The 102,650-nt window shown below is 43.5% G+C and overlaps 1 protein-coding gene across 5 annotated transcripts; it reads left to right on the top strand.

Annotated features, from left to right (window-relative positions):
• On the top strand, nucleotides 11,669-82,694 carry KLHL13 (kelch like family member 13). 5 transcript variants are annotated; one of them, XM_021405973.1, is made up of 9 exons: nucleotides 11,686-11,762; nucleotides 20,501-20,565; nucleotides 27,164-27,215; nucleotides 63,567-63,708; nucleotides 64,837-64,969; nucleotides 65,069-65,265; nucleotides 70,856-71,651; nucleotides 78,038-78,151; nucleotides 80,389-82,685. In XM_021405973.1, exons 3-9 carry the CDS (start codon nucleotides 27,196-27,198, stop codon nucleotides 80,874-80,876), a joined length of 1,890 nt encoding a protein of 629 aa, XP_021261648.1. In that variant the 5' UTR covers nucleotides 11,686-11,762; nucleotides 20,501-20,565; nucleotides 27,164-27,195; the 3' UTR covers nucleotides 80,877-82,685. The 5 variants fall into 5 exon arrangements, with proteins under 5 accessions (XP_021261649.1, XP_021261647.1, XP_021261648.1 ...); XM_021405975.1 differs by lacking the exon at nucleotides 11,686-11,762 and adding an exon at nucleotides 22,973-23,131 and having other exon boundaries at nucleotides 20,518-20,565; XM_021405974.1 differs by lacking the exon at nucleotides 20,501-20,565 and having other exon boundaries at nucleotides 11,669-11,762.

Genomic DNA, 102,650 nt, shown 5'->3' with positions numbered 1-102,650 from the left:
AAAGAAAGAAAGAAAGAAAGAAAGAAAGAAAGAAAGAAAGAAAGAAAGAAAGAAAGAAAGAAAGAAAGAAAGAAAGAAAGAAAGAAAGAAAGAAGAAAAAGAGAGGAAGGAAAGAAAGAAAGAAGGAAGGAAGGAAAAAAAGAAAGAAAGAAAGAAAGAGAGATAGAGAGGATAATAAAGTGGGAAATGCCCAAACATTTTACTCTGGCTAAGTGCAGCCCTGCTGGGGGTGCCTGCACTACCACAGTGCCCAGGGAGGTGTCATATAGACTCAGATCCCAGCTTGTCCCGGGGTGCCAGGCACCTCCCCAGCCATCAGGCACTCTAAAAGTATATCCCTGCTCCGTGGATAGGGCCAGGTGTTTGCACTGTCTATGGAGAGGCAGCCTGCGGGCTCCTGCCTGCATCCTCCACATGGGACACGGCCCTTGGCAGCTGTGGGAGCATTGCTCTTGACACGATGGCTCAGCCAGAGGGGCTGGAAAAGGTTTCAATTGGATTCTGCAGAAACGCAGATGTCCAACCTCGAAGAACTGGCTCGAAACAAAACATTTTGCTTCTTGTTGGGAAAGAAGTGTTTCAGGAAAGCCACAATGTTCCGGTAGAAAATACAGAGTTTGTAGATGCCACATTACCTCCTAAAGAAGTTCAGTTAGAAATTAGTCAGCAGAGTCCTGCTGGCAACCTGCAGGTCCAGTAACTTCTCAGGGACTGCTAAGAACGGAGCTGCACAGCCTTGTCACACACGTGTAGATTCGTTTTGTGCTCTCTCAATTTCCAGATCAAGCCAAAAAAAAAAAAAAAAAAAAAAAAAAAAAAAAAAAAAAAAAAAGCAACGTTATTGAAGAAACCCCTGCCTGCCTGGTAGCGTGGTGCTGCTGTTGGGAGGGAATGAATGACTCACCCTCATCTCCATGCTGCCCTGGGGACTGCAGATGTCCCAGCGGTGCTGGGGGTGGGTTACCTGCCCTTGGGGGGTGGCCATCCTGCAGAACCAGCTGTGAGGCTTTCAGGCAACCATCACCACCCCTTGCACCTTTCTTCCACCCCCACTGCCTCCCCCCATCCCCCAAACCCCCCGCAGCGGGCAGCAGGGCTGCAGGGAGGAGCTGGCACGCTGCTGGAGCCCTCCCATTCCCAGGGGTAACGCCGATGCTGACATGAGACAATTTCCCATACATCCCACAGTTTACATAATGATTAGTATCTATGTTAATTCCCGGGGGGGGCTGGGGAGGGGAAGCTGAATTATAACTGGGTCTGTGACGTGTAAAGGGCGTAACTTAAATCATCAGAAGCCTTTTTTTTTGCAGCAGATGGGTATCTCAGTTATGCCATCTACATTTCTAGGCAAATGTTTGCTGAAGAAGTCCTGTTTGTTATCTAAATGCACACTTTTCCTGCAGCCGGTGCTGAGACAGCAGCTCTGAGGTGATGGGAGAAACCAAATCCTGCAGTGACTCTGGGAATGGATCACCTGCCCTGGGCACACTCCTTGCAGACACTGGGCAATGCACAGCGCTTCTGCACTAAGTGCTTCTTGATCACAAGGGCTGGGGTTTGGAATATTGACTGCTTTTATTTGAAAGTGCTTTTCTAAAAGCCTTGCACGACAGCTGGGTTTTCTAAACTGATGTTTTTTCTGATACTTTTAGCAAATCATTGAAATTTTTCAGAAGCTATTTAAAAATTCTATCAGTAAGAATGTAGGGGAAAGCAGAAGGGCTCAGTCCATGGCCCATAGCTCTGCAGCCAATGCATCCCAGCCCTACAGTGCTGTTCTCAAGGGCTGGCACACACTGTCAGTGGGCACCAGTGGGGCCACAGCAAAATGAGGGCAGGCTGGAAACGTCCCATAGCTCCCCTGGCCTCAGCTGGCTTCCTTCAGGCCTGAGGAAACCTGGAAAGATGGATAAATATCTCAAGATCAGACACCTCTAAAACAAAGCCTGAGAAGGTGGCCTTATGGCTGTGCTCAGAGCACTGCTCAATCTTCCCAGAGCATACAGGGCAGCATCTCCCTGCAGCTACCCTGGTTTACCCAGAGGAGAAATAAGGTGGAATCACAGAATCATCGAATCACAGAATCACTCAAGTTGGAAAAGACCACTAAGATCACCAAACCCAACCCCAGCCCACCCCACCATGCCCATCACCATGCCCCTCAGTGCCACATCCCCACGGTTCTGGAACACCTCTGGGGACAGTGACCCCACCACTCCCTGGGCAGCCTGTGCTAATGCATCGCCACTCTTACAGAAACAAAATTTTCCCTAATATTCAACCCGAGTTTCCTGTTGCTCAGCTTGAGGCCTCGTTCTATTGCTGTTACCCAGGAGCAGAGCTGACCCCCACCTGGCCACAACCTCCTTGCAGAGAGCTGGAGAGCACCATAATGTTCTTCCTGAGTCTCCTCTTCTCCAGTCCAAACCATCCCAGCTCCCTCAGCCGCTCCCCATAAGACCAGCCCTCCAGCCCCTTCCCAGTTTCACTGCTCTTCTCTGGACACACTCCAACCCCTCAAAGTCTTTCTTGTAGGGCTGGAGCACTGTGCTGCGGTGCAGAGCTCGGCAGTTCAGTTTCGAACTGCTGTGTTATGTGATAACAGCTTTAACCAGTGAGGAAAACGGTGAGGCATAAACATACCCCCGGGTGCACACAACGTGCTATGGCACATCTGGTTACATGAGTCACTTTCAAGAATTTCTTTGAAGGAGTGGGGCCTCTGATGTTATGTTTGTGACAATATAGCAGATGGGCTAAAGAGCGAGGGAAACAACTCGAAAATCATCTAAATACAATTAGGCAGAAGGTATATGTAATGAAATAGGACAAGAGGCAATGGTGTTAAGTTGCACAGGAGGTTCAGGTAGGATGTTGGGAATAATTTCTTCTCAAGAAGAGAGATACAAGGCCGATGCTGGATGTGGGACTGCTTTCCCCAAAGACACAGGCTCCTTCTGACTTGAATTAAGCTTAAAGGGACAGCAATAAAGAGCTTCTACCACAGGGATTGGAGGGAGCAACCCAGCAGAGAAAGCAAAAGCAAGGCGGTAGTGTTAGTGACAGCTTTGGAGCAGAACGGCCCTGGAGCTTTTGTCTTTGTCCTAATTTTACAATATTGGTTTCACATCTTTCCTTGTTTCCCGAGGAGAGCTCTTACAAGCTATAAATAGCCGTGACTGAGAGCGGAGCAATAGCTTTGTCTCTTCTGCAGCAGAGACAATATCTACGGAGCATTAAACAAGCAAAAAACCCCTGGAAATAACACGCCAAACTGCCGAGGTGCATTCATGCTTGTAAATACAATTCCCTTCTGTGGCAGTCCGTGTACGTTCAGATGGATCTCAGCAGGAGGCTGATGGGAGAAGGCAAAGGGCTGCTCCTCCCGGTGCTCCCTGGGAGTGTTTTCTCAAAAGCTGAATCTCTGGTGTAGAAAGTCAGACGCTTTCTGTCTCTCTGTGTGTATGGTCAACCTGTATTTCCTCTCTGCATGCTCTGCTGCCCTGCTTTGAAGTGTCTCTTTCTGGACTGTCAGTGCTAAGTCTTGCAGACAGCGTTGCTCTGCCGCCTCCAGGAGCTGACACAGTACAGCCGTTGTCCTCTGCCTTCTGCAGTCTGTGCATCTCTCCCTGCTGCTTTCCTTTTCACGGGTGGTCGTGTTCTCTCCCACCTGGACACCCGGTCTCTCTTCATTTCTTACTTTCCCAGTGAGATACTGCATTACAAGAGAGCAGCTTTCTGCAGTCCTCCTTCACTCACATGCAAGCAATACCCTCTCTGTCGTGTGGCTGCTTATCTTGGCTGCATTTCAGCATCAGCTGTTCCTCCTGTGGTTTGCAAATTCTTACAACGTGCAGGATGCTGCCTGGTGTCCCCAGGACAGCACGGTGCTGCTGCAGCGACCGGCATGCGCCCAGGCTGGGAGAGCAGCATCCAAAAGCAGTGTGCAGGCAGCAAGCACAGCTCATCGCTGGGGCAGAAAGCAGAGCACAGAGGGGAGGGGAGCAGGTGGCCTCATCTTCACAGACAGTCCGTGAAAACCCCATTGGTGGAAGAGCAGCTGGGACGCCTCCATTGGGCACCCCAATGTTGGAAGTGGCAGAAGGGCTTCATGCCCCCTCTCATTGCCCCAGCCCGCTGCTCCCTGGGTGCCTTCTATCTCTTTGGGATATCCCCTCTTCCTTTTCCACAAATAGTATCTAAGTTCCAAATTGCAGCATTTCAGAGAATGGGCATGTGTCCTCATTTGTGCCAAGTACATTAACTGGGTCATACAACGTACAACACTGAACGATGCCATGTATTAGTGGAGGTTACTGGGTGGGATCTGCAGAGCTGGGCTGGGAGAATGGTTGCTCTCCTATAGGTGAAGTGGGAGTTATCACGAGAGTTTTGTTCTTTAATACCATTTCTTATAGCCCCTAACTTCAAACCTCCCTTTCTCTGGACCAGAAAAGGCTTCCACCTCTCTCTTGCTCCTTTCTTCTCCCAAACACTAGAGAAATCTCTTCTGGCAACAACACTTTTCCTATTGAAAACAAAAGCTATGGACTCTTTTGATCACTTCGATTCCAGAGGCATGTGCAGGAGCACTCACAGTGTTCCTAGCGCTTCTGTTCTTATTTCTGACACTCACTTTTTAGTTTTTATCACCCAGCTGCAAAACCCAGGCGCGATGAGTGAAGTGGGCCAATGTGCATCCAAACCGAATCGCACTGCAGCCGCCACTGAATCGTGCTCAAAGAGCGATTGATTTGGGATAGCTACAACGCACACAGTGACTCATGTATTTTTGAAGTGGCCTGTGCTATTTATTATGCTATTTAGCATAAACATACATATATATATTTATATATATATATCCTTTTGGTCTCCTTGGGAGCTTTCTGCAGCCACAGCGCATCTGTCTCTGTGCTCTGTGTTTCATACAGATTCGGGTTCCGCAGCCACAAACCCTGTTTATACGTTGTCCTTACAGCAGCCTTCAGAGAATCATGGTCTGTATGGGAAATGTGTGCAGCCCAGCCCCGTCGGCATCAGGTGGAGGTTTGGCACAGTGCACATTTTGCAGTCTGCCTGGGAGGACACGGTGGGCTGCTGGAAGGGGTTCGCAGAGCTGCAGTGAGGAAAGGCAGCTTGTTGGCATCACTGCAGTGTCCAGATACGCAATCCTCTCCCTGTCTGGCTTTGCAGGTGATTCTAAAATTGTACTTGAATTTAAGAGGTAACAAATGGAGGGAGTACACGTGATCCTGCCACTGTGAGAGAAAGCAAAGGGACGGTGCAGAAAGTCAGTTTTTTCAGAGTTATGGTGGAACATCAGCGATGCAGTGAAGTCCTGAGGTTTGATTTTATTGTCTTCCTGCTCAGCTGTAGGCTACAATTCAACTGATGTCCAGATGCACTGTACTGAAGTGTGATTCCTCACAGCTCCTAAGGAGCTCCAGAACTAAAAGCATGGAAGTACCCAGGGCACCACCTGCCTCTCTGGGCACCACGGAGGAAGGATGCAGTGAGGCAGGGGCAGTGATTTCTCCTTCCAGGCCTCCTTGCCAAGAGAAGTTTCTGCTGCCAGAAATGTGTCCTTTTGAATCCGGGTCTGTTTATGAAAGCAAGAACCTGAAGTAGCTCAGTGTCTCAATGTCTCTCTTTTCTTTTTTAATCCTGAAAAGAACCTCAGAGCACAGGTTCAGCCCGGGGCTTTTGGGAGCTGCCTCTGGGGCACTGCATCCAAACTGTGCAAGGAGACCCAGAATCAGCAGTGTTGCCTTGGGAGCAGCTCTGATGATGGATGTAGTCATTCTCATTTGGTGAAAATCCTCATTTCATTTTCCAATACACAGACTTGCCCTGGCAGGAGGTACACTGCCCACCGGGATGCATGGGCTGGCCAGGAAACAGAGCTGGGAAAGGACAGTTATAAAAAATGATGCTCTGAATTTCTCCCTCAATAAAAAAAAACAAAGGGAGAAAAAAGCGATATAACATGTTCAGGCAGCCCTACATGGCACAGCATGATCCTGAGCATCTGAGCAGATTGGAAACCACGCACAGCAGAAGCTGTTGTCCCTTGGGTGCACATCTGGCCACATCTGGCCATAGATGGAGAGGAACAGAGACTTCTGCAGCAGGAGCTACAGTCTGGATGGGGCTGGCTGTTACTGAACGGAGGTGACGTGATATACTCAAGCAGGATGGGGTGTAACGAGGGACTGCACATTGCAACCTGTGCTCCCCAGGGGAAATGTTAAGAACAATTTCCTTTTCCCCCCTTTCCCTGACCACCTGCATTAGAGCTTCCCTGGCTCTGCAGGGATTGCTGGAGAGCAGACGTGCAGGATGCCCGGAAGGAAAGGGGGATCTGTCTCGTCACTCCCAGCTGTGCAGGCTCCAATCACACAAAAAAAACGGAGCCCAGACAGCAGAACTCTGCACAAAGACAATCAGGGCTCGCTTCTGCCCTCTGATTGCAACGGCACGAAGACGGGCGCTGGCTGTGCACTTGCAGCTGCCTCCAGGAGCTTTCCAGAGACATTTTAAAGATGCTTGCTCTATAGTTTCATGGAAATGAGTTTCAGCAAAATGCTGAACCCAATGAAGAACAGCTTCACTGAGCCACTCATCCCGTGTGTTTGTTTCACTTCTGATGCTAATTTCACGGGGCTTGCCCCCGTGCACTGTGGACTGACTTTATGGACAGACTTTTGTGAGATACAGATCCCAGCACTCAGAAGCACTATTTACAGCCCTGCAGCTGTGACCAGTGTTATAAATAATGAGTTTCTAAAGCAATTGGCTGTGTTCACCTCTGGTATTTATTGTACTGCCGAGGACCTATGATTTCCCTGCCAATACTGATGACCTGTAATTTACAGCCCCCATTTCACTCTAATTCATTTTGTCTCATTGAAGGGAAAGTTGTGTGCTGCTGAGAACGTCTGCCAAAACACACGGAATCAAATCCTTTAAACTGAAAGAATATTCCCCTGGCAGAAGAGCGAGCAAGTGTTCTACAGCCCTAGGGCATGGAGGATAGGGCCAAAGTGTCAGGATTCCTACAAATGCTGGCAGCCTTTGCTGTTCCTCCGCTTTCTCATCAATAAAAATTAGCTTTTACATAGCCCTGAGGAGGGCAGGATCTGAACAGGTGTGTAGTTAATGGGCAGGAGGTGTACCTGCCAAGCAGCTTTCCAGGGATCCTCTGCCACCTTCTGTCCAGGAGCGATGGGTGCTGGGCTTGTGTACACAGGAGTTTTGCTCTTGCTTTCTTTACATCCCACACACATTATGGGATATTGAACACAGTGGAACTGTGATGCTATGGGCCGATTGTGGTTATTTATTGTCAAATGTGCTCCATGGGTCACACAGAGAGCAAACCTCTGCTCAGAACAGACAGCCCCAGGTGGGTCTGGGAGGGTCTCTAATGTCTGTTAGGTTTATTTTTGTTTGTAAATTTCACCTTGTTACCACTTACTTTGGCTCAAGACAGGATCTCTAAAATTCACCTCTTTCCTCTCTGGTGTTGTATATCTCGGTCATATCAATTCCATGGGCAATAACTGAAACATTCCCCTATTGCTAACACGTCAGGCTGAACAGCTGCTTTGTTTTCCCTCTGGTCAATACCCTTCTGCTGGCCAGCAAAGCAAGGGCATGGACTTTGAGTGCAGTGAAAGATTTATATCTGCACAGCTTCTGCAGTAAAATATCTTGCAATGAGCTATGCCCATTCCATGAGATTCTGCTCATTCTGCATGCATACTGTGACGTCTCAGCAGAGCAAGCACATTTCACGACAATTCCTTTATCTCTGAAGGAATAACTTGGCAAATGCACACTTTGCTGCAGCTCCTGCAGCCCAGCTTTGCCCTGGGAGCTGTACCCAAATCCACCTTTCCTTTCTGCCTCGGGGTGGGAGAGCACAGGAGTTCAACATGTGCTGTGCTTATTGTTTTTGGGAAAATCATGGCAAGACACTATGTTTTGCCCTGTGGCAGCCTGGAGCTTCTTTCTGAAGCATTCCCTTTGGAAACACACACTGTACTGTCCCATTTTGTCCCCCTGACCTGGTTCAGGAGCGGCTCACTGTGCACTAAGCTCCTTTACTACTGGGTCAGCTCAGCTATTACTGAGGACTTCCCCATCACTGACAGTTAATAAATTTGCTCCACTTGGAACCACTGAGCTTGAGACAAATTTGTTAATGCATTTCCTGGCAGCGATCAATAATTTATTTTATATCCATTGTGATCTTTGTTGGAAATTAGCCGGAAGATGGATTGCTTGGATCTAAGAGCTATCGACTGCTGCAGAAAGACTGAGCATCCATGCTGGAGAACAGGGACACGCAGAGGTATGCACGTGCTGCTTCTGTGAGAGGTAACAGGAGGCTCTCTGCCACAACTCATGTCATAACGAGCTTTGATCAGATGTAGTGCAAAGGAGCAGCGCTTCAGAAATCAGCACGAGCATTTCCAGCAGACAGGCAAAAATTTGTTTGTAATCATTTTCTTGTAATGCAACAAACGGTATATGACACAAGTCTGGATCTTGTTTTGATAGCTGAATTATATATACAGAAGTCCCAAATTTGGCACAGGTCACTCCTCCCCCGTAGTATTGAGCTGTGTTGGGTGGTGCAGAGCTTGTTCCTCGTCCATCCCCACCTGTGGGTGCAGGAAGAGGTGAGTTGTAAGAAGAGACATAGATGGGAATGGTTTTAAAAAACAAGTTGCACGTTTTAGAGACGTATAGTTGAAGTTGAGTATTGTATTTTGCTCTGTGACATTTTTTGGAGCATTTCCTCACTTTCACTGCTTTGCTTATGGTGCAGCAACATAAAAAAGAATTGGGTTTGGCTATTTATTTTTTCTCAAAGACACTAAAATCCAGGCAGAAGGAAAAGAGTTGGAAAAGAGAGGATGAAGATCCGAATCTGGCTTAAAGCAATCAGATAACTGAGACGTCAGACTTGCTGAAAATCTGTGATTCAAACTTCACATTGCCACCCCTCTCCCTACTGGCTCAAAAATGAAGAAACAGAGCCACGCAGAGAAATAGTACAGCTCAGAAAGTAAGGAGCCCCACTGCTCTTCATAAAAATACATCTCAAAGACAGACAGCAAGGAAAGACTTTACAAAAATGAACCCAAACGAAACCAATGATGTGACTTGCAAGTAACTGCTGTGGTAGAAAACCACCTGCATTGCCCAGCAAACACTTGCCTGCGTCCTCGGGCACTGCCCACAGCTGCGCACAGCTCCCTGATGGCTCTGGCCTTAAGGAAAGCACTCAGCAGTCATTTGACAACCACTGATAGCGTAAAGATGTCTGTTTTATAAAGAGCTATCTCTCCAGATCTAAAATTCCTCCTCACAAAGACCAGCTGGAAGAGAAACATGATGAGCTGCAAAATGGCTGTGGGGGGAATGAGTCGTGTTCACGGGTGAGTATCTTCTGTGAATGAAATCCTGAGAGGTGAAGGGCATGGGCTGGGATGGCAGGGTGCAGATGGAAAGAGTTTGTTATGTGTCAGTGCCTAAAGATGAAGAGGTCCTCATTACAAACGTAGACGTCACAGTCTTGCAAGAATTTGCAAGATGAAGTCTAGAACATGTTGTGTGTCCACCGTGGCAACTTACACTCTGTGCAACGGCCCTGTAGTGATGGAAGGAAACGATAGCCCCAGACAATATAAGGATGCAAGAGGTGTATTTAGGTCAGATACTGCCTTTGTAGCTGCTATGTTAAATTTTGCAACCACTCCAAATTCCCATGGCACTTAAACCTACGACTCCACAGGACGTCCTCCTCTGCTGCGTGTCACCGACTGCGCTCCCTGCAGCACTTCTCTGCTCTTCCCATCCTTCTTTTGCTCCTTTCACATCTCATTTATCCTTACAAACTCCTCAGGTCTGAATGCTTTTTCTTTTTCTTTTTCCCCACACCTGATGAATTTTAATGCTCAGTGGCCAAAATAATCCCCCCCTTTCTACATATTTTAATATTTTGACTGTTTCTCTCTAGTGGAATGCTCCATTTATGTTGGAAATGTTTCTCCAAGAGTAGCAGTGATGTTTGTGCTGATTTCTTCCTTGCTCTGTTGCATTTTTGCATTGAAGAGAAGACTGTCACAATGGTGTGGTTCTCTGCTGGCCCACTAGTTGCCGTTTCCATTGTGGGAGGCTGCACAGAGGCCGAAGAGAGGCAAAATTCTGCTGCCCTATTTCTCTGCCCCAAAGTACCAGGCTGGAAGGACAGCACTTCCATTTCACCACGCTGGGCAACACGTGTGCGCTGCTCACACTGCTGCACTGGGAAATGGCATCTCCTCACAGGAAATATCTGGGAAATGGGAGAGGCACTGCCTCGCTGGGCTTCCTGGGAAGTGCCTGCTGCTGGAAGTGGGGATGGAGCACAGTCCAACCCCACCCCACCCCACCGTGCCCATCACCATGTCCCTCAGTGCCACATCCCCATGGTTTTGGAACACCTCCAGGGATGGTGACCCCACCACTCCCAGGTCAGCCTTTGCTGTTGCATCACCACTTTTTCCGAGAAGAAATTGTTCCCTTTTTCTGGAATTTTTCAAGCTGTTACTGTGGCATGAAAATGAATATCTATTGAACACAGTTTATTTTCAATATAGATAAGGCACAAAGGACTTGATCCCGAAAGCGATCACTTTCCAAACTGCGGCACACAGAAAAACAAAGAGGAACAGGGAGGCAGAAGCAGTGCTTGCAGAGTCCCTGAGTTCACTCCAAGAGCCAGCAGCAGGTGGATACCTCTTGCATTGCTCTTGGAGCACTTGTAGAAGGGGTCCTGGGTTGCAGGGTTCCCTGTGCAGGCAAAGCAAGTCAGAACGGCTGGGGAATGCTGCTGGGAGAGCACATTTGTGGATGCTCCGATTGGAACTACTAAGACGTTCAAGCGAAGTTCAGCAGAGGATATCTGCAGAACTGCAAGTCGTGGATGCACTCCATCACTTGCAACTGAAGCATGGTAGAGCTTAGTTCCTCTTCTATCCAAGTTCTGCATTCAGTTTTGTAATAGATCCCATTATAACTTATGACAACAGTTCAGAATGAGTTGGTGATAGCTCACGTGGCACCTATAGACTATTTTTTCTTCTTAGATAAAATCAGGTAAAATTTTTGAATGGGAAATTTTCTTAACAGGTATCGCTCTCTTTGTATGACCTGACTACATTGAAAAATAGTGTTTTGTAGCTGAGAATGTGCTGTATCAACTGATTTTATTGTGCGCTTTGTATCCATGTAGTTTCCATGGAAATCAATGGGTGGCATTACTTTTGGAGCAACTGGCGGTGTCTGTGGCGCTGCCTCTAATGGGGAAGCTTGGAAAAATTTTAAATAGAAGGCAGCGGATGCTCTGCTCTCAGTCGGCATGGGATGGCCTCACTTAACCTCTCCTAACTACGGAGCTCCCAAATTACCAGCCCTGCTCACCTTCCCTAGCCCCGCCTCCCGGCACGTAGACCCCGCCCCCCAGCGGCCAGACCCCGCCCACTTCGGCACACAGGCCACGCCCCTTTCTCGCATTCCCCGCCTTCTTCCCCGCCCCCGCGCTTTTCCCTCACCGCCGCCACGTGCGCATGCGTAAAGACCGCCATGTTGGCGCGGTGACGCGCGCTGCCCGGGGAGGCGGGGCCAGGCGGCGGGCGGGCGGGCGCGGGGCCGCGCTCGGTACTTAGCGAGCGCTCCGGAGCGGGGCCCGCGGCCGTGGCTGGCAGGTGAGAGAGGGGTGCGGGGGGACGCTGTGCGTTTCAGCCCCGCTCGGGCGGGGGCTTCGGGAGGACCGGGGACGGCGGGGCCTGCGCGCTGTGTCTCGGACAGGGCTGGGGGGCTCCGTGCGGCTGGGTGCCCCCGCTCCGTCCTTCCGGGCGTTGTGGTGCGGCCCCGGGGTCGTTGGTTCCTCCCCTCGGCCCTTGCAGCCCATCGCTGTTGGTCGTGCTGGGGTCTGTAAGTGGGGCAGCGGAGCCCTGGGGTTGTTGATGGGGTGCAGCCATTGGGGTGGGGGTGTAGCCGTGGGTCGTGGTTACCTCGTTGATCTCCCTCCTCGCAAAAAATTCAGGCCAAGCTCTGCTGTTATTAAGCCCTATTAAGGACTTTTCGTCCCCGTGTAAGAAGTGCAGCGTTAACTTGGGAGGCTTGGCACTCTGCGTTCGGTGTGTAATTCTGCACATCAGCTCTGCCTGGCGAGGGTCTCGTTAACCTGAATGTTCCAAGCGTTAATGAGACTGATGCTGCCTTGGACCTGCCAAGAAGTCTGCACTGGAAATGCCTCCTGGCTCATGCCAGTGCAGCCCAGGGACTGGGGTAGAGTGCCACCGAGGAGCATTCCTTGTCCTCTTACCAATGAGCTGCACGCAGAGACAATGCTGGTGGGAACTTTCAGGGCACTCTCCTGCGTTGCTGGTTTCATGGTGAAGCCTGTTCTGAGGTGCCACTCTGTACTGAAATACGCTGCCGTGCTGATAGTAAAACTTTGGGAAGCAACTTGGGCTAAATGAGAGCCTGAACGCGCTGCTTCTGATCTCTTTGATTCTGTGTTTTTTCAGGATTGTGCTTCTAAACATTTCCCTTTGCTTCTGAAGTTCAAAGCTGCCGGTGCGAATCAGCGTGCTGCCGGGCTTCAAAGGAGCAGCTCTGTTTCTAGGGAGTATTGGCTTGACACCAGGTGTCAAAAACGGGTTGAAGTGGCTTTTCACAAGCCAGTTTCAGGTTTTACTCTGCTTGTTCTGTTAAAGATTCACCAAACTGCGAGTCATGTGAGGCTGGTGGTTCTGCTGTAACCAGCAGGAAGGGCTCTGGTGCTGATGTGTGGACTAGCTGTAGGGAACCAACCCTATGGGCACGGAGTACAGCTTTGCTTTCCCTACCCCTGGATTCTGGTAACCTTAAGGACGATTTCTGTTTTGCATCAAGCTGGGTGTCTTTAAAAAACAAAGAAAACCTGCACCAAACTCTCCTATTTAATGCATCTCAGTATAATGTATTTGTGGCTGCTTCTTTAATAGTGGAGATCAAGCCCACGATGCCTTGGTCTAAAGGCGTAACCTCTGCTTTTGGAATTGGCAGTTCCAGCACCGTTACACCAAGAGCTCTGTGTTCTTAGTGTGGTCCAGCTACTGGAAAGGAGTAATTAGTCAATGCTACAAATACTACTTGCTGGTAGAGACTCCAAATGAATTTGCCATGTGTTCTGCTAGAAGTGCTTCTACTAGTGTTACTGTATCACCTACACAAATGCTACAAGCGAAGCTTGTGTCAAAAATGCTCTTTTTCATTGTGCTGAAGTTGCTGTGATTCTTAGCATGTGGCTTTTTTTTTCCCTTTACTCTCTCAGTTGATACATCTGTGCTGGCAAAACTTAGAGGTACTGCAGCATGGCGTGATTGAACAAATGGAGCCATTTGTTCTAAGGGCCAGCTGCCTCTGAGAGAGGCTTCAGTGTGTGCCTGTTGCACTATGTCAATAACACTCAACTTTTCTAATGACTTCTAATAGCTTAGGAAAGCTGACTTCGATGGCCTCAGGCTAAGTTCACATGGGTAGATGCCTTTATCACAACTCTGGCACAGTGTATATGGTTGTCAGTGTGAGTGGGTGGTAGGTAAGAGCTTAAATAGATGGGGCAATGTGTTCTGCTTTCCTTTCAGGGTTATGTGCTTTGAGCTGTTTTTAATTCCCACAGCTGTATTGCAGAGTACTGAATGGAAACACTTCTGTGTTTTCTTTTAGCTATTTGTGATGCAGCAGGTTTCTTAAAATTGAGAGTTGAGAGGTCTGTAAAAAAACTCTCCAGAAAGTTAGCGTGGAAGACATTGTTCAAAATCCATTTGCTATCCCTAAGCAAAGTGTTTTGAATAACCAGGCAAGGTTAGATAGTAGTCTCTGGAAGAAAACGTCTCTTTTCAGTGAACATTCATTTTATGTCTGTATTTCAGTGGGTATAAAACATGCTTTCTTTTTGTTTCCATTGGTTCTATACACTAGATTGTGAGCTGGGACAGAGCTTGGCTGGTCCCCTTGTCCTATGTGTTTCAGAAGACTAATCTAAAGAAAGTTCAAAAGATACCCATGGTCAATGTTCTATAATTTGATATCTCTGTGCCTATTTTGAGAAGCACTTTTAAAATTGGGTGTATTAATTTTTTTTTATTTTGGAGAATGCAGCAGCACTGGATTTGTGCTGTTAGTCAATGGTTTTGCTTTAAACTCACTGCAGGGAATGTCTTTTTGTTTCCCTTTGTGGAAACAGTGCTTTGTTGTAAATACTAATGATGCTGGTCATATGATTTCTTGGGGCTTTTGTTTTAAGACGTTTGTAATTGATGCAGCTGCTTGGTGGTGTATTCCACAGTTGTGAAATACATGAGATTTACTTGGCAATGCCAATGCATTTTCCACTTTTAAAGCTATTCTGCTTGGTGGTTTTAATAGGAAATATTTACAGTGTGAGAATACTTATGTACAGGTGAAACTTTAGATGTTGTACCAGGTGAAAGCAGAAATGGAAATAGATGTAAGCCGGAGTTCTGCTGTCAGAGAAGTTCCCAGCTTTTGCCCTGTCTTGTAGTTGCTTAAATTCTGCAGACCCTTGAGATGTTTTTCCATACTTTAGACTATCAGCCCTGCCAGGTGCTCCACACCTACTTGAATGTATGGGTCGTGTGCTCTGCATTCCTTTCCGAGGGACCACACTCCCTGGGTTTGGTGCATACTGGAGGCTCTGGGCAAGACACACATGCTGAGGTTTTCCTGCAGGTGTGGATAGGGCCAGAAGCAGAATTGGCTCTCAGTCATCAAAGTAGTGAGGCTATTTACCCGTAGGATCGGACTCCTTTGTTTGGCTCCTTCATCCTACTGGTGCGTGTACCTGTTTGTCCTGTCTGTCTGAAGTCTCTTCATTTGGTTGAAGGTGGAAGTTAAGAAACTGCTTTAGGACAGAGACCTTTCCATGTCCAGGGTGTCCCATCTCACTTACAGAACAGTTGTCAGCACAGGGCTGTTGAATGTCTTGCACGTATCTCATGGTTGAACCTAGGGATGGGATGATTTAAGTACGTGCTCCAGCTCTGAGGGCTTAGAAGTAAACATCTAAAGTTACTGTGTTGCTCAGCATCTCAATCTGCTGGTCTCTTCAAGTGTACATTTCCGTCTTTGCGGTGAAGGAATTTTCTTCCTTTGTTCCTGGTGAGAAAAACAAACAGAAGGCCAATTTTATCGGTCTGTACCATTCAGAAATTGCAGGCCTTGCTTTAGCAAGATGACAAATGAAAAACTGTGGTACACGGTAAACAAGCTTGATTCCACCTCCATCTGGTCAGGAGAAAGCTGTTGTTACAAGGAAGGCTAGATTTCATGGCATGAGAACAAAAAAACAGGTACAATAGTTAAATCTTGAGGAGAAACCTGAGGTCCAAGAAGGCAAGCATAAATAGGTGAATTTCAATCGAATTCCCTTTTCCTGATTGTTTTCTAAGATCTCATATGAGTGGTCTGGTCTTCTCTTTTCAAGCTGAGTGTATTCCACGTGCTCTTCATTTGGCATCGTGGGAACTTTGGTTCTTTTGAGAAAGTGACCTTATCTGATAATGGTAATGTGAGATACCCAGCAGCATGGCGAGACGATGATCTGAGCCATCCAGCAGGATTCTACTGTACTGGCACATCTAACTCTCTGAAGTCAAAGCTCTATTTCTGTTGAATGTTGTAGCGTATTCTATATGTTGACCCAATTCCATAAGAAACGAATGCCAAATTTTATTTTCATTTCTTTAAGATTTTAAACTTTATCCATGAATCCTTTAAAAGCCAATCAGCAGGGTTACCTTTCATGCTGCTTATCTCCTGGGAAGCGAACCCACTCAGTGATGTTTGGGTCGCGTTCTCGCCCCGTGGCTACACCTTGCTGTTGATTTCACAAGTCGGGGCAGGAATGATGTGAGGGGAGGCAGCCCACTCCTCCCAGCTGCAGAGGGATGTGATCCTCACGCTTCAAATGTCTCCTGCTTTCAGGTGCCTTTTAGATCTTCTCCAGCTAGTTGTTTGCCTGCACAGGAGTCGGGTGAGCCGCACAAATATTTTTACCGGAGGCTTGAGTTGGTATGAGAGTGTGAATTCTGCACTAAAATAAAGCAGAGGGAAAGCTTTTGTCTTGGAACCCGAGTGCTGGGCTGCATCCCGCTCTCAGATGTTGGCTGTTCCCTGGAGGAAGCCATGGGGAGGTGGGCTGCTCTTTGCCTTGTCAACTCGAGCATCTCAGTGCCCGGCTTTCAGGTAGCTCTGCTGTTATGAAACAGGCATGGTTCTGGGCAAGCTTATGGCTGCCCACAGATTTTGAATAGAACAGAGGAAGTGAGTAGCACATCCGTTATTTAAAGAAAGCCACGAGTGGCACTGGAATCCTACACACTTTGGCACATGGTCTGTGTATTTTTATAGCTGGTTATCTACTGAGGGGGCCAGAGTTGTAGAAGTCATTAATAGTTCGTTCCTCCCACGTCCCCTCCCCAGTCAACTTTCTGTTCATTGCTTGTGAATAACTTCTGTAGTAGCAACTGGAAGTTACAAAAAGCCATCACATGGTAATAATGCTATTTTATGCTTATACTGAAAGGTGTTAGTGAGAAAATACTGTAACCAGCTTTGCTTTTCTTAATATTGTATTTGCGATTTACCAGTGATGTAAAAATCTAAAAATTAAGCTGGGCTTTTGTGCCTGATGTTCTAAGCTTATTTGTATACAGTATTAAATAGAGCTAATTTCCATCAGGGCCCAGGCCCTGTGAGATATTTTGTATAAACTAAATGCTTGGAAAGCTTCTACCTTCCAGTGGGAAACCTTGGATTAAACAGTTAAGCTATGAGAGAACTGAAGGCTAAATGTGGACAAGTCAACAATATGTGATTTGCTGGACTGCTCAAGCTGCCTTGCATTTGCTCCCTTGGTGGCTATGCAAATCAGAGCAGTCTCTTGTGGGTACTTGCACTTGTTGTGGGGGAGTAATGGTAAGTGCGTAGGTGTTCGCTGTCTCTTCTTGATGACACGTGGACAGTGTAAACCACTGGCATCTCTAATGTTAGGAGGGCTACTTTGGGGTGTTCGTAATCCAAGTGGGTCTTGGTACCCTATCTTCCCTAGAGATTGTCCTTCATATTCAAACCAGGATCTTCATTATTAAAAGGGGAGCTGTGATGAGATAACGGTGATATCTGCTATCTTGGGGTTGGAGTGTCACCAACTCAACCAGTTATGTTTGTGATGCTGGTGATAGCACTCGCTGTGAGTCAGTCCCGAATCTTTGCAGACAGGCTAATCTTGATCAGGAGTGGTTTCATAACTTTAAGGCTGAGTTCATGGAGGAGTTTGCAGTGATGCTCTAAATGGACCCTGGTAACTACTCCCCAGCATCTCCTTTTTGCAAAAAGATGTTGACCCCAAGGTGTTCAGGCTTCCTACTGTAATGCCTTGCTTTGTATTAATAAAGTGCTCTTGCTGACCTATCTATCTGGTAGTGTGAACTGCTAGTAAGTCTGCTGGTTTGGGTTGATGTTAAATTCTAGGCTTTAATACATTTTCCTAAGATAATACTTTAATTGCTAATGGAAAGCTGTGCTTTGTGGCTTTTGAGGAGTACCTCTAACTTAGGATGTTACTCTCCTCTTATTTTTTTTTCCCTGTAAAATGGATGGTACGGTTCAAGAGCCAAATGGACCAAGACCTTGAATTCTCTGCTTTGCATAGACAAAACAAAGGCAGTTCCTGTTCTTGAATCTTACTGTGCTTACTATAGTCTTTCACCTGTTATTTTTATAAGCTTTGTGGGTGGGGTAGACACAGGGGAATAACGAAGCAGTTAGCATCACAGGCAATATCTTACTAAGCATGTAGGCTAACTTTAGCATGGGATGGTATCATTTTTATACTTGTAGCCCTAAGGCAATGCAATGGTTGTCTGTCTTCAAGGACAGAGGCTTGCGTGCAGTGTTAATACACAGTGCACGTGGCTGTCCCTGCAGGTAGAGCTCTGGGACTTGGGTGAGAGTGCTTCCTTGGAAAGGGCTGAGCAAATAGAAGCAAGACTTGCCTTTCTTTTAAAGTGAAATCCTTGGGTAGTAACGAATGTGCTAAGAGCCCTGGTTTCTTTTGGGGCGCCAATAGGGATATCGTGTCTTGGTTTGTTCTTAGATGTCATTTCCAGGTTTATAAGAGGCAAATGTTTCATTAAGGGGGCTATTAACCTAACCTCTAGCAGCTGAGACAATTGTGTGAGCTCTACTGTGCCATGACAGCCAAAATAAGCTGGGGTGGTTCGAATAGCACAAACAATCAGCCTTTGTATCAGTTGATCCTAAGTAAATAGGTTAGAAAGTACTTAAGGGCAGCTCAGCTGGTGGCCTCCTGGCAGGGCAGTGACAAGCAGCTGAGGGTGATGAGCTCCTCCAGGGCACAGCTGTAATCCAGGAGGAGATCCAAACCCAGGGCAGAGGTTCACAAGCTCCAAGAGTGCTCAACTGTCAGAAACATGGGTAAAAAGTGATATGGAGGCATGGCTTATTGGGGTGCAGGGTGGTAACCATGGTGCTCTTACTGTGCTGCCAGGCTGGGGATGCTGCAGGGCCTGGTGCTGGGTTCTGTGCTGCTGTGTCCTGTCTTCCCCACGTGCCCCCAAAAGAATCAACACTATGGTTCTAATCAGCTCCCTTTAGTAGTTTAGATTGTCTATTCATTAGTAAAATTAATGGTAGGAGGGAGTTAGCCCAGAAAATGACTGCGAGGGAAGAGTTTGCATGGCAGCACTTCATGTTCCTGAGTCAAGAATGAATAATGGTGGAGAAAGAAATGGGGAGGAGGGAAAAAAAGGAGTGGGCTGGAAGAAAAACGCTGTCTTTGTATTGACTTCATTGTCTCAGTGCCATCCCAGATGTGTCTAACAAGTCTGATGTTGTTCTAGTTTTTCATTGCTGAAGGCCTTTCATAAAGACCTCCACTGTAATGCTTGTGTGTGTCATTGGAGCAGCCTGCCACTGCTTTGCATAGATGGAGATTTATATGGAAGACTCAGACGGGGTGGTGGGAAGCCTGGACTGTATGCCTGGTTCCTAGAGGGCTTCACGCCAGCAGAAACCTACTTTCTCATTGCTTCTTCCTGGCTTTCTTCACCAAAATGATCCACGAAACAGGCTTTGTGATGAGTTGTGTCATTCCTGACACAGGAATGTTTGTTAAGTTCCGGAACTTGGGTCTGACTGCTATACATAAATGGGTGTCAATAAAAAGTAACTTGATGCATTTAAAGGAGGAATATTGACAGGAAGTGAGCTTTGTGAAATAAGACTGCAATAATCTGTTTGATCTTCAGGTAACTCCTCTGTTTTGGTTGAGTTTGGTTAAACTGTTGTTTAACAAAGTGTTTCCTATGATTTTTTTTTTGTTAGTATCATTTCATTGTTTTGCTTAAGTTAGATGCATAACTTCATTTCACATTGGGAAGGGCTTGTCATTGGAGGAAATGTCCCTATCCTTTCACTGAATTGTAGAGGTGCCAGTAACGTATTGGTGCTAGCTGAATATGAGCATGCACGTTGCCGTGTGTAACGCTTTAAATTTTATTTTCTGAGAGGAAACACAGAGGAAGCAGAAGCTGGCAGCGCTGTTACCAGTGTTTCCATGCTTTGCATTAGAAAGAATAAAAAAAGACTGCCATTACAACTGACAGTGCTCCTGAATGTTCTTTGCATGTAGAGGTGGCTGGCTGCTTTCCCTTGGCAGTTGGTGCACTGGCTCTGCAGTGTTACAAAGAAAAGCAGTGTCTCCCCTCCTCTTCTGCTCTCCAGTTGTTCCTTCCGCACAGAAAGATGACTTTCAAATGGCTGTGAAACCTTTCACTGTAACTCTATCCTGTTTCAGCTCAGTCGTAACTTGTAGTGTTTTTGTAAGCCCAGCCAGATAGCTTCCTGCTGCGATAGCAACTGTGAGCTGAATTTATAAAAGCATGCTTGGTTTAGTGGCATGATGCAAGGCATTACTTCTGCTAGGACTTCCGTACCTCCTGGGGCTTCTGTGCATTCAGTGGCTTATGTAAAATGGTGGCTCTGCTTCTGATCTAGAGACTGACAAGCTTAAGTGAAAATTGGCTCTGACACTTTCTTCAACAATGGTATCGGAATTGATTTTTATTAGGAGCTGTTGTCTTGCAGAATTGCGTATGAGATATTCTATATATGTGGAAGAAGAGCAGGACACAACAGTAGCAAGTTAGATCAGCTTTCCCTGCAGGCAAGAATAGGGGCTGTCCAATTTTCCACTCACAGTGGAGACAGCTCAAAACGCTGCAGAAACCAATAGTTAGCTCTGTTGGAGATACTGTACCCTGCAGTTCTTTAAAATAACATCTACAGTGAATAATAGTGTACCAACGTGTGTGACAATTCTTTTTTCTCTTCCTGAACCTTATTCTAGATGTCAAAATTAACCTGGACTACTTGGGAATGGCGAAACATAGCCCTGGGATCCTGCCATGAACAGTAAGAAAGTTGAGATGCTTTGTGTATGCGACTAATTTGATTTAAATGGCTAAACCCCAGCGAAAGTGTTCCTGTTAATTAACATAACTAGGCAAAGTATTGTATAGCTTAGGGGAGATGTACTCTCAGCTTCTTGTGCAGTGAAGGAGCAGCACAATGAATTGGAGGGGTGGTAAGGGAGGGCTCTGGGAAGTGATGCTGGGGAGGGCTCTGCAGCCAGTGTGGCTCTGGAGCTGGGAGGGCTGCTATGGGTGCTGCTGCATGAGATGGGAGGTGGTGGCTGTAATACTCCACTGTCACGCAATATCTTAAACCTAAATAAGCTTGAAATGTGATTAGACTAATTAACGGAGGGTGAAAGTGAATGATGGAGTGGTGAAAACTGCGTTCTGAATGTGGTTGGTGTGAGAAAGACCCTAAGACACCAGCTGATGATGGCTGTCAGGAGTGCAGCACCATGTTAGTTGTTCCTTGTGCTGCTTGGGAGCTGCCTGCTATTGGGCAGGTAGCTTGATTCAAAAGATTTTTGGCCTGGCCTTTCGTATCTGACTTCTGCAAGGTATTTTCCTTGCATGAAATGTCTAGTAGCAGCTGGTTAAATGGCTTCTGTATCTGAGAAAGCAAGTGCCTTTAAAGATCATCTTGAGTGCTGATCAAAATAATGAGATATTTTTGTGATGCTGGTAGTCTGAAACTTTCCATTTTGAAGGATACGTAAGTAAATATTTGTGTGTACACGCTCTATATTCTTTACATACTCTTCTTCCTATGTTGTAATAGGCATCCTTAAATTGAGGCGTAGGAAATTATTCTGCTGGATTTTTCCCAGTACAAAACAGATGATTTATGAGGGACTGTGTGGGTGAGAGGCATGCTTGTGAAGTGTAAATTTCAGCTGAGTTTGGTGCTGTTGACACTATCTGCCAGCCTTCACTGGGACAGAAATTAGACGGCTTTGATATCGTTGAATATCATGAATTGGTTGTAATCAATTGGAAACGAGCGGCACTTGTGCCTTAACTCTCCACAGCAGTTTAAATGCCAGACATGCTAATGTTCAAATGGAAAATACTTCACTTTCTCTTGTGGAACTCACTGACCACGTCATTCTTTTCTTTCCCGAGTGCAGTTTTTACATAAGGCTTTCAAAAGCTGGTTAATATTCAAATGAAATGCTTGGCAGTTTTAACATCTTGAAAATACCAGAAATCTCCTTCTTCAGTAAAACTCTGTAATTGTTAAATTGTAGTTCTGGATCAAATGATGTCGATTAGATCATCTTATCAGAACAATTGATAAAGATGCAAAGCTGTTTAGCTCTTTGTGTGTGCAAAGCTGTGTGTGCAGCACAAGGAGGTATTGTTAGAGCTGCCTGCCCTCAGCCTTTGCAGAAGCTTGTCCCATGTGGCTGAAAAGGGCAAATAATCATGTCTGTGTAGTGTGGTTGAGAAGAATTTTAAGGATGGAAGTGATTCTTGTACCTCTGGCTCTTCCTTTTGGGTGGTTACTGGGTCTGGAAGAGCTGGATTGATGTTGTGCTGGTGACCATGGTCCTTGTATTTGGGAGATAATAAATACTCCTATTTCTAGGACAAGTAGCATTAGAAATCCACGTCTCATCTCCAAAGCTAATCCTGCAGTGTTAGAAGGTATTTGTATGGCACTTAATTAACTTTTATCTCAATTCTCATGTCGCTGGTTTATGATAAGCCAGTGTGTGTGCTGCGTTGTGCTGTGGATAGCCCTGTGCCCTGATGTTGCCTGAGTTGTGTCAGTTGGATGGCTCTCTTCTTGAGGTATGCTCAAAATACTGTTAGAAGCCAAGGAAAACTGATGCCTTTGAGTTGATCTGCAGCTTGGTGTTCTATCATGGGATGGCTTGGGTTGGAAGGGACCTCAAAGGTCATTTTGTTCCAGCGCCATCTAGTTCTTACTTCCTGCTTCACCCATTAGCAGCACTCCAGAATTAATAAGCTTCCAGGCAGTGATTGAAATCGTGCTGACTAATGTCGTCCCAAAGCGTTTTTCCCAGGCCTTTATTTGCATATGTAGATAACTTCATGGATGTGGGTTAGATGAAGCCTGCAGGTAAAGGATGTGGTTGAATAAAGCAACAACAGGTGGGAAGGCTCTGAGCAAGAAGGGATTCCAAGATGCCTTGTCACATGGGGACTTGAGTGGCAGCTGGAGGAAATACCAAGGATTTAATTTCTCAGTGAAACAAGTGGCTCTGATACTCTGGTATATAATGTAGCAGAGAAAGCTCTTAGAGCAGAAAAATGGGGGAATAGGTTCTAATGTTCTGGGCCTTTTTACTTCTGTTGTTGGATAAGATGTACAGGCTACTTGAAAAGCTTCTTGAGAACTGGAAGGGTTCAGACTACTCAAGTGTGTGTTGTTCTACTAGGAGGCTTCACAGGATCTGAACTGCTCTTACAACCACTTGTTTTCAGTCTGTACTGAAAGTGGCTTTTGGATTAACCCTTCCCGAGCAGTGAATCTGTGGCAAACTCTGCCGAGAATGGAACTGTTGGAAAAAAAGAGAAGCAATCCATGTAGGTTACAGGTGGGTAACTATGCTTTCAGGGCTTTTTGGGGAGTTAAAAACCTTCCTCTGGTTGCAGTCATCTTGGGGTTTTCGAAATGGAGGGCATTGTCAGCTGCAGTAAATAACTTCAGTTGGATGCTCTGGAGTGTAAGGCATGGGGGCTTCTTTTGTGAGTGGTCTAGATTCTTTTTCCTTGAAAATATTTGTGTGTACTTCCATTTTGTAGATGCAAAATAGTAATGATCTACATGTTAATTATTGACTACCAGGTGATATGTGATATATGTTAATGCCACTTGAGTAATGGAACTCTGGTACTCGTTACCGTGAAAACTCCCTAAATGAAACTGTTCTGTGTCCTATCTTAAAATAACAGTGCCTTTTAGGCATGAATTTCTATGTATTTAGAGAGATTTTCTTAAATTATCTATAACTTGGAGATTAAAGTTGTTCTATGTTTAAGGGCATAGTTCAAAGTCAGAATGGAATCAGCTGCTGCTGAAAGGGACAGTGCTGCTTTCTTCCTCTGCTCCTTGCCCAGCTGCTGAGTGTGTGCATGGAAGGTGCAGCTGGTGCCAGGTGAGTGGGACCAGCTTGCTCACCTAGTGGGAAGCAGTTATTTGTACTGGGCAGTGGTTTTCTTTGAGCTATGCAGTTGGTTGATTTGTTACATTTGGTGCAAATTGAGTGAGCAGTTAAGTGAGACTAAGTTTAATGTGGAACTGCGTCCTTAATTAATGTTGCCAAGCTAGAGTTCAGCCACAGTGCTTGTTTAATTGTTCTGTGTCTTTCAGCAGTTCTGTTATATTGTGGTTCTGTGGACTGCAGTTCTGCTGTAGGTCAGGCTAAATCAGAGCATCTTCTGGCTCTGCAACTTCTGAGCATCATCTGAAGCCAACTTCTGTAGAAATGTCATGTCAGAGGATGGACCTTATGAAACGTGTCATGTATCTTTCATGTTCACTCCATGCTTTGTACACTCATATTTGTCCATTCAGAATGTGTGGCCTTTCCCATGTCGTGGCTTCTTACACCGTGCCTTTGGTGCATTCTTTGACATGCCTTGTGTCACTCATTTGCTGTCTCTAAAGAGCTGGCTGCTGAAGCAGGTGACCCACAGAAGCCTCATTTATCAACTTGGAACATTTCAGAGCCTTCTAGCAGGCGATGGAATACATGCATGAAGGTGGAACCATTTCACAGGGTGTCTGCCACACGTGCACTGGTGTGTGAGCAGCACGTAGTGTGGTTTTATTGTGCACAGTCAGCATTAGAAGTAGTTGAACTTGACTGCGAAAAGTTCATCAATTTTACATGGATCTTAACCACGCTGCTCTTAAAAATTGTATTCCTAAATTCATGCTGAAGGTTCTTGACAGCAAATGTAATGGGTTATATAGGAAAAAAGACTCATAAACATGTGCTTTTGTGTATCTGGACGGATGGTGGCAAAATGCACAGTTCTTGCTTGGCTCTGCGAGGAGCACTTGTTTAAAAATTATAGAACAGCAGCACAGAGCAAAGAGATGTGAGGCAGGTGCGCAGCAGGGAGGGCTTCAGCTGCCAGCTCTTGTTGGGGAGCCGTTAATGCTGGTGATAGTTTTTCCTTTTTGTGCTAGCAGGGAGTAGCTGTCAGGTTGCAAGCAGAGGTGTGAATTCCTTCCGTTTGCATTAGGTGAGGGGGATCGATGGTGAGGATGTGAAGGTGATAGCGGCTCTGTTGTTGAAGTTGAAAAAGAGCCTTGCCAAGTACAGAGGAAAAAAAGTTCATGCATAGCTTGAACCATCTGAATTTCTGTGGTAATGAGAATGGCAATTAGAAGCAGGTTTCGGTTATCAGTTTCAGCACCTGTGTGCATCAGCTTTCCCTCCCTGCACTGTTCTGTTCTCTTCTGTAATCTTGAGTTTTCTGTGGTGTGCAGGAAGGCAATGTGTGACATTCTGTCTGATTTTCTGCTGTATGCCAGCCAAACAGCTCCAAGCAAGGAGCTGCTTCTGTTCTCTCAGCGCTTCGTTAAGAAAAAGCCTCACATTCAAAAGCGAAAATTCAGCTTTCACCTCACGGTGTAGCTGGCCTGGCATCCTTACACCAGCAGAGCAGTAGGAGCAGATCACAGAGAAACCACTCTGCTCAGATCTCATCCCAAAGAAACCTGTGTGCAAGGGGAGGAGATGTGCAGGGGTGTCACTGGTGAAGTCAGCCCGGCTTCTTGTTTGAAGCCAGGTGACAGGCCTGAGGGTACTAGAAGTACTAGTGACTGAGTAGTTTGGCATTCTGTGGTATTAAGCTCCTTCTGGAAGAAGGGAGAGCCCCTATTTTCAGGAATTTAGGTCGAGTTTCATCAGGCACACTGCACGATTGCTGTGCACCATTAGCATGTTTTGCTCCAAAACCAACTTTAACAAACTTGCAGCTTAGTTGACTTGGAGTAACCTGTTTAGGGAAAGATTTAGGAACAGGAAGGATGAAAACAGTTCTTTCCATTTTTAATTCCTAATGGAAAGGTCAGATTTTTTTCCCTAATTTTCAATCAAGCTGGAGTGAGCGTGGCAGTTCTGACACACAGATAAGCAATCACAAAGACAACATTAAGAGAATGTTGCTTTGACCTCCCCGAGGAGGTGTATGGAAAGGTGTATTGCTGTATACACAAAACCATCTGTATGCTTGCCCAGGATGAGGCCAACCTCATTTACTCGGAATTAATTTAGTCCTAACCTGTTTTATGATGGATAGGTGGAATCATATCCAGAGGAAAACCTGGTGACACCAGGAGCTGCCTTGTTCTACCAGCTGCTCTCCTGTCGGTGGGTGGGAGCAGCTGAGGTTGATGTTATTGAGCCGTTCTATTGGGTGCTCTCTTATGGCACACTTTAAAGGTGTAAGGCACACACTGAATTTATAACTCATGCTTGCAGATCTTATGTGCAAATTCCTTCCCCTAAATGTCTCTGGTTTGCTTTAACAAAACCACTTTTAGACGAATTCTTAAGTTAGCATCGCTTACCTTTGGACTCAGAATTTTAGTTGTGATGGCACAGAGCACCTGTGGGAGACGATGATCTGCAGAAATTCGGGTTTTTTTTTGTTGTACATGAACTGCCCTGTTTCAAATCTTGATGTAGGCTTACTATTTTGCGAACATATCTAACAGTGCTCCTTTACTTTCAAGGGCTAAAAGTAGGAAGAAATAAAAATGGCTGCTTGGGGCTGTGAAAGAGTAGCGAGTTGCTTTAAAGAAGTGCTTAATTCCTACAGCTACGACTTCTCTTATCACTCGCTTATGCTTAACAATGCAGAATTTACAGAAGACTGAAAATAAATTGTGGCTTTTTTGTGGGCACTGCATAGCTTATATTTTGCAATGCTTACTGCTAAAGGATGACAGGAAATTTAAACATTACAGCTTTATTGGTGTATCCTCAATTAGAAGTGAGTTCACAGACTTAAAGATAGGCCGTGGTCTTTCATTCTGATTAATAGCTGTAAGATACCATACCCATGAGACATTAAAAAACCAACTAACAAGGCTGTCACTCTTTGATCAACCATATTAGATCTCAGAAATGGAACTCATTAAATTTGCACGGGAGAGGCCAAAATTTTAAAGGGATTGTCTTGTACATAAATCATTTGAGCAGTATCTCACCCTTAAAATAAAGAGTGGCTCTAATGAGTCGCAGCTTCCATTTTAGTGCGTGTTCATGGGATAGGCAGGCTCAGGAGCAACTGGGTTAAACCAGGAGATTATTTGAAAAATCTAGGGCATGTGCTCTCTCAGTTCACTTGATTAGTTTTCATAATTCGCCCTTTTTATTGCAGCAAGGAGCAGGGTAGCACATGCAAGCAGGAAGCTGTTGTCTTGCTCCTTTCTGTCTGTAATTTTTCTGTAGAAAGTTAAATGGGGGGGAAAAAGTCATATGGTGTGTGATTGTTGAGTGTAAATCCTGGTTTGTTTTGTGAAAATGTGTGGGGTCTGAGTGGCAAAATGCTCTTTGTGGATGTTTGTCTGCAACTCTCTGCTTTAATGCTGTTCTGTTTGACTACAGGTGCATGAAGAACTGAGGAGATCTCATCAGAGATGATGTGGAGAGACACTCTGTGAGTAACAAACGGGGTTCCTAAAAAGCCCTAGGTATTAATATGGGAGTATTTCCTTCCTGTTGTAGAGTAACTGCTGCTTGTGTGGAGTTTTCATTTGGTTCTGAAAGCTGTGACTGTAGAGCCCTTCGTGGGAAGTGCAGACAAAAGCTCAATGTCAAAGAGTTGGAGGACTGAGCAGTAGGATCTGTGTGGTTCCATAAGTGATTAACTGTGATGCCCAACTTTCCTACAGTGATCAGCCTAGCAGAGGCTTCCTCTGTTGGCCATTGAATGTGCTCTAGGTATTGGTAAGAATCTCTGATGTGTGCTTTGTTGGTAACCTTTAGCAGGATTAACAGAGCACTTAAAGAAGTGCTTCTACCGTGCTTAGGGCACTACCTATTTTACATGACTTAGTTATTAATGCTTTATTGTCCTCGTCTAATTTTGATTGGCAGTCTTAGTGTGCTTCATCCAAAGAAGATGGAGCAGAAGCAGTCGATAATTGCTTTCTTGAAGCTTTCAGTTTGTCTGCTACAGCACAGAGGTGTTCTGATAGTATGCAGCTAAATTGCGTTTCCAAAATGTAATAGGAAAGGAAGAAGCTCTGATGGAATATAACCTCACCCAAATAAGAACTTAAAGCATTTACTTTTCCCAAATTTCCCGTAACAGTTGAGAATTAAAAAAAAAAAGTCAGGATTTTCTGTGAGTCTTCAGGCTTTTTAAGTATAACATGAGTAATGTGGTCTTAAAGTTTCTTTTAAACCGTAAGCTCTTATACTCTGGATTTACTGCTTTGTTCAGATGATAATTATATAGGGGAATGGTGCTTCTGTGGACAACTTCAGTGCTTTTCTTGGCACTGAGTAGTTAGAGCTCAAGTTACAAGAACAGCTGTCACTTCAGGTACCTTGAATTCTTTTTTTTTTACAGTTGTATTAATGCTACGTAACAAGAGGTTTTAATTGAAAAAAAATCTCCTTTTATTGTATTGGAATAGTAATTCCTTAAACTCCTAGGCAGAAATCAGACTGGATTCTTACGTATTTACCTTTTTTAAATCTAGATCCTAGAAAGGTTTCTATGCTTCCTTCATTCTGCAGCACTTTGCATACTTTCGTAGATAAGGTTTTGTAGTTCAATGAGGTGGTGGCAGCAAGGAATTGATGCTTAATGTCCTTGTTCTGGGATGTGAGATGGATCAAATACAAACAGTGGCTGGGATTCTGTCTTACATTCAGTCAGGAGAAATTCTGCCTCAATATAGTGCTGGCTGCTTGTCATCTGTCTCTTGGCTTCTTCCAGTCTGTGCTTCCCATTTCAGGAAGGTTGGTGGAGGATTTGGAAGGCTGTAGGAGGATTTGTTTCCAGACCTGACCAGGTGCTGGCTTCTTCATGTAGCAGCAGGATAAATCCTTGTGCTGATCCACATGACTCACCCAGGAGGCAGTAGTAATATGGAATCATAGAATCACGGAATGGTTTGGGTTGGAAGGGACCTTTAATATCATCCAGTTCCAACCCCCTGCTATAGGCAGGGGCACCTTTCTTGTAGCCCAGGTTGCTCACAGCCCCATCCATCCAGCCCGGCCTTGAGTGCTTCCAGGGAGGGGGCACCCACAGCCCCACTGGGCAACCTGTGCCAGTGTCTCACCACCCTCACAGTAAAGAATTTCTTCCTAATATCCAGTCTAAATCTGCCCTCTTCCAGTTTAAAACCTTTTCCCCTTGCCCTGGAATATTACTTGTTAATGTTACTTCTAGCAGTGATAGTATTTTTGGTCTGTGTTACCTTCTGTGATGCCCTTTGCTGGTACCGGAGCAGCGATGATCCCAGCAGTCATGGCACATGTTCTCCTTGTTCTCATGTTCTGGTGTGGGCTCATGGACTCCCTTGGTTAGGTAGCCTGGGCAGAGCTTGTTCCTGCAGCTCTTTGAACTGCTCTGTTCTGCCTCAGCGATCTCCTGGCAGCCCTACACGTCACCTGGTAAGGCAGGTAGCAGCTGCTCCGAGTCTGCTGCTTCCTTAGGCTTGTGTAGTCCTGCAGTGGGTGATGCTCTTCTTAAAGCTGCCCGTGCTTATGTTCTCCAAACCTCACCACAGCTATCCCTGCTGCTTAGCTGAGTTCTTAGAGTGAAGGGATATGGCTAAAGGCTTGGTTTGGTACGTAATCTTGTTTCAGCTTTCTGGATTTCTCTGTGACAAAAGAAACTACCTGTAACTCTTTACATTTAAACCATAAAAAATCAAGAATTCAAAGAAACTTTTTAATGTGTTTATGTGGCTTTCTAGCAGGTTTAAAGATGAGGGAGGGAGGTAGAGGTTGTGCAGTGATCAGGTCTGTACAGGCCTGGAGCAGTCTATTTGAAGTGATTTAAAAAGGTACAGTTTTATTTGCTCTCCCATTGGGTTTCGCTGTATAGAGCTCTGAAAACTCTGCTTTTAAGAAATAAATCCATTACTTGACATTCTCATTATTATCAGGTTAGTAGCATTGGAAGTGGATCAATCTCATTTTTTTTAACAAGCATAGCTTAGGTTCCAAATATCGGCCTTCATCCCTTAAGTGAAGTGTTTCCTTAGTGATGCCATTGTTACTGATTGAACGGCAGTTCATTTTTTTTTTTAGGATATTGATTATATTTCAGTGGTAATTTTCAGAGAAGGCTCTAGACAAAGACACAACAGTTACCTTGTAGGGTGAGCGTTTAGTTTGTACAGCTGGTTGCAGCCAAGGACCTTTCAGCTGCATAGCAGACAGCTTTTCACTGCCTCCAGCATATGGTCAGGTCAGGCTGTGCTCTGATGTTTAAGAGAGTGGGTGAGGCTTACAGCCACTGACACCCACCGGGAACAGTGGTTCTGGATTTGCTGACATTAAGACTCTATGTCAGCATTAATAGCTGCAGTAAGAGGTAATGAATAGCTGGTTAGTTTCATTAATTCTTACTTGATTACTGTAAGGTGGAATTTTGTAAGATTTAATGGGATAACTTATGAGTTGAACAGCTGAGACCTTGCTGCAGGCTGGAGGTGCAGGCGCTGGGTTCTTTTCTCAATTCTGTGTGGTCTTAACCTTGGCTTTAAGCTCTGTGCAACAGTGAGTGATGCTTACAGCTTTATCAGGTTTGTGGGATGCATAAGGGGAATTGCTGTTTCCTTGTTATCGATGTTTTCACTGTAAATATTACTGCTCAGTTCTTCAGTGTGTAGGATTCCTGGTTAAAAGTGGAAGAAGTTCCACCTTTGAATGCTCAAGCAGCAAGCTTTCAAGGGCTTAGAACACACGCTGCAACTTCAGTTAAAATGTGAATTTGATAGTAGGGTGTTCAACAGGTGTTTCATTTAGCAACATTGAGTTCTGTGTTAACCTCAGAAATTAAATGTTATCCAATATATTTATGAATTAACTTGAAATTGTATTAAAAAAAGCATCTTTGGCCAAAATCCAGGGATGCGCTCCCCTTTGCTGTGTTGATTTTGCTCTGTGAGCCTGGCAGGCTCACAGAGGGTGCCTTGTTCTACTTGACATCTCTCCATGGCTAGGGAAGTCTAATTTGTACAATGGTAATAGGTACTTGAGCTCTGCCCTTGGTAATCAGTAGCTCAGGGCTGTGTGTGACAAGCTGGGCACGAAAGGGACGTGCTCTATCTGTGCTGTTCCATTCCATGGAGAATGGACTGATATGTTCCATAGCTTTCCCTGATCCCAGTGATGATGTAAACCTTTGTGCTCTTGTAGTAACTGACAGTCAGCAGCTGGGTTCTTACTGTGATCTTTTTTCACTGCTAGTGAGAAAGTGGGATCCAAATGTTGTTCTGTTGTCCTAAAGGAAGAATCTGTATTCTTTCCACTACTTGTATCATATTTGCTAGATATCCTGCTGTATACTTTTGTTTGCTTTGTTTTGAATGCGGTGCTCACCTGATCAGACTCTGGGGGATTCTGTTTCACCAGCAATGATTAAGTATAGGTGCTGAGTGAGCTGGGATATGCTGAAATCATGGTGACAGAGGACTTGTACTGGAGAAGGGTGAGGTGCGAGTCCTTTACAGAACCCTGAGAGTGTTAAATCTGTAAGGACGTGGAAGTTTTACTGACTCTTTTAAATCAATTCAATATTTTGTGGCTGGCTGAGAAGCTTGATAACGTTTTGAGTCATCTTGCCACAAATGAGAATTAAAACTTGTTTCTTTATGCAAATCCAGGCATGAAACAGATGACTGGTTGACTTGCAAGTCAAGAGAGTATTTCATTTACAGCGATGCTTTGACACACCTCACTTGCATAAATTCTGCTTTCTACTACCTCCATCTCAGCGCAGTGAGTTGAGCTGTCCTTGCAGGGTGCCCTGATGTGGTGTCACGCGCAGCTGCTTGTAGGAACAGGTGAGCATCAGGTCCCTGTCCCATCTGTGATGTGCACAGGATGCAAAGTGGTGGGGAAGAGCTCTTTGCCTGGTCTCTGGCTGAGGCTGTCAGCTGTGCAGCCGTAACAGCCAGGCCTGAGGTGCTGGGTTAAATGCAAGGGTGTGAGTCTGAGGCTTTGCTGTCTTCAATTCATTAGCTCAAGTTCTGAAGCCTGAGACTGCCCAGTGTGGGTTGTCTGAAGCAGAGATCTGTTAGGGCACAGCTGACAAGTGCTTAGCACTGAAATAATCCCGCTTTAGCTCAGGAGCACAGAAGCATGATTGTGCTCCTGCAAGTGCTATGCACAGGCTGAAATTGCTGAATGCTTTTGAGATTAGTCTTAATGCTGTCAAACCTATATAGAGGTTGTTCTTTTCCCATGTAACAGCTCTAGGGGCTTCTTTTGCTGTCTGTACAATGTCATTAAAGGTTGAAGTATCTATGCTGTGCACTAGTTTGTGTGCAGATGTCCTCCTGGGCCATCTTAGGATGCATTTTAGGGTGGTACAAGGAGAAGGCAGTAGATCATCTGGAGCTTTGTAATGTGCACACTGGTACTATTTCATTCTCGGTTCTTCTGCATGTTGGAGTGTTTTTTTTTTACAAGCTAAATGTTTATACCTTGCTTTAGTAACATTCTTGTCTGCTATAGAAGCAAGTTTCTCAGTAGAATGGTTTACATAAAACAAGAATTACTTGCACTGACTTTAAATATGGTGTATTACGGAGTTCTGTGCAGTGGATCCTGTTCTGTTAAACAGCTTCACTTCTTTCTTAGTATATGCAGCATTCCTGAAATGATGCTGGTTGTAAATGATAGTTCAGAAAGTCTGGGCTGACCCAGCGTATGTTTCTGAATTGTGATGAGCTCCCATATGCTGTATGAGGTGTTTTTGTGTTTATTTATTTTTTTTCAGAACTAGCATCTTCCTTTTATTTTAGACCTTGGACAGTTTCACGCAACTTGGTTTAAACAACAATCACTTGCTTTTGCTTCAGGGAGCCAGAACTGAATAGCCTTGGAGAGAATGCATTGATGACTTTAAGGTAGTAGTGGCTCTGTAATATCTTTGCAGTGGAAAGTACAGCTCAATCTCTACGCTGTGGAAGCCCTCTTTAGGCAATGTATTGCTTGCATACTCATCTGACCAGTGTTGCTGGTGCACAAATGTAAGTCCAAATGTCTTTCATCTAAAACTCTTAGAACTCAGAACAAAATAAGAGGGAGTGCAGGTGGGGGATCTGTAGCAAATCAAACCAAATAGGTCAGAACAAATAGTCATTGCAGCTGATGTCGGGTGCCATGTGTCATGCTTATGGTTGTTTTGAAGGAGGAATTATCACTACTTTTTTTTTAAGGCACCTTTGTGTATAATGATCACATGAAAGAAACCAGAGTTGTTTGTTGCACGGTTTGCCAAAGGTTGATCTAATTAAGGGGAACAAATGTTGCAAATACAGCAAAGCTGAGCCCTTAAGGTCATTAAAAAGCAGCTTTTCGTGCTTGATGTGGTGAGAGAAGCAGGAGTATTGGGTGAATGCACTGCAGTAAATAACGTGGTTGAAAGAATGAGGCAGGGAGACATTTCAGTGAAGTCTCAAAGGCTTCGGGAAACTGGAGTTCGCCTGAAACTAGAAATACTTCTGTGAAAGTTGAATTTTGTTGGGATAAATAATGAGAGGAGATAGGTTACATCTTGAAGAGGCTGTACAGATGCTTCTGAGAAAGTTACCTATTGGACAGCAGCTCCTTCCACAGACACTCTGGTGGAAGTTGGCTTGTGCTGATCCTAATGGATTTGATGGTATCAACTGATAAGTCACTTAAAACACAGAATGCATTGAGGAGCCTTGCTTGTATGAATCAGTTTACTCTGAGAAACAGCACCTCTTCATGTTTTCTCCCTTGCCAAGGGAAAAGTTCCTGCAAACAAATGCTCTTTCTCCTGTCCCCCCAAATCTTGCAAACAAATTACCAAAATTGCACATCCCAAATGATACAGTTCTGCAGGCAAGATGAAAAGCATAAATGCAGACTATCCAAAGATTCTAAGTAATGTATAGGTAGAGAAGAACAACCAAAATGATTGTTTTAATCCAAGTGTTGTCACATTTACCTGAGGCTTAATAATATTAGAAGTCTGAGGACCCAGTTCAGCTTTGAATTCCATCTTCATCCTTGATGCTTTCTGGCAAAGAGAACTACTAAAGTTCAGTGTCTTGTTTTTTTCATACAGAATGTTTTTGTTGTCACCTCAAAGCATCCCAGACAAATGTGACTTAATGTCTATTTTCTTTGGGAATGAATTTATTTGATTCATAGTCTCCTCAGGAAAGATTTTAATGAGATAAAGGAAAACAAAATGCATCCCTGTGAAGAGATCCACTTCTCTACAAGTGTATTTTAGGTCTTGGAAAGCTTGACTACCTCCTAAATGTTCTCCTTATGTTTACAGTGTACTCAGAATGAGACATGCATCAATCAGGCATCCTAGTTCAGATCCTGACTTTGCAAGCAGAAGGGGGCTGATGGAACCTTATGGTGGTGAAAGGAGCAGTAGAAATACACAGTGTGTATGTATGTACACAGCCTTGCAGTAGATTCGTGCAGAGCACTTGCATGTGCGAAGTTTATGGTGGTTGGGATAAAAGCTTTTCATTGAGATTGGCACTTCTTGTCACTGGTTTTGTCCTTCAGCTTCTGCCTTTTCAGTTGGAGTTTATTCTTACGTTGTTTTTTTTTCTATTGGTCTTGATGGCCTTTACCTACTACTTTAAAAAGCTCAGAAGAGAGTGTAGGGAAGGATTGCATGCAGATGATGATGTGCCTGAATGTAAATCTCAAGATTTCTCATCTGTTCTGTAACTTCTTGCAACTTATTTTCCTTTCATCAAAGAAGAAGGCACAGTTTCTCATCAAAGCATCAGATGGGCTCCACAGAGTTCTGGCAGTATTGGCTGCAGCTTAGTTTGTTCCACCACGTGAAGCACACCTCAGCATGTCAGCCCTCACCTAAAATGGTGTTGCGTGTTCCTGCTTTCAGCCAGCAGGGTAATCACTGACCTCAGTGGCGTGGATCATTCTGTGCTTGAGATGAGGTGACAGGTTAGCTGCTTGGAAAACCAGGCTGTTCTGTGCTGTGCTCAGTACCCGATGAACTGTTTTTGCTGGAAACACAAGATGGGAAACTCCTCCAACTGGTGGCTTTGTTAGCAGTGTAACTAATGCTGTGCTGGATTGCCATTTTCCTTTTTGTTTTCATATCTCTGTCTTCTGTCACTTGGATGGATAGGTATTTGTTCAATCTCATCTTCTGATGGCAACTGTTGGGTGGGTGTAGGATGAGTAATTGTTTTCCTGCACAGTTCAGTGTTTGCTGGGATGCATCAAATTTCAAGAGGCTTTATCCAAAGCATCTTTGTGCTTTGTGATAAGGTGGTTCAGAGCCCTAAATCTCAAATAGTCTACTCAAATTGCAACTGTAGCATTTTCCCTTTGGGGGAGAATGGGACTTTTCTGTACTTTATTTCTCTGTTGTGACCCTGTATTTAAACTGCATGTCACTTCTGGGTACACGTTGGCATGGTTATTAAAGTGATAATGCACAGAAACCTGGAAAACTTGAGGAGCTGCTTTGGAAATGAGTCATTTTACTGCACAGTTGAATCTGCCGTAGCTAGCAGCTGATCATCTGAATAAATGCTTCAAAATAGAGGTTGTCATCTCCTAAAGGAACAATGCTGTCTTTAAATTCCTCTTGTAGTCTGTTCAAGGAATGCCATCTGTTGATAAATAAACATGTGTTCTCAGGTTCCTTACTCGCAGGAAATGTTTTTTGTTGGTAACTTTCACCTATAATGTCTCATATAGTCAAATATGGGAGAATTAGATGTTAGTGATTCGTAAATGGAGGGAGAATAAAACGCCAGTCGTTCCCGTTGGTGGATTGGATCGGTTTAGTTCATTTGACAGATAATAAAGCAACTTAATTTTGAAAAGGGAAGTGTACCTTCCCTGGTGGGTGCTGAATAGCTTGCTAGTACTTCCTATGTTTAAAAAACAAAAAAAAAATTGGATTTGTAAAACATTTCTCTTGAAGGGAATAACAGCCCACATCCAAACACGAAAAACACATTATTAAAACAGAAAAACAGGCCATACCAAAACCCATAGTGCTGTTTTTCTCTTATGCATGCAGCTTGATAATACTTCTGCCCATTGCCTTTGGACGTCCAGGATGTGTCAGTGATTCAGGTTTCAGTTGAAAATCGGGCACATCTTTAGAGAATAGTCATGCAGCAGTAGGGGCTGTGCTGGGAAACAAAATAACCAGTCTTACTTGGGCATTCATCTTGTACAGAGAGCTGCTGGCTTTGGATCTCTGATTTGTTTTAACAAGCTACACTTTAGGCTTGGTAACATTATTAAATATACTTTGTAAAAATGAGAAGTGTTAGGTTACTTGCATTAGTGTCCTGCCCTGAACAGTGAAAGCTGAAGCAACTAATGAGCTATCACAAGATTTTCTGCTTTACAGAAGCATCCTGCAGAACCAGGGGAGGCTGCTGTGGGGGAGCAGCTCAGTTTTTCAGGTAGCATGTTATCCTATGGCCTGGCCGTTACCAGTCCTATAAATAAATGCATACTGAAATCTGAAGAGCAGAGAGCAGTGTAATTTCTGCATGTAACAGTAAATTAAACAGCTGAAAATCTTGTGTTGTCGGAAGCTAGTCAGGAGTGCATCTGCCACAGAACTTTCTGTTATAGTAGAAATACTTGTTCTGCCTCATTACAATGTTGTGCGTGTATTCATGCCTACCCATGATGTTTCTGAAATCTGAGCATCTTGCTAGTATCCTTCCATCTTCCCAAGAGATGTTATCACATCAACTCCGTTTTGGATTCCAAATGTTTCCAGCTTTCAACTGCCCCGTTCCAAGTTCCAGACTTAGTTTCACTTTTCTGCACGAGTACACCTGCTCCAGGCTATTGGAATCATACCTGACAGCCAGGTGGGTGGAGGTGTATCAGCCAAGGACCTGGAAGGGAAACTTCAGTTGGTGTAAATGTGTTAAATCTTCAGATGCTCTCAAGGAGCGTGGATGTCATGTATCAACAAGTCGGCAAGTTCCTCAGTCCCCCAGCTGGATGAGGATAGCAAAACTGCCTTTGCAGTTGCTTAGACATGGATTGACATGACTTGGGTGAGTCAGAGCCATGTGGGAGTAAAGCAGAACGCAAGAACAGAAGCAGAGGAGCTTGCATGCTTTGTAAAGCTGCTCTCTCCTGGCTGGCACAGCATCACTGGCTGTTGTCTGGGCTCCTATCAGCACTTATAGTAAGGTTTTCTCCCTTCTTGCTCTGTCTCTACAGCGATGAGCCAAGTGATTGTTGAGTTCTGTTTTCCAGTAATTAAAACTGGGCCTGTGCAGTAAATTATGTAGTAGTCTTACTTGTATTTTGCTCACAGGCTTTGCCAGAGCATCACCAGTCTGTCATTGTAAACAGGATATCCTTTTCATTGGGACATGACAAAGACACTGAGTGATAATTACATGATGTGTGCTGGCTTTATCTTAAGTCAGGCTGGCCAACTCTGCTATGCATGACTTAGGAGAGATGAGGAGTGCTGTCTGAGAACAGGAATCGCCTTGTTCTCCAGACAGTTAAAAGCATTGGATTATAAGACTTACAGTGCAGAAAGTGGGGGCAAAGGAATAAGGAGAAGGGAAAATGAGAGTGAATGGACTGAACCACATTACTGGATTTTGCTGTTAGAAAGGATGTGTATGACAACTGAAAGCCAAGGCTCAATAATTGTACCTAGTTTTGCTTTTTTTCCCCTTCTTTCCTAATTGAATACGTGACTTATAGATTGTATAGCCTTTCTTCCTAGCAGCTGCTTTTCGTGCAGTGAGATGCTGGTAACTTGCTTATGTTTCTACATCAGTTATGGAATCAAACAGAAAAAGGTGTGTTTGTGCGTGTTGTTGCTTGATTCAGGACATGAACCGGAATGCAAGTTAGCAGAAATTTGATGCGAAGCACTAAAAGGATGCTGCTCTGTAATGGTGCTTATGTAAAAGTCCTGTGGTCCAATAATTGCTGTAACTCCTGGTTTCCCCATGAAGGCTTATTATTCAATAGCCAGTTCTTAATTCAGTGTTTACAGAGACTTCTGTGGCCAGTGTTCATCTTATCTTGAGCTCCCAACTGCATTTTGCTTTGAGTTCAGTGCTGACCCTATTGAACAAGTACCTGGCGTTTTGCCCTTCCTCCCTTCCTAATCCGACTGCTGTATCCTGTGCTTTGAGATTTGGGGTGCTGTATCGCTGGCTCAGCAGACATTTCCCAGGTGCCCCCCGAATTAATTTCGCCTTCTTTTCATGCATGCAGTGTACGCTATTCAAAGGCCTCAAAAGCTTCAGCTTTCAAGGATTTGAAGTCATGAAAGCCCTGAGTTCATGTGAAATTGCCTTTGAATTGGTAGGCACCGAGTCCGCTTTCAGTGCGAGGTTTGAAATGTAGAATCGGCCTTCCAAGTGTGTGAAGAAACGCTCTGCTAACCTACAAAAATGCCTCTGGTTAGCGGTAGTTTTAGATGGCTGTAAATACATGGGCAGGGAGGGACAGCTCAGGCATGACTGATGGTGCCTGCTTTTTTAGAAACTGCCTTACCAATTCATGACGTGCAATGATTGCGTTGCATTTCCAGGCAGCGCTTCAGGTGGCTGCAGTCGCATTGTGCCTGGCTGCAGTCACCTGTCTCCGTTCTGCTGAGGGTTTCCTGTGCGGTCATGGTGTTCTGTTCTCTCTGTGGTTCCTGGAATGTCCTTCAGGTGAACAAACTGTCATTGTAGCACGGATCTGGTGGTGGTTGTGAACTAATGTCTTGTGCTTCTCATGCAGCGTGTAGGCAAAGTGATTCCCGCATCTCCAGAAACCAAAATGCTGGAGCTAAGAGTAAGGAAAAGACCCCAGTGGTGAGAACACGTTGAGAGCAAAGTTTTTAATGTAAGTTTTGTTGGGAGATACAGAAAATAATTACGCAGTAAGATATACACTGTGAAGAGCTGAAGATATGTAAATATAATCTTGAATATGTATGGTCTTACGGGAAGGTGTGTGAGCAAGTGGGGATGCTCATCTGTGTCCTGTGCATATTAAGTGCCTGAACTCCAGCTTTTGGGCACCAACAAACTTCCTGATGACACCTGAAATCAGTGTAATTGAACTTGTGTATTTTAGACTTACACTGGAAAATTTTCACCAATAGTAATTAACTTGTGGGTCAAAGACAGACAGATCCCAGAGGTGCTGGGTACGCACCTGGTGAGCCCCGTGGAGTTGGTGTGCCTGCAGTCAGTTGTCCAGGTTCTCCATTAGCATTATCTCATACCTATTGCCATGCCTTTTTCCTTCCTCTACAGAAGCTGTGCTGCTTTTTGTCTGAGAAACTGTGTGTGGAATTTCACAGTCCAGAAATGATTTGACGTTGAAGGCTTAGGAGCAATCAAAAGTTTCTTAAGATGCGTTCATGGCTGAGATTCATCCTTTATTGTGTACTTAGCAACACAAATTGTTGGAGAGTTCGTGCTGATGTGTTGGTGGTTGTTTCCACAGCTCCATGCACTGGCCCTGCTGCAGTATTAGTGTGTACCAGGATGTCTTTGGTATCCCCTTGCAGTCTGTGGCAATCCGTGCTCGGTGGCCTTCCAGGCTGGAGGGGAATGTCCTGCTCTGTAGCTCTAATTTTATTACTTTTCACATTTGCTTCTTTGGAGTTTTGCATAGTAAGAAGAAACAGTTACTGAAAAGCTGATAATGTCACAACTGAAGCGCGTGTTGTGTGATGCTTCCTCTTTTTTCACCAGACATCTGCTAGTTTCATATGAAGCTTCCTATTTCTGTTAGAGCTGGTGACTAATGACTCCCTGATCACCTTTGTCATGCACATTGTGACACTTCAACTGTTACTGTATTTCTTCTTGTGCCTTACTCCCTGTTACACCCAGCCTACCACTGTTCCTTGCACTGAAGCTGTCCTTGCTTCTCCTTTTTGCTCTGCCTCTTCCAGTTCCTTTGCTGTTGAGATGGGGACAGATGGCAGAATAGGTTGTGCCTAAACCAGGTAATGTGGATAGATGTTACACCATTGGAAAGGAAGGGGGAACTGAGACGGGGTACAAGCTGGTCCAAGCAGGTGGCAATGTACAAATTAACTACATAAAAAGCATTCTGCATCAGTATCTTACTTGAACAGAGTGAGTTTTCTGGGTGTCCTGTTCTTCCCATTTAAACACTGGGATTTATGAAAGGAGCATTTGTCTTGTAGAGCAGTTCTTATGAATACCAGAAGGTGGCATAATTGATTTTCCTAAGCTGTGAGAAATGCACAGGATGCTGCTAAGCTCATGTTGAAGCTGTTGGTCTAAGGAGGGTTGGCCTTCAAAGTTTAGGGATCTATTTAAAGCTCTATACATCCTGTTTTTTCTCAAAACGTGATAACTCCGGTGGGATCAATGCTGGCTTCTGTATCTAAAGTTTGTGAAGCTGGAAGCACTTTAAAGTGCAGGCTGGAAAGTATTCATTCATAACATATAGGGGAATTCTTTTCCAAGGTGTGTTTCTGAATCTTGTCTAAAAATTTCCAATCTCGCATTGATGGGAAAGCATTTTGCTCTACTAATTGGCAAGAAGGAGCTAATTCCTGCCTGCTTTAAGCTCTTCAGCTGAACTGCTGCTTTGCAAGAACAAATTAATGATAAGGTAACCTGGAGTTGTATGCAATAGCACTTCTAGGGTTCTAGAAGCAGTAAGTGGAAAGGGTTTGGGGGGGGAAAAAGGCATTTTATGCATCAAGCTGGAAACAGATCTTTGTTTTTCTCTGTAAAACTGAATACTTGGTTTTTGCACCGTGTTACCATGCGTGAAGTGAGACGAGCTTGATGTAATAAGGCATTAGGTAACATTGGATGCGATGCTTGCACTGGCAGTCAGAGAAGCTTATCTCTAGAGCAGCTATGGCATGGATCTCTAACAGCAGTTAAACGTATCCTAAAGGTAAGTGCTGGAATTCAGAGTGTGAAGGGACCTGCTGACGGAGGGAGCACACTGGGTGTGATTGGTGAGGTGCTGATGGTGAGGGACACGCAGTGCTGCGTGCGGGACGGGCACTGCTTTGTGCCAGACGTGCGTGGTGGTGGTTTCACAGCAGGATGTGCTTTGTCTGAATAGTGAAATGATTTCGTCTTGTGCTAACCTAGCCCAGAGCTTTGGAAGTATTGTGCTGTGGTGCTTTTTCTTTTGGCTTCAGCACCCTCTGGCAGACAAACACCTGAATTACAGCTGCTTTGAGTTATATTTCAGAGAAAGGCCGGTTCAAAGCTTGCGCAGTTGTTTGGTGTTGTATGTGTGCATATTAAGACTCTTCATCTGTCAGGAAGCACGTGACTGCAGCTGCAGAAGGGGCTGGAATACAAACATTGGTTGTGTAGCTTTTGTATAGTGGCGTTGTGCATCACAACTGAGCAATGCCATTTCACCTCGAGGACCAGGGCGCAATGATCATACATTGTTTTTTCTTCTCATGTGGTCTCCTGAGCCTGCTGGGAATCACTAGGGCAGCTCGGATGAGAGATGCGACTGTCTTGCTTAGAAGTCTGATGTCACTGTCGGAATGGCTAGCTTTTTTCCTGACTAAACTGCTGTGACAGAAGGGAGGAGGTGTTGAGCAGCGCTGCTCCTGGCTGCCATTCGGGCTGGGGTGACCCACCTGCTGCAGGAGCCGCTGCGTGGAGGCTCCTGAAAGCACCAAATTTTGGGATGTTCTGCACATCTGAAGTTCATTGTGGCACTCCTCTCCAATATTAAAATATTCCTGAAAGTGTTATGAAATGAAGGTTTATAACTGGGAGACTATTTGGTTCGAATCCTTCATCATTTTTGAATTCCAAACAAGATTAACTCTGTGAATTTTTCTAAAAACAGCTTTTGCAGTGCACAGTTTTCTATGCAGTATGCCCTGACTTGATCCTAAATTATCTGGATAGTTATGTTTATGTTATCACTGAACTGGGATGCTATAACTGTGGAGTTGTTCCACTCTAAGTGAGCATCCTAAAACTGCCATTATAGATTTGCTTCTGGAAGCAAATTCATAGTTTGTACATCTGCCCACTGTAACACAGTTGAGCGAGAGAAGTAATTGGCACCTTTTGAAACTTTACCTAGGAAAAGTTCAGCTTGCTTTAAATTTATATCCTCATCAATTCCGAGACAAAATGCAATTGGTACTTTCCTTTCTGCAGTTATTAAGCAGGGATTTTGGCATATCATGATGATCTTTGAATGTGAGTATATTTCTAAAGCAACTTTGCAATCATTTTTGTGCTCAGCCTTTTCTCTTTTGGGAGTCCTGTGTTTTTATCAGTCTTAACCACAAAGATTGTGCTTTCTTCTGTATAGAAGAGCATCAAACCAGGTTGTTTGGTTTTTCTTTGCTTTTCAAATAGGTAGTGTACAGGATATTGCTGGCCAAACCCCTGAGGAAGGAGGTCCTGAACAAATAGCCCAGGGAGGATCCCCCATATATCTTGTGGGAAGAAGTCTTTGGACTCCGCCTGCCTTTGACGAATGGGTGGAGTTGATTCCTGGTCACCTATGGCTCACATGAAGGAAAAAAGATTTTCTATGCTGGGCTTTTTGTACTGTACTGCCTCTGACTCAGCTGATCCAGCTTCAGTCCTGGTTCCACCTGTTCCTCATTCCGTTTAGGTGGAGCAGTCTTGAAGCCTCTATGATAGAGAAACTGTTCCATTTTTTACTCTGTACGGGGGAAGTACTGATGGTAGTAAGAAATCTCACCCTCAGCTTTTTGCCATGTGCCTTTGTGTGGAGACGAGCTGAACTTTGAAGCCTGAGTTATTATATTAAAATTTATATCAAACGTAAGATGGACTGATGTAATTGATCAAATCTCTTAATTATTATTTTTCTTGTGACTTAAAGCAAGCCAGCAGGCAGCATTGAAATAACAATGTGCAGCATGGCATAGTTGCTTCAAGTCTTGCCTAGAATGAGTGTTCCCACTGTTTTCTTGATGTTTTCTCTTGGCTCACAGGTTACACATAATGACTTGTAATGGCCTGAAGCATCAGCATCTTCCTCTGAACCTTTTCAATGTCTGTGTCAGTCTTCCCTGAGGGACTTTGGCCTTGGGATAAGGACTTCAGCCTGCCCACGTTGGCTGTGCAGGATTGTGGGTCAGCAGACTGGATCCATCAGCGCTGACAACACAGCAGGAGTTGCTGTGCTCGGGAAGTTGATCTTTTTGTCTCGTAAAGAAATTGATCACTGCTCTTACTGTGTGTTTCTATAGTGACTCGGCATGCTTTATTCTTGCCTCCCCATGCCTGCCCTTCTGAGCAGGGTCTGCCTTACATGCGTGCAGGAGGACAAAACCCACTCCTGATTAAAGACAGTAAGGTTTAGGGAGTGCAGAATGGCTAATATCTTCTGTATAAAGAAAACAAAAAGCCTGCATACTTCTATGAAGAGTATTACTTAAAGACATCAATAGACACATCACTAATGTCCCTTGCAGCTTGCTGTCTGGTGCATGGAATGTGCTGTCAGTGATTGGTCCTCTGTCCTATCCTCCTTTTAATTACTGAACTGTTTAATGTGTTTGTGTCATATCATCCAATGTGTAGAATGTGTTTGTGCATACTTTACTGAAACAAATTGTGCGGCCAACCAACCCTAGCAGCTGTGCAAAATTTGCTTAGGAATGAATGCTTTGTAGCCTACAGATTGACCTAATAAAAATCTGTTGCTTTGGACCAGTTGTTCTCAGGAGGGTCAGTCTGGCTGCTGTGCCTGTGCGTCTCTGTGGTGATTTACTAAATATAAGATGAGCACTATTCTCTGACTAAATTGGTGTTCATTCAACACCATTTCTTCAGAGCTGTATATTGTCAGCAGAGTACATGGGCTTAGAGCAACAGTTGGAAACCTCCATTAACTCAGTTTGGTTTTACCTCCTACTAAAAGGGTTTAAAACTTATTTTACCTAATACTTTTATGTAGTTTGCCCAAGTGAAGCTGAGATTTTTGGTTTTTTTGCCTTACTGTAACCTGTAGCTTGACATCAAGTTCAAGTCGTGTCTTTGCTCTTGGAGGTGATTTTCATTGCAAACCTTACCTCCATTTTTAGAGCAGAGCCCTCTTCAAGAATCCATGCAACTGCTCCAGAAGTGGAGTGAAATAAAAGCTGCTTTCATGGCCAGGAATGCACACTGAGCATTGTATTTGCTATTGCTGAGGACTCTGCACCATCACAGTGTACCTGAAACTGAATTACTATTCCTTGTTCCTTCTTGAGCAGTCATCTCAAGAATGAAGTTAGAGAATTAACTGTTTTCTTTAATATCTTGTAAGGAACTTGGTTCCGTTTTTGAGGCTGTGTATATCTTCTATGGTGCAGTTGCTTCTAGGTGATGCTGTAATTTATGCCTGGTATCTGGGGGCTTTTTGCCATTACCTGTGTATAAAAAAAAAAAAAAAAAAATAAAAACCACCCAACCAGCAACAAAGCAATGGAAACAACCCCAAAACATATCAAGTGTCTTTGCAGGGTGATGGGGAGTGAGTCAGAGCACAGGTGTAACTCAGAACTGTCTGTAGCTCTTCTACAAGTTATTTCTTAATGTATCTTAGGAAATCTAATTGAAATGCTATTTAATCGTAAGGTAGATCTCTGAAGTTTCTAAAACAGTTGTGGTTTCCTGAAAAGTACTCACAGATGCACATGACTGGTTTTTTCTTCTATTTCAGTATTTGGGGAATACCACAGTATCTCCTGGAGGGAACACTGTGCCAATGCAGCTCTCCTTCTGTATGCTTTCCTTAGAGATCCTGAGGAGAAGAGCTGTGCATTACTTGCTCCTATTCGTCTTCTAGGATTGTGCCTTGAGCTGCTTTTAGAATGCTGAGATGTGATCTGATTGGGAAACGATTACTGCGTTTGAGTTCTACGGCTTTGCAATTTTATTGGAGTTCTGGAGTTGTATTTTTAATTTTCTTCTGTGTTAACATGGCCTCGTGCAGCAGCATGCATCAGTTCAAGGTGTTGGTAGTTGTAAGATGGACAAAAAACCAGAGAAGTTCCTTCCAATCTGAAACAGGGGTTCTGCCTTCAGCCCGAAGCAAACTGTACTGGGGTTAAAAATCACTTAAAAGAGGTGTTAACCATTTTTTAAAAAAGCAAAAAGGCTTTGAATCGTTTTATTTTTAGAACACCAGGTATGGGGACCAAATATCAGAAGTTTAATGATGTTTGAAAGTTGGTGAGCGTCAGCATTTGAACCTCTTCTTGGTTGTCACTGAGTCCAGAACCTTAAGTACTGCCAGTAAAAAGTAGCCTAGTGTTAGCAAATGTTATTTTTGATGCAATGAAATATTTCAACCTTCCTGTCTGCATTTCTGAATGTAAATGGGAGATGTGCATTGCCCGCTCGCTGTAGCTTTGAACATTTTCCTTTATGGTTCAAATGAACACAGGGTTATGAGAGGGGTGAGGATTTCTCAGGTCCCTCCAGAAAGGGTTTGCAAGGTTGAGGAAGCTCCCCTACAGCAGAGCCCTATTCCCCCCTAGTGGTTTCAGCTCTCAGATACGCAGGAGATGAATGGGATGTAAGCAGCTGGCTGGAGCAAAGCAGGCCATCACTTAACCCACAGCAAATTGTTTGGCTGAGCAAATGTTTTTAGCTTTTCTTTTGTATACTTTAAAGACTTTAGAAGAAGTCTGTCTTAAAACCGATGAAAATCCAGTGGCACATCTAGAAGTTAGGCTTCGCACTGCTTGGTTTTCCTATAGAATTCATGTGGCTTTCCAAGACTCAGATAAGTGTTCTCAAACGAGTGTGTTCTAATGATGCTGCTGTGTTCGGTCGCATTTTTCTGCATGACTTTTTCTTCTTGGAAAAACCACAAAGGGAAGGCAGTCTGATGGGGAATTCAAAGGTGGTTTAACAGTTTGGTGGGAAATGCATGTGCCCCAGGAGCGTGAGCGTTAGAAGAGAGTCTGTAGTTCATAGCACGGTGCATTTTGCAAAAAGCAGCAGAAGCATGGTGTATCAGCAGCATGCATGTGGTAACATAGGAGTAGCTTGGTGTCCAAGGTGCACAAAGGAAAGGGGACGATGGAAGGGAGGAGGAAGGGAGAATCACGGGGGGAACAGTCCCAGCTATGGTGGGAAGGAGCCCGACCCCAGCGATGGTCAGCACTCATGTAAGTGTTGTCTGTGGGCTTTGCTGTATGGCCTCAATCACTTCACACCATGTCAGCAGCTCAAGGCTGTGAAATGGCTCCTTGGGACTTGGCCTCTGGTCTCTTTTCCTTCTTGTGCCACCTGTTCAGTTACTTCATGGAGGAGTTTCCAGCAGCTGTGCTCGATGCCATGCTGCTCACTGCCTTTGCTGTCAGTCTACACAGTGCAGGTTTGGAAAGAGTAGCATAGAATAGTTGCTTGAAAACGAAAGGCTTCCTCTTGTTTTTCGTATGCAACATAAAAGATCAGCAAGACGCTTGGATAATAAGTAGAATATAACTTCAAGCAAGTTTGGAAGTATCTAATATATTAAACTTGAAAGTGAACTTGCTTAAAGTCACACCCCTTAAATGAGGGGAATGGTCCCAAGGAGCAGCTCAATCTGAGCAATTATCCGACTCCTTAGATTTAAAATTCTTTTAAATGCTGAAGCAAAGCAGAGTGCTCTGGTTTGCTGCTGTAATGGAGTGTTTTTGTAGCACTTGTTCAGGAACAACTGTTTCCTCAGCAAATGGGAATCTGCACAGAGCTGTAGTGCTGCTTTTGGCCTTCAGGACCGATGAGTGTGGGGATGAATGGAAAAGCAATGTAATGTGAGGACAGAAACGTGGTGTTTCCAGTGGGCACTGAACGCTCTAGGGGAGCAATTGTTTTCTCCACCTTTTAAAATGTGTACTGGGTGTGCTAAATTCTGGAGACTTAATTAAAATAACAGAATGATATACTGAGATCTGTTCTGGGAGGACTCGTTCACATAAAGCATGGTTAGGTGATGTTTTCTCAGGGAGTACTTAACTGATTTGGGACCATCAGGAAGACATTTGATGTACAGTGATGTGCAGATAGGGGATTTGTTTCTCATGTGGTTCCTCTTGGAAGTGAAAGGCATTTCTCTGGGTTTGGAGTACCCAGCACTGCTACTTCCTTCAGCTCTGTGCTTTTTGTACATTGACTGTTTCATCAGTAGTGTGCAGAGTGTAGGGAGTAGATTAAGCTGGGTGGTGCTTAGGTTTTATAAACCTTTAAAAATGTTAAATTTACTGTTATTGATTTGTTTTTTTTTCCTGTAAGGATTTTAATTAGATTGCTTATCAACTAGATGGAAAAAACAGAGATGGGCAGAAGCACACAAAGGAGAGAGGAGGTATGCGAAAACAAATGTTGTGCTCTATACAGAGTGATCTTGTTGGTCTCAGAATTGAGGAGCACATCTGCTTTCTGGATGTGTGTTGGTTGACTTGGTACTGGTCAATGTGTGGCAATGACTGTACTGCTGAAGCGGACCTTTTCTTCGTTAAAAACAGATGCAGATAGTATTAACACAGCTGCTTCTGAAAAGGTGCTGCATGGGATGTCCTTGGCATCATTCTCTCGTACTAGCAGTGCTTGCAGTTGATAAACAGAATCATGGAATTGAATCATTTGAGTTGGAAGGGACCCTTAAAGGCCACCTGGTCCAACTCCCTGCACTGAACAGGGACACCCACAGCTCCAGCAGTGCTCAGAGCCCTGTTTAGCCTGACCTTGGGTGTCTGCAGGGACGGGGCACCACCACCTCTCTGTGCAGCCTGTAGTGAACTCCTTGGGTTGGGTAGAGCAGATGGGTGCAGATTTAAGATGGCTGGTAGGTGGTGGCACTAGCTGTGCGCTCAGAATGAAGAAAGAGCGGCGTTATTTGCTTGTTATGAGACAGCTTGTGTGTGATGGTAAATGCAAAAGCAAGTTTGTGTACAGATTCAAAATCTTGAGGTTTTCTATGTGGCTACGGGACCTACTATTTCATGTGTTTCAAATGGAGTTTTAGGCCTTCAGTGTAGTAACACAGAGCAGGATGATCTAGCAATCTGCTACGTACTGGGGCACACGTAATTTGTGAGCACACAAGTGTGGATATTGACGTGTAAATGCATACATTCTACTAATAGTGTAAGGCTCCTTGATACTAAGAATGCATACTTCCTATTCGTGGGACTGCTGTTTCTTAATATTTATAGCATATGAATACTTTGTCCTGTCCAACTCATGTCTGTGCTGCACTCTGAGTAGCAGCTCCTGTGAAATTTTTCCAGTCTTAATGTTGCTAATGTGTAATGAAGATTTTCAAAGAGCTGGATTTGTTCAATAAATGTATCCAGTGTTGAATTCATCCTGGGATATGATCTTCCTGGATTATTTTAGTTCATTGCCCGTGGCTATGGTAACAGTCTTAAATGTACAAAAACTATTTTTGGGAAACATTTTCACTAATAACAATCAGAAGCAGCAATTATTGCACGGTGACTTCATCCCCCAAATAAACTTAACAATGTAGGTTTCACCTCCGAAAAACCCATCGGAGTGTTACTAAGCGCTATTAAAATGCCTTCAAAATTTGTAGGCATCCTGCTCTTTGTTCCATTCTTTATTGCGGAGCGGTGTGACAGGGTGTTGGCTTTTTGTGATGGGATTAAGCTGTCCTGATGAACAGAAACATTGTCACGCTGCACAAAGGCTGTTCGGAAATCTATAGAATAAACGCCTTGAATAGCGTTGATACTGTCGACAGTGGCCATAAGTGGAACATCATTTTTTTTTCCTTAAGGGAGGTAATCAATGCAGTCAAAGCTTTTCCCTTTTCTTCCTAGAAACCTGATCGGCTTATGCACAATGTGCCATTAAATTCTCCATTCCGTTTTTAATAGCTCGCCTTCTAAACTCCCCGCTGTCGTCAGCCCCGGGAGGTGACGGAGCGGAGCGTGGAGTTGCAGAGTGGTCCCTGATGGACACCTGCGTGCCCGGCTGCCTCCCTGCTTCTCCAGGCAATGCGTGAGCTGCGGGGCTGGGGGGGCCAGGGGACGCTCAGGATTAGATTGTTGATAGCGTCCCTACGAGGACTGCTATTAACAGCACGCTGCTCTCCGCTTCTGTGCTGCGGAAGACAGAGTGATATTTCTGTTCCCGTAGCATGTTGTAAAATGCATGAGATTTTGCTCATCCTCCCTGGAAATGAGAATAGGAAAATGAGAGCGTCCTGAAGCAGAAGCTGTTAGAAGAGCATGCAGAAACCTGCAGCGATTTATGCTTTATTTTGTCTTCCTAGCTATGGATTAGAAGGACTGATTTCTGCAATGGGCTTTTTCCATAATGGCTTTCTTGTATTGTTTGGTCAGAGCTTGCACAGGAGGAAAACAGGCTGCTGAATTTAGTCACTGATCTCTATTAGCCGTGGCCTAAGGCTATGCTGAGATTTATATCCCATTTGTATTGTTGCAGCTCAAAAGAAGAATGTTCAGAGGATGACAAGTGTATTCTGAGTAGGTACGTTGTTTCATTTTTATATGAAACCCATTTTTCTGCTTTCATTGGTCAGAAATGAGGTTAATAGGAAGAGAATATATATAGTGCAGTGCTGCAGTGTCCCTGTTAAGGTAGAACAATAGCATCAGAAATAGTTCCTTGAAGAATTAGTTGCTTTTATTAAATAAAGCTGCATTGTGCTGGTGTGCACGGTGCAGTCTTTCTCTTTTTTTTATCCATATACTGCAGTCAGCGCTTCCCTAACGAGGTGGCACTATTGTTGAGTTAGAACGATAGAATCATCGTATTGCTTTAGGGGACAGCAGGATTTAAAAGGAGATGCCTTGCAGCCCCGTCTTACAGATTGGAAGCATCGGTTTAAGGGCATTGGCAGAATCATTTCCTTGTTCTTAGCAGCAGCCACTGCTGTGTCAGTAGTGTGTGGAATGGAAGTCCTAGTTGGTAGTCTGTTATGGAAACGCTGTTTACTGTTATTGTAGTACCGTGGTGACAACATGCCATTGAAATGGAAAACGAGCTCTCCTGCTATCTGGAAATTCCCAGTTCCTGTGCTTAAAACATCCAGGTCATCGCCACTTTCTCCAGCATACATGTAAGTGAGAGAAATGAGGATATTAAGGTGGGAATTCTTTCGTGAGACTACCCTGTGGCAAAAATACCTTGTTATGTATTGAATGACATTGGCACCCGGAATTTTACCTTGTTTTGTATGTAGACCCTGAGATTTTTATCCTGGATGTTTCATGATGGATGTCGTGTTGAGTCTTTCCCTCTTTGTTGAAACGTAGAGAAACTGTGCAGATTAAGCCATATTCGTAATACCGTGAATGTTCTTTTGAAAAGTTCATGTTGATGTTAATTTGTAGAGCTGAATGGAGAAGTTAAGGTGTGAGGCAGGCTTAATTTGTGGTGTATATGCTAACATTTCCTCCCGGTTGAAAACTGAACGTGGAATCACTTGCTCTGTTGTAGTGCACTTCTGTTCGTGCTCTTCTACGAAAGAAATCACCCTGCTTTGGTCTTTTATCCTTGCAAGCTGTAGCCTTATTGCAATTTGAATGCCTTCGGTCATTTTAAAAAGTTAAAATAAAAGCTTAAATGAGAAATAGAAATCATTGGTATCTGAATGCTTACATAGTTGCTCGCTTTGCCCATGTACAGTAGCTTTACATTTTTGATAGCCATGAGAGCGGCGTGCTTTGTTTGCCTTGCCAAATCTTGGTGGAGCTTTTGTTCACCTTTTGCTGCTGCGAGTTGTGTGTTAGAATATACAGGTGGCTTTGTTTCCTTCTGTGAAATAAAGCTCAGCCTCGGGTAGGAAACTGCTTCTGCCTCTAAGGAAGCAGCTCTCTCAAAATGAGTTGCTTCAAAATGCAGAAGTAACTGTGTAGGTGACTTCTGTATTTGGGAAATCACTGTAAAAACTGACTTTCCGATAGCATCCCAGCCTAATAGCTACGGGATTCGTGCTTCCCAGTTTTTGGTGGTGGTTTTATTTTTTTTTTTGCTGCAGCTGCTGTAGGGCCGTGCTATAAGAAATGGGTGTTCAGAGGTTCTCTGGATGGTTTTTGCTTGTTGCTGAGCGCTGTGTTGGTAGGCGGTGGACCCGAAGCCGTGCGAGAGGTGCGGTGCGTGCGGTCAGCATCGCTCCAGCCGGGAAGGCGAGCGGCTGCAGAGCCAACCTGCCTGCATGGAACCTGGGCAGGGAACGCTCCTGTTTTAAGATAGATGCTTTAATCCATTGCGTGAAAATCTGTGTCACAGAGTACCTCCAATATGCTTAAGGCTGCCAGCTATTTCCAATAAATTGTTGCTTACCGTAAGTGTTTTTTAATGACTAAATGCAAAATACTTTGAGAGTTGTGAGGCTTTGGAACCTATTTCACAGTAGCAATGTCTCTGGTCTCGTCTGATGTGCGTTGAAAACTACTTGCTAAATGCAGGCAACATCAGAAATAGCCCGGTCTGATCCGTCCGCTGCTCAAATGGAACGCTTTTGTGTGTCGCCTTTAAGTTGTTAATCTAGCTCTGTGTGTGCTTCAGCTTTTATGGCAGGGATCGTATAGCTGATTACCTCTATGTGCTCAAAGTATGCGAACAGGTTTAGTGGTCATACTTAACTATATGATGCTGTGCTTATCCGGTGCACGAGAAACATGTGAGCAGCAGCCTTAATCATTTTCATAATGATTCCGCGTATCCGAATGCTTATGGAGGTGTTTATTCACTGCCCTGACATCAACAGGACTCTCAAATGTAGCCTCAAAATGATTCATGCACTTCATGAGGGGGAAAAAAAGACAAATGTTACAAAATGGCACCTAATTGATTGGATAGCAGGTGTGGACGGGCACAGCCAACCTTGTGATTTAGATCGGTCGGTAACATCAGTGATGGAATCATCTTTTTCATTGCAGAGATGATGCTAAATTGGCTAAGTGCTTTGTGATGCGTTTTTCACCTTCACGGCTGTAGGTTTTCTCCCACAGGTAATGCTCTGCACGCTGGCAAGGGGCTTCTTTCAAGTACGTACTTGCAAGCGACACGTAAAACAGTGCATCTATTGATGTAAAATATGACCATAGAAGTACTGGATTTACAGATGAGCACTTCCACGTTTGATATTTTGGATCTAGAGTATACAAATCTAAACTGGAACTTTAGTCCCTTTAATAGTTGGTGTCTTAGTGTTATGGGTTTGTAGTGCAATTATTGTAACGGAAAGCAGGGAGACCTTAAAGGCTCGGCTTTTGTCACACTTACAGTGAAATTCCAATCCTTCAAGCTTTTTCTTGAATTAAAGTTGGCATTAGAAGTAGGATGAAGCTTCTAAAGCTGATTTATAAGTAACTTATCTAGAGAGTAAACCCATTGTTGGGACTTGCACATTTTATGAGGTCTGTGTACCTGATACCTGAACTCTGCCTTAGTTTCCCTGTACTGGAATGCCGAGCTGTGGCTCTTGAGAGTGTTTGGTGCTCAGATGAAGCAGGCATCTCTGTACAAAGTACCCCTGTAAAACGTTAATTGTCCTGCGAGCTGTGCAGCCGGATAAATCTAACTGCACTTTCTGCTTTAAAAGTTTGTTCCCAAGGTGCAGAATGCATGCGGAGAGCTTACCCGGGAGAGTCCTCTGCTGCAGGAAACTTGTGTCCAGGTAGTATATGAAATAAGGGGCCTGCTGAAGTTGAGCTAATGGATTTGTAGGCAAGTGGGTGGGTTTGTTATGGGGAAGTCTGCTGTTTGCACTGGGTCTGGTACTGCTTTTTTGGCAGTGGAAAGGAGAAGCAGCGAATCACTGCTGTATGGTTTCCCATAGCTACAGATATAGTTGCAGTTTTAAGGACCCTTCCAGAAAGCCCTCACATTATTCAGAGGGAGAAGGCAAGCTGTCTCCTGGTGGTACTGGTCCTGAATAGTTTGAGATTGCCCCAAGTCCACCAAGAGATCCAGGGACATTTCGTAGGGAAAGTCCATATTAGAAATGGGCTGCTGGCATGTGATCAGTGTACATAGCTCTAATGCAACTTGTGATTTAGTGTGGAAGGTTGAAATGTGCAGACATACGGGCAGGTGTGTGCTTCCATCGAGCTGCTTTTGCATTTTCTTCATCAGGGCTTAGAATACAGACTCAGTTGGTTGAAATGAGTGCAAAAGCTTTTACAGCAAGTGTATGCCCTGCTGGGGCAAGTGTTCGTGTTTGCTGTTGTGTTGGTGTGCGGGGATGGGCACAGGTGACTCTGTGTTGGTGGAGGCAGGCGAGTGGTTCCAGCAAGTAAACCAGAGGAAAGGAGCTGGTGAATGATCCCAAACTGGAAATGTAGGATTTCTCAGAATTGCAGGTATTTATTGATGACCGTGTCTTAAAAACAGGTGATTTAAAACCAGACAAAAACCAACAACAAAATATAGATAGAAGCAAGCAGAAGTTAAGAGGGGAAGCGCTGAATTAAAGAACGACAGATCGGTGTGGTTATGTATAGCAGTTTTAAGGTGTAATGAAATATGCTCACAAAGTACGATTGTTCACAATGTCATCACCTGATGTCATCTCATACGTGAGGGTCTTATGGAGAATGTTCTCATTCACATTAGGGATGTCATTTAGATCGTTTTCCAAAGTTGTGCACGTCTTCCTCTTACAGGAATGGAAGAAATGCTTGTGGAAAACCTGGAGATCAGAGTACTATGATACACATCTACTAATTCAATAGCAACATTTCAATGGCAAAAATAGTAAAAAATAATTCGATACTAGAAACTAGGATAACAAGAGCCTCTCTAATCCTATTTTGAGTCAAAACATTTTCTGGAAAGCTAAATGTTGATTTAAGTGTTCTTTGTCCTCAACATGCCATGTTTAAAAATAAGTAAAATTGAATTAAAAGAATCTTCATGTGGAATGATCTGTGTCTAAAATTAGTGCTGTCTGTTGAGCAGTGGTTTGATATTTTTAAATGGAAGCTGTTCTTTGAGTGCATTTCCATCAATGACTGATGGTATGAGAAGTAAACAAATGCAGTGGTCCAAATCTATCTTTATCATAGAATCACAGAATGGCCTGGGTTGAAAAGGACCTCAAAGATCATTGAGTTTCAACCCCCCTGCTGAGTGCAGGGTTGCCAACCGCCAGACCAGGCTGCCCAGAGCCACGTCCAGCCTGGTCTTATCAGAGGGTTTGTAATGCAGTACGTCCATCCTGAGCGATCTGGTTTTGAAGGATCTCTGACTGGATATACAGTGCAGTAATGGAAGTCAGTGTGCGAAGAAGTAGAATGAATTCTTAATACTCCGGAGTGATCAGTGTTGGTTTTAGCTGCTTATGTAGGTTAATGCTTTTTTGTGTTTTTTTTTCCAAATCTGATTTGCTCTACAGCGAGCTCTTTGTATTGATGCTATACGATGATACACTTAAACAGGGCAAGCTGCGTGTGGGTAATTCAGAGATGGGCTGCATTGACGGGTGTCTTTTGCGACCACTTTGTGTCCACTGCTTCCACTGGGTGTTTGCAGCACACCCTTGTGCTGGGCTCTTCTTACATCTGACAGGCAGTGCTCCTCCATTCACAGCGCAGCGAAGCCTCGCTTACCTTTGGCAAGGTTTCCACTTGAAGCAATTGTTTGCTGGACATTTCACATTTCACTGTGTTGAAAATCAATGTCCGGTCACCCCAAATGCTTATTAAAAATAATCTGCCAATGTGTGCCTGCAATTGAGGAGGGGAGGTGGCGTTTGGAAGAGGTTTGTTTCGTAAATAAATAGAAGGCTACCGTTAATCCCAGTACATAGACTTCTTGCTTATGCCTGTTAATCTTATTTTTGCTTTTTAAATAGATGCTTCAGTAAGTTATTCGAAGTTTGAAATGTAAAACTTCATTCTAGTAATAAACTGGCAAAACAAGAGAAATTGGTTATCATAAGACGTCCTCATTTATCTGATTTCTTTTTTCTGGTCAGACCTTCAGAGGTGATTCCATGACTTAAAGGTTCGCAGTCGCCTGCTCCTTCCATAGAATCCTGCAATAATGACATTATGCTGTGCTGTTCTAAATCATTTCCATTGAATTATCTTGAATATATTACTTGACCTGTTCTGCCTGAATACCACATCTGCCAGTTTGTTGGTTTTTTGCCCTAATTTAATTGTTATTGTGGGGAGAGCCTTGTGCAGTTGTTTTATACTTGCTGTAGTGCTGTGCAGTAGTTTCTGTTGAGTTTGGATGGGGATATCTCTGTGTTTCCATAGAGAGCACATGGGGAATACTGGAGTCTTAAAAATAATAGAGTTCTAATTGAGATTAGTGGGGATTGTGGAGTGATCATGTGTAGTTAGAGCACTAAAATGGAAGTGCATATCCATAGCGTTGCTATAATGTTTAGTCCTGCAGTGACTGAGACTGTTGCAGCATCGGCTGCAAAAAAGAATTTTTATCCTTTATCCTGGAATGGACAAGTACCCCACGTGTGTTATCTGATATGCTTACATTTAAACACATTAATAATGTGTGTGTGGGGGAAACAATTTACAATGCCAACCTTAAAACAAACAAAAAAACCCAAACCAACCAAACACAAAAAGCTCCAGTCTTCCCAGGGGGGTGTAGTCAAGGAATACTAAACAGCAGTGAGAAGTGACAGCAAGAGGAATGATGGAAGGTCCTAGGCAGAAAGAGCAAGGGTTAATTACCAAACCGTGATGTTGGAATATTGGGTATTAATTCGCTGGCCTTTAAGCATTCAGATTTATCCTCTGTAGCATATAGGAGAACAACGGTTCTGCGACAAAGAACAAGTATGGGAGTAAGTTGTTACAGGGATACAGTGGAATATATATTTTTTTTATCGCCAAAGCTCAGTTGTGCAGGTGCCACCATAAAAATAAATGGGTTTTAGTCCATTAGCTTTGCTTTCATTCTAAGGAACCATTCTGCTAATTTAATGATTTCTGTGTATGCGAAAACTAAACTTAATGACATCAGGCAGAGCTGTAATCTCCCGGTGCATGCAAAAATATTTGCAGTGTTTCCTGTAATGTGCAGGAAGCGTGAAGCTGTGCAGCCAGAATTAGCACTTACCTTTCCGATGCTTAAGACCAAATATGAAGGGCAGAGAAATAGAATGTGTCAGTACAGTGTAAAATATGATGCCTCCAAGTGACTGCATTCTGCAGTTTTGAACATCAAGGGCGTAAAATAGTTCTTTAGAAAAATGGCAAAGCGTGCGTATGCGCTTTGCTTTCTGTTTTTAATGGTAGGAATCGATGCACTAACACCAACTTTGGCAAAATGTCATTAGAGAACCGCTTGTAATTTAGCATCGTTAAACAATCGGTCTGCGAATGTAAGCTATAAATGGCTCAATGAAAGCAAACCCTTTGTCAAATAGATAAATGTGGATGTGGTGCTAAGGCTCCCAGAGAGACCGCATACTGCGAGGAACAAAAGCTTTATAGCAATGACTGAGCCAAATATTGCTTTGTTTCTGTGGAAAACATATTTGATTTAACCAGTGGGCTGTAATTATGCAACAAACAGCTTGAGAGCTCCGATAGTCCTTAGTTGTTTAAGAAATAATTTTGTGGGGAATGTTTTCAGTGCACGTGTGCATTTTGGGAAATGAAACCTAAGCAGTGGATGTTGCTCGGTCCTTTGCTAGCTTTGTGGGACTTCATTTAGTGCTGGCCTTTGGTCCCAGCTTGGCCTTGTGTCAAGTAACACAACAATGTTCCAAGTGATGCTGGGGTTACCCTTATTTCCATGTCCCCCGCTCTGCTCGGTTCCATTGGCACTCAGTACAGCTTTCATCACCTGAGTGTTCCCAGTGCTTTTCTTGGTTTCTGCTGACATTGTGTGCTTGTGTCTGGAGTGTTATGGCAGGGTGGGGATGAGATGTGTTGGAGTCCAAGTGGCATTGACTGACATACATTTTCAGTTTAAAAAAAATGCGTTGAGAATGGCTTGACATCTGTGCTTTTGTCTCCAAAACTGTATTTCAAACTTTCATTCTAGAACAGCTTCAGTAGGTTCTCTTGAGCCTGCCTGGTTACAGTGAGTTGCTGTTGGAGCCATTCCAGGTGGTTTCGTGCTTCTGGTGATGGTGCTGGCAGAACTGTGCAGTCTGCTTTGCTTCCATGCTTGATGTTGGCCTTAGATGCGATCTAAATCTGTGGTGAAAATGTTGAACTCCTCACTGGTAGGTATGCACTACCTACTTTCACAATAGAATTTGCTTTTTCTAAAAATGCAATGTAATTTCTCTTTCTGTAAGGCTGATTCACTGTTCTCATTGTAGGTTTGCTCTTGTTTCCTGCAGCTTTTTCCTTGCCATCGTAGCTTGCTTTCTCAGGCAGTTACCCCCACAGCTTTTCTTCTTTGCTAAGACCTGGTGTACAGAAGGAGCAAGGACCACTACAGATCGATTCATGTTCTCTCGCTGTGCAGCTAGGTTGGGAGCAGGAGCTGCTCATTGCTATGAGTATTTCATGTGTAGCTGTGCCCAAGCCGCAGTCAGAGCCGGGAATCCACCCACCTCTGCTTGCTGCCCCTCAGCATGCATCCGTGAGCTGTCCTTGTCATTCTTTGCTGATTTTGTTGGGTCTGGAATCCCTTATCCACCTCTCCTGGCACCCTTAGAGCCTAGTGAATAATTGGTGACTTCTCATGGTTTGTTTTGCTACACAGAAGCTGTCTGTCTGCCCTCATTGTACAATATCATACAGTATTGGAAACAACCTGATTTTAAAGGCAGGATGGATAAATGCGTGCAAGAACACTTATTTAATTCAAGAAACAGTAAGCTTTGTACCTTTGCTCCTTGAATGTAGATTTCAAAGAACTCACCATAGTACTAAACGAATATTAACGTGTTCAGCTGCTAATGCCCTTCTAACCTCTAAAGGTCAGGTATAAAAAGCGAGATATTGGAACATACAAGGTGTGAGGGGTGCTGCACTAATTGCTGTAGCTGCTTTTGAAAATAGCAACCATAGCGGCGACAGCGTGGTGTTAATTCACCTGGGGTGAAGGTTTGCACGTTCTGATTGTGGCAGCGCCTTCCAGGTGAGCAGCGTGAAAATGGAGTTTCAAGGAATTACGATAACTGGATAAGTACAAGTGTTCCTTGTTACATTATCAGCCTCCAGTTCATCCATTAAAATTATGGCTTTTAAAACACGCGTGGGAGGTCATTTCTGTAGATCCTTCCAGTGCTGCTCTTGCATTTCTCCTACTTCCAGGTGTTCAGCAGCAGCAAAGGGTACAGAATACGACACCAACTGCCCTGTGCCAGTCCCTGCACGCCCTTAAAGCAGTAACAGAAATTTGGACATTCTGGTTGGTTTGCCAACCTGTCCAGAAAAAAAATTGTCTTTTGTCTTTCTCTTCTGGGTGAGATCACACAAGATGTAAGCTTGCATTTCTTGTGCTATCCTTTGTGATTTTTTCTGTTAAGAAATCATTACCAACTTGATGGAATGGGTTAGTTTTACTTGGTTGCTGATGCCACAAAGGAATGAAGTTAGAAACTCTTACTTAAAAATAGTAAAAAGATGTTACTGTAGTGGGGAGACAAGTGTAGAAGTTATTTATTTACCAGAATAAGGGATGCCCTCAAGTTGTGTTGTCAGATGATTCAGAGTGGAAGAAATGTGAAGTACTGCGACTGCGTAATTTCTTCCTCTCTGTTATACTGATTTTAGAATTTCTTAATGGAAGTATTACAAGATAATTTCATACGGTGCTACTGTATCAGTTACGTTCATCGAGCTCCTCGATGGCATATAATTTGTTGGGGAACTCCTACATTCATTATTTAGGGAGCTGGAACATCTGTTTGTAGTGGAAAGACAGTGAGACAGGTGATACTTAAGCTTTATTGGCAGACTATGCTCACAAAGCAAAGAATTACTATATCTAATAGTATAGAAGAGTTTCACTGTATTTATTAGACTTCTCATTAATAGGTTCATTAGCAAAATACATGCACAGCTGCATGCAGGGCAGAGCAGCCCTGTACCATCCCATATCTTTCAAATAGTAAAGATCTCTATTGTTACAGGAGTAGCTTAGTATGAAAGAGAGAGGACGTTTTGTTGCTGAATACCATGGTACTGGCACGTGCCAGATGTGATTTCTGGAGGTGCCGTTTACCAGAACACTGCACTCGTGTCCACTGGATGGTGATTTGACAGAGAAAATATTATAATCCCTTCCAAAACAGTCTGTGGAGCTTCACCACCTGAAGAAAACACTGGCTGGACAGTATGGCTATGGTAAGCTTTTCCTCTGTTACACAAAGGTAGTGAGTTTCAATGGGAGAACACCAAGTAACATGCAGCTGTAGGCCTCTCCGGTGATTCTTCCAAACCGTGCCCTGTACATTGTTTCAAACAGAGCAATGATTTGTTGATACAAGTGAAAACATTCCCAGTAACATTCATAGTTGCCTTGTTTCTTGTGGCCACGTAAGAGTGACTCCATATTCTTTCACTGTGTTTTAAGGAATGATCTTACTATTCCTGTTGTTGAGCACTACCCACAGTGGCTACTCTTTTCTCTGGACTAAAATATTCCTGGCTAACTTAGCATGGGTGCCACCAATTTCTGCTTACTGTAAGTCACTTGGCTGACTCCAGGCTGTTTCAACAGGTTGATATTTGCAGAGTGCTTTAGGAAGCCATTTGTCTATTGCCTCTGAATCACATTGTAAGCAAATCCTGTTGAGAAATACTCGTCAGGAGGTGCTGGAAACTTCCAAGACTTGAAGCACATCTGGAAGGAAGGCACCAATGATGCTGATGCTGGGGGATGCACTCAGCCCTCAGCAAGCCTTCACCTTGATCCTATGGTTAAATAGTACTGTGGGATTTGTTCTTCTTCTCCACTGAGGTGGTAATTAGCAGTGATAGTGCAGTATGCTTTTCCTGTGCTATGAGGAAGTCATTGTGGCTTCATGTCTGTTTGCAGTAGTTCAAGAGCCTTACCAGTGTTTTTTCATAGCTGAACGTTTGGCTTAGTCATCTTTCCAGTTGCTGAGTGTACAGCTGGAGTATTCAGATACCTTGTTCACCTAGTATAAGGTGAGAAATAATACCTTTATAGGGAATAATGGATTTAGTGGGCAGTCTAGATCTTGTTACTTTTTTTAAATGGTGAAAATCAAAGCTATTGTCATTCAAATTGATGGGGGCAATGAAATTAGGCTATTTAACTTCCATACAATGCACGCTACTTTGCATATTTTGTTGCTACAAAATTATCAGTCGGAGGATTAACTTGGAGTCATGGGAAAGCGAAGCACACTTAGTTACACTGGCATAGGAAAAAACTGCTGTACTTGAAAGAGTTGGCATGAGGTGAAAAAGAAACTCCTGAATGACAGCTTCTTCTGTGATAGCAACTAATTAACCTCCGGTGGCTTTCCCTGTGCTGCTGAGAGGCTGCAGCAAGCCAGGAAGCTCCTCTGCTTTGCTATTGCAATGCTGATACCGTGTGCTGAACTCCGGCATCCCCTTGTTCCTAACGCTTAGAATTGAAAAGCCCATCCAGAGCAATTGTATGCATGAAAAGTGATGTAACAGCCACACTTACAGCAACTGGTGGATTATCAGTATGTCTTGTTGTAGCGGTAGCTGCCTCCTCCAACTTTTTTAACCCCAGTTAAGAATGCTACAGCTGTTCTTCTTGTTTAATGACTTCTATTGATCAGAACAATAGAATTAATTAGAAAATGAATTAGCTTTCTTTTTTTGGTAGTATGCTTTATTGTGATATACTGTGCTTGCAATAAAGTACCAATCAATATATTTACATTCATTATGATCTAATTAATTATAGTGCTTAGCAGACCTATGTTAATGAATATAAATAATGCCTTTGGTAGCAGCATCCAAATGTGACAGATGTACGTACTGTGTATTAATTGGGAATTCATTGAAATACGAACGACGTTACCCGTGGGTTCTGTGCATGAATGGTGGAGATATTTCTGAGGATTCACTTCACAGAACATAACTTTAGTTTTGGGGCTGAATAGTTTGAAATCTCTTTGCAGAAATTCAGGCAGTTTCAAATTCATCTTGTATGTGAGGTAGGACATGTTTCTGTTCTGTATATTGGTGTCATGCAGTATGGAAGAGCTCTTGCGTTTTTACTTCATCATGCAAAGGTGGATTTCTGGTCTTATGTGCAGATCAATGTTAACACTGCTCCAATGGCAATGGTGTGCTCCTCATTTCTGGTTGCTCTGGGAGGGCCCTGTGAGTTTCCCAGGACTTGGATTCAGGGGATCAGAGTGCTGCAACCTGAAGAATTGCTGACTTGTGTCGTAACTTTTGCCAAAACGAGCTCCCGAATGTTAATTCCTGCAGTGGGGGAGTGCTGAGCCTTCCAAAGCCATCAAACAAACTGGAGATGAAAATGGAGTGCGCTTAAATTAAAATGAACAAGTAAAAAAACAAACAACCAAATCAACAGAAGCCCACTTGTTTTTATTGAATCGGGAAGGAGAGGATTTCAAAAATAAAAATAAAAATAAAAAAGCAAAACCCAACCATGTAACTGCATCCATGGATCTTGTCTGAAGTTGTAGTAACCTTCCAGAGAAGAACACAGTGCTGCGATTCAGACAAAAGGTTTTAGATATCAGACCGTGCCACTGATGTGCTGGAAATCAAGTAATGGAAGGAACTGTGGATGCCCACAGCTCTGAGGTGTTGGATGGGTTTCTTGGAGTGCAGATTGTATCCCCCTGTTGGCTATGCAGCAGTAACGGGATGTCACGTGCTATAAAGGACCTTGTTAGAACAAAGCAGTGGGAGTTTTGTATTAATTCCTTTCAGAGATTCATATGAAATGTCGACATTGTGTTTTCTTCCAAGTTTAGAATAAAGCTTTTAAAGCCCCTTTGTAGAACAGCTATCTGATGTGACATTTCTGGGAGGTCTTTCAAGAGCAACTGCGGTGACATTCATGCCAGGTGACTCTGTGGTCCCCCTCCACTCACGCTCAGACATCTCCCAATGTGACTTTATGTTCCTTCTCTTAGAAAGGCGTCCAGATGTAAAGACTAGATGTCCCTTGAGATTGTTTGTGTTTCCTTGATGAGACTGCAGTCAAGCTTAAAACAACAACGAAACGCTGTAGAACAAAGTGGATTTAGGTCACGAGCAACTGCTTTGCTGCTGTGTTATATTGTGTGCATTTATTGTACAGCAAGGAGCTTGGAGAGCGCTTCCAATTAAGACACACCTTGTAATTTTTTCAATCACACTCTGGATTTGCTTTACAAATGCAGTGATTTGGTTTCAGACAGGACTGACCTGCTTGCTGCAGTACGTCTCCGCTGATGAATTTTCTTACATGTCTCACTACTGGGTTGCTACACTACGAGTCAAAGCCATCTCGATGTGCCCTTGTTCCTACAATCTGTTTTGTCTGTATGCATAAAATCTCCCTGTTTCAAACCCATGTGCGCTGTTGAATGGTGCATTTGTATGAATATGTTTTTGTAGCTGACCTGATGGAACCATGGGTTTGAACGAAGCACAGTGGTGCTATCTTAATAACTCTAAAGTTTCAGAAACTGCTTTCTATAGGCGATGTACCAAAAGAAGCTGGGGGGGAAATAGTTGTTGAAAAAGAAACCAAACACTTTCTGAAGGAAAACCAATATGTTTCAACTGCAGACTCTCATGTCATCCTTACACAGCGATCCCAATCAAAACTGGGGAAAAAGATCCAATTAATTTAAACACATTCTTGTCACTTAAAGTAATTTCTGAAACTTGTTCAGAGGCCAATGGTTTTACCTGCATGTTTAATATCTGGAGAATGTTTTGTATCTGAGACTTGCAGCATTTATTTTAAATTACTATGAATGTGTGTTGAAACAAGGAGTCTTTATTAATAATTAAGCCACTAATCCACAGACGGGAGAATTTTCTTTGCTAATTAATATTGTGTATATATGCATTAGATTGGTATGCATGCTAATATGTAATGCATTAGCTTACAGAATTCATGGGAACTAGTAACATTACTGGAGAGGAAGTTTATTTACGTTTTATAATAATTACAGGTTAAGGTAATTAGAATCTCATATGCATATCTCTATGTAAATCCAATTTACATCTCAAGATGCAAGTGGTAGGCTAATAATGGAGCAGTAATTCTTAACAGTTCTACCTAAATTAGCCCTTTCCATCTGAATTTGGGCAGTAATTGCTTGGAGTTAAAATGTGTGACAACTTTGCACTAGCAAATCGTAAATTAAGGTTATGAAGTGGTTGCCTCTAGTAGCAAAACTCTGAGTATTGTGTCCTGAAGGATTCCTTGTTGTGTTTCTCGAAGTAGCTTACAGCTGAGACTCTTAGTTATTTGCTGTTATTCATGCGTGAGCGAGACGATGTATGCCATAAGAAGGAATTCACTGAACTTTAAAGTTGCATTTAATGTTTGAATCTTGTAGCTTTCCTCTGCAGTCTGATGCAATAGTTGATTTTGAAGATGGAACGAGACTCCTGCGAGCATCCTAAAATTTTGGGAACGCACATGGAAATAAGTGCGTGAGGCTCTTAATCTGGGGGAGGGGACCAGGATTTATTACCTGCAAATAGAGTTTCTGAAATGATGCGGTTTAGGTACTTCACTTCCTTAGATTAGTTGAAGAGAACTGAATAGAATTGATTGTGTTGCCTGCTGGTTTTCTTGACCTATAGCTTCTGTGCTGTTACTTGTCATCCCAGAAGGCTGTGGTTTTAATGTGAAAGAGCACTTAATGAAAATAGGAGGTTGATCTTAAGGTTTCTTTGTTCTCATCTTCTTAGATCTCTGGTGGAAGAGGAGGATCCTCATATGAAAGTATCTCTTGGTAGCAGCGATATGGGCGTCTCTGCCCATCTACAGTCTTCGAAGACAGGGACCACAAGATTTTTCACCAGCAATACTCACAGTTCCGTGGTATTACAGGTAATTGAATACTTGTGTCAGTACAGATATGTACTGAGAGTTTTGGATGATCTAAAGAATACCTGTACTCAACAACCTTCACCGTACCTGTAGTTCCTAAGAGGTCTCAAAATGTGTTGACGTGCTGTGCTGGCAATGCCTATGAGGAAACATGGCTTGTAATTTCTTTTCCTGCAAGTTAAAGGTTCCAGTTTTAGTAACCTTTAGTGTCTATTTTCATAGTCCTTAAGTATATGCTACAAGCAGACTTCATAGGCGACTACGGACCTTTAATTTTAAAGATACAGCCTTTCCTTAAGATACCTTAACTCTTAAACTACATGAGGTGAGGCCAAGACTTCTCCAAGTGTTAAGCCTCAAAAGACAATGTTTACCTTCTTTATTAGTATGAGGAAAATGTCTGATGGCATGCCTGGTTGAAGGGAAGCGTTGTGTTGAAGCTTCTATTCCGTAGTATGTGAAGGAGGCCAGTGTTCCACGCATCTTCCCAGTGTGCCCAGCTGGGTATGTCTTTAGAGGAAAATCTTACTTGAAGGTGCTGCTGCAGACAGCTTCCTTTTCTGTTACAGTTAGCTATTGTGAGTGATTTGGAATAGACCAGCTCTTCTCTTAATTTTGCCTTGTAAAGTTTGCTAATAAATTTGATAAGCAGTGAACCAGATAGAAGCTTCCCTTTCAAGCCTTGATATTTTACAGCCTCTTAATTTGGGGAACACTTAAAGTGGCGTGGGACAGATTTGTATCTGGAGTGCACATGTCTGGACTGCATAGGTTAAAAAAAACAATACAAGTGCCTGCCTTGAAATAATTGCTGGAACGCATGTTTTCAAAACAAATTCCTTCCTGGAAATAACTTAATTAACTGAGTAAAGCAACTTTCTGAGGCACAGGGTACTTTGTATTCTTCAGCCATTTATAGAAAATGTTCTGGTTAAGCTTTCAATGAATAATTCTCATTGAATATATTAGATATAATTATTGTAAAAATGACAGCTTATTCCTCAGTGACTTTTTGGTACTGTAACTTATGTAAATAAAATAAAATTAGTATTTACATTAGGAAAAGTGAAACAAATTCCTGCTCCCCTCTCAAATCAGCGGATGCTTTGCATTGTGCTCTCCTTGCAGGGTTTTGACCAGCTGCGAGTGGAAGGTTTGCTTTGTGATGTGACCCTTGTTCCAGGAGATGGTGATGAGGTGTTTCCTGTCCACAGAGCAATGATGGCTTCTGCAAGTGACTACTTCAAGGCGATGTTCACAGGTGATTTTTTTTTGTTGTTTTTGAAGTTTGTACAAGTTTGTGAAGTCATTCAAATCTGATCAAAACGATCTTGTAATCTTACCTACGTGTCTTTCTCAGGAGGAATGAAGGAACAGGACTTAATGTGCATTAAGCTTCATGGTGTCAACAAAATAGGCCTGAAGAAGATCATTGATTTCATTTATACTGCAAAGCTTTCCCTTAACATGGACAACCTTCAGGACACTCTGGAAGCTGCCAGTTTTTTGCAGATTTTACCTGTTTTGGACTTCTGTAAAGTGTTTCTTATCTCTGGGGTAAGATTCAATACTTGTAGTCCACACTTATAAAGACCTGTTTACGTTTTAAATCAAAAACAGTGACATTATATTAGTTATAAACAATGGTGAAACAGAATTTAACTTGAATTCACAGAATAATTTTTAAATTTTATTGCAAATTTTTTGTGTATTATGTTTAGTATGAGCTTGGTATAAATACTAATCACATTAAAATCCTTGTATTAGCTGCAGTAATGGTAGTAGTGATATGAATTATAGTTCTCAGATTCCTTACTGTATTTCTTAGTTCTTGCCCTCATATTCTACATCCTTCCATAAAGAAGCTATTTGCTGAGTTAAACTGAACAAAAGTAGAGCTGGCTGTCTCTAAACTTTTTTTGTGGAGTGATGCTCATGATATTAGTGACTGTCATGGAGAGCTTTACATCATTATTCTTGTAAACCATTGGACTTGGTGTCTGTCCTTTTCATAATCCCTTCAGAGGATGTGTTTTAATACAAGGATGTTACAGAAACGTTGGTTATGTGAGAGAGACAGCTACCAGAATTTTATGTTGATTTCCATGTTTTGGTAGAACTGAAAATGGCCTTGAATGGCTACTGGGAAATTTAACAATGAACCAGCAAAGTGCTTTTTAAGCAGAGGACAGCCCCGGAAGTAGCAACCATCTCCTTGTTTACTGTGAATGTTTGTTAAATGAGGAATACTTGGGGGCTTGTAGCATGGGTGCTTTTCTGCAGTTAGAAGAGAGAAAAAGTTTGCCCTTCAAACTAGCATGCTGCAGTTGCAATGCAATACAATATTTACAGCTTGGTATTGTGTTGTTTATTTTTATTCCAGAGATTAAAGTCTCAGGTCACCTCCCTGGTGTGGGAGGGACACTGGTAGCAACCTTCTGTCAGCAACAGCGTCCTCTGTTTTGCATCTGAGCTTTGAGGAGCACCATGCTCCATTCAGGCTGAATGTCTGAGCAGTTCTTGCAGTTTTCTCTGTATTATAAAATCAAAAACCTCTTTTTTCCTATAAGAACATGACAGCTGTTAAAGATTCATCTCCTGAAGTGCTAACCTTCTCATGCAAGTTTTATCCGGAGTTCTGTCTTCATGCACAGAGAAAGATACGATGAGAAAATACCCCATCCTTGTATCTGGATGATAACATGTGTTGTGTTCTACATGAATCATAATACTGGTTTAATCTCTTGAAATCCGTAATGAGAAGTAAAGAAGCATTGGGTTTTCAATGTACAGATTCAAAAATGTGATCTCTCTCCTGAGAGCATGTAAATAGGAGGGCTCCAAAATACTGCTGAGAGAAACCTATTTCGTGAGAGAAGTGTAAGATGCATCGAGGTTCTATAACACTAATATTTTGCTTTTCATCGTGGCATACTTTCTAGTTGCCCAGTTCTCAGAGTTGCCATAATGTTTCTCTAATACTCTTCAATCCCATACCATCTATTCCGCATTGCTCAGGTTTTTTTTACCTTCCAAAATGAGGTAGTGTGCCTCTGTGGAGCTTACATTTCTATAAAGCACCAAGTTGGATGAAGGGCTTGGTGTTCATAGGTCCAAATTGCTTATTTGGAGCAGCCTCCCTTTGACAGGAGCTGTGCCACAACTAATTCTTGGCTTCCAGGGCTTGTTTGCTGGTTTCTGCTCTGTCCTGTTTTTACTTTGTTCTTTGGCTCTTTGCACCGTTGGGGCAGGGCAGTGACTGTGAGTTTGCTTTCTTAGGGAGAGAGCTACTTTGATCTTAAATTGCATTATTTGAGATATTTTTCATTGTTAGAATGCTCTTTTTCTGAAGGTTCCTTCACATACAATGCTGATATGGTCTTTGATCTCCTGGTATTTTCTTAAATACTTTGATTTATACTGATATTTAAGGGGATTTCAGTTCTTTCAGCCCTGTATAGATGTTGCTATATTGATCTGTTTCAAGAACTGTCTTAATTTGAGATGATATAGTACTGTAGGGCTCTTTGGCACCTTTCCTGATTTGTCTGCTTGCAAGATGGTCTCAGTTCTGTGGGAGAGTGGGACCTGACACTAGGGCTGCTTCTACCAGGCACCAGAAATCAGCCTTTTCTAATGTAGGAATATGATTAATTCTGTTTTCTGTGCTGGTCAAATCTCTGTACTGCGAGTTCTGCACTTGTATATGTGGGAGCTCACGGAAAAATGGGGTGTTTTGGGAATGCAAGTTCCCTTAAAGTCTTTATGAAGTCTTTAATGCGGTGTTGAAAAGTTATTGAAACAAAATGCATAAATATTTTGTGGTCTGCAACTCGAGAGCTTGATTTTCAGTGCAAGGTCACCCCAAGTTGCTCTCTGGGGTGCTCATATTTCCAACCATTCTGCTCCATATCCAGTTTTGTAGTATTTTACCATCAGTTAAGTGTTTTCAAGAACTTGGGAAGTGACTGTTTTAAAATCCCAAAGAATTAAGTCAGCTGCTTTCTAAAGAAAGCACTTTTGTTAAGCTTTTTTTCAGGCTATAATAATATAGTGCTGGGTTGACATTTTAAAAATATTTTCTGGAACTTCAGCTGTGTAATGAGCAATTAACAATGAGTAACGTGACCAAGTGGCTCTGCACAGTAGCCAATGCCTGGGTAAAATAAGATCTACCCGAAATTCTCACGACCTTATGAAGTCGTTTCAGTGTTTGTTCAGTTGTAGCTTTTAGCTGTCTCTGTGTAAATACCTTTGCTATTTACTGGATAGATTGTACAAATGGTTGCATTCTTTGTCTGATGTTTCCCTTCCTCCCATTCACTTCAGTAGGATGGCCAGCAGTAGCAGTTCCTTCTGTTTCTTGATGAGCTCCTGATTGACTGACTCCCGCAGAGAACAATTTCTGCACCTCTCATAAGTATCATAGCATAAGTCACGCTTTTCTGGAAAATAAGTAATTTATTCAAATACCTTTATTGTAACTTAACCCTGTCCAATTTGGTATATTTGTGTGAGTAACTATTGCATTTCATTCTGAAAGTTTTTGGCTTTGGAATCTCTAGCGTATGTATTTTTTTAACTACAAAACTTCTTGCAGTATAATTTAGCGTGATGTGTTGTTACCATAGAGCAGAGTGAAGTTGGTAATAGCTCTTTTGGTGAGGAAAGTAAACTTTACAGTAATACTGAATGTGGTACCCAGATTTGAGTAGTAGGATTACTTGTTAATAAACCAAAAAAAGTACACAGTTCTGTGAGCATAATGGGGAGGACTTGCGAAAAAAAAATAAATCCCTGACTACTGTCCAGTTTTGTTAGGTTAATTAAAGCAGTATAGCATAGATTTTGAGAAGTCAAGGGGCACTGGAAAATGCTGATGTGATATTCATCTGTCATTAATGGTGTGTGGTATGTCAATAAATCTCTCAAGTGCAGGCATTCCAGGAATATATTCGATTGCATAGATTTACCATGTAACTTAGTTACGATACATCAACTAGGATGCAAGCACTGGGACAACCTTAGAATAGTCTTGCATGCTGGGCACTTGATAATTGACATGCATTCTGCATTGTGTGTAAATATTTCGTTGCTACCTGAATGCCAGGTACCAGTGCTATGCAATTCTGTCCCCTTTTTTCCTCGATCTTCCTAATTCAAGCGTGTCTTTTCTATATATGCAATAATATTTTTTCTACTTACCATGACATGGAGAAAATGCCGTCTCTATAGTTGGATGCCAGTAGATGTATTCCAAAGTAAGTTTTTTTTTAAATGCCATAACATTATAGCAGGAGTTAAAAGTTGTGCTGTAGTATGTAATCCCTCTGCTAAGAGGTCATTTTTCTATTGTTTTATTTTTACTATCCATCTTGAAAGAAATTTTAGGTGTAAGCAAATGAAACTGGACACTCTTAATTTACAGTATGCTCTTGCTTTTATTTATGTACATGACAAAGCCCTTAAAGGAAATGCACAGAGATTAGGTACTGTTATTGAGAGACAGTTGGAAGACAGACCAAAATGTTTCTTGAGTAACAGAATGTTTTATAAGCATTGCTAGCTGATAAGATTATATTTTGGTATAAACAGCATGGTCTTCTAATTCAATAATAATTTGTGTATATACTGCATGGATGTTTTATAATAAGAATCCTGACAGTCTGCCACACATTCATCTTGTAGATGGGACTTGATTGATTCTTATTAGAGATAAGAATGAGATAAGAATAAGATACTGGAACCTTTGGTTCTAGGAAGGTATTTCAGGGTTGTGAAAAAGACCTAGTGACTGCAGATCTCAATTCTAGGATAAGTTAGATGAGCTTCTAGAGGATAAAGAAGTCTGCTTTTCCCGTACTCATTAAATTTAGGAATTGCCCATTATTGAAGGTTAATGATAGATTGAAGTTATGTAGTGCTAAAATGTAATCTGTCATGTCCTGAACACGCTTGAATGTTTTTGAGTCAGTCTTCAATCTTTACAATCATTTTTCAAATAACTACAAGATTTGGAAGCTTAAATTCTTCTGGAATTACAAATATGACAATGCTGAAGTTGTGGCAAGTGTCAGCACTGAGATAGGTTGGACATGCTGTCGGCTTGGTCTGTAAGGAGACCGTAAAGCATGTGTAAATGAAGTTTGGGGTGGAATATTGAATACAAAAGATGCAATTCTTGACAAGAAGTGTCTGGAAATGGACTTGCTTTGCATATGCAATGTAGGTCTTGCAGAATTGAAATGAGTGGGGTTGCTGAAGTCTTGCTTGGTTCTGTCCCATCCCTCCCATCTTTCTCTCCCTTTGTCTTGGATCCTGACATGTACAAAGGATGTAAGAAAGGCACATGCAGCAGCTCTGGGAAAGATGTGGATACCGAGATGTGGTCACTTGAGTATTGAATGAAGTCAGGATATGATCCGCGCTAAAGAATCTCATGTGCTGGTTATTTCTAGGGGAAATCCTATGTTGATTGTCTAAAAGATTGCTAGCTTTGTGTTATTTTTGACTATGCCACATCTCTAATTTGAACATAGTATGTAAGATCCAATCTTCATTTACCAGACATGCAAAGATGCAGTTTTGTTCATTTCGAAGGAATATATTTATGGGATTGAACCCTGTAAATAAGTTGTCCATAATATGCAGCATTGAAGAGGTAACTGTGCTGTTCTGTTTGGCTGCATCATGCAACTCTGCAGGTTGGAAGGGACCTCAAAAGATCATCAGGTCCCAGTCTTTCATGGCAAAAGGGATTACGACAATAGAAATTTAATAAGGTTGAGAATGTCTAATGGCAAGCTCTACTTTTCCATAATTCTCTGTAACCTTAGGCTAATCAACTTTCCTTTAACTGTATTCTCCAAGATTCTTTCTTACAAAGACATTTGCACCGCATTTCAAAGGTGAAGTGCTGTATAATTGCTAAGTATCATCATTGTGTAAAGCATCTGACACTGGCTCTCCCCTTGCGGTCATGAATATATACATCAATTGAATATTTACGTGCTCATGTGAAAATCACCCTGAGCATTGTGAAATGATGAAAATATTGCTGATTCTACAGTATTCATTAAATTCAACATCATCATTTAGACACCAAATTAAGAACGTGTTTTGATTCCTCTTTTTGTTTACTTAATAGGTTTCCTTGGAAAACTGTGTTGAGGTTGGGCGAATTGCCAACACATACAATCTCACAGAAGTGGATAAATACGTTAATAATTTCATCCTAAAGAACTTCCCTGCGTTATTAAGTACTGGTGAATTTGTGAAACTCCCTTTTGAGCGTCTTGCCTTTGTGCTTTCAAGTAATAGCCTTAAGCACTGCACTGAACTTGAACTCTTCAAGGCGGCGTGTCGCTGGCTGCGGTTTGAAGAGCCTCGAATGGAATATGCTGCAAAGCTAATGAAGAACATCAGATTTCCTTTGATGACACCCCAGGATCTTATTAACTACGTTCAAACAGTGGACTTCATGAGAACTGACAATACCTGTGTCAACTTGCTTTTGGAAGCCAGCAACTACCAAATGATGCCATACATGCAACCAGTTATGCAGTCGGAGAGAACTGCCATTCGGTCAGACAGCACTCACCTGGTAACGTTGGGGGGAGTGCTGAGGCAGCAGCTGGTTGTCAGCAAAGAACTACGGATGTATGACGAAAAAGCCCATGAATGGAAATCATTAGCTCCCATGGATGCCCCGAGGTACCAGCATGGCATTGCTGTCATTGGAAACTTCCTTTATGTAGTTGGTGGCCAGAGCAATTATGACACGAAAGGAAAGACAGCAGTTGACACAGTGTTCAGATTCGACCCCCGCTACAACAAGTGGATGCAAGTCGCGTCTTTAAATGAGAAGCGCACCTTCTTCCACCTAAGTGCCCTCAAAGGACATTTGTATGCAGTTGGTGGTCGAAATGCAGCGGGTGAGCTAGGTAAGAACTTGTCTTGAAGTATGACTCCTTGCCTTTCTTTTTAGGCCTTGAAGTACTGTGCTGCCCCTGTATAGGGGCAGAGAAAACTGAGTTAGGTATGCAGCTTCTTCCGGGCAATCCTGGAAATGCATGGATATGCTTGTCTGGATGCTGCTAGCTGTTTTAGAGAGACTTCCATACAAACCAAAATTAAAGATACCTGTATTTCATGTCCTGATGCAAAATATCCAATCTCTTCAACTTTGTCACCAGTGTGTCTATGTGTATAATAATATGTATGAACTGTGTATGCACAGCTATATATTAAAAAATAATAATTGGTTGAGCTGAGAAACCAAACCAACTCTTCTCACTCTTGAGGAAGATGCAGCTTTCCAACTGAAACTCACTGTTGCTGGAAGGTTGTGTTTTAAAAAGAGCACGTTTCCTGGAGCAGTCACTTTGAAATACTGGCTGTGCTTTATTTTAAGGGTGGCTAATGAGATTTGGTTGTCCTGACATTCTGTGCTTTTTAAACCACTTAAAATGCTAATTTTTTTTGCCTGTGACCTTGTGACTACCCAGGTAGTGTACCATTAGCATGAATAACTGTCTTGTTGCCTCCTTCATCTCTCTCCTTGCCAAAAGATTCTTAATATTACTCCTCTTCGCCTCCACTCCCATGCCCTGCAGTGATAATCAGGGAAATAAAGATGGTTGGAAGCAAAAGAGACCTGGTAGCTTTTCATTTAAAAAATCAATAGTGGATGGCCCACATGAACCCACTGGATCTTCCAAAGCCATAGTGTTAATGTTTACACCCAAATCTGGGACCGTACACTCAATTGTAAGTTTGTCTCAGTGATTCAAAATTGAAATGTTACAGTGATTAAGCCTGGCATTTTAGCTTAGTAATACATCTAATATAGGTGTAATGTTTCATTATTTTGTTTGCTTTTTGTAAGACAATGCTCAGCTGTGTCTTGTTTCTTTAGTAGCTGCTAAGCCCTGCCTTTTATAAATACAAGTTAATAAATATTTACTTGAAACGATACAAAAGTGAATTTGTTCTGTAGCAGCTCTTAATTTTTTTAATTAACGCATCTCATCTATTCAGAGGAATCACTGCATTCTGCTAGTACGACCCAACACAGGGCTAGTTTTTCTTGAGGTTTAAAATCCAGTCTCCTCGAAATGAGATTTCAGAATGCATTCATTGGAAACTAGCTGGCAAAAACTCGCTTTCTTTACCAGTATTCCTACGTAAATTGGGAACTTCTCATAGCTTCTCTTGTGTCCCTTTATCTACCTGAAAATGTGAAAAACGAGTGGAATACCCTGTAAGAGTTGTATAAGCTCATGTGCTTATCCTTGCCTTGCATGTCAGAAAACCTGGCATTCATTGAGCTGTATTTTACTGATATTTATTAATAGCAGCCAGTCAGATTACTCACCTTGTGTTGTACCAACTGCGTAGAATAGGATTGTAAGAATTTCAGTGAATAAGTTGCTTGGCTGTTACTGAGCCATTGCAAGCTGGGCTTAAAGCAAGCTTTTAGTGCAGTGTGTTTCTTAGATCTGATCAAGCAGTATCATTCTGCTGACCTCAACTCTTCTGGAACTTTAAAACACAAAATGTATCACTCGTTTAAAATGATTCTGTAAAGATATCATTAAAATACTGCAGCGATTTCCTCACAGAGCTGGAAAATGTCTTTGGATCATTGTGGGAAGAGCACTCTGTAAATGCTAAGTATTGTAGCTGTCTTATGCTTTGATTCGGGGCTTCGGTTTCTTTTCTTGTTAATTGTGAGGCAAGTCACTTTTCATTTTCATGTTTCTTTCATAAACCTTGACAGCTGAAAGATGAAATCCAGCTTAAACTTTCCATTCTCATCAGAGGAGGAAAAACTTCAAGCTTTCATACAAGGGAAGGTCAGCTGTGTGTTGGACAGGTATTAAGGAACTTGCCCTTGGGTTCAAACTAATTTCAATCTGTTGTAAGAGGAAAAATTACAGAAACCTCAATTCAGCTTTCCAGAAGATCACCTCTTATGGAATAGGGCCAAAGGATTCAAGTTACCAAAATGAATTTCTTTTTTTTCCTCTCCTGACAAAGTCCTGGAATAAAGATTATATTTTTATTTGAGGCTCTCTAGCAAGTCTTCCCCAAATGGTTTTCAAATGGTCAATTTTCTGAGGATGCTGTGAATATCACTTCCTACCTCAGCAGTATGTGCTTTTTAGCAGTAATAAATTGCTACTGTTCAGCAGTGCGTGACACTGTGAGAAAAGTTGGGTTTGGTGGTAAGGACGAGTAAACTGGAGTGGATGTGGTGGATGCAGCAGAGTATGGTGAACGTCTTCTGAAATGTGCTGAATTCAAGAATTATAACTCAAACTTCCAAGCACGTGCCAGTCCTAGGAGGATTGTGCATAATACCAGTTTGTTCTTTTCAAATGTCAGAGCAGGGCAGAAAGCACTGAGAGCAGAGCAGCTTGGAGAAACCAGGTGTGCGCAGGAGGAAAGGCTTCTTGGAAAGAAGAGACCACGTGTGGTTCACAAAGGTGCCCAGAAGCAGCGCTCATATACTGCTTCCAGTTGTGTAGAACACAGGATACTAGTTTCTTCTCTCGGGGAAAAAAAAAAAAGTTTTTGTTTCTGGAAGAGCTCAGTTGGGCCTGATGCTGCAGAGGCTGCCCCTTGTGTAGGGAACTTTGCAGTTAGGTGTTTTCCTGATGTTTCAGGCTCTGCTGTTGCCTGAATTCACTGAAGTTTGACATCTTGTGTGAGATTCTGCTAAGCACTTTGGGGGGTGTTGGACTGTTTGAATTACAGATTCATCATGCTGCAATAAATGCAAAAGACTACTCGTAGTTTAGGGAAAGACTGCTGTGCATTGTCCTGACCACTTGCCTAGTAACTCGGAAGGCATTTATTTTCCAGGTAGCCCCTGTGATGCTTAACTCTGGATTCAAGCAACATCTTGATTTTTTTGTAATAATAGAAAACACGGTGTAAATGTGTATAATAATACGTATTTTTATGAATGTTGTTGAGTAAGAAGAAAAACTTGCATTGTTACCCTGTTGGGCTGTTTGCTGCCTGTGTAAATATCCTGTAAATATCAAACCAAAGTGAGAGCCAGAGGGCTTTGTATAGAAGCTGATTTTGAAGTGACTTCTCACCATCCCAGGAGCCAAATTACTTAGGGCTCTGTTCAGCTTACTTTGTTAAGCTTAGAGTTCTACAGCAGCAAGCTGTGTTGTAGGAAATATGAAAACATGAAAGATGCAAGTTTTTGGACACTGTGCACAGTTAAGCGTGCTGCTGTAATAAACCTCAAGACCCTTTAGAAGCTGCTGGCAGAAGTGGTTGATATCTGTATACTCCTCGAATAGCATAACAGATGGCAAAATAAAGTGAGGGCAGACTGAGCATCCCCTGGGACTGCTGAAGCTTTGTGTCCTTTAGATTGAGACCTGTCTTCCCTGTGTTATTGGTAATGACCAGAGCAGGAGTTTCACTGGTAAAACATAAATAAAGCCTGATTTGAATAATTCATGCCCTTGGGAAATGAATCCATCTGTCTCATCCTATAAGAATATATGTACTTCAGTTCAATAACATAGTTCTTTTGAGTGAACCATTCTGTGAACTGTGTTCAATCCAGAGTTGATATACAGAATTGCTTCCTAAAACAACGGCACCTTGAAGTAATAGCTGGAATTTCTTTTTCTCTTTCAGTGCAGTGGGTGGTTATGTTAAAGCAAAGATGGAATGACCTCGTGGGAAATGGGGGCACAGCTATGCAGAAAACCCAAGCAGAACTGTAGGCTTTTCTCAGCTCAGAAGTAATTAGCGTGGTTTATAGCAAGGTGGATGTGAGATTTGAGTTTGGATGGCTTGTCTGAAATTTTATCAAGCAGAGCTTGATGTGTACTGGTGGTGTTCGGGAGAATTTTGAAACCTCATCAGAGGTGAGGGATCTTGAACTCAACAGCATCTTTCCTCAGAGAGCCAATGTATTTACTGTGTGGCAATAGTGATACCAGCAGAGTAATGTGTACCCACTTTTGCATGTTTTATATTCTCTTTTAATCTCAAAGTGGCCTTTTGGCTAAGGATTCTCTCAAATAGAGCCTGTAGTGCAGGCTGAGGGAAGCAGCTGTCCAGTGCTGAATGCCTTGTTACGTTGCCATTTTCTGGTTGCTGATGGCTTCATGATTTTTCTACATACTCTGCTTTTCCTTCCTCTATACTGTATTAGAAATGTAAGTTCCTCACCTCAACACAAAGTGTAAGCGCTGTGGGAAGGAGGATGCCTTTGTCTCTGTGAAAGCAAGTGATGATTTTGGTGCACCATGGCAGCTGGCAGGAGGTTGGAAGGGTCAGCAGTCAGGGTGGAACTGGGACACCTATAATTACTTGCATGTCTGATCTTATTCTGTTCTCGCAATTTCTGCATATCTTTGCTTTTCTGATTGCTAAGTAGAACAGAGTAGAAAGGAGCTTTCCTCTTCAGAAGAGAATATTGAAACGGATGAGTACATTTACACAAGAAAGAACGTGAAAACGTTTGAGATTTGGGCAGATTCTGCACGTGGTACCAGATCCCACTGCTCAAACACAATTTGGATTGAGGTATTGGGTGTAATTTATGGAATTGCATTTTTGTGTACATACCTTCGGCTGGACAAGGTTCTGTCTCCTGTCCAGTGTAAATCCCTGATGGATGTAACAAGTCTTCAGGGTATTAAATGGGGAGAAAAAAAAATCAAGTTTTGTAAGGAGAGATTTTTGGACTTCAAGTAAAAATAAAGCATGACTTTAAGCTTTTATTTGCAGAAGAATGCTTGAAAGCCTTTTCTTCCCTTCGCTTACACAGATTTTTCACAATCTGTTTGTATGTAATGTGAAAGATGTATTTCCAGTGGCTGAGATGGGGCCGCTGTATTAAGAAGAGGGCTGGGTGGCAGAGGGAGAGAGCCCTCAGAATGAGCTTGGAAACCTGACCATCACCTGGGCAGGTCTTCTGTGTCTCAGATCTGACATGTCAGCAGTAGCATACAGAGACACTTCAGTTAATTTACATCAGTTTTGTATTCGTTTTTGTCCATCTTGCAAATTGAAATTTCAACTCCTATGGGAGAGAAAGCTGAAAAAACCCAGTGTGCTGGAACAACTTAACAGTTCTCTTGTGCCGTGTTTTTTTTTTTTTTTAATCTTGCATGGAACTGAAACAGTTCTCAGATGGCATTCCCCACACTTGAACTGGAAGCTTCTAGTCGGAGTGTGTGCCTCTTTGGGATGCTAACTGTGTGGAGCTGCAAAACACCCTGTTCTGCAGCACTAGAGAGATTATACGTTTTAAAGGGATTAAAAGATGATTCAGGAGACTCCTGTAACACACGCTTTACTAAATTTTCCTTGACCAGGGTTCTTTTGGAGGCAATCTGAGCTTTTATTTACCTCTTCCAAAACGCTCCAAAGGATTTCTTAGACAGGTCAGCAGTTTAGGGCAAGGTACCTTATAGTCACCATATCAGTGTTATTGACTTCATAGGTGTGCTTCACTAATACCGCAGGCTTATAGGGATCCTGTAATGAGTTTCTGCCTTTATAATGTCAAGATTATCAGCTTCTGTGCAATTTGTTGATGGGAAATCCCGCACTGTCAGTCACCATCACTGATTGTATATAGCTGCCTCAAATTTTCAACACTTGATTGAATGAAAGCTTGTTCTGGAGCAAGTAAAATGCTGCAGATTTCTTTTTGTATGTGTAGTCCACAAGCATCTCTCTTAAGTGTTATTTAATAAGCATTAGAATCTGATTCTTAATTTCAATTATTTTAAACGAGATTGAATAATTCTAAGATAACGCAATTATTGGTAATTGCTTTGTACTTGGAAGGTCACTGTATTACAGGTTTTTCAGGATGTCTTACCCCTCTGCTCATATGGTGCTATTCAAGCTGCCAATCTCTACAGCTTGCTTGGGTTCTCTGCCATTATCCAGTGGGCATGAGAAGAAACTCTCCAAGAGGCAGGAGCAGCACAGCTGGATGCACCCAGCTTGGGCCCTGTTTTCTCTGCTGTCCCACAACTCTACTTCTGACAGGGGTCTTTATCTGGGGTGGGTTATGTATCAAATAGGAATGGGAAGGGATGAATGGAAGGCGAGAATACAAGATTTTCTTCCTTTTTGTTCCTCTGGGATGACGCTTGAGGCTTTTCTGTATTGTCTCTATACACAATATTGAGTAATTCCCTTAACTCTCAGCTTTGCTAGTTTCCTATTAATACTTCCTGCATTTATGAATATATTAATGCCACTGCTGCTACATTGAAAGCCAAATTACCGTGTTAGATTCAACATTTATATTCTCATTTGCTTTAAACAGCCACTGTGGAATGCTACAATCCCAGAATGAATGAATGGAGCTACGTCGCGAAAATGAACGAACCCCACTATGGCCATGCTGGCACTGTATATGGAGGCTTAATGTATATTTCAGGTAATTTCATGCAATCATATTGTTTCTATGAAACAATTACTTATCTGACCTTTCCTATTTCATTGGAAATGATGAGTTAGTCTTTTTTTTTTTGCAGTATGTTTGCCATGATACAACATGGTGACACACGTTTGTATGAAGCCAAATAAATGGCGTATGTACTGTGGAGACCCAGAAAGTGATTTCCGATGATGTTATGCATTTAGATAATAACAGCTTCAAATTGCAAAGCAATTATTCACTTAAGCTATCAGAACATATCTTTTGTGGCACTAATGTGGCAATAACCATTAAACAAATGACCATTAAACATATCCTTATTGATACATTTTGGAAACTGCTGGAAATCTTGGTGTTCTGAAGACAGACATCTGCCTTTATTGAGCTGGCACAAAGAGAGAAGTTCTGACATTAATCACAGTTTACAAACACTGTCTATGCTTTCAGTAGTCTTTCAGTGTAATATACTAAGTCTTATATCACCCAGGTTATAGCTTCATTTCATTTTTTCCCCAAAACTGAGGAAGGAGGTTTTCTGAAAGTATGGTATGTGCTCACTTCCTAAAGAAGGTTTGGCCTCAGTCTTGGTGATCAAGTTGGAATAAAGCTAGTGGTGATGTTTTTCACCGCCAATGGGAACAACTAGACCCTGAACCGATGTTTTTGCTTGCTGATCTAAATGTTTCCCTGTAGGTTAGTGTCTGGAGTCATCCACAGGTCCTTTCTGGGTCCTTTCTGTGATCACAGAAGGTGAAAGAAGGATGTAGCCCTTGTCTGTTCTGTTGCTGTTTTAAGGGGTATCCTCTAATTTCTAAGTTGAAATTCGGGGCAGGAAATGGGAAGGGTTATCAACCTGTAGACAGTGTTGGGGAGATCCACTGAGGCATGGAAAGGGCTTTGTGCTAGTAGAAATGGAGGAAATTTCAAAATTTACCATAAGGTACAGCTTCACGCTTGTGTTTCTATGCTTAAATCCAACAAGCTAGCTTGTAATCATTGTGCAGCTATTTGTGCTCTTTCCTTGTTCTGCTTGTCTTACTGCAGGCAGAGCGTGTGTGTGCTCCCTAACGTGACAGTTCGTATAAACACTATATACTTCACACCTTTTTCTTTTCCTCTTTCTATACCCTCAGTTATCCCCATGAGTTGAGACACCTCAGGGATGAAAACGTGAAGATTTGGTTCTTTGTCATTTCTTCATCGTTATGTTAAGGCCTCTGCTCTCTGACAGGCCACCAAGCCCTGTCACTACCATGGCTGTCGAGAATTGTCAGGGCTTTGCAGTCCCTCTGTTTTTCCTGTAGTTACTTTTTCCTCTCCAAGTACTTCCTTACATGATGCCTGTAGACACCGTGCAATCTGTCAGTTAATCCAAGGATCATAATTCAATGCTGGATGGTTAGCACAGCAGGAGGTTGTTCAGTGGCAGCATTCTCTGTGTATTTTTAGCACCTCAGATAGTTGTATTACAATCTGAAATGAACCATAGCCAGTAAGCCTACTGAATTTGATTGCATGATCAATAGGCAGGTCAGAATGCAGGATGATGGGGACACTTCATCCACTGATGGGAAATCATCCCACGGTTTCCTTTGAAGCATCTCCAGCAGCCTTTGCAGGGAACCACTAAGAAGGTAAAAGTATACAGAATCATAGAATCATGGAATTGCTCAGGTTGGAAAAGACCTTCAAGATAATCAAGTCCAACCACAACCTAACCATACTGCCCTGACTCTAACAACCCACCGCTACGTCCCTGAGCCCATATGCACTTATTGCTTTGAGGATATCTGAAATGTCCTCTCTTCAGTTTAAGCTGTTGAAAGGTTTCCGTCAGAAAAACTGTGGTAAGGACCACTGAAAATGTAGTATCATTGAATCAAAACTTGGAAGAGAAATAGTCTTCTCACGGTGTGAAACGATACTAGTGAACTGGGCGAATAGTTATAAAAAAATAAGTTTTGGCAGAATGAAGGATGGGTAACAAGTTTCTGTCCTTTTAATCTGCTGTAATCTTCTTATGTCATGAAGTACAGCGTAAGGTGTGGCTCCTGTATTCAGAAGGAACAAAGTACATTAAAATGTAATTTGAAATGGAGTATGTATGTGATACTAATCTAAGCCAATGTGAAGAAATTTTAGGTAAGATGGAATTCATGCACGAAAACATATACTTTGGCTGTTTAATCATTACTTAATAGGGTAAGCACTATTCTAACATGTGTCTTATTTTTTAGGGGGAATTACCCATGATACTTTCCAGAAGGAACTTATGTGTTTTGACCCTGACACAGACAAATGGACTCAGAAAGCTCCGATGACGACAGTCAGAGGTCTGCATTGCATGTGTACTGTAGGAGACAAGCTCTATGTTATTGGTGGAAATCACTTTAGAGGAACAAGTGATTACGATGATGTTCTAAGCTGTGAATATTACTCAACAACTCTAGACCAGTGGACTCCAATTGCTGCCATGTTACGTGGGCAAAGTGATGTTGGGGTTGCTGTCTTTGAAAATAAAATCTATGTAGTTGGAGGATATTCTTGGAATAACCGGTGTATGGTGGAAATAGTTCAGAAGTACGATCCAGAAAAAGATGAGTGGCATAAAGTGTTTGACCTTCCAGAATCACTTGGTGGCATTCGAGCCTGCACTCTTACTGTTTTCCCACCGGAGGACAACACGGGGTCACCGTCCAGAGAATCTCCTCTTTCAGCACCTTAGAAACATCCCTTGACTTACAATGTTGTAGTAACACCTTTGCACTGCATCATGGAGTCTATTACTTCAGTAGTTTCTGTTAGGCATAGCCTACAGCATTTGGTACAATTACTGGAAAAAAAATGATTTTGACATTACTTGTGCTGTTTGTTTGGCCTAGAATGTTTGTCAAGTGGTTAACAAAAAAAAAAACCCTGTACTCACCCAAGCCAAGCGTTTAACAAATGAGAAGATACTGTCTGTAAAATGTATGAATTAGGTACGTTATTACTGTTGTGTATTGGGTGTGAGGTACCTCGCAACTTAATTTGGAAGCCCAATGAGTCAAATTTGAAGACTTTGCATTGAATGCATTCTTTCACTAAATTTCATAACTGAAATCCTTTTTCCGTTCATTTCTGACTGCAGGTTACAAAGGGAGGTAGACTACGTCAGTGTAAACTGTCCCAAGGTGACCAAGGGGCCTGAGCTACCTCCCTCTTCTCAGAGTATTTCAGACATATCTGTTGACCCACATGAATGTGGGGGTTCTTTCAGAGCATATGAAGTTTCTTAGGCAGAGGGAAGAATAAAGAGTTTTTAAAAATTAGTACTATACAGGAAGTGGGCCTTGTAGAGGTCAGGAGGTTTTTTTTATAACATACGGAGTGTTTTTTCCTGAGTCAGTGAAGTGATGCTTCAAGCAGCAGATTTAAAATATTTGGGTATTTTGGAGTCTTTTCAGGAACTGGCTTCCACCTGCGTGGGAGCACACGCTATAACAAATGGGAATTCGGTGCAGCTGTATATTCCGTTGTACATTTGTACTGAATATAGGTGGATAAGGGCTAGAAACGTTCACTTAAGCCACTGGATTTGACCAAATTGTTCCATCAGTTGAAATTGAATCTACCTTTTCTCCTTTGCTGTTGAGACAACTTGCATAACGTGTCCTCTGTATAGTCTCTGTTAATAGGGTTATTTAGCACAAAGCGCAGCTGCAGCAGGAGAGCTGCTTTTGCTCAGTGAACTCGGACTACCACGTTTTACCTTCTTTTGTTCAATAAAACTTTTAACTGCAGTTATTCAGTCTAAGCTACCTCATGAATGTATTTGGTTTTCTTCCTCTGCCTCACTGTCTCCAGGATACGCATTACGTATATCTGTGTGGGTAGATTAATTTGCTAGGAAACCAATGCAGAAGCGATCATGACTGGGTATTTTTGACGTACTTTTAAGAACCTATTTTGGCCGGACGTGTCCATTTTGTTGTCAAGGACTGGGGAGGGGGGGAAAAAACCCCCACAAAAACTGTCCGAATTCTTTCCTTGGACAACTACTGCTTGCGTGCAGCCGTGCAAATTGTACAGAGGTCTTTTATCTGCTCCAGAATCCAGTGCACTGCTGACAAATGGTAGCTGAGTGCTTCACTAAGGCTAATAACATCATGATTTTCCTGAACTTCCCATCGTGTTACAAGTGTTTTTTCCTAATGAACGTGGTCATAGGGGTATCATCTGGGGGGAAATTGTTTAAATTGGCTTATTTTATTGTGCTGCGTATTACTGATAACCATGTAAAGCTTAATAGACTTGTTGGGAGTATGCTGTTTGTATTTTGTCCTTTGCTTGATGAATCAAGCAGCAGTATTATGGTGTCAGTTTTGGAAATATTGATATTTATTCTTAATGCAGTTTACCAGTTACGATCACTACCGAAATGTATGTGTAAGCTTTAGGTTTTAATAATTGTTTTGGTTAAAATCGAAAGCAGTTCTTCCTCTTAATAAAAAAAAAAAAGAAACGAAAAAAAAGCAAGAAAAAATAAACTTAATTCTGTGTAGCTGTGCAAGATTATTGCAGGTGGAAGTGGAATGCTGGTGGAACTGGGGTGCAGCCAGTTGATGCTCATTGCCTTAAGGACGCTCTTCTAGTGCTGTGCCAAGCACCGGGTAGCAAAATATCGCTCTGTCGTTCAGGTGTTACACGCTACTCATTCTTTTCCTCATTCAGTTACAGGATTTTAGAGGCTGCAGTTGAAAACCTTGAAATCCGTGTTCCGTTTGTACCTTCTTAAACTGAAAAGCAGCTGTAGTGGTTGCAGCTCCTTTTGAATGGTGTACGTACACCCTCTTGTCTGCGTGCTGGAGGCGAGGAGGTGCGCTCCTTACAAGTGGGCTGCTTTGCTGCTGCTCTCCACTCTGAGGATGCTTAAGGTGGAGTCTGACCATTACAAGGCAGTTAGAAGTCAGGACAGTGGTTTTGGCTGAGCCCTGAGGATAACCCAGGAGCTGCTACGCTGCTGTGATGCAGAGATTAATTGTAGTGGTGCGTTATCTGTTCCTGTTAAAGTGGAAGGATTCTTTGTCAACATCGTTTTGTCATCAGCGTTGGACGGAGTGTGGTGGATTAAACATAGCACTCGTTAAGCATGGCATAAAATTAATCTTTGAGGCTTTTTCTTCTATCTCCCTCTGGATTTAGGTGTTCATAATGATATTAGTTAATATCTACTCACCTGGTTTGAAAGGCAAACACCAGAGGTTCACCAGAGGCTGCTGTTTTCTTCTGTAATGCAGTATAAAATGATTTCGCTTATGACATTTTTCTTGTCCGTACTGTAGCAAAACTTTTCCATCTGAATCCAGAGCTGCAGATATACGGGTGGATGGCGGTCTCTCCTAAGGCTGTTTGGATGAAGAGTAAGCCCACGATTGTACCGAGTGCCAGCAGTGTCTGGATAATAAGCAGCTGCTTCCTTCTGATAGATCTCAAGATCTGCGCTTTCATTTTGCAGTTACAGTGCCTGAATTAGAGAAGTATCTGGATAAAAGCAGTTAGTAGGTATTGGAATACGTCCTGCCTGCCGTTTTGGAAGCTTAGCTAAAATTGGAGCCCAGGAGGCAAATCTCTTAAGACTGACCTCAAACTTTACTTACCCTAGAACATAAAGAACACCAGAATTCAAGGGCTGGGCTGAATGGGGCCCTGGGCAGCCTCGTGTGGTGGGGAGCAACCTGCCCATGGGGTAGTGGGGCTGAGTGGGCTTTAAGGTCCTTTCCCACACAAGTCATTCAATGAAATACTCTCATCCGTGCCTCTAAGAGACAGGCTGCTTCTGGTGATGTGTGGCACTTGCTGCGCTTGGCTGTGCATGTGATAGCTGAAGTGCTCATATAGAAGTGCCACCCTTCTCTGCTGTCATCCCATGAATGGAGCTCTGCTCCCATGAGTCATAGTTTTCTTCGCAGCCAATTCTGAGTAATGTTTTAAAATTATATGAGACATTAGAGGATGTATGTCGGGGATTTTTTGGTAAGCAGTGTGTAAGGCCAAAAGCTGATTTGGATATCTAACTACTAATGCCATTGCACCTGGCAAAGGCAGCACTGGAAGGTCAGGCCGTGGCTCTTCGTTCAGGATTCCTGGCAGTGCTGCGTTCTGATTTTGCTGTGGAGAGTTTTGGGGGGAGGTTGTTGGTGAATATTTTGTCCTACAGCAAGAAAAAGCAAAGAAAAGGAAACATCGCCTGCCAACTAGTTTACATGCGGGCTGCTCTGAAAGTAACGCCTCCTATTTTATTGTGTTGGCCCACAACGTCAGGGGCAGATGTTGGTGGTATGGCAGTAGAGGTTGAACCTTGCCACCAGTATTCCATTCTTTTTTGTTGCCGTGTGATGGATGGCAGTGGGGAGGGGAGGTCTGACATGACGGCATTTGACATGGAAGTGATGATAAAGTAAAAGGGCCTCAGCCCTGGGGAACTGGAGTTGGTGGAGGGAGGAGGAGCACAGGAAGCCCCAGTGGCAGCTGTGCCTGCCCTGTGTGAGCAGGACTGGGTAGGGCTCGGTTCTGGAAATCCCTTCAGCTCACAGGGAGATAGCTTTTGTTTATTTTAATCCTTACTTGTTCATAGGAATCATTTGAATCTTGGCTCTCCAAAATGTAGGTTGGACTTCAGCTGCAGTGGTTGTGTGTAAGAGGAATTCTTGGCAAAACCATACTGTGTTTGACCCTTCAGCCACTGATTTTGGAGCGGGTCTGGTTTTCTTTCCAGTCTCTGCTCAGCTGCTCTGTATTTTAGATACATGTTGTCTTACCCAAGCGGACTGGGGCACACAGAGGCCACGCAATTGAGAATATGACTGTGACCTCCTCGTGTCACCAAGCATATGTCCTCTGTAGTGATGCTGATGAGAAAAAAAGATGCAGCCCTGTTTGCTCCCTCCTTCCTCTCCAAAGAAAACTCATCCTGTTTGTAAACATGTCTGTTGGGTTAGGCATTAGATCTGGGAGTTTTACAGGGATCTGTTCTCTCCCTCACTCCTCATTTTTGCTGTCTATTCCCAATCAAGATGAATTTTTTAGTCTTCTGTTAACACCATATGGCATGAGAAACCATGCATCTTGCAGCTTAGGATTACTCCAGAAAAAGCACTTCTTTAAGGAATCACATTTCGCTTTCCTATTCCATATTTGTATCTATATAAATATGGATGTTCTGGAATCTAGCTAACTTGATGGAGATGATGTGTGCCATATGGTCGCTGGGACAAATTCCAGCTTCAGTATCACCGGCTGAAGCAGAATGAAATAGTTACCATTTTGAGCAGTACAAAACGAGTCCATCAGTTGGTAAACAAGGTAAAAATTACAGAATTTGCCTTTTATAGGGGCCCGTGGTCTTGAGTTTTCTCTTACACACCGTGCTCCACACAGCATTGGCTTTGCACTAACATCAAACCCTGTGTTCGTCTTACTCCTGTCCCCTTGAAATGGGTTAGCACTGAGCAGAGCCCATGAGCTGAGCTGAGGGGCTGTCCTGGTGGGAGACGTGGTTATGGGGGTAGTGGGGGGGGGGTTCATGCTTGGACTAGATGATCTCATGAGAGTGTAACACATCCAGCTTTCCTTAACTCTCCCATGTGCTAAAGGAAGACCTGTCCTTTTCCTGCACCTTTTCTAAGCCATCTGGAAAGTCTGTGGTTCCCTTAGGAATGATGTGGGAGCCAATATTTTAGCACATTTTTTTTTTAATGCACGTTATCAGCTGAAGTTTGAAGAGCTTTACTTCGGCTTTGCTTGATTCTTCTCAGCAGCCCCTTAACTTCTCGTGCCCTGTCTGAAGGGAGGGGGTGGGTTGGATTCAGAGCTTTTGGGACCCAACAACAGAGATTGCACTATGGAGGAGCTGTATTGCCTGCACATGGGAAGGATAGGAGAGCCGCAGTGGGAAGCACCAGTGGTTTGATGAAAGCTGTTCTTGAATTGGTGCTGGTAACTGGGCTTGTTGCAGCAGTATGAAGTGAAAGGCAGGCGTGGTACAAGTGGGATGCCTGATGCAGTGCAGGCTCTGAGCCAAGAGCTGCTCACACATCCCCCCTGGGTAGTGGCTCTGCCACAGCGCTGTGGGATGCGATCCATAGGGCAGCCCCAGAGCCCATCTGTGCTGCTGTTGCAGAAGGCACTATGCACTTTGCTCACACGTCACTTTCTGCTCACTAACTACACTCTGTGTGCGTGTGATTTGACAGATTCCGTTAAAGATGCTCCACCCGAATAGTAAGTGATGCAGCGTGAGCAGCCTGTGACTGCATCTCAGGTCCTGGGCAGCATGTTCCCAGGTGGAGGGTGCTGGGTAGCAATGGCATGGTGCATCTTTCAGAGCTGGAGCGCCGTGTTTCGGAAGGGGATGGGCAAAAGGCTGTGCGGTGATTTTTTTTCTGGATGTGTAAATTGTTTCTTTTTGTTGTTTTGGAAAGTCAAAGTGTGCAATGTGTGAGGACTGTAGCAAGGGAAGCCCCGTGTTTGTGGGTTTTCTAACACTTGAGATGCTCGTTTGGGTTGATTAGGAAATTTCTTTGTTTCTCCTCTTCCTCTGTGGCGTTGCAGATGTGGCATCAGGGGATCACCAGCGCATGAGCTGAACTGCAGTCGTCATTTCAGTAACTCTGCTAGCAATAGTGGAATTGAGCTGAGTGTTCATGAGTCAAGCCCCAGAAAGCTGCCTGCTTCTCTGTGATTCAGCAGCACCTCGGGCTGCTCCTTGATGCACTCAGTTTGGAAAGCTCAGCCTGCGTGAGAGTCATGGGGGTTAATGCACATCTCTGCTTTCAGAGGAGCCCTTCAGCTCCTGGATGTATGCTGAGGAGTACGAAGCAGCTCGCAGTCCTGGTGTGTGCATTCTGCTGTGCTGCCCGCTCTGGCTGTAGGCAGTCTTGTCTTGCTGGTCACATCACATCTGTCCGTGGGTAGAAGCAAGCTGTCAAGGTGGAGTGGGATGAAATTATATATGTAAAATGAAAAGGAGGCAAAAAAATTCAGACCCCCTTGAATGGGTAAATAGAAAGCCTGGGTGGGTACGTGGCAGCTAAATGTTCTTCCACCTTTCTTCCATGAGTAGTGCTTGTTCCATTAGAAATGATGAACGGCTGTTTTTATATCAACGTGTGATTGTAAAACTGCACTGTGCTGGGCAAATATATGGCAGTGCCAGCGCTGCTCCTCTTTGTTTGCAAGTGCTAAAGCACTTCCTGAGGGCGATCTCCCATCTCTGCTTTCCATCATGTGGACGCTACCGAGGTACAACAGTTTACAGTGACAACTTGTTTATACAGAATGTACATCCACACTGTGCATTTCCTGAGCAATCCCATGCAGCATAAGGATGGATACATCATTTAGGCACACAAGGAAGCTCTATAGTCTGTCCAAGTACCAGCTGACGTGGAGCTGGGGATGAGGAAAGGCGTGGAATTGAATTCCTCCATGCAGGAAAAAAGGCACCCGCTGGCATCCATCGGTGTTTGCTGAATATTTGTGGAGCCCAACCAGTGGACGTAGCACAGTGAGGCGGCGGGTGATGCATTTCAGCAGCGACATAGTGACAGTGCTCTCCTTTGCTGGTGCAGGTGCTGACAAGCGCAGCATGCAGCTCGTGTTCATTGCTGGCAAAAATGTGTAAGTAAGGTCAGTGTCCATGTTGAAAAGTGGTGTCTTGTTTCTTAGACTCGGCTCTATCAAACAGTGTCATTGTGCTCTTTGTGTCTGTTGTCGTTTCCCTGGAAATAAATAGCAGGCATTACTTTTGGAGCACCCTACATGCAATTTGAGGCGTTGTGTAGATAATAAATGATTTCTATGTGACTCAGGAAGCCATTTCAGGTGACACAAAGCTCAGAAAAATAAATCTGCATTGCATTCCCAACATTCCTACGGGCACAAGGCAGCGTGAGTCCTGCTTGTGGCTGAGCGGGGAGGTTGGGGTTTTTTTGTTGCTTTTATTTTATACCGAAACTATCTGATAAAATGATGGGTAAAGTGAGAGCTGTATGAAAACTGCAGTGATTTTAAAGCAACGTCAGCAGAAATACCGCTTACCTTCAGCCTGCCTGATGGGTTCCTAGGGTTTCACTGCTTAAAGAAGGTGGGGAGGGCTGGGGAAGCGCTCGGTGCGTGCTGTGCCCCAGGTCCTGCCCTCTGCCTCAGCACCCATGTGCAGCATGACTCTCTGGGCCTGGTTTGCTGCTGGTGTGCTCAGCACCATCCCTTAGAGCCCCGCATCTGCTTGGTGATGGGCTGCACGCAGCTCGTGTCCCAGCATCGCTCTGCCTTGTTGCTGGCTGCTTGAATGGGTGATCTCTCAGCAAAGCAGAGAAGGCAAACGAGCTCGTGCATGCCGAGTGCTGTTTGCTGTCCAACCGTGTCCCCAGAGAGCCCCCGTGCCAGACACAGTCTGTAAGCCTGAGCCTTTTGTATTTCTTCTCTTTTAATTTTTTAATCCCCGAAGCGTTGCCGTGCATTTCAAGGAGCGTCGCCGCATCTCTTTGATGGGTGCTCTTTGTTAGGACAATAAAAACAAACCCGTGTCTGTGGTTGGTTTTGTTCTGACGCTGTCTTGCACGGTAACTGCTCTTTTCTCTCCTGTCTGTTATCTGAGCACACAGTTCTTGTTACTGATAAGTATGAGGGAACAAACCTTGAGACAGAGAGGGAAAGGAAGCACTGATTGATGCCAAGGTCAAACCCAACAGTGTCCAGCAGCGGGGTCCCCTGACCAGCACCCTTCATGGGAAGCTTTTGGTATAACCTCATGTATTTCCAGTCACTTGCTTTAAAATTGCTCTAAAGCTTACCCTCTTGCCAATGAAGATAAATTGCTTGAAAGGGTTGCACAGGGCTTGTGCTGCTTCCCGAAACTGGAGTGTCTCTGCAGGGACGATGTGAAAGGAACACACCCTTTGGGGAAACTCAGCCAGCAGCTGCCTGTGGTTCAGAGACAAGATCTTCTATGGAGAAACATTAGAAAGCTGCAAATGCAGAATCCAAAATGAGCTTGGTGTAGAAGTGGAGCACTTGGTGTTGTTCCCCTGGCGTGTAACCCTGCCATGTCCACGTGGACCATGCAAGTAATGGAAGGATGCAGATGCTGGTAGGACCTGAGGTTTGAGCGCAGTGAGGGGCACAGTGTAACCTGTACACGCATGAAGTTGTTGATGGCTTTTGCATCGTGTGGTGAGGTGGGTATTTCAGCAATTATACTCTAAAAAGGAAACCACAGAAGTGTTGGACTTAGAAGAGATCCTTAAAGGCCAGTGAGTCTAACTCCCCTGGACTGAATGGGGGCACCTACAGCTTCGTCAGGTGCTCAGAGCCAAAATAATGGATCACATTGACTGTTCTTTCCACTCAGTGTGAAGCCATCATTCAATTTCTTTGATGTCTCTTCCGTGTATTTGTCTGTGCTGTTCCAGTAGATAAGGCCAACCATGATTTGCTAATGAGAATAACTGTCTTCCAAGAGACGAACCAAGAGTATTTTTAGCAAAAAGATAGACTAACCAGACCGCTGAGAGGAGATGTGGCTGCATTAAATATTCCTATATAACATACAGACGTAATGCACAGGATTAGGCATTGTAAACCCAGTTCTCTTTCCAAGGAGGGTAAGTATCACTTTGAAATTATATTTAATTGTCCACTCCAGGCTTTTTATATCGTTTTGTTTGTCTGGCCATGCTATTAGTGCCTTATCAGGGGAAGAAAGCCTGCTGTGACCTTACAATGCACAAACCTCCAGGCAGAGCCTCTCCATCCTCCTCTCACGACAATCTATTGTGCAGGAACAAAGGCTCAGCATAAAGGAAAATTAACTTCGGAGGTTAAAAAGGCTCTTTTGCTGTGCAAAGAGCCCCTGAGGCTGGTGGTCTCGGTGTGTCTGGATGGTCTGGTGGTGTAGGGCCCTTGAGCTCAGTGTCTGACCTACTTTGGAGAAGGTCCCAAAGTTGCCATAGTGGAAACAGACCTGCTTGGAAGCTGGGAGGTCTCTGTAAAAGAGACCTTTAAAAATCCTTCCTTTTAAAATAATTAAACCCAGGGGTTTAGCAGTGACTGCAAAATGGGTTAATTTCCATCTGGAGATGCCTCTCTGTTGCCTGACCTCATAAGAGCTGACACGCAGAGTTTGCCCAGACCACACTAAATGAACTCCTGATGGCTTTTCTCCTCAAGTAGGATTACAGCTGCCTTCTCCAATTTCTAGCTCCCTTTTTTATGTAATAAATGCAGGAGCAAGACTCACTTGTGCAGCAGGCTTGCTGATCACACTCAGCAGCTTGTTTCTGGAAATGACCCCTGTGGGCTCGTTACAGATGTACCCATCTGAAGCAAAATGACCACTGCAGCATATTGCCCAGCACACCAGAGGGTGAGACCTCAGGGTCACAGCTTGCTGATGACCAGTGCTGTAACAGCAGCACTTGCTTGGTGAAGATTTGCAGCCTTCAGCTGTCCAGCTGATGTGCATGAGGGCCCCAGCCTGCACCCTCTGCATCTGCACATCTCCAACAGCAGCACTGTGCTGCTGAGCTCGTTTGTGCAGTGAGCTCTGTGTGCACGTTAATGCCCCCTGTGTGTCTGTGTCACTCTTCCCTGTCAGTGGCAGGGCAGTGAGCAGAATCCCCTTGTACGGTGTGGAAGAGCCTTGGCTGGTACCTATATTGCTGCAGAGATTCCAGCTGTTCAAAATGAGACGTCCATCAGATAAAGGCAGTAATCTCTCAAGGAAAACATTTGGTTTATGTAGTTACTGGTAACTAGCAGCACTGTGTTATTTCTTCATGACTGACAAGCAACCATGGGGGGAACAGACCAGAGAGGTGGTGATGCTCCATCCCTGCAGACACCAAGGTCGGGCTGGGTGGGCTCTGAGCACCTGGTGGAGCTGTGGGTGTCCCTGCTCAGTGCAGGAGTTGGACCACATGGCCTTGAAGGACTTTTAAGGGTCCCTTCCAACTCCAACGGGTCTATGGTTCTATGACCCAGCCATGGGTCTTAGCACAGCTTGGGAAGGTTGGGTGTTTTGGCTGGGGAGAACATTATGGGATGTACTAGAGAGCTGAAGTTGTGAAGGGCAAAGGAATACAGGAAGAGGAATAAGGGAACGCTCAGAGAAAGGAGAAAAGCATGGGACTGAGTGGAGCTCTCTGGTTCCCTCGTGTCTCTGCTTTTGCTGTGGTGGTGACTTTCCGAATCCGTGCCGTAATGGGATAGTCACGCAGAACAAAAGGTAGTATTAAATTAATAAATGTCAAAATTCATGACAAAAAAAAAAAGGAAAAAAAAAAGATTTCTAATTACGCGTATGTGGCGTGGTACCTCCAGAACTGTAATTTCCAATTTCATCTTCTCTGGACAGCCATGGATGTGAATTCATTCAATGAGCAGGGAAAGAATTAAGATTTAATTTAACCAAAAAAAAAAGGGTGGGGGGGAGGAAGTGGGTAAGAAGAAAGAAAGCTACTAAGGAATTAGATTGGATTCTTAAATTAAATATAAACCTGTAAAAAAGGCTGAGCGCTCCCAGCCTTTCGCCTCCACAATTCTCTGCAGTAATAAACCAAAATGCTACCAAGAGCCTGGCAAAATGCTGAGGCACTGTCCCCAAGCAGCAGGATGGAAGTGAGCTGATTTTTACAGTGTTTTTGTTTCCTGAATAAAGCTGAACGTGTGGGTTTACCTCCTCGCTGTGCTGCTGGTAGACCCGGCGTGGCCCAAGGTGGGAACAGCTGAAGCTGTTGGCACAGGGAGGTGGGCTCGGGGCTGGATGTCATCCTTCATCAGCCACAAAGCTATACTTAGCAGCAAGGTATTGAGGCATGCATGTTATAAACAGTACTCTGGTTTTAATGGTGCTTTCTATCCGATGGCACTCTGTAATTAAAGCTCGTGGTCCAGCCTCTGCCTGCAGAGGGGAAGGCAGCCCTCGTGCCCACCCCTCACTTATCCTCCTGCTGCAGAGACCTGTCATCAAGGAGATAAGGGCTGAAGCAAATTAAGATGTAGGGTTTTCTTCTGGGACTTTTCCAGGAGAAAAGAGGGTTTTAATTGGTTTTCAATTCTGCATCAGCCAAAGGTCGTTAATTAGGTTTTACATCTTTCTCTGGTGTTGCTCTCCTCTTCTATGTTGAGCCCGCTGTGATTTGGGCTTCTTAAAATGGATAAAAATGTAACATTTCTCTTTGTTTTAAAAGAATCAAGGTGCTGATTGAGTCCATGTAGGCGCTAAAAATAGAAAATAAATGGCTGGGACATAAACCTGCTAAAGGCAATGCTTTAATGGATTTAGCTATTTTATTTAGATTACCTGACAAATGTAGCATTAAAGACATCCTAGCTTTATTCTCACTTTTCTTATTTCTTATTTTCCTTGTGTTCTCTAGCTTGGCAAACTGTCTTTAACGTTCCCAGTTGGAGTTCTTAGTTTCTGCTCACTTCTCCAATTTATTTTTTATTTTTAAACAACTTTGCCTGCAGCCTGCATTGCAGAGCTCTGCCGTGGCACTGACACCTCTGCAATTTAATTCTGGCACGTGTCAATCCACAGGCACCATCCATCCTCATTGACTTCCCAGCCTTTTCTTCTGGTCAATGGAAGCTGCATCCCACCTGGGTGGCCAGGAGAGGTTTTAGAAGGGACTTAATAGTAATGATAACAGATGTTTGGATAATTATTTTTTTATTATTATTTATGGAGCCTGCAGTCTGCAAAGGGATAGATCGATCTGGAGGATGCCAGCTTTGTGCAGCTGGTTGCCAAAGCCCATTCTCCGTTTTTTGGTGTGGACTTTGGGAAGCAGGAGGTGAGCCATGACACCTTTCACAGTCAATAGATGTGGTCCTTCTGTCTCGGGCAGATTTGGTGTTGCACCAAAATTGCCTGAATGCTCCAGTAATGCTCCCTGTGGCAGACTGTTATTCAAGTCCAGGCAGTAGGTTTGTTAAAATTCAACCACACAAGTGTGGAGCCGTGCTATCATTCATTTGACTGCCTGAATATGAACTCACTCTTGGGGCTATATCATTTCTTGGGTATTTTCAATAATTTCACTAGAGTTCCTAAGACTGAATGCTGCTGTGAGCATTGTTTTCTTCCCAGCAAGCAGCAGTGCCATTTTGGTAGTGTTTCCAGTCTCCATGGCTTGACTAAACCCATTGGGACCTTCAGATATGGGACCTCCGTGCTGCACCCATGTCCTGTGCTTCTATGTAGCTCCCAGCAGTGCAAGGCAGGAGGTTAATCCCAATTACAATGAGGGCTTATGTTAATAAGTAACTGATAATATAAAGGTTTTATCCAGGGGAGGGTACTACCCAAACATATGGCTAAATCGCATCAGTTCCACTACTTGAAATTATTATTATTATCATTATATAGGACAAAAGGTAATCGCCTTACGTTGTGCCAGGGGAGGTTCAGGTTGGATGTTAGGAAAAAATTCTTCTCTGGAAGTGTGGTGATGCATTGGAACTGGGTGCCCAGGGAGGTGGGGGAGTCACCGTTCTAGAACCATGGAGATGTGGCACTGAGGGACATGGTCTAGAGTGGTCATGGGCACGGGCTGATGGCTGGACTGGATGATCCAGTGTTTTTTCCAACATTGATGGTTCTATATTTCTGTCTTTATGGGGAGAGGTTGCTGTGTCTTTGCCACCAATGCCTCGAGTCTTTCCCATGGCATTGCTCTGAAGTGCAAAGGGATCTGCTGGAGGGGAGTGTAGATTTCTTTGGGCAAAGCTGCCAAATTCAGTGCGCTGAGAAGTTGGGGAGTTTGCTTTCTATCCTGGGAAGCGTTTCTAGAGGAGTGGATGCTCAGCAAAATCTGCTGCTTGATGCTGACTCTACAGCTGGTCCAAAATAACAGTAATTTTTCCATAGATATTTATAAAAACTTCTTTGTGCTTGAGATCCCAGTAAAAATGCTCCAATTAATTACTGTTTATGAGCTGCTTTGTCGTGTTTCTCTCTTTTTGGCCTTCTTTGAAAATCACGTTATTTTCAGTTAAAAAAAATTCAACTTTTTTAGTTAACAACACCACCCATTTTCTGCCTGTGCAGCTCCTGATGAGCAGCTCCCCCTACCAGAGGTGTGCATGGATGGCTGGGGCTGGGTGGCTCTGTCTGCTCCCAGCAGGGCTGGTGGTACCCCAGTGGCACCAGTGATACCGTGGCTGAGCCGAAGGAATCCCGCAGCCTTCTGCTCGCAGAACCCTTGCAGACAGCTGGTGTGATAAAACCCCTTCTTTTCCTCCACTGCGTGATTATTTAGACACCAAGTTTTTCTCGGAGGCAAATGGGAGCAGCTCATGCTCCATGTCTTGCGTATCTCCTTGCATGGAGGAGCTCAAGATGCCATCTGGACCCCCGGGCTCAGCACGACACGATGAGCCAGCACTACTCCGACCGTGCTGGGCTGGTTAGCACAGCATCAGCGTGGAAAATAAATGCTGAGCTGTGTGCTTTGGAGACTCTTCAGCAGCCATACCAATGGCTCTTGGGGTGGATGATATCGGTGGAGTGGTTTTCAATTTGTTCCTGGCCCATATGTCTCTCCTCTTCAGCGTGGTGGTAGAAATTGCTTCATTATAAACTATCTTGCAGCAGCAGCAGACCTCAAAAGTTTCTGAATTAGAAACAAATTGCATCGTTGATTACATCTTTTATTTTTTTTTCCTCAGATCTTCATTCTTCAGGAGATGAAACACGTTTTTTATTGCTTCCCTTCCCAGGGGCATGGGGCAGTAATTACCCCATTACCAACCCAACGTGGGGCCGTCTCCTCGCAGCACGCTCTGCAGCTCTATCAGTCTCTCCAATATCACCCCCTTTCCTCTGGCCCTTGGTTCAACAGTTTTGAGGTTTAAAAAAAAAGCAAACCCTAATTGTACAATGCAGTTCTACACTTCATCTTACACCTTGCTTTGTGTGACAGTGATTGCCTTGAGCAAGAGCCCGACACATTCCTCAAACATCACAGCTGCTTCTTGGGCCAGCAGACCTTGATGGACACCACGAGTGGGATTGTTCACCCCCCCGGTAATGCTGACCCCACAGAGCTGTTCCCACTGTCCATTCCCAAATACTCTGCCTCAGAGCTGTGAATCCCATGGGGAAATATCATTGACTGCCATGCTCTGGATAGATGAGGGCAGGTATGTATATCTCCCTGGTCCAATTCTCTTATAAGGAATGATGTGCTATTGGTCTGGCCTGATTTCCGTAGATGAAAACATACGGCATTTTATTCCACTTTCCACTTTTTTTTTTCCCTATCCTGTTGTGTTGCTGATGATTATTATGTGCAGGTAGAGCAACAGAGATGCTGTCCTCTTAATTAGATTTATCACAAATGCCCAGCCTCACACGTATTGACAATTAGAAAGTGTTCTTTGGATGGAGGTAATTGTCCGATATGGGAACATCGATAAAGCAATAGAGGGATTCACAGAATACTGAAAGCATATGGATAAATCTGAAGCCATCCAATCTGGGTGTTCTCCTGGCGAGAGTGTAAGTACTAAGGTTAGTCAGAGGACAGATCCATCACCATTGTGAAACCAAATTGTTTTTTATAGGATCGTGTGATTGAAGAGCTTCTTGCAGGCTGGTCTGGCTGGAGCCTAATGGGATATGACTGCAGGTACCAGGGGAACGGCAGCACCTTCGCTGCACCCTGCAGCAATTGCTGTGAGCAGGAAGGTCAGTCAATAGCTGAGTTCGTGTTGTTCGTATTGCCCCTAATTCATCTAATCTCACATATATGTCTTCTCTAAGGGAATTTTTTGTTCTCTGTGCTGGGATGGAGAAACTGCAGAAAAACTGTGCTTCAGTAGCATTTGGCATTGACTCTTCTACCAGAGAATGGCTGAGATGATGGAGGTTGTGCTGTGCAGCCACTGCCAGCCATGGGCGAGCAGCTGGGGCTGTCTGGGTGGGGTGGCATGGACCAGCATTAGGAACATCTTCCTTCAGAGCATGCTTTTTTTCTGCATCTCCCCACTTAAAATTTGTTTCTGTGCCCAGCCACCTATCTCATGACCGTTTCTCATGTCCCAGTACCTAAAATTTCTTTTCTGACCTCCTGGCACACGTGAGAAGCCTAAAGAAGTGTGGCCGGCGTGGTGTCTGACCCCAGGCTTTCCCACTCAGGAGAAGTGGGGAGTGATTTGGGTATCAGCCCATTCTTGCTGTCGTCGCTGCCTTATTGTGTTCCCTGCCAAATGACTGAAAGGGAGTCACTATTGTTTTAGGCTTCTATTTGGAAATATCAGTTCCATAGCTAATTATGTATGAAATCAGACTTTTTTAAAACTCTTTGAAGTTTTTACAAGCGTGACTTAGAGTAAGAATAATAAGGAACTAGACCAATATTTCCCCTTACTTTGAAGTTACTAAAACCAAATCTAATTGCAAAGTGATTAAGACTGAGTCACCACAATTGTGTCTCCTCTGGACAGTTTTCAAGCAGTATTAATACTCGTAAGTATAAAACATTTTGTAAATAGGAGCACAGAAGCTGGGAGGTTGGGCTCTGAGCAGTCTGAATTTTATGCTGAACTTCAAGTTGCCTTTCAGTGAGTGACAGCATTACATAAAACATCAAAGCCATTCTGTGAGCTGTATGGAAAAAAGACCTACCTGCTTAAAAAAGCAAAATCAATGATGGAAGACATTGCTTAGTTGTCTGTTTCTACAACTTTTCCGGGTCTTGTTTTAATAATCATTTATTTATAAGCTGCAGAATTAATGCCTGAGCTGCTTTAAAATGAGGGCGTAGGGATACTCCAAGGTTAAGAATTGTATTTTTATTTTCATAGTGTTCTATTTCAGTTATTAAGAGCTATTGGAGCCGGTGATAACAGTTACCCATAACAACAGGTAATTGAATAGATTTAATGGAGCCTTGATTTTAAAATACTTGCTTTGAATGACAATATGCAAAGTTAAGTAGATGATGGATGAGTAAGATTAAACGGAATAGAACTCTGCCTTACCTAATATCGGAGACATTAATATAATTCTAAAATATAGTTAAAAGGCCATGAATGTCACGATCAAGGAGAACACCGATGCCACTTGCAAATGATAGAATCATTAAGGTTGGAAAAGACCTCTAAGATCATCTAGTCCAGCTGTCCACCAGTCACCAACACTGCCCACGAAACCATGTCCCCCGGTGCTACATCTACCCTCTCCTTAAACACCTCTGGGGACAGGGACCCCACCACCTCCCTGGCATCACCTCTCCTTCTGAGAATGTTATGCCAGCCGAAATTGAAAGATGAGTGCCTGAACGCATCCACAGGGAAGAACACACTTGTTCTGACTCAACAGCATTGGCAGCTCATGGAGGTGTGGGTTGGTTTGGGGTTTAGCCCCCAGGCCCTGCCCTCCTGCCATTGGGCACTCAGTAGTGCTGCTGCTGTGCTCTGTGATGGCCGGGTTAGGAAGATGGAGGAGTGCTCTGTAGGAGCAAATGAAAACAGTTTGCAGAGTGACTTGGCATTAGATAGTTGTTATCCAAGAATCCAGAAGAAAATAGTATCAAAATGGTAATATGGTTAATTAAGAAGTCACAAATCTGTCCTGATCTGTTTGTGCACTGGGGAAGGAAAAGGAAAGGTGACTCGTGTTCTCCCTCCTGAGACAGATTTTCTCCTGGGCAATGCGGGATCATCCACAGGGGATAAATTTGAGTCTTTTTTATTCAGGCCACCTCGTTAAGGATTCAGTTCAGATCCATAACGCTTCTGCACTGAGTCATCCGGATCAAGAATAGGACTGTTTTCAGCCTCCAGACCAGGGTGATAAACAGGTCTCATTAGACATCTTTCAGGGTCACAGGTTAATAAGACCATAAATCTAAGGGTAATGTCTCTGAAAGCCACAATGAAGTCATAGTCTTGGGCGTAAAATGTCAGCATTATTGTTCCAACATGATTTATCCGAGCAAAGCAGCTATAGGTAATTTGTGATTTGTGCGAAAACATGAACTCGTGCATAATAATCTTAATGGAGCTTGTTTACATCTTCTTGTGCATAATTAGTGAAACATATGATCCAAGTTGTTCTCATTTAGAGCCCTGTTTTGGCTGGTCGAGGCGGCGGAGTCGGCGTTGCCAAGAGCTGTACTGCGTAATGCTTTCTGATGGATTTAGTGCCATATCTGCGCACAGCAGTGGGATCTGCAAATGTATGACAAAAAGATCAGGGCTATCATAAACAGCAATAGCTGCTGGAAAGGAAAACTGTGATTCCGGCACTGGCAATCCCTCGGTTCCGTACACAAGTGAGTGCCATCAGCTGTGTCTCACACAAAAGCCTGACATGGAGTGACTGACGATGCCATGGCCCTGAGATTGTGCCCTCTAATTGCATATGCATAGTTTTACTTCAGTCAGGTGTTGCTGGCTGGACAGCCATTAGCATTATTAAATATTCTTATTACATTCTTTCATGTTCTCGGTTATTTATACGAGGTTACTGGAAATCAGTATTTTGGGTTGGTCTTTTACACTATCTGGTTAAATTACAGACGGCAGTGGATGTTATTTCACATTTTTCTACCCAATCCATAGGAAAGCCAGCATTGTTAATGACACTGTACTTAGGATAGTAGATCTGAGCCTGATCAAATATTTGCTGCCAATTAGGAATTGGTGAACTTTTACCTTTTCGCTGCTTTCAAGCCCATTCTGACTCATGCAGATGTAATAGGTTTTTGAGAAATGGTTTATGTAGCCTGCTCTAACAGGAGACGTGTTTGGAGATAGATCATCTCACCGAGTTACCTCTCCCCTATTCACTCTTTATCATGTTGTGAGGTGTAATTTGCTTGCTAATTACATTCTTTGCTCCTGTGTTGGATTTATGAAGGTCTTTTAACAGCAGAAATCAGCAGGATTCAATGACCCAGGTAGAAGAAAGCCTCAGCAAGTAACCTACCCTCTGCATGGCCATTGCCTATGCAGTGCCCAGCCCCTGAGCAGCCCCTCTTTGCTCTCCCAGCCCTCAGGCTGCCCCAGGGCAGGACTGTCCTGCTGCAGCCTTTCCTTCCCTGCTTTGCTCAGCAGGAGCTGGAGGCAATCCCCAGATGAGTACCTGGTGCAAAGCCTGTGCTTCCCGCCCATGATTTGTTTTGCTGGGGGTGGATTTTCTCCTTATTACCCCAGCCCCTGTCATAAAGGGCAGGACAGAAAAGGAGGTTTGGGTAACAGATATCTGCCTGTTGTTGAAAGAGCTGCTGGAAAAATTTGGCAGAAAGTGCCTGCATGGACTAGATAAGGGGAAAATAGCGCTGCAAGGAGGGAGAAGATCAAACTTTATGGACACCAGTTTCCATCAAATCCCCACGCTCAGACCAGCTGGCTCCCACTCCCGGAGCTGATGAGCATCTTCTCTGCACAAGGCAGAGCTGTGCCAGGGAGCCAGAAACACCAAATCGTAGCTCCATCCCCAGCTCAGCAGCTCCATCATTACTTTGTTTGATCACCTCTTTCATTTCAGCTGCTTTCCAGGGCACAGCACAGCAGCCTTTGAGTGTGAGCTCTCTCCTTCCACAGGAAAGGCCATCGTGCCTCTCCCCAATACCTCTCTGTGCTTTCACCCTGCTGCAGGATCTTTCTCTTGGCTTTGATGCTGTGATCTTCAAGTAATGACTGATCATTAGCACACTGCAGCCAAGCTTTAATTTTCCCAAATCAAAAGCCTTTTACAGCTCTACAGCGTGTATGATCTGTGCAGAAGGTGCATCGGCTCCAGCTGGAGATAACAGGTATGCCTTACACACAGCCATGTCCCATGTGCATAGGCAGAAATTGCTTTTCATGTCTTTCCTATAAATGAGGTTCTTGCAAGTAGTTACTGAGCTCAGCATGGAGCTCTTTCTGAAACAGTGTCTCATCTGAAGCCTTTTACTTCTGGAGCTTTCTGGTCCCGCTAAGCCACAGAGTGCTCCCACCGTGCAGGATGGGAGCTGGGTTCTGAGCACCCTCCCTGGGCTTTTCTGGGTATTTCAGATGCGAGGCCAAACTTTCTCCAGTGCAGTTAGGGATACTCTGACGTTAATGAATTACTACTGTCCCAGGGGTGGAATTTTGCTGTTTTGGCTCCTGATGCTGCAGCGCGGTGGCACAGAGCCTCTGCTGGGTCACCTCTCAGCACATGGCTGGGATTTGCAGCACGTGGGGCTGCCCCCAGCAGGCCCTCCTCATCCATTTCCCCAGGCACTGTTGCGTTCCCCGCTGACCATGGGGACCTGTGGGCAAGGGTAGTGGGACTGGAACAGTGACAAAGGGTAAACGGTGTCTGATTTTCACCCAGAGGGATGCCATAGGGCTGGCCAAGCCCTGTACCATGGATTCTGCTCCATCATGCCAGCACCCTGCTCCATCCTGAAAGTGCATGGGTCCCACCCCCTGCAGTATTTCAGAAGATGCCAGGCTATTTCTTTGTGGCTGTTTTATTGCCCCAAATGTTTTTTCTTTTTATTGCATACTTCAGATGCAATAAAATCAAAATAAAGGGGCCAATAAAAGAAAATGCTCTTTCCTGGCATTTACCCGCTCTGCGGATGTTTCCAGAATTGTTCCTGCCTGAACACTGCCTGTTCCCCAGCACCACTTGCCCAGTTACCTCCCCCATGATGCTTCCTTCAGTTGCCAACACCATTTTTCTGGGGTTGCTTTCCCGACACTCCAGCCCTGCTGTGTGACATGCTGGAGACTGCCAGCAGATAGGACGTGGTTGCAAAAGCAAAGATAGAGCCTCTGGATGTGCACAACACAGCTCCAAGTCCCTCTGCATTTACTTTGAGCCAGGCCAGCTGGTTCCAGCCCCTGCTGACAAGCTTGGCAAGGTGCTGCTCATGCCTTCTCTCTCCATGTTGCTGCTAGGGAGTTGGTACATCAGGAAGCAGACCTGGAGGACGCAGGGCGGATCCTTATGGTTTAGGAACACAGCTCCTTCTTCTCCCCTGGCTTCAGTCCTGGAAACAACGGAGCAGTCTGGAGGCTTCCAAAACCACTGCAGTGGGATGTGACCACCCTACGCTGAGGCCTCTCATGCACGAGCAGGAGTCCATCAGGTTTGTTAGCCCAGACAGTGGGTTCCCTCACCATCCCTTACAGGTACCTCTCTTGTTCTTCCCAACACTGATGTGGGAGGCAGTAAATTATGAGTTTGGTATTGAATTTTTCAATTACAGCTCTTGCTTTGTGACTTCTGCCATCTGCTAGAGTTGAGAGTACCTTGAAGGCATTTATTTTAAATCCTACTTCATAACCAGTAAAATATTAAAAGAGGGCGAGGTAACCTTGTCAGACAGATTAGATACCAGTTTTTTGATTCTTTGCTTTATAAGATGTTTACAAGCTTGGTTGATTAAGGTAAAAAGATTATAGGAGAGGACTCCCACCTTGAGAAAGTTTCCTACTTTGAAAATAACATGAAGAATTTATAATCATCAGCAGCATGATTTATAATTTATAATCATCAGCACCGGAGTGTAAGATAAGCTGGTTTTAGAATAGCTAAATACAAGCTGAAGTACAAAGCAAAACAAATGTAGACTACATTGCAAAGATGGTGAAGTCTTTGCATTGCAGAAGAGAATTTAAGGTTTAGTGGCACCACCTGTTTTCGTGTTTGCAATGGCCCTGGGTATCTAACTGGGGGCTGGCAGCTGGTGTCAGCTCCGTTAGGGCTCCAAATCTGAGCTTGTCTCTCTTCTCCATGCTGTGGAAGTGAGAGGGGCCCTCAGCCCCATCCTGCTCCTCCTCGGGCAGTAACAGATGCAGCAGTTCCGTCCTTGGCTCTTCCTTTGCCCAAAGGTCATGTTCACCACGTGTTGTTTTTCCATTCAATCTAGCAGACTCTCACAAAGCCTTACACCGAGAGGAAAAGTTCTCTTTGTGCTGGTGTTTGTCACCGTCAGCAGAGACTTAATTTGTCTTTTACGACATTGCCTGGCTGCTCCAGGCCTGACACTGTCCAAGCAGCAGTCAGTACTTTCGGTGGATGGAATTAGCTGAGATCTTGTGTAGGCAAGGAAAACTCTCTCTGATCTTGTGGGTAGGAGGCTGCGTTAGTACAGCTATGGGTAAGCTAAGAAACAGGAGAGAAAGTGCTTTAAAGGTATGAAAATCCTGCCATGAGTTCCACTGGGGAGGTCCCTCCCTCCCTCCCATTGTTTACCTCTTTTTAACCTTGGTTTGAGCTGACTTTGGAACACAGCAGTGACAGCAAACCTGAAATTTCCTGCAGCGGCCCCAGGCAGCAGTGGTGAATCCAACCCATCAGCACTCGATGCACAGCCCCACATGGCTCTTGTGATACGTAGGTTTAGTTTTGTGTTGAAAAAAAAGAATTTATGAGCATATTGGCACATTTCTCTCTCCATTATTTATGAGTAAAGTAACAAAAAGAGGATTTCTTTTCCCTCCCTTCCCTTCTCTCTTTCTC

Source organism: Numida meleagris, chromosome 8, assembly GCF_002078875.1.
Source record: "Numida meleagris isolate 19003 breed g44 Domestic line chromosome 8, NumMel1.0, whole genome shotgun sequence".
Taxonomy (NCBI): domain Eukaryota; kingdom Metazoa; phylum Chordata; class Aves; order Galliformes; family Numididae; genus Numida; species Numida meleagris.
The sequence above is the reverse complement of the archived record's forward strand: the minus strand, read 5'-3'. Positions and strand labels throughout refer to the sequence as shown.

Bases quoted from the DNA above. Each gene is read 5' to 3' on its own strand.
- KLHL13 (XM_021405971.1), top strand. From the start codon at position 49,737: ATGCCATTGAAATGGAAAACGAGCTCTCCTGCTATCTGGAAATTCCCA. The intron at 63,709-64,836 runs GTAATTGAATAC...CTCTCCTTGCAG, and splicing joins ACAGTTCCGTGGTATTACAG to GGTTTTGACCAGCTGCGAGT. The intron at 64,970-65,068 runs GTGATTTTTTTT...TGTCTTTCTCAG, and splicing joins CTTCAAGGCGATGTTCACAG to GAGGAATGAAGGAACAGGAC.